Below are 122,434 nucleotides of genomic sequence, written 5' to 3'. Positions count from 1 at the left end.
TTTGGCCTGTGATGCTGGAACAAATTCCAGAGTGGGGTGGGAGGGGGGGGGGGTAAGGGGGGGGGAGCCATCAGTGTTACATCGCTGAACTCACAGGGACTGGGACACATTCAAACGTCACACAAAGAACATGAGTAGCAAATGTATTCAGTGGGAGAGTGGTAAGGGCGTGTTATGTAGCTGGTGATACATTTTAGAGTGCGCTGTTGCAAACAGATCACTGAAGCATGGTGTGACAGCGCAATGTCATTCACACGAGCCACCTTCTCCAGTCAAGTGCCCAGACATACAGTTTTAGTGATTCTACATAGTGCACAAACTATCATGCGTGTTTATCGGGTCTCAGTGAATATTTATCATTCCTGCATCACTAGTAAAAGTGTTGCTGTTGTTTCCATCACACGTTAGAATTACAAAGAATGCTCTTCGTTTGTTCTTTCCTACCTCCTGGTGCATTCTGACATATTTGTGTAGTTCCTTTACAGGTATTTAATTTTCGGTGTGTGTTGGAAAAAATAGCATTCTACAGTCCCTCTGCTCCCTGCACATCAGCCAGATTGTTACCTGGTCACTTTCACAAAATGCGCTCACGTGGCAGTCAGAAAAAGTGAACACCAATCTTCATGCTAAGAAATAAGCAGTAATGTGTCATAAGACACATTGACCTACGTCTTTGAAGCCACAGCAAATAGTAGAACACATTTTAAAGGCCTCTTTCTTGCTCTTTTGCCTTCTGAACTCCAGCATGGTGATTTTGGGGGATGGTGCAGCACCCCAGCATCCCTACTTCCAGTGCCTACGCCTTTGGCAGCCGAATGTGTGCAGGGATCTGTGGTCACAGTTTGTTTCCACTGAACAAACTGAAAGCAATGACTTGTACCAGGAAAGCCTCGGACTAGAAGCATGGTATTATGATGTGTAGCTTGACGGTGACCCTGGTCGGGTGGTGTGAATTCTATGTTGGTTGTTGTCTGGTGTTGTGTGTAATGGTCTCCAGTGTGTCATGCATCGTGTCTCTGTGCACAGTGTACCCAAAGAGACAGTTCATTGTGGATATCAGATCAAGCTAGGGGCTCTAGCCTTGACCCATGTTTGCGAAGGGGTTAATATCCTTTACATCGCAACTTTTACAACGCAAACCATTACAACGCATTGCGCTGGGGGGGGCGCTCTAGGATAGGGAATGGATGTAATTTACTATCCAACACCTTCCCTACTATCCATTGGGACTGGAGTTGGAATAGTAAATTAAACTATTCACTATCCAGCACCCCTTAACACTATGCGTTGTAAAGGCATGCGTTGTAAAACTTGCAATGTAAAAGCATGCGATGTAAAAGCATGCGTTGTGATGTCATACATCCTTGCCAAGGTACCAAGATGGGGTGTGATCCATGTCAGAGGATGTGTGGTCATGTATGATGGCCTCAAGCATGTCCGTGTGTACCCTGCCACTGTGGCTTGCAAGGTCTGCTGGCTCAGTGTACTAATGCATCCACTGCTGGAATCTGTGTTCGACCTCCACATCTTAGTGGGTGCACTCTGCCTTTCATCCTTCTGAGGTCGATAATGCCAGCATCTTTGAGTTGGATAACCATCTACATCTATTATGCACCCCAGCATGTGCTTTCCAAATATCCATGGTGTTCTTCACCAGTATTAAGGACAGTGTTCCTATGTACAGGGTTGCTTATATGGTCATGTTTACAGTGTAATGTTTACATATTGAGCAGTTTCAGACAGGGCTACACCTCACAGTTTGTTTACTTCACAGTGCTGTTGGTGAGCTGTGAGAGAACAAAAAGCCTGAATGTTTTCCTGATGGAGGGCGTTCAGCCTGGGAGGGAACATCTATCTACTATCCTTCAGTCACTGCCCTAAAACATGTGGACTTCAGACGTAGGTGATCCAGAGCAATTCACATTTCCACTTTTTCTGAAAAGTGTGGACTTTGACTCAGTCCTGTGCAGGGGTTCACTGTGCCCCACAGGCGGGGCCTGGGTCTAACGTTCTCTGTGTTTCAGTCTGATGAGGGTTCTTTAGATATTGACATTTGTCAATGCTGAACACAGGATCCTGGTGGGAGCAAAATGTGGTGCAAATTATTGCAGGGAAGCAAAACAGTGCAGAGGACTTTAATCCTCACCTTCACTGGGAGTCAGTGAAGCTTGATCAAAGGCGACTTTACAGGCCTGGGTCAGGCATCATCTAGCTGCCTGACCTTGAAGTCTTTGCATCTTGTCATTGAGTTTCCATGGCCAAATAGTGCAAATAATATTGCATCAGTGCAAGGGGGCAGCTCCAAAGCGCTTGAAGAAACGAGCAGCACAATTGGGATTATTCACCAAGGTTTTGCGTGTTATCCAAAGTGACAGAGAACATTGTATTGATTTTTTTTTTATTTCAGAAAGTTTTTATTATGATTTTGTACAAACAAGAAGAAACAGGAGAGAAAATACTGAGAAAAAAAAACATAGGAGGGATGGTACAGTCCTCCCCCCTGATAAAAGATGCGGTGAACAAAGACGAGCAAATCTATGGGACATTTTGGTTACAACAGGCCTCAAAATCCTCCTCCTGGAATGAAAAGACTCCTCCTTCCTCTCCTCCTTTACCTGGTGGGAATGGGTTCACTTTACCAGAGGTGCTACTAACTCACAAAACACACACCGTAAGACACCACCATTGAAAAATGGCAACATCTGGATCAAATTAGATAGCTTTATATCAAATATGTCCCTACAGCAGCACTAGAGCATTGCATTGATTTACTCACCGACATAAATATGAGGTCAGTAGGAGTGCACGCTAAGTCGCCAGTCAAGGTAGAAATCTGAGGGAAATGTGGGTGAGACACAGCCTTAGAAGAGAAGTGAAAGTTGTTCTGCGTAAGATGTGGACACCTCTGAAAGAGCAGAGTTATTGACCAGGAGGGTAAGGTCTCAGATGTGGAGGTGCAACAGCTGTGTATAAGGGTTTGAAAAACCCATTGAGGTCCCATCTTGCGGCCGCTACAACAGACAAGATATGGACAAAGGTGAACCTTGTCATTTTCAAATTGTTACACAGAAAAATGCTTTCCAAGGGGGGGTTAAAAAAAAAAGAGGAACTTGAGCTTGAAAAGAGGTCGCGAGTCCCTGCCACAACTGAAAACTGGATCATCGCAATTCCAATGTATGTCAGTGTATTGTGCAAGAGGGAGCCAGAACACAGTGGGGCATATTTACAATGAAATAGTGCAGCGCGGCGCCACAAGCAATTTTGCTGCGTAGAGCTGCGTCACTTAAAAAACATGCAGGGATGCGATGAATTTACAGGAATATAGCACATCCCTGTGCTCTCCCCTGTGCTAAAACAGGAGCCGTGCACCAAAGAAGGTAGCCTTGCACCATTGTGCAAGGGTGCCTGCGTTGCAGGGATGATTGTGTTAGTGCAGGAACAGAAACCTTCCTGCACAAATACCATCATTAATGGTGCTTTGCTCCTTCTATGTGTGCTGCAAAATGGCTTTGCATGACCTTGTAAATATGGGCCAGCACACAGTGCCACGAAGCGTCAAAAAGAGAGACTCTACAGTGGTGCTAGGGGCTTGTAAACTTGCCCCAGTGTGTCATACTGAAATACATTAATGTAACAAGACCGACACACAGCAGCTTTGGTAGCAGAGCTTGGTTCAGAAATGATGTGGAGTACAGAGCAAAGAAACGTGAAGATGAGAGAGTGACATATGGGGAACTTGTTAATGATCCAAGGTTGCATTTAATGGCACTGACTGAATACTAAGTGCTGATGCAGATAGCAAGAGGAAGATGGCAGGTGTTCCTTATTCTCTGGCAGGATCACTATTTGAACAGTGCATGGGAACTTAATCATCTTCAAAGGGGCCTCTCCTGTAACAAGCAGAGGTCAGCTGATGGCTGCACAGGCGCCTTCTTTGTACGCCCCAGTCAGCCAGGCTCCAATCACAGAGGTGAGGGAGCTGCCACCAGAACTGGTTTGAAGTGACCAGAGAGAAGGTGTTGCTCATTTCCCTGGCCACACCACTGGAGTGGGTGCTCAGGATCAGCACACGGAGAGAAATGTTTGACCATCTTGAATTTAGGCAGAGAGGGGGGCTGTGGGATTGCTTGCCTTAGGGCACATAGGAAATTCTTCAAAAGTGGTTAGAGTTACCACTGGGGACTTTTACCCAATTGATTTCGGTGGGGGCAGGAGTCTCCCCCAGCCACAGGCTATGCCAGGCAAATAAGTGGTGTTAACAGTAACTTCCTCAAACTAATACTGGACCTAAGGAAGAACAGAAGAGCAATGGACTTGCTATCTGTGACCTCAGAGGTGCCCTGAAACACTGGATCTGCAGCCTCTTGTCCCCAGGACAAAGAAGTAGACTCCAAGTGTCATAAACCCGACCTCTTGTTCAAGCTACGGGAATACAAGAAGTTACCACAGGCTCTTGCTGCAAATGCAGAGCTGACCAGTTGCAACTGGACTTGGACTGGTCCCTGCTGTCGGCCTCGGTCTGACACCCTATGACTCTATACGTGCTTTCTACAGGCTTTAGAAGTGTATTCCTGTGGTTGATTTGTTAGAAAGTGGCTCTGTGTATACTGCACCAAAGTAAGGTACAGTATGCACAGAGTGCACAGTCCCCAGAGGTTTGATAGACCTTAAAGCTAGATATAATCTTATTCTCTAAAGTGGTAGCTTGGTCGAGCAGTAAGGCAGTAATCAGAGGACAGTGTAAAGCATTAATTGTACACACTCAGTCAGCAAATGGTCTCACACACTCAAGAACTGAACTATAGGCCAATTGTTTTGAATATAAAAATGCATTGTTGTTTTTTTTTAGAACCACAAGTAGGTATAAAAATACTTTCTCAGAATGAGGTGCTACAGTTAAATACTTTCAAATAGCAATAGACTTTTAAATGCAATAGATACAGTTGTTGCAATATGCAACACAAGTTAAACACAATTATAACATTGAGATCAATGGGTATTTTACGTAAAATGCAATATCAGTTACTTAACGTAGTTTTTCCTACTCAGGGCTGCATCCTGGATTCAGCCCTGGTGCATCTCCTGTAAACAGTTGAAAGAAATCGTTTTTGTACACAGGCGATTTTTAAGGAATATATGTATGTTTCAAAAATCGACACTTAAAATAATTTCTGGCAAAAACCAGGCAATATTATCCTATGGAGGAAAATCCTTTTATCAGTAAATTACAGCTGTAATTACTTTTTACCGTCAGTGCTGGGCACAAAGATCCAGCACTGGGATCTCGCCTTGTAACAAGTCAGTAATTTTGTTTTCGTTGATCGGATGATTTTTAGTGAATTTTTAAAAACTCAACACTTAGAAGAATTTCCAAGTGAAAACCAGTCAATGTTACCCTACGGAGAAAATGTTGGTTTTCGGTTTTCAGATAAGTACTTGACTGGCAGAGTTAAGGTTCTGGGGTTAGACTCAGGGGTCTCCCAGGTTCAGGTAGGTACACCCTCAGGGGCACAGGGGCAGCTGGGTGCAGAGAGAGTAGGACCAATGTTAGCCCATGGCGCGTAGGGGGCCTTTGGTTGGTGGCTGCTAGCAGGCAGGCCACGCAGCTGTGGGAGCTGAGCTCCGGGTCACTTACACAGGGCAAGTGGGGAAGTAGAATAGAACAGTTGCTGCACTTCCAGTGGCACTCAGGCGCCTGGGTGCACAGTGCTTTTGGGCTGTCGGGCGCCCAATGGATTTCAATGGGAAAGCTGCAAGACGAACAACGGCTGCAAGCTCGGGGACAGAGATTCTTCAGGTGTAACTAGCACTTCGAGAGGCAAGTTGGGAAGCTGTATGTTAGGTAGACACCCAGGAGTTGGGCACAGGGGCAGTGTGGCGCCAAGGGATGGGGTGTCTTTTGGTGTCGAGAAATCTTACCCTCTGCTGGTAGCGGATGGAGGGGTCCCTGGTTGTGAGGCTGCAGGCGTCGTCAGGAGCTGGATTCTTGGTCACAGTCACCGGGGGACGTCCTCAGGGTCTTTGTCCACTCAGGCACAGGTCGGGCTCGGCGGGTGCAGAGTGTGCTGGATTCGCGGTTCCTGGCTGGCACCAGGAGTTGTTGCTGTTTGAGTAGAACCACTGCTCGTGGGGGTCCCAGTCTTTGGATGAGCAAGTCAGTCAGGTCCTCTGGGTTCATCGAGGTTGCTGACCACAGGAGATGCCGGGATTTAGCAGGAGCAGGCTCGAGGGTCGACGGGCTGGGGCCAAGTCAGTTGGTGTTGTCCTCTTGTTAGCAGCTGCACGGCAGGTCTTCTTTCTTCTTGTTCGTCTTTGTAGTTTTGGAATCAGGATCTGAGAAAGGAAGGTTCAGGGTGCCCCTAAATTCTAAATTTAGGGGTGTTACAGGTAGGGAAAGGTCAGGGACCAATGGGTCCCTTTCCTGGGGTGAGTACACTCCCTATCCTGCCACTCTAGAGTGGGAGGGGGGCAGGAGCCTAGTCCTGATTGGGTAGGGCTCCCCATCTCCAAGATGGTGAGAACCTGGAGTTGTGCTTCACCTCGCCTCCCCCACCTGAGGGGTGGGGTTGGCAGAGGCTGGCACACACCCTTTCCTCTCTTGGGTTTTCCCGCCTGTCTTCCCGCCAGAGTGGGGGCCAGAACCAGTGGGGACCAGTTGCTGATTACAGCAAGTGGTCTGGAGAGTGTCACAAAGGCTGCATGCCTTAGAAGCTTCCCCTGCCCATCCTGGGGGAGAAGGCCTAGCAGCCTAGGCAGCCTCTCAGTCAGGATGCTGATTGTGGGTTAGGTTCCGGGGGCAACTCTAAGTTGCCCTCTGTTGTGCATCTTACATTAAATCCCACACTGGCATCAGTGTGGATTTAATGTGCTGAGAAGTTTGATACCAAACTTCTCAGTCTTCAGTGTAGCCATCATGGTGCTGTGGAGTTCGAAATGTCGTTCTCCCAGCACCATATACTCTGAATGGCAGCACTGCATTTACAGTGCCCAGGAAGGGGCCTGGGTACTGTAGGGGTACAGGGCTCATGTACCTGTACCCACAACACTGGCATAGGGCACCCAGCTAGAGGGGTGACTGAGGTATGTCTGTGCAGTGTGTTGCGGGTGTGGCACACAGGGATGTGTGCCATGTCGACTCTCTGTTTTGTTCTGCACCAAGACACTCAACCTACAAAGGTGTCAGGGGGCAGGGCCTCTAAGGGTGGCACAATAAGTGCTGCAGCCCTTAAGGGCCTTTCTCTGGTCACAGGGCCCTGGGTACCTAAGGTACCATTTACCAGGGGCTGACATGTGGCCAGAGATGCCAATTGGATTTAGGCTTCAATGCAGTTTTAGGGAAGGAACACAGGCCCTGGGTACCTGATTGGCAGGAGCCCAGGGCCAACTCAGTCAAAGTACATCAGCAATTCAGCAAAAAGTGGGGGCATACCATGCAAGAAAGATGGCACTTTCTCACAGGATTGGGACTTAAAGTCAGAAGATAAAAAGTTTGACTAGGACAAACCTAGCTGGTGTATACGACCCATGCACCATCTCAGTCAGCCTCAAATTCTGCCTAGGCCCCGGCCTACCGCGACTGTTGACTATGCATTGGTGCTTTGTTCTTCTTGGTGCTATTTACCTTAAATTTCAAAAAATTCATATCTCAGCTTTCTCTTATTAGATTTTTGCAATTTTGTTTGTTAACTATTCCTCTAGTTTTCTAATTTAGTTTGGGATGTTTATTGATTTGCATTTTGACTTCATTACTTTTTTTGTACTGTATCAATACTTTACACGTTGCCCTATATTAAGCCTGTCTGCTCTCTACCTACCAGGGGTTTGAGCTCAGAACATTTTAGTGACTTTGACGGTTCATTTTGATTATTGCTTAAGGTGGTTAATTACTCCCTTCAACTAATACTCCAAATTCTAACAAGGAGTTTTTGCATATTCTATTTTGGTTCAAGGATGTACAGAGAGGCATCCATAGGCATTCTTTGCTGATAGTAAGCTTGATTTTTCCACAATTGAATATCATGCAGAAAAACACAAAAGGATGATACAGGATCATTCATAATTTATCATGACCAGGGGTGCTATCAATAAATATAATTATCAAAAAGGGGGTCTGCATGGTTTCATACCTCATTTTTGACGTGGCTGTTGAATTTGTGAAGAGGTGTGATGGTGCTGCAAAGTTGACAAAGCCCAATGCAAAGTCCAGGGTCAGGCTGTTAGTGGCTCATCCTTTTGATTTGTGTTTGTTAGGAATTCAACAGGATGGATAAGTTTAAATTGATAAAGCGATGCCGATGAGTTGTGCGGTTTTTGAGAAATTTAGCGTATTTCTGGATTGGGCACTCAGAAGGAGGTCTGGCATGAGTCTGGCGTTGAACTACCTGGATTGTATTAGTTGGTAGGTCTGAATCAGAGAAAGGGGTTGTGTCCCAGAATATTAAAAACATTCCTGGATATGACTGAGGAGTTAGGTAAATGTTTTATGAAGTTACATGTTTATATTTGCAACATTTTACAGTTAATAAATTCATATTTTTATATGATATATTCCTAAATATATTAATTTTATTTTTAATAAAACTTTTTTAACTTTTCATTTTAAATTATAATAATGATAATTACAATTAAATGTATGTACTTATCATTATAACGTTATCATTTTGCGCCACAATATTTTTTACCACAATATTATTGCAATGTACATTATAAGTATGTAAAGTCAATATTTTTGTGGTTTATATTTTTACCACAATATTTAGCAAACAGTGTTTTTGTCATCATACAACCAACCGCATGGCCCCTCCCTCACTCAGTTTTTTATTTTACAAAGGTCCTAGGTTGTAGTGATATTTAGAGAAATAATTTTCACAGGCTCGAGATGAAGGCTGTGTTTTTCCTTCTTCCGTGTCCAGCCGGACCCAGAAGCGTTTATTTTGGAAAACAATTTTTAAGTATAAACAGAATTGGGCGAGACAGGTCGCACCTGAGTAACAGGGCACAAGCCTGTACCTAGTCAGAGGAAGACAATACATGGGAAAAGGAGAAAGAAATAACAGGCAAACAAGGAGAACAGGGTGGCTTATAATACAATGCAAACAGTTTTTGAATAAGCACAAACCCACAGTAACTGCCGTGAAAATTGCAAATCATGAAACGAGCAGTACTGCAAAACAGTCGACGAACGTTTCGATCCCAGTTGGGTCGGTTCAATTAAGGCCGTTAAAGCCTAGCGTCTCTAGCGTGGGCTTGACGGGGACTTCGATTGAAGTTTAACCGTGAATTGCAGTTTGTTATCTCCGCAGGGCGCTCAATGGCGTGGGCCTTTTCCGGCTTTAACGGCCTTAATTGAACCGACCCAACTGGGTAGATACCGATTTCCTTCTAGACGCCACGCACCAAACTGCAAGGCGAAAACGGCATCGGCTACTTCGGAACCTGAATGCCTACTGAAGTGTTTTCAGCCACGTCCAGCCCACCGTGCCTCGTTCGTGGCTCACTCGACCAATCAGGCAAAGCTCACTTTAGTCCTGAAGATGATCCCACTATATTCTTGGAGATAGGGATCGAAACGTTCGTCGACTGTTTTGCAGTACTGCTCGTTTCATGATTTGCAATTTTCACGGCAGTTACTGTGGGTTTGTGCTTATTCAAAAACTGTTTGCATTGTATTATAAGCCACCCTGTTCTCCTTGTTTGCCTGTTATTTCTTTCTCCTTTTCCCATGTATTGTCTTCCTCTGACTAGGTACAGGCTTGTGCCCAGTTACTCAAGTGCGACTTGTTTCGCCCAATTCTGTTTATACTTAAAAATTGTTTTCCAAAATAAACGCTTCTAGGTCCGGCTGGACACTGAAGAAGGAAAAACACAGCCTTCATCTCGAGCCTGTGAAAATTATTTCTCTAAATATCACTACAACCTAGGACCTTTGTAAAATAAAACACTCAGTTCCACCCGTGGTCCTTGGCCATTTGTTACTGGTTCCCTTGTACACTAATACCTACCCTCCCTCACTCAGGCATATTCTCAGGTATTGCCCCGGCAGTGCTTTTAAACAGGGTGGCTTTCAAATCTATTTACATGTGTTAGTTCCACGTACATGCCTAAATAGTATTCTTTACAACTGTAAAGCCACATTTGGCATTCACTGAACATGGTTTAATACAAAAAATCTTACTCACACATACATTTATTTGGGAGTAATTCTACAAGGATCAGACGGTAAGTATAGCTGGGCTGGAATGTGATGAACTGAAAGTTTGTGCACATTCAACAAGCTACTTTTTTCTTGGTGTTCACACCCATTTTCTTTGCCAATTCCTGCTCCGAAAATGGTTGGAGAGTTACTCCTGCCAAAGGTAGGAGTAAGTACATTGCCAAGCATTAATAAGCAAGCAATACTACCTAGAATTAGTGGGGTGTAGGAGAAGCCTCCCTCTAATGAGACATTTTTGCAAGAGTAATTGAACACGTTGTCCAACTGCACATGTAGAATTGCTTTTTCATATGAGGAAATAGTTTGTGATAAAGATGTTCCAGGGGCACTTCTGGCAACTGGCAACTTTTATAGCCTTTCACTAGTACTGTTGGAAAACTCTGAGAATTTCAGAAATGTCTACATCTGCACCCATGTGAGGGTATACTATTGTAGGTACAAATAGAAGATCTTTTAAAAAAGATTCTAGCCCTGAGTTAGCACTTATTGGTTTGCCTATTGCAGTATTTACACATCTGACTTTATTAGGAGGGTTCAAATTTATTAGTTATCCCTTCCTACTGTGGCCCTGCTGTGTACCTCCTTGAAACTTGAAATTGTGTGCTGCGATGTAGCACAGGTCCTGCTGGAAGCAACGAAAATTGGCATCCAGTCCGCTGGCGGTCAGTGGGTCTGTAAGACCCTAATTCCCTGTTTCCATTACACCTGCTGCACTACTGATATCTACCTTACCAATTATGTGGGAACGTTTAAAACCCTTGTTGTGGCTTATATTTCCTACCTAGGATATTCCTTTAGCTTGCCTATGTGATCAACTTCCAAGCTCACAAACACCTTTGCACTCTTTGTCTGGTTGACTCCTCTAGGTCTTCTGAGTTTTTGGAATTAGAGTCTTCATGGTGTTCATACAAATCTGGGCTACTTTCATGAAAAGGTTGGTTATGGAAAACAATCTTTGAACATTCGTCTGGGCGTCCTCTCTGCCTAGACTGCACTGGTGTTTCCATGGTTGCATTTTCCTGGAGGGGTGCTTTATGGCTAGGGTGGAGTGGGGATTGCATGATTGAGCGCAGTGATTTGCATGGGAGGAGAGATGCCTCATTGATGCTATGCGTTGGAAGAAAGAGGTACTGTCAAGACTTAAGACTGGGTCTTTCCAAGATGGAGGTAAGTCCAGAGATTACATCCTAAAGTTCCCAATTCAAGATGGAATTAAGTCTTTCTCTATGAAAACAGTTATTGTTTGAACTGCAGACACTGAGGCTTTGATGAGTGATGAATGCATCGCAACTCATTTATTACTTTATCCTTCATTGCATGCCTTTCCCACTTATTACTATTTTTGTACGCGAGTTTTGATCATTTACAGCCATAATGCTACTTAATTTCTTCAGGAAGATCTTGCTTGTCTCTTCTCTCTGCTCTGTTGTTCTGGGAACGTTTGGTGGCTTGTGCTACTTCAGTATTATTCTTCATCTGTTATCTAGAGTTAAAAGACTACCAAGAAGGTTATGTCTAACCTTTGTTGCTTTTTCCTCCTGACTGAGACCATCCTAAGGAGAAACCCAACACATTCCATGTGTACAATTAAATAGAAGGTAACACTGTGGCTACTAATATGAGTTGCACTTTATTTGGGCAATCAACAAGGACACTTGACAGATCATCACAGCATGCAGTCATTGCCTCTTGCAAAATTAGTTCTCACCTCAGGATAAGTCAAATTAATTAAACCAATACATTTACCACAATTTAGCGTCTTTTTATATATAACTTGTAAGGGCAATTGGCTATTGCATTTTCTGTAATTGGAATAATCAATTGCAGAACATTGAGTTCTTTTTCAATCTCTTTTATATCTTCCTTTCTGCTGTGAGTCCAGACTTGTGATATATCTAACATGGTCTAGACTCTTCATCCATCGACCATGGCTTGTTTCTGGGAAGGGATTAATCGTTATGCATGGCTAGAAGAGTACCGTCATTAAATGACCAGGCTGTTGTGTTGGTTTTACCTGAGCTGAGTGAGATGATTTGAAATGAAATTAAATGAAATGAAAATTAAATTTATATAGCGCGTAGCTACTCTGAGGCCTTGCAGCGCTTTAGCTAGAACCATTCAGGTGGCAGGGCAGGGCGCTAAGCTCTTGCAAACAAATGCGTTTTTAATAGCTTTCTAAAAGCTGTCAGGTTGTTATTTTCTCTTAAAACCAACTGAAGAGCGTTCCACAATCTTGCAGCATTGTGCGAAATAGAGCGACCACCCCAGTGGGATTTTTTTACTTTTGTGGTGGTGACCAGATGTAGCACACTGGAGCGGAGAGCTCTAGAAGGGAAGTATGGAGTGACCAAAGGAAGCATGATGGATGGACCTGACTTACGAAGAGCCTTCTGAACCAGGCACATGGATTTAAATTGTATCCTGGACGCTACCGGGAGCCAATGCAACTTCTTCAGGGCAGGTTTGGCCGACTGCCAGCGAGGAATCTGAAAAAGTAGTCTGGCTGCACAATTTTGAGTGACCTGGAGTTTGGTAATTGTAGCAAGGAGGGCTCCAAGGTAAAGTGCATTGCCGTAATCCAGGCTTGAGAGAATCAGGGCCTGGACCATGACTCTCCTCACCTGGAGCGGCAATAGAGGGAGAACCTTCCGGAGCATTCTCATAAGTCCGAAGCACGTGGCAGAAATCTTAGTAGCCTGGACAGTGAAATCAAGTGAACTGTCTAGCCAAACTCCCAGGCTCTTTATCTGGGGTTTGGGGGGAGGAGGGGGACCTAGACAGGAAGGCCAGATGGGGGTCAGGATGGTAGGTGAGGAATTACCCAGCAGCATGACTTCCGTCTTTTCCCCGTTTAATCTGAGACAGGAAAGTTCCATCCATCTGGCGAAAGCCTCAAGACATGGGCTCAGAGTGCTAGACGACCCCTCAGCATTGTTCAAAGATACCACAAGCTGAGTGTCGTCTGCATAGGTGACAATACGGACGCCAAATGGATTGACGATCTGTGCAAGGGGCCTCACATAAACATTAAAAAGTGTGGGGCTCAGGGCAGAGCCCTGAGGCACCGCACAGCTGAGTGGCTGTTTGGCGGAGGTAGCTTCCCCTTCAAAAACTTGGTAGAAGCGTTCCTCTAGGAAGGAGGTGAACAATAACAGTGCCGAGCCCGACACTCCCATGCCACTAAGACGGTGTAATAAAGTGGCATGGTTAACCATGTCGAACGCGGCGCTGAGATCTAGTAGTATGATGGCCGCTTTTCCTCCCTGGTCCAAAACTGTTCTGGCCTCCTCAGTCACTGCTAATAGAGCTGTCTCTGTCCCACGTTGAGGACGGAATCCAGTTTGAGAGGCACATAACAAATCATTGGATTCAAGATGTTCCACTAGGATGTTATTAATGTGCTTCTCCAGCAGCTTACTCATCCATGGCAACAGAGAGATGGGACGAAAATTAGCTAAATTATTCTGATCTAAATGAGGTTTTTTTAGTAAGGCCCTAACCATTGAACATTTCCAGGACTTTGGGACGGTGCTTGAGGTGATAGAGGAATTTAAAACGTCCAAAATGGCTGGGCGAATTAACTCAATAGCCGTGGTAAGGACTTGTGGCGGTGCAGGGTCCTTGGGGGAGCCTGAGGTGACTTTAGAAATTATTTTGTCTAGCAAGACTGGGTCTATAAGGGGGAATTTTTCTAGAATACAGGAAGGGGGAGTATTGGGGCTTACTACTATCTCGGCCACAAGGACGGTCGGATCAGAAATAAAAGAGGAATAAATGGTCTGAATTTTTTGATAAAGGAAAGTTGCTAGGTTATTGCAGCGAGCAAGCGCCCCATCTAGTGGTATTTGCTCCAGGGGAGGGGTGATCAAAGACTTCGCTATCCGAAAGATTTCCTTGGGGGCATTGGCGGCTAAAATAATTTTTGATTCATAAAACTGGGCTTGAGTTGCCTTAATTTCCGTTTTATAGAGTCTGATGGCGGCTCTATAATCTGCCTTTTTTCCCTGTGTCCGATCTTGTCTCCAGATCCTTTCTAATTTGCGGCATGATAATTTCGTATCCCTTAGTCTGGGGGTGTACCAGGGAGCTACTTTTTGCCTTTTTATACAATGAAGGGCTTCCTTCGGAAGAGCTAAATCAAGGGAGTTGTCAATCCAATTATCAAAATTGGCACTAGCTATATCAGGGTAAGAGGACCTCGGAAACTCACATGCCGCAAGCATGGATTCTCACTTAATGGAGGGACGTTTTGACCACGTCCTACCCAGGTGTCTTTTAGGTTCTTGTACAGGGGGGGAGCTCCCAGTGACCCAGATAATGGGTAACAAGTGGTGATCCCTCCAGGGTAGAGGAATGGGGGTTCAGTTTTTAGGGCATCAAGATTACTGAACACGTGGTCCAAGAGGTGATCTTTAACGTGTGTCGAAAGGAACCCTTTTGAATCAAGTCAATTGCTCGAAGGCTCAGCCGAAGGCTGTTGGCTGCTGAGTCAAGTCGATCGTCTAAATGAAGGTTTATGTCACCCAAGACGGTGAAGTTAGCCGATGTAATTGCTAAGTTAGCAGCTAAGTCTGCTAAGTTTGAGGTAAATTGACCTGGCGATCCGGGTGGTCGGTAGATCAAGAGACTCGTGAGGGAATCTGTAGAAGATAGCTCTAATGAAAACAACAGGCTTTCGCAGGCTGGTATAGATGTAGGTGTCAGACAGCATTTAAATCTTTCTCTGTAAATGATGGCCAGACCACCTCCTCTACCCTTATTACGATCGAGTCTCTTGATTGTGTATCCTTGTGGGGTTGCCCATACAATGGCTGGATCAGCTTCTATATGGAGCCAAGTCTTCATCTTCAAATTCTTTTATTCGGTTAGACAATTTGTTAACCATAAAAAGTACATCATGATTTTTAAAAACATATTCACATAAAAAACATGTTAATGTTATTACAGTATTATAATACAATTTAAAAAACCTAAGACATTACAAAAAGAAAAACAGAAGGGAAAATACACTTTCAATCAGCTACATAGCACAAAATTTCATGGTTTTAGGTCTTCATTCCTTATTGCTTTACGAATTATTAAACTTGATTTCAAATACATGGCTAAATTCTTAGCTGCATATTGTGAATCTAGCTGTTGCAATGCAAGAAGCGCTGGTCGGCAAGTCCTCAACCCCATCTGACGCAACACGGGCAAAACCCAGCGTTTGCGAGGTATGGCGTAGAAATAACAGAAAAAGGCTACATGCATAGTGGTTTGGGACGAGACCTTGTCGCATGGGCATTTCTCTAGGTCGTGAGACCAGTTTAATGGGTTTGGGAAAGTTACCAATCGGAAAAACAAATAAAAAACGAAACCTGGTTAGTAGGTATTTTTCGTGGTTGGACAGATAATAAGTGAGATAAGGCTGTATACCTGGTGACACTTGGACCATCATGATGTGAGCATTTGATTGCTTGGGTACTTCACCGCTCAAACGAAGTTCCCTGAGATGGTTAAGACAATGGCACTTAAAGGTTTTTCTACTTAGCTCACTGATTAGTGACGGCTCTATTACATATTGGTTAAGATCCAAATCTTTCAAAAAGTTAACAACATATGCCAACCATGGGATCTTTTTCCAGGAGGTCAGCCCCAAGCAATCCGAAATCAAGGCACGAGTGAGGTGACATTCAGGCTTAGACCAGATACGATGCCATAGTAGCATTGGTTGACATTTGATGTAATCAGCTAAGTAGTCAATCGTCAATCCCAAGCTCAATATGGCATCCGTATGTGGGGGCGCTCTGAGGGAGGGCCAGCAGATATTTTACAAAGCCGTTTTGGGTTTTTTGGAGTTCAGCCGTGTTTACATAACCCCATACACCAGCCCCATATGTGGCAATGCTCTGGCATTTGGCTTGGTGGATTTTAAGTAGTACGGGGGGGGGTGGCTTACCCATTTTTCTAGAAAATGAGACAAGGGCAGAGGTAGCACGTTGGTAAAGCAGTTTTCTAGTTACCAATGCCCTTTTCCACGTTAGCTGATCATCTATTAGGATACCCAAATGAGGGTATTCCCTAACTCGTTCTAGTTTTGATTGCTCGATGGAGAGATGCTTCGAGCTTTTCACCTTGGGCCCTGTTTGCATGACAAAGGTCTTGGTCTTGTTCACCTTTAACCCAAGTGAGAGCATATAGTTGCAATATTTGTCCAATTGTTTCTGCAACTGTACCAGGGATCTAGCGAAGATAACTGAATCATCAGCATAGAGCAATGCTGGGATAGGGCGGTGGTTAATGGTAGGTAAATCCTGGCTCCCTTCAAGCATGGCTGCTTCCAAACCATTGGTGTATAAATTAAACAGGAAGGGAGCCAGGACGCAACCCTGCCTAACTCCACGTGTTATTTGAAAAGAAGATGTTAATTCGCCACCTGTTCCAAACCTTACGCAAGCCGAAGCTTCAGAGTAAAGCTCGCGCAAAAATTTGATTAGCGGCGGATCGACCCCCAACTTCTCCAGGATAGACCATAGCTTGGCGTGAATTACACAGTCAAACGCCGCACTAAGGTCAACGTAAACCATGAATAGGTTACCCCGTTTGACTCCCACATACTTTCCTATTAGAAGTGTCAAGTTTAAAGCCTGTTCTACGGTACCCAGTCCCTCCCGGAATCCATACTGGAGGTCGGTAAAGATGTTATTTTCTGCCGCCCAATCCTGCAGACAATCAAGAATTAGGCGGCCCGCGACTTTACCCAATGAATCCAGGAGGGAAATGGGCCTGTAGCAGGCAGGGTTATTTCTATCCCCTTTTTTAAAAATAGGAAGAAGTATGGAGGAGGACCAGGAATCCAGAAGGCCGGTGTTTAGCACAGCCGCCATTAGCTGGGTAATAATTGGAGACCATAGGTCGATATTAGAGACGAATATATCTAATGGGACGCCGTCCGGGCCAGGGGCCTTTCCAGTTTTTGAGGAGGATAATGCACATATAACCTCCCCCAAGGTAAAGGATAGGTCAATTGGATACACTCCTTTTCTTGGGGACCCAGGTATTTGGTTGCATTGTGCCGCGCTGTCCGGGGGGAGATCACTAAAGATCTTTGAGAAGTGAGTCACCCACTCGTCCGCGGTCACTGCTACATCTAGGTGTTGATGGGAGTTGGCCTCAAGCATGAAATTAGAATTTACTACCTGCCAGAACTGAGAGCTGTCCTTTGTATGGCAGCTCTCATGTAGCTGGGCCCACAGTTTTTTCTTGAGCTCTTTTTTGCATCTGATTTGGGCCTGCTTATATTCAGATCTTAACTTGGCTATTTTGTCCTTGTCTCTAAGTGGATTATGGAGTTCTTTCTTTAGGGCGGTTAATGCTTTTCGACATGCCGTGTCGAACCATTTTGGGCCTGGATGGGTGCCTGATTTATGGGTTCGAACTAGCTCACTCTGGATAGTTTTGAGGATTTCCCCAAAACTGGAAATAATTTGCTCGGGGGTAGAATCCTCATCAAGGCAGGAGTTTATCCAGGGGAGTGCTTTAGTTACAATTTTAGTTGTTGTTATTTGTGGGTCTACCCGAGACCATTTCACTGAGTAACCGTTGGTTCTATCCATAATTAATGCATTTTGGGTCAGTAAGCTCTTCCGTGTAGGGTGAGGAACATTCGTAGATAGCTTCAATACAATACTATTAGAGAAGTGATCACCAGATACTTCTGTTCCTGTGGTGAACTGAAGAAGCGTACCCTTTAAAGAATATGAACACAAAATAAAATCTATGGTGCTAAAACAGCCCCGGCCATGAAAAGTAGGTTTGAAATCCACGGGGGGGTCAACAAGATCGTTGGCGTACAACAATTCTAAAAACATTAAACTTTCATTAAGGGAGTCTCCTACCGCGGAGTGAGTAAAATGTGTCAGTGGGCAGTCGTTTTCATCTAAAAGGCCACAATCAGTTGTCCTATATTTTGGGCACAGTTGTACATTGAAATCGCCTCCCCATATTACATTACACAATGTAGATGAATGTTTAGCGCGTTGTTCGCTTATAAACATGGTAATTGCAGACACAGTTTTCGTACATTCTATCTGAGATAGATTATTATAAAAATTGATTATACTATATGACGTACCGTTTTTAAAAATAATCAAAAGAATTTGGTAATTTAGGGTAGTACATGTTATGGAGGTTTTTCTTACTTCGAGATTGTTTGAGATATATATAACAAGGCCCCCCATTGGTCTGCCATGTATTGATGGGCAGGCCGGTGAGTGAAACGTTAGGTAACCCTGTATGTGCAATGGGTCGATTGTCCAAGTCTCTTGCAAACAGATTATCTGATGTGTGGTAACAAAGTCCAGCCAGGATGTAGATAGGATCTTGGTTCGGAGACCTGCCACATTCCAAAACAATATTGATACTAACTGGAACGACGAAGTTTCATTAATGGGTACAGGGCTTCTTATCTGTGCAGAAGGTTCCAGGGATGCACAAGAGAGGATATTAAGGGGAGAAGACAAAGTTACACCATAATTAGAGTTAGTAGCGTTAGTAGCATTAGTGGAGGGCTGGGAGAGGACTGGTTGGTGAAGACCTTCCGCCTCAGTATTAGTTATATCTGTTGCGATTGTATCTGTTGTGGTTGGTAAGAATATCATTTTAGCCGGTGGACTTAAAGCTTGAGGGAGGCTTGCTAACATTGAAGATGGTAGATCAGGTAGGGGTGAGATCGCATTATCCAGTCCCTGGACTGCTGATGGTCAGTCCACCATCTCCAGGCAGTCAAACCCGTTGTAGGTGGAGACACCCCTCCAATCTGGGAATAGCGTAGTTTCCCTGCCTCCTTGTCCTTGCCATGTTGACCAGTTCATTTTATTGTTCCGATTGCCTATCTGAGTCCAGTTCCATTCGTGTCCTGGTGGTAGGGATTTAGCTGGGGGGTAGAAAAAAGCTAATCTTTTTGTTGAGATTCCTTCAGGGGAAGTTTGAGGCCCCCATGAGGAAATAGTTCCACAGTTTGGGGATCTTCAAAGTTTATTATTATACAGTCCCCTGGGATCAATTTTGGCTCCTTCCCTACCCAGGGAACTCTACGGACTGATACGACTCTGTTGTTTGCATAGGGGGGAAGTGGACGGTTCGTTGACAGCCAGTGTAGCACCTTGTTTTTTAGGGACCATCCGGGCTCATCGGAGTTAGTATGTAGCTCTGGGACCCCAGTCATAATAATAACATATGGTGTTGCTTCTGGTGGAAGGTAAGCTGGGCGCGCACCGTTGCGTCTTGTGTTATAGGCTGCGTTCTTTGAAGCAGGTGTCTTTTTGGGTACGGATGTCTTTTTAGGGGCTGGTGTCTTTGCTGAAATTGGAGTGGGTGGTCGGTTGGTGGGTTGGCCCTCTGATACAGATGGGACAGGGAGGGAAGAAGTAGCAGGAGTAGTAGGCTTATTTGCAGTAGTATTGACTAATGTTTGCTGCAAATTTGCATGAGTTGTGTTTACTAGTTTTTGTTGGGTCACTGTTTTTTGTTGGGCCACCATTGTAGTGTTTACCACTTTGGATGCTTTGTGTGTTTGTGTAAGATTTGTTCCCCCAGGGTTTTTTTGTTTTGAATTACAAGTTGGGGCTGCAGGAAGTGAGTGCATAGGGATTGAGTTTTTCTTAGATTTTAAGTCGGAAGTTAATGTGGCTAAGGATTTTTCAATTTTAGCTAATGATACCATGAAAGGTTGGAGATGCTGCTTTATTAGAGCCTCAATAGAGGCCAGCATGTTGGTATCATGTGTAACTAGGTCCTGCCTAGTACACGTATTGCCACTCGAAAACAAGTTATGAGTGTCAGATGAGAGGTTTATGATTTCTGACGTAGGAATGGCGGTCGGCTGTTGGAACTTAGCCGAATGATTTAAAGCTGCTAGAGAGGGAGAGTTTTCTTTTCAGCTAGTTGTGACGGAGGATCCTGTAGTGTGTTGCTAGTATTTTGAGGGGAGTTCTTATTTCCTTTTCTTTTTCCCTTATTCTTTTTCAGGATAGCACCTTCTCTCTGGCCCCTCATAGAGGGGGATGGAAGGTCCTCGTCTGGGGGGTTTATGAACAAGATCGGGGTTCGCTCAAGTGATGGGGGGAGATGGGATGCAGAGGATTGAGATATTTGTGTTGTGGAAAGATCGATAGACACCGACAAGTCTACAGTCCCAGGCACCATTGGGGTCTCTTGTTGTGTACCAAGGACGAGGGTGCGTTGAGGAGTTACGGCGGATGCCAGAAGTCCCAGTGAGGAACGCCTGGCTGCCGCTAAGTCCTGCAAGACCCACCTTTCTAAAAGGAGGACACCTTGATTGATGGCATCGTTCGCCTTGGCAATGAATTGGTCTATTGGCCCTATTACCTGGGCAGCGTGTGTAAGTTTGGTATTTCTAGTGATTCTGGGTGACATTGTAACAGATTCGAAGGGCACAGTAAATAAATGCAAAGGAACAACACCTGGTTGTTGGTATTGATATTGATAGAACCACTACGAAATGAAATGAAATGTCAGGGGGGTGGCCCAGTCCAGTCTTACCCGGGCTTGAACGGGATTAAACGGGCCCGCCCTTGGCCCGGGCTTCGCCCGGCGTCCCGCGAGACGGGGGTGACTGGTAATTTATGCGCCTCCTGGCGCGCTATTGACGCGGGTTGCGTCCCGAAGGCTCTTGGGAGTTGTAGTTTGTGTCCTCCCCGCACTCCGCTCGGCGGCCTCGCCCCGAGATGGAACAGGGGTCAGGCGGCGGGAGGCGGGAGGCCAAGAAGCACAGCAGGCTGCAGGGTCAGGAAAGTGCTCTGTAGTCAGCAAACAGGGTCCAGGCAGCAGCGGAATCGCCTCAAAGTAAGTCCCCCACTCGACCGGGGTGACTGGTAATTTATGCGCCTCCTGGCGCGCTATTGACGCGGGTTGCGTCCCGAAGGCTCTTGGGAGTTGTAGTTTGTGTCCTCCCCGCACTCCGCTCGGCGGCCTCGCCCCGAGATGGAACAGGGGTCAGGCGGCGGGAGGCGGGAGGCCAAGAAGCACAGCAGGCTGCAGGGTCAGGAAAGTGCTCTGTAGTCAGCAAACAGGGTCCAGGCAGCAGCGGAATCGCCTCAAAGTAAGTCCCCCACTCGACCGGGGTGACTGGTAATTTATGCGCCTCCTGGCGCGCTATTGACGCGGGTTGCGTCCCGAAGGCTCTTGGGAGTTGTAGTTTGTGTCCTCCCCGCACTCCGCTCGGCGGCCTCGCCCCGAGATGGAACAGGGGTCAGGCGGCGGGAGGCGGGAGGCCAAGAAGCACAGCAGGCTGCAGGGTCAGGAAAGTGCTCTGTAGTCAGCAAACAGGGTCCAGGCAGCAGCGGAATCGCCTCAAAGTAAGTCCCCCACTCGACCGGGGTGACTGGTAATTTATGCGCCTCCTGGCGCGCTATTGACGCGGGTTGCGTCCCGAAGGCTCTTGGGAGTTGTAGTTTGTGTCCTCCCCGCACTCCGCTCGGCGGCCTCGCCCCGAGATGGAACAGGGGTCAGGCGGCGGGAGGCGGGAGGCCAAGAAGCACAGCAGGCTGCAGGGTCAGGAAAGTGCTCTGTAGTCAGCAAACAGGGTCCAGGCAGCAGCGGAATCGCCTCAAAGTAAGTCCCCCACTCGACCGGGGTGACTGGTAATTTATGCACCTCCTGGCGCGCTATTGACGCGGGTTGCGTCCCGAAGGCTCTTGGGAGTTGTAGTTTGTGTCCTCCCCGCACTCCGCTCGGCGGCCTCGCCCCGAGATGGAACAGGGGTCAGGCGGCGGGAGGCGGGAGGCCAAGAAGCACAGCAGGCTGCAGGGTCAGGAAAGTGCTCTGTAGTCAGCAAACAGGGTCCAGGCAGCAGCGGAATCGCCTCAAAGTAAGTCTCCGTCAGGAAGAGTACATCAGGGTTGTACTCCTCTATTAGAAGGGCCAGCTCGGTGTGATGTTTGGGTAGTGATCTACAATTGAGAAGGAACATCTTCCAAGTCCTGTGGGTGGGAATTCTCTTTAAGGTTTTTCCTGGTAGTTTCCAATTACAATATGCGCACGTACATGAAGCATCTAAGGGGCGGGTGCAGTGCAGGCATTTGGGGTTAGGGACCTTTCTTAACTTATGCAGAGCAGCGGAGTTATACGTGATTAAAATCCTGGCCATTTTACCAGAAAACTTGGTTATAGGCACGATAGGCGCGGCTGGGCGTGGACTGGCGCAGACTGGCGATGAAGGCGCCCGCTTATGCGTCTGCTGCGCGGAGAAGATAGCCTCTAATTATATAGCTGAGCAGGGGAAGTGAGGAAGCCCGCCCCACTGGACCGCCGACCAGCGTGCCTGGCTCCTCCTATGATGGCTGCTGGTGGTGTATGCAGCCTACAAGCCTACACGTCCCACAATGCCCCTGCGGCACTTAGTCTGCCGTACAGGTATGGGAACAGGAAGTAGTGTAGCGCAATACAATGCCACCGGACAGAGGAATGCAAGAAGGATCAGCAGGAATCAATAGCAGGAATCGATAGATCCAGAAAACACCCGGCTTCCGCCTCAGGTGTAGGAAATGAAAGGAGAGAAAGGTGCACAGAGCACGTAAACACGGACAGGTAAGTGCAGCGAGTGGCGAAATACTAACGCGCTAGCAATCAGCGCAGAGTCAAGCTAAAACAAAAATAAAAGCAGCAATGATGGGGTAATATTACCGGCGCTAGCAATCAACGCAGCTTACACCAATTCAGCACAAGTTTAAAAAGCGCTTGTGATCAGCGCGCTTTGACGCATAGAACGGCTAAAAGTGATGCAATCGCTCAACTACCCCCAACCTCCGTCTCAGGTTCTAGCAGGGATGTCAAAAGTGGAGATGTCATTGGAAGATAAAACAATTCAGACCAAATTTCTATAAATTGAAAATGTACACAACACTTTACTGATAAATCTATGAATTCCATTACAGTCACTGCTTTACATCAGTGTCCTATTTTGCAACATAATGTGGTAAGAACCTGGCCTAGATAGCCCTGGAGACAGAACTTTGAATTATGAACAAGCTGTATGGTTTTCACAATTGATGGGTTCATAACCAAAGACATTTTTTAAACAGTATCCTGAAGGCTTTGGCTTCTGTTGACACTGAGAACTCATTTGAAAACGGCTACATTATGATCTATTAGTCCCCAGCCAGAAAGTCCCCCCCAAAGACGTCAGTTGCCATGGTTTTCTGAAAAGCAGGTATTTCACAGTTAAACTTTTCTTGCTTTCTGTTAACTCATATTATAGTGAGAAGGGAAGTTTTTAAACTTAGTGCATAGGTTGCTAAAAGTGATTTGTTTTGGTACTTTTACATGCCATTAAAAATAAAATATACTTAACTTCAAGGGGAGCTAATAGAATAAAGTTTGAAGGATCAGTGTTGTACGAGGTGAACTGCATAATATATAAAATAGCTTTAAATTCACAAGCTAGATTAGGATAGCACATTGAGACCCTCTGGGTGAGTAGTGCGCTATATAAATGCTTTGATTGATTGATTGATTGATTGATACGTAATCTGATAGACAGCTAAATTGAGGTAGGACTATGGGCTCCACTAAACACTGAATCAATTTTAGTAACATCATCAATAATTGATGGACGTCACTGCTATTGACCATAGTTGACCAATGTAAATTACTGCTACCATCAAGCATAGCATAGATAACGATTCATAAGGGAAAATTATATTACTGTAATAAATATAATAATTTTCGACTGGTGGTCGACTTTTCAATTCTGAATTCATTAGATCATAATAGCAGCTGACATCGACAGATTGAAGATATATGATGTCACTACTAGAAACTAATAGTGTCAACTGTAAATGCATTACATTGTTTCCTGAACTCAACATGCCTAATCCAATATCTATTCGAGTACTGCTCGTGACCCGTATCAATAATTAAAGCTCTGTTCAATCTTCTGTGGCAGCATCACAGATAATTCTAATAAAATCGATCCCTCCCAGAAACCACCAAACCAGCTTTATATACATCATTGATGACCAACAGAGTCAATTTAACATTTCTTAGTTGGCTGCTAATAAGTTGATAACAAGAGGAACTATTCTAAATTAGAAAACTTGTCAATAGTACTCAATATAGGAATTCCAAATCTATCAGATCACTTCTATCCATCAACAAGGACATTTCACAATCAATTAGTTCAATGCTACTGACAAAAATGAGTTATTATAAATCTATTACATCATTGCTAGTGACAAATGCAGACAATATTACATGTGTTATGTCACTGCTAGCAAATCCATAATTATTACATCACTACTAGTCGCCAACAAGGACAAATCTATATCCATCACAACACTGCAAAGTAAAAATGGACAATTTACAATTTTCAAATCTTAATCTTTTAGACTAAGCTCCAATCAGTATAGGCGTGTTTTGGCTTTATTAGACTGTTGCTAGAAAACAATAAAGGTCAGCCTGCTTCTATGTTAGTTATAAATCAATATGAATTATGTTAGTTCTATTAGATTGCTGGTAGCAACCAGCATGGTCGATTATGAGTCTTAGATTACAGCGAATATCCACATTCGATTAGGATTTGTTTGTTTAAATAATTGCTAAGTTACTTTAAACCATTGCAATACAAGTTATTCATTATATAAATACACAAATACATGATGTGCATAAAATTAGTAACTCTAAAGTTAGATCTTTACACTCAAATTTAAAATTATCGAGTGGTAAGAAAGAAGGTGGAAATCAGTGCTTTAGTAAACAGGATGTGCTATTTTAGCAGATTAGATGTTATCTCGTAGGTCAATGTTTAGTTTCAAGGTTATTTACGGCTCTTGGATCTTCTTCGAGGAAATTTGGTTCAAGAATAAACAGCTCAGCTCCAGTTTTGCCTTGGTGGAGGGTCATATTGTTCCTTAGGAGTGATGTAACCATTTAGAAAGCAGTCTATGTCGGTAGCACTGAACAAATTATGATTTTTGTAATCTTTGCTCCGCCTTTAGCAAAAATTTGACAAAGCAGCAGTTTAGCTGGGGGTCCACTGGAAAGAAACAGGCTAGAATTGCCTGCCTTCTTGTTCGAATTCCCCTTTGGTTAAATGCCCTATTTAATAGTTGTTTACTTTCTGTCTGAATTCGATTAGCATGCTACTAGAAACTAAAAGGCAATCTAATATTTTATTCTAATGTTTATTAGACTTTTACAAAAGTACATACTTGAAAACATGTCACAGATTTTTCAATAAAAATTTGGCTAGAAATCGCAAACTCCTGAAACACACAACTTCATGCATCTTTTTGTATATACACACTGTTTAAAGAACTCAGCTGGATTGAGATATACAATCGCACTTTATGAACCATTCATTCTATATGAAATCATCACTTCTTATCACAGAAAGCTACTGAAGAGAGACCCTATAAATGTATTTTTTCTAATGTGATATTAACTAGAGAATCAAGTAAGGGTTTAAAGCCCCATGGACGTGCACACCAGAAAATAATCACTTGTGGTCCTCTATTAGATCTCTGAAAGTGAGCAATATACTAATTCTAGAAAAAAGGAAATTATGTCTATTTGTGAAAGCATTCTAGCGTTTCAGATTTGGATAAAAATGGAATTGAAACTCATTTTATTAATTTTCAGTCTCCCTGAGACCTTGATGTCTGTCTGAGATATGACTTGGAAGAATTCAAATACAAACAGGTTCATCTTGCAGGTTGTGTGTAGGCCTGGGCAGCAAATTCCGTTCCGCTCGCGTAATTCGCGGAATTTGGGAAATTTCGCGTTCCGCGGAGAATGCAAAATGCCCAAAATTCTGCATTCCGCGACTTTGCAAAATTTTTTGCTTGTTCGCGTTCACAAAATGCGTGTTTGCAAAATATTTTCCCCCCAGCATGCAAACAGCAATTGCGAACAGTAAAAAAGCATCGCGAACAAGCAATTCTGCTTGTTCACGGAATTCCTGCGTGTTTGCAGAGATTTTTTATCGTTTCGCAGAGATTTGCGTAACCGGATTACGCGAATTCCTCCTACCCCTAGTTGTGTGGTACATGGGACAGAAGCGAGCACTTGGCAGAGGACACTGAAAGTTTATAGTCTGTTTTGTGTGGGTTTACAAACTGACACCACGTTTTAAGGATGACACCCATTATTTTAAGAGTACAGCTTTCCTTGGACACATCAAAATATAGCAGAATATATAAATAATTTAGAAAAATGAATTTCATTGCAAACTATAAGACTAACCAAAGGGTTAGAGGTTTTCATGATTGCTTGTACATTGAGTATACAATGCAATATAACCTTATTGGCAAATCTTTAAAGTACATCAAGTTCAAATGGCCACAAAGGTTACACTGACCAAGAGCAAACAAGCTTGTGAAGGAACACTTAAGGAAAAGTAGTAAACCTCTGCTGTAGCTTGTTTTTGGCTTTTAGCAGGGCGGACATGGGAGAAAATGCTGCATCGAGGTGACCGAGGCGCTATATCACCAATCATTAAGGGCGTGCAGAAGAAGCGAGCGCCTGAGGATATCTGTGGGATTTTCATGCAGAGCCTTTAGAAACTGAAAGCTTGCTTGAGAGTATGAATGTGGATTAAGTTCTCAAGTCCAAGGCAGGTCATCCAAAAGTGTTTACAACCACAACAAACCAACACAAGAAGAGGACTGTCTGCAGAGCTGAAGAAAGGTGTCTTGAGCTTGGCGCTAGAAGGGAAGAAAAGAAAATTGCATTACATTGAGAGAGCACAGTCCTTATCTGAGTTTTGAGTATATTAAATGCATGAAAAAGTACAAAATCAGATGTTCAGGATCTACACAATATAAGACCATCACAAGTCACCTGTTAATATTGCTTTTTGATCGTAAGCATGATTTTTGTCCTAAAACTTCAGTGGTATTGTCACTGTGGTTTCTGGGGCAAATCTTTCAGGTCAAACCAGAGAATTACCAGTTTACATGCAGACATTGATACTACTGATTCCCATCAATAATTCCCCATAACATGAAGGAATGCGGGGAAATCATTTGGAATCCCATGGTAATACCACATCCTGAAATTATTGATGTACCTGGTATTGGTAATTACCACCCACAAATACAGCAGCACTTGAAATGCAGTGATATGGCGGAAACAGATTTAGCTGTGCTTCTATGATCCTTGCTTTCATCTAGCTGAAATCACAGGAGTGCCAACATCTCATGACACAAGAAGCATTGATGGAGCAAGGTTGCGTATGTAAGCGACTTGCTCGTAATCAACCCTTTCTCTAATAACTCGCAATGTACTAATAAACATGTTTGTCTTATTAATATTGCATTACACAACATCTAAGAGACACTTGCATATGTGCTTTTACTAACGATAATCCGCGTGCACTAAAATGGCCGCTGCTACGCGGGATTTCTTACTGCGCATGCATCTGTCACCCTCATGTGACATGACATACTTTCTGCTTTGGAGGGAATCTTTTGCTTCTGCGCACTACAACGAAGATGGCTGCTCTATGTCCTCACATGCAAGAAGCTTGCACCGCTGCTTACGCTAAGCTGTTCGTCCTGCCTAACCTCTAATGCAATAGTTAAAAATAAAGTAATGGGAATAGAGTAGAGATAAGTGGTATATAGTGCATTAATTTATTCTTTGTTCTAAAACTGTTTATTTTCTGCTTTACTATCAGCTCGTGTTTGGGCCTGAAATGTATCTGTGACTCCATTTTGAAACCCACACGCGCATGTGCAAAGTTTGCAAGAAAAACTCAAGCTGTGGCATTGAACTCAATCCAGCTACTGTCCTACCTGATGATGTTCATGAGAGCGTGAACTCTCAACCCCACAAGAAGAACCTGGACTGTACAAGCATGAATACATTGTTTTATATTGTTACAATCACTGCTGGGTGGAATAAAAGTGCATGTGAAAATAAATTGATGGGCAGGAACGCAAACATTAATATTCATTCTAAAAGTTTCATTTTGGTATGGTGTGATGACCCCTCTCCTCATTCTTTTGTCCAATAACAATTGGGGATCCTTACACTTACAACATTGGGGGGTGGTACACTGACCTGGAAAATAGTATAACTAGAGTAGGCTTAGCTAGTTATTTTGCCCGATTTGCCCGAATAGCTGACCTGTCACTGACCCAACGCACTTAATAGGTGATCGTGAGCAGAGGTGCAGGCGGAGCACTCTGTCAGAAGATTCGATCACCCAATCGGGGTTCGGGAGTAAGGGTGCTGGCGGAGCACTCTGTCGGAGAATTCGATAACTCAATCGGGGTTTTGGCTGTTGGCTGCAGAGAGGGTTGTAGCAACTTTAACTGTGGGTGCCGGTCTTAGGCTGTGGTGGTCCTGTCCTGATCCAAATCTATTTGCACCTGTCCTGATTTCTGATCTGCACGTGTTATCTCGCTGGCTCTTGCACTTTGGGCTCTATCCTTTGACTGATCCGTGGTCAGGGTTGGTCTCCACACCATTCTAGTTAATTATACCGTGTGGGTAAATGTCATTTTATTGCTTCCTTTTCTTTACCCTCCCTGAAATCAAATGCTTAATGACTGTTTTATAAAATCTTTGCATATCTTTATCTTAATCGTTATCTCTCTAATAGAAAAATATTTGATGTTTAATATTTGGATTAAGACAATTAAGAAAATCTAGATAAAGATTTTAAACCTTTCCTGAGTTTGTGGTTATTTTATGAGTGCAAATGTTATTATTCTAACACCTTTGATCCCTTAGGACTTTAGGTACCGATGACAAGGATTGGTACGTCAATGGTATAGGTCCTAAATGAAATGTATAAATCACTGATTAAAGTAAGTGCACAGGTTACCTGATTAAATCTCATCATATGTTGTTTTATGGGCCCAGGTGAGTATGGTAAACCGAATCGGGTGACCAACGCGTTCTATGAAAGCAAATTACCATTGTGAATGTGGCTTCTCTACTACCAAGATGCACTTGATGAAAATGTTAAGCACTGCATTTTAAAGCACATTTCTCCCAAAATGATGGCTTCACTCAAGAATCTCAGTTCGGTTTTTGAAAATGAATTTCTAAAATTCAGTGCCTTTAACTACAGAAGTCATTCTACTTTTTAGGAAGGCTAAATACTTCTATGTCTGACATTTTGGGGCTAAATGACTTCTTCAACAGAAAAAAAACACTGGCAAAGCCAATAGATCGGCCTTGGCTAGCAACCTTTTGGCTTTGCTGCTGCCTATTTATGATTCACTTTTGTATGAAACCATGCAATATGGAAGTGGCCCAGATGCCAGATGTTGACGGAGCTGCCAGCCCTTCGTCTAAGTAAAATAAGCATTGACAAAATCCATTTCCTAAATGTAATTGCTCACACACAGGATCTTACTTTGCCGCGAGGGTTGCTACAGTCTTTTGCTGCTTGCCTGCCTGACCAGATCGCCCTCCACCTTTCGCGCCACCCGCTTCGCGGGTGCCGCTCAGCTGCTCCCTGAGGCTATTCCTTCCTGGTGTGAGCGGCTCCGCAGTCGGCGGAGAGCATACACACATGATCTTACTTTGCCGCGAGGGTTGCTACAGTCTTTTGCTGCTTGCCTGCCCGACCAGATCGCCCTCCACCTTTCGCGCCACCCGCTTCGCGGGTGCCGCTCATCTGCTCCCTGAGGCTATTCCTTCCTGGTGTGAGCGGCTCCGCAGTCGGCGGAGAGCACACGTGCTCCCAGGTGAGGACGGCCCAGGTTGAGCTTCCAGGCCAGAGACCAGTGCGTGGAGCCTACCGGGGGACTGCGAGGACCAGCATCCTCAGCTTTACACAGCTGGTGCCTCTTACCCCGGCGGCCACGCCCCCAACCTCCTCGTATTTTGCTAGCCTCTCCACTACCGCGACGCGGGACGCACGCGGGGCGAAGGCCGGGCAAAGAGCGGGCCGTTTGAGGCCGTTAGAGACTGTTTGAGACTGGACTGGGCCACAGCTCTTTGCTCTAAAATTTGACACCTGCTACACTGCTCAAAATCTTTCAAAAGACCACGCACAATGTCAACACGAGAATACAAGAGTAGGGCACCGAAGGGGAAGCCTAAAAACGGAACCTTGGATGATTTCATCTCCAAGACCAATATAGCCATAGACAAGGAAATTGACAAAATGCAGCGTAGGGTGTCCTGTGAACTAGACGCAGCGAGAAGGTTATCCCAAGAACTGGCCATGGCTAAAAAATCCTCCCTAGGGCACTTTGCTTTTGCCAAATCACCAGACCGCACAACTGAACCTACTCCCACTATGATTGTCACACAGGCCGAAATTCACCAGCCACTAGCACCTATGGCAAACATACCTAAGGCGGAGTCCCCACAAGCAATGTCTCCTACTCAAACTTCTTTAGCAAGCGGGGAGGCTGGGACTGACACATCCGGTGAGGGGGCCCCGCTGAAGACGGTCCCTACTACCAAAACCATGGAAAACATCGGGGGGATTCCGCATCCCAGTCAAAAGGGCCCTAACTTCAACCTTAAAAGAAAGCGCAACCAAACCTCTGCCTATTCAAGGAAAAAGGCCAAGGTAGCTAAAGCCCAACTACCCACCAAGGCACTGCCTCATACACCGCCCAAATCCCCTTCGAATCCAGAAATAGAACCCAGCGCCGCTGCAAAATCAAAGGATGAGAGTGACCTAAATAATTTGGTAATTGATAGTGAGGATGGCGGGGTCCCACTCTGCACAATAAAAGGGAAGGATGTGGAATTCCTGACAATTGTGTGGGGAACACTTAAAAAACTTTTAACGCCTGTCGAAGCCAGACTAATACAAATAGAAACCCAGCTGTTAGAGATAGAAAAAAGTATCTTAAATCTAGCCACTCTCAGTGTAACCAACAAAAACAAACCACCCTGCCCACTGACCATTTCCAATAACACACCACTACCATCATCTGTTGTCACACTATCATCTGCACCAAACCCTACAAAGGCCTTAAAAGCCAAACCCATTCCAAAACCTAGGCATAAGGGTGTCAATGATATTCCTGCCAATAACGTAGTGGCAGGCGCAAACCAGCAGGTGATCCCCCCTGCTCCTGCTACGACAATCAGGACAGCTACCATTAGCAAGCAGAATAACCCTCACTCAACAACATCAAGAGCAAAACCTAACACAAATCAATATAGGGGCTACGTAGATCTTCCGCCTGACGTTAGGCCATATGTAGTTGTGCTCACGGGGGTGCCAGAATTGTCATATCATCAGCAGGAAGATTTTGGGTCACTTAAAAACAAAGTCATACACTGGCTTAACACGTACAGGCCTATACCCAACCACCTGGGAAGCAAAATTCTCATGGTGCGCCGAGTACCCTGGATAGGTACCTCGCATAAGTCCTCTGATGGTGACTGTGTGATTGTTTCATTCGAAAATCCCAATACCGCACACCATATTTACACCTGGAATTATAACACCGCGAACTCACCTATAGCAACAAGACCCTTAACTTTCTTCTATCCTCCACTCCCTCATTATAACACAGGAGGAAACTGGAGTTGGATCTCAGAGAGGAAACGTATGCATGGTGGGACTTATAACCAATGGGCAAAAACACATAGTGGGTGGTCATGAGCCCCTGTATACAACAGATTTGGGTGCCTTGAGGAAGTGGATTGACTCTCTCATAAGTTCATAATTAAACCACCACAAGCAGATTTATTTAACTGCTCTGTCCACCCTTTGGCACGATCTGCCTCCATTCCATCAATCTCACGGTCTGGAGAATTCATTCAATCTGCAGGTGAGAATAGGCACGAAGAGGATCTTTCTGCTGACCATTTAGAAGGAACTATACACACCCAGATAACTACACTTAACAAGTCACTCAGTGTCAATTGTGGTTTAACTGCTAAGTATAATTCTCCTCTAGAGGAAATGTTTCAATTAACGCCAATGACAAAAGAATGCACGCCTCACAATTATGTGCACAGACATCTAAGGGCAAGTGGGGCTTCCCAGGGGAATAACGACACCGATCAGTCTGTGACCCCTGGCCGACTCTCTATTCTATCTTGGAACATCGCAGGGCTGTCCAACAAAATAGGCTCCTCTGAGTGGCTGGAACTAATAGAAGGCTACGATATATGTTTGTTCCAAGAAACATGGGCCAGGAAGAAGCATTCCCACACAGGATATGCTTCGTTTGAAACTTTGGCAAACTGGTGCGGGAAGGGTCGCCCATCGGGGGGGCTTCTGATCTGGGTGGCTTCTCATCTTGGTTGTAGGGCAATACTCCACGAAACCGACTCAGCTGATTTTCAGTGCGTTGTGCTGGAATGGGCACATGGCCCTAGCATAGCACTAATTAATGTATACGCTAGAGCGGTAGGGGTAGCAGGCACCTCGAGAACAATCGAGGATTTAGCATTATTCCTTGATTCTGCTAGACTAAGCTCCACAATTATCGTGGGGGGGGGACTTTAATACCCAATATGAGCCTCACCCAGACCATCTAGTGGGTGTTACGAGTGATGAGGATGATCTTTGGGGGATCCCCCCCCCCTGGCAGTTCCACCGGTAAAGGCTTGGACACCTATCGCCACCCAAATTACCTCCCTAACGCTTCGCCACTCACTGAGGGCATGTAATGGCCGAGTCGAAGGAGATATCCCACCTAAATTCACCTTTAACAGGCCAGGTTACGAGTCCAGAATAGACTATATCATGGTCTCGTTGAAGGATTGGGATAAAGTACAGGACTTTAGGATAGTCTCTAGGAATGATAGCGACCATAATGCTCTTTCATTAACATATATGGCTCAGGGTCTCCCTATGGGTTCGGCAGAAGAAAATTCAGCCTCTTCAGCCGCTTTGGTCCTGCAAAGCAGTAGGAGCAGAATTAAGTGGCCAAAATTCCTAATAAACCCAAATAATATTCAAAAACTGTATGTAGCGGTGGTCAATGCGATAGAACAAGTCGAGGCCCTTACTTCGCACTCAGTCACTGCCACTGATCCTCCTGCTTTAGAAGTACTTGAGTCATCTAATAACAATGTAATTAATACTGGTGATTTCCCTGTGCTTGGGGTTATTCACTCTGAGTTATGTATCAAAATGGCAGAAGTACTAAACCCTGCGTCTAGGCCTAAGAAACATAAGAAGAAAAGAGCCACATGGTTCAACGCTTCCTGTAGGAGAGCAAAAGCTGCACTGCTAGAGTTACTCAAAAATAGGGAGAGCCTAAGCCAAATCAGGGAGAAACGACTTGCCTATAAATCCACCCTACACACTGCAAAAATAGAGTGAGATGAGGGAAATTGGTCTGATATGACAGCCGCACTCAACACTAGTGACAGCCGGAAGTTCTGGCAAATTGTTAAGTATGGATCAGCAGAACCCCTACCCGCAGTCGAAGCAAATATAGCACCTGTAGTTTGGGAGGAACATTTTAAAAATCTGTATAGTTCACATAAACCTGAATGCCCAGAGACTCCTTTAGAACATATATTGGACCAGCACACCGAAAACGCGGTACCCATGGATGAATTCACCTTGAAAGAGGTTACTATGGCGATCTTGGGGCTGGCGCCCGAAAAGGCGCCAGGCCTCGATAGGCTTCCAGGTGATCTATATAAACACGAAGTAAAAATTTGGGCCCCGTACCTTAAGGTGCTGTTTAACGCTATCCTGAATGGTATGATGATCCCCCCCACTTGGCTGGGGGCAGAGATCGTACCTATTTTTAAAAAGGGTTCCCCTCTGCTCCCGGTCAATTACAGGCCAATAAGCCTGATAGACGTTTCGCAAAAGCTATTCGCCAGGCTATTGTTGGACCGTCTATCAGAGTGGATGACGGAACACGACATACTGAGTCCCCTTCAGGCACGTTTTAGAGAGAAAGTTTCAACGACGGACCAGGTCTTCCGTCTTGCCCTCATCCATTGGAAAACGGTACAGTTGGGGGGTGGCAGCCTCTATACTGTATTTGTGGATCTGAGGGCAGCGTTCGACCTGGTCCCCCGTAAAAAACTATGGGATGTGCTAGCCAGATTGGGTGTCCCCAAGGGCCTGTTGGAGATGATTGTTCATCTCCACACTGACAATTTTGCACAAGTAAGATGTGGCAAGGATGGCGCCTTGTCAAATAGGTTCCCCGTTGACAGAAGGGTAAGGCAAGGCTGCGTACTCGCACCAACCCTGTTCTGCCTCTACGTCAACGGGGTTATCTCTTACCTCAATGGGGTGGCCAATTCTGACGCTCCCAAGCTAGCAGGATCCAGAGTACCGGCGATTATGTACGCCGATGATACCTTGTTGCTCTCTAAGTCCATGATGGGTATCCAGAGAGTACTCAATGGTTTTGTGGGTTTCTGTGGGGAATACGGTCTAGAAATTAACACCTCGAAGACCAAATTTATGGTGTTTAATCCCCCCCCAAAATTCCGACCCTCCCCAACTGTTGAACATAAGAGACTGGAAAGGGTGAGGACCTTCGAGTACCTAGGAATTACCCTAAATGAAAGAATGACCTGGTGCACCCACCAAGAGAGGGCACTCCTTAAACTGACTCAGTATTCGGGCGGCATCACGAAGCTTCTGTGTAATAACAAGTCATCCATCCGGCCTGTGGGCCCACCACTGCAGATCTACAGGGCACAGGCAAGGGGGGCTGCTATGCATGGGTGCGAGCTCTGGGGCCATGTACCCTCCCAGGATCTGCTAAAAGAGGAGAACAAGTTCATCCGAAGGATTGTAGCCCTCCCCCCCAGCACTCCTCTTGTTCCTTTAAGGATGGATCTTGGGATGCAACCCCTTAACGAAGAACTGGCCTTCCGACCACTAGCATATTGGCTCAGGATATGGTCTGTCCCGGAACTAAAGAGCTATAGACAAGGACTTCAGGAGGTGCTTGCAATCCCTAATGCAGGAGAAATTAAATGGCTGAAATTTATAAAAACAGAGCTGGAGGGCCTGGGCCTTTTGAAATTGTGGACCGACCCTATAACCGCCTGCCCACTGCTTCCCAAAAAGTTATTGGCCAAACCATACTATGATTGCAAACTAACGGCATTGTACCGCCACCAAAACAATGGGACATTAACCGATTCATTTCTTTGGACTAAGGACAGTATTAGACAATCTTTATCCCTCCCTGCTCAGGAAGTTGTATTTACAATGGAGACATGGGTCTCTCCCAGTACGAGTATTTACAAACAAGTGGAATGAACATGCAAATAGTAAATGTCCTGCTTGTAAATTGGCCGATGAGACTGAGCTCCATATAATTTTCTATTGTCCTGTTTATCAGGCGTCACGTAGGAAATGGATTATTCCTCTGTGCAGAAACTTGAGATTTACTGAATGCTCAGCCGCTTTTAGAGTTCTTAAAACTGACTTGTCCAACCACATTGTATTCACAGTAGCCAAGTATCTTGGTGCTGTTTGGTCTCTTAGGAGTAAATGTATCAAGGTTGCTTAGCAAACAATTATATTGCAATGTGATGAAACTCTATGCAAAGGACTTGTCGTATCTGCTAAATTATTATATTTTTAAATGTTTTATAATGTATAAATGTCTTTTATGGTAAACATTTTTGCCGAAATAAAGAATAATAAAGAAAGAATTGCTCACATTGCACAAGTAGCTTTTGCTGTTGAAGAGGACTACTTATTCACTGCCAGGTAAAGCAATTGCTAAAGTTGGCTGACTCCGTGCACCATGCTGAAAATTGTGGTTAACATAAGCAAACTGTGATTGACACTAGATTGAAGATGACAGACAGGAAGCATTGTAAAGAAGTATGTCTGGAATGTATTTTAGCAAAAGCAAAAAGTCTTGGCTAATGTCAGACCCAACAAGCGAAAATCACTTTTTAAACATCAAAATTAAATATCTAAATATCATGATTGTACTGTCCCCCCCTAAAATCCCTATTATAAAATTCAAAGAGAATATATTGACTATTGTTTTTAAAATCACTATCTTAAACAAATTATTGTCACCATTTGAATTATGAAAACTGTATTTTTTTTAGAATGTACAGTTTATATTGTGTTTTCTATACTTGTATGATCTTAATAATTTTAAGTATTGAATAAAGTGATTTGACTGACTGACTGACTATTGTAATCATGGTTGATTGCGATTGATTAGAACTTCTGAATTTAAATTAACTTTGTATCCTGATTTGTAATATATTTATATTTTACAATGTGTTAAGCAAATGTGTGTAAAATAGTTCTATGCCGTAATATTGAGTAAAACTACAGTGTGGAGCTCACATCGCCACCACTACATCATTGCACAATACTTCATCTTGGGGGGACCCTGCTGACTGCCCTTCTTAATTCATGTATTTATTTTAATAATTGAAGTTACCAGTAAGCTATTTTTAACTAATTAACCCCTTACTTCTATTGATATTACTTACATTTAATGATTTAATGTTCCATGATGCAGTGCCCTAAAATGTGAGTGCTCAGAGTTGTCGAATGTCACTACATTAAGTTATACTGCATTGTGGGCCTCTGCATTGTGGGGTATTATATCATTTTAGGCAGAGACACCTTCGACTCCTAGCTTTAATATTAGGTCTTGCCTGAGACAGAGCATGCGCTGTCTCTTTTAGACATTTAGTGAGTGGCTTTTAAAAGTGCCACCAGAGGCTTTTGCTGGCCTCAAGCTTGCAGTTACGCACGCGAGCGCGCGTGCAGGCACCAGCTTTCAGTGCCTGATCGCGATCAGTTTCACTTTCGCGCGTACACAACTCCCGCTTCTCCCCCTCCCCACCACAGATCGCGTCTCGCGGCCGCTTGCACGTGTGGGCCAGTGTTTGTTTGGTTTTGGGCATACACTGTTATTTAAATACCATCAGTGTTTTCTGCAGGTACCCTGATAACTTTGTTTTACTTTCCCCATGTCTCGCTTTCCACACGCATTCTCACTTGCGCTTTAGTTGCTGGTCATAGACCATGTTCAGAAATGGATCCAGTGGCATCAATATGCAGGCTTCTTTGTCACCGAAGAGACACACTAACGCATCCAAAAGAAGTTTGTAAGTCAAGGAGGATTTTCTTTACTTTCCTTTCTCCCAGAGGAAGGTTTTAAAGAGGACAAGATGGCTCTTTGGGTTCATCAATCTGCGGTGGCTCACTGTGGGCAGCGTGTTTGAACCAATGCAGGGGAGTCTGAACCTTTCGTTATTACCCGTGAGTTTGGTAATAGTAAAACATGTTATAAGTAAACGCACGTTTGTGGTAATAAGCGTTCTGAAAGGAGGGAAAGTAATTCATTTTCCAGGTCTGGACACATCCATCGGTGCCAGACTGCCTCTGTGTGCCACTCATTCCTGCCCTGTGGGCTGGTTTGTGGAATCTCCATGATAGGTCATCATTCTTTTAATATCCCACCCTCCTTCCCATTGCATATCGATTAAGACAGTGATCCTTTCGGCTAAAAAGTTGACAGCAAGTCTCACTGCCATCCACTAATTCCCCAATAATTGTACCTCCTGCTCCCCTGCCCATGAGCTACCATCTTGCAGGGTGCAGCTAAAGGCGGTATCCTGAGTGCTACTGTCTCTCCAGCACATTGAGGAGCTGAACTCTGGGGCTGTTCTGTTCATTATCTTCTACATTAAGAGCTACATTTTGGTACCAGCCACCATATATTTGAGATTAAATCAGTGATCTACTCCATACTCACGAGTAATATCGATATTAATAGCCAAAATATCGAATCAAAAAAATAGACTAGACATAATATCGACTAGATAGAATATAGACAACAAAAATATCGAAAATAAGGTAAGTTTTTAATAATTGTGTAATATAAATCTGTAGCGGGTTGTGGGTTTATAGGGGAATAGGGTGGGAAGTAATTTAAATATAATTAATTAAATCTGTAATGTAATTGTAATTGTTAAATAATTATTAATTGTTAATTAATTACAATATAATTGGTAATTAATAATAATTGATTAATTGATCAATAATTAATTTTTAGTAAATTATTTTCTGTAGCGGGTTGTGGGTTTATAGGGGAATAGGGTGGGAAGTAATTTAACTATAATTAAATAATTATGTAAACTATTTATAATTGTTAATTAATTATTAATTGGTAATTAATTAAAATATAATTGGTAATCAATAATAATTAATTGATAAATAATTATTTTCAGTAAAATATTTTCTGTAGCGGGTTTGTAGGGGAATAGGGTGGGAAGTAATTTAATTATATTTAATTAATTATGTAAATTAATAATAATTGTAAATTAATTATTAATTGGTAATTAATTAAAATATAATTGGTAATTAATCATAAATATTTAATTGATAAATAATTAATATTTAGTAAATTATTTTCTGTAGTGGGTTGTGAGTTAATAGGGGGATAGGGTGGGAAGTAATTTAATAATAATTAATTAATTATGTACATTTATTAAAACTGTTAATCAATTAATAATTGTCCATTAAATAAAATGTTATTGGTAAATAAAAGTAATTGGTACTGGAAATTACATTTAATTGGGAATAATATTTCTATTAATTATATTTATTTATTACGTTTTTACTTTTTCTACTGTTGCACTCACTGGAGTGGGAATAGTAATTTTTCCCCCTATGCTATCCATCGTTTTTCCTACTGTTACACCCAATGGTGTGGGAATAGTAATTTTTACCCCTACGCTATCCAACGCTTTCCCTACTATTGCACTCTTTGGAGTGGGAATAGTAATTTTTACCCCTACGCTATCCAACGCTTTCCCTACTGTTGCACCCACTGGAGTGGGAATAGTAATTTTTACCCCTACGCTATCCAGCGCTTTCCCTACTGCTGCACCCACTGGAGTGGGAATAGTAATTTTAACCCCTACGCTATCCAACGCTTTCCCTACTGCTGCACCCACTGGAGTGGGAATAGTAATTTTTACCCCTACGCTATCCAACGCTTTCCCTACTGTTGCACCCACTGGAGTGGGAATAGTAATTAAAACCCCTACACTATCCAACGCTTTCTCTACTGTTGCACCCACTGGAGTGGGAATAGTAATTTTTACCCCTACGCTATCCAGCGCTTTCCCTACTGTTGCACCCACTGGAGTGGGAATAGTCATTGTTACCCCTATGCTATCCAACGCTTTCCCTACTGTTGCACCCACTTGTGTGGGAATAGTAATTTTTACCCCTACGCTATCCAGCGCTTTCCCTACTGCTGCACCCACTGGAGTGGGAATAGTCATTTTAACCCCTACGCTATCCAACGCTTTCCCTACTGTTGCACCCACTGGAGTGGGAATAGTAATTTTTACCCCTACGCTATCCAGCGCTTTCCCTACTGTTGCACCTACTGGAGTGGGAATAGTAATTTTTACCCCTACGCTATCCAACGCTTTCCCTACTGTTGCACCCACTGGAGTGGGAATAGTAATTGTTACCCCTACGCTATCCAACGCTTTCCCTACTGTTGCACTCTTAGGAGTTGGAATAGTAATTTTTACCCCTACGCTATCCAACGCTTTCCCTACTGTTGCACCCACTGGAGTGTGAATAGTAATTTTTACCCCTATGCTATCCAACGCTTTCCCTACTGTTGCACCCACTGGAGTGGGAATAGTAATTGTTACCCCTATGCTATCCAACGCTTTCCCTACTGTTGCACTCTTTGGAGTTGGAATAGTAATTTTTACCCCTACGTTATCCAACGCTTTCCCTACTGTTGCACCCACTGGAGTGGGAATAGTAAATGTTACCCCTACGCTATCCAACGCTTTCGCTACTGTTGAACTCACTAGAGTTGTTACAATAAATTTTAACCATTTTGCTATGCTACGGTAAAAATATTATATATGTTTATTTAATAATTTAATTGGTAAATAAAAGTAATTGGTACTGGAAATTACATTTAATTGGGAATAATATTTCTATTAATTATATTTATTTATTAAGTTTTTACTTTTTCTACTGTTGCACTCACTGGAGTGGGAATAGTAATTTTTACCCCTATGCTATCCATCGTTTTTCCTACTGTTACACCCACTGGTGTGGGAATAGTAATTTTTACCCCTACGCTATCCAACGCTTTCCCTACTATTGCACTCTTTGGAGTGGGAATAGTAATTTTTACCCCTACGCTATCTAACGCTTTCCCTACTGTTGCACCCACTGGAGTGGGAATAGTAATTTTTACCCCTACGCTATCCAGCGCTTTCCCTACTGCTGCACCCACTGGAGTGGGAATAGTAATTTTAACCCCTACGCTATCCAACGCTTTCCCTACTGCTGCACCCACTGGAGTGGGAATAGTAATTTTTACCCCTACACTATCCAACGCTTTCCCTACTGTTGCACCCACTGGAGTGGGAATAGTAATTGAAACCCCTACGCTATCCAACGCTTTCTCTACTGTTGCACCCACTGGAGTGGGAATAGTAATTTTTACCCCTACGCTATCCAGCGCTTTCCCTACTGTTGCACCCACTGGAGTGGGAATAGTCATTGTTACCCCTACGCTATCCAACGCTTTCCCTACTGTTGCACCCACTTGTGTGGGAATAGTCATTTTTACCCCTACGCTATCTAGCGCTTTCCCTACTGCTGCACCCACTGGAGTGGGAATAGTAATTTTAACCCCTACGCTATCCAACGCTTTCCCTACTGTTGCACCCACTGGAGTGGGAATAGTAATTTTTACCCCTACGCTATCCAGGGCTTTCCCTACTGTTGCACCTACTGGAGTGGGAATAGTAATTTTTACCCCTACGCTATCCACGCTTTCCCTACTGTTGCACCCACTGGAGTGGGAATAGTAATTGTTACCCCTACGCTATCCAACGCTTTCCCTACTGTTGCACTCTTAGGAGTTGGAATAGTAATTTTTACCCCTACGCTATCCAACGCTTTCCCTACTGTTGCACCCGCTGGAGTGTGAATAGTAATTTTTACCCCTATGCTATCCAACGCTTTCCCTACTGTTGCACCCACTGGAGTGGGAATAGTAATTGTTACCCCTACGCTATCCAACGCTTTCCCTACTGTTGCACTCTTTGGAGTTGTAATAGTAATTTTTACCCCTACGTTATCCAACGCTTTCCCTACTGTTGCACCCACTGGAGTGGGAATAGTAAATGTTACCCCTACGCTATCCAACGCTTTCGCTACTGTTGAACTCACTAGAGTTGTTACAATAAATGTTAACCATTTTGCTATGCTACGGTAAAAATATTATATATGTTTATTTAATAATATGTATCTATATATTTATATATATGTATTATTTTTGTTATATATTTTCTTTAATTTACATTATTATTTATTAATATCACATTTATTTAATGATTTTAATTATGTTTATATTAAATATATTTATTATTATATTAGTTTTAACTTCATTTAAAGATATTTAAAAAAAACGATATTTTGACAGTCTATATTTTTGTAACTCGATATTTTTGAGTCGATATTATAGTACTTACCTGTTTGAAGATAGACAGTCGATATTTTGTCCCTCGATATTTTATCCTCGATATTATTGTACCTCGATATTTTTGTGGTCGATATAATGTCATTGATCCGAATAAAAGACACACAACTTCAAATCGGTTCCTCTATGCAATATTTGGTGATTATAATTTTACAGAAGGTTGACAAAATTTCTCAATACAATCTTGATCGTGCCTTTAAAGTCTGTCAAAAGCAGATGAAATTGTGGACTCACCTCCCCTTATCCATCTTGGGGAGGATCAATTTAGTGAAAATGTCAATCTTGCCTAAGATCACTTTTCTTTTTAACACCATCCCGCTCTCTTTTGATAACCATCAGATAGAGAAATGCCAACGAGAGATAAACTCTTTTATTTGGCAGTATAGATCAACTAGGCTGGCTTGGAAGAAGCTTAGGAGGAGAAGGGATAAAGGGGGATTGGCATTACCCGATTTACAATATTTTGCTTGGGCATTTCAGCTCTCACATTCAAGGATGTTGTTGAAAATGCCCATCAGTACAGCTGTAGGTGAGATATTTAGGGCTCTGTTAAGGAAGGCAGGGCTACCGGAGGAAGGGTTTATGTTTAAATTTGGTGACCAAAAATGTTTAAAAAAAGTTAAATCAAAGGTTCTCCAATCGATAGTAAAAAATTGGACCACAATAAGAAGAAAAGTGGGGCTGTTATTTTTCCAGATTAGCACCACTGTGGGATTCCCCGGGCACACCTGCATGCTTTCAGGATAGTTTGATCAAACCAGCGAGAGACTCCAGTATCACAACATGGGGGGGGCTTGATGAATGGAGGTTCCTTACTCTCTTGGGAAGATCTACGATAGAGAGAGTGGGGTCTGGCCTCTCCAGATTTAAGTACATTCAGATTAAAAGCTGGACTCAGGACCAGATTAGCCATAATACAGTTTTAGGGCAGACCAGTAAATTGGAAGAACAACTAGTGGTGAGGTTGGTGGGCAAAAAGGAGGTCTCGGTGTGGTATTGGGCAATAGAGGAGGAAATCGATGGCGTCTTTAAACTACCAGAAGAGCTATGGGGGAGTTGATGGAGGTTCAGTGTGATTCGGTCTGGATGGATTCATTTAGTAACCTGCACAGAATAGTTAAACCTGCCTGGTTGAAGCGAAATAATTTGTTCACGGCCCATAGAACATATCTTTCCCGACTTAAGTTATCGAAATTTCAGATAGGGAAAGTTTGTAACAAATGCGGGTTGCCTGAAGCATCAGAGGTGCATATGTTTATGCATTGCCCCTCTATTGGCCCCTTCTGGGAAAATGTGAAGAAGTCTCTTGAGTCCATCCTGAAGATATCATTGGATATCAATCTGCCGCCAATCATCTTCGGCCTCAATGACCACATTACGAGCCCGCTAGAGCTCTATTGTTTTATGCAATTCTAATGGCTAGGAGACAAATATGCAAGCATTGGGTGGATTCAGTAGCACCATCCCACTCAGAATGGTTGACCTCGTTATATGATGTATCTAAGATGGACATGGCTAGATCCTGCAGGAAGAATAAGATCGCTTTCTGGGATTTATTGATACAGTGGAGACAGCGAGCCCGAGTTTTTTTCCCTGGTCTTATGATTAAGCCTTTCATGGTTACTCCTTGGACCTTTGTTATGGGTTTCCCAGGTCACCGCTATGGTCCGGGAGGTCTATAAAGACCAAGGTGGAGTAAAAAACCTTTCCTCACCCCTTGGCTGACTTTTTGACTTATCAAACTCTCCTGAACCTGTTCTGAACTCGTTCAGTAGGGTTATGAAAGGTGGTTGGCTTCTTTTCAAGAGGGTTAAAAGCGAAGTAGGACAAAAATGTATTTTTTTTGCCTCAATATAGTGGTGGTGATTTAGAGCCAGTGCTCTCTGCAGGAAGCGTTCCCTCATTTGCATGCCCCATGCAAATGAGGGAATCCCTTTGCCTTTGCGCCCGCGCCGTATTACAGACACAGCCACAGAGGCAAAGAAGCCCTCAGAAGGTGCACTGAAAGTGCGCCATGTAAAAGGTGGCACACTATCAGTGGGGGAAAAGGAGTCCTATGAACCTCCCAGACACCCCCTTGCAGGCAGGTGCAGTCACTGAATGTAGCACGTTACAACGCGTGCTTTTGCGACGAGGTAGGTAACAACGCGGTTGGTAATTCGACTGCGTTGTTACCACATGTGGCATTACATCGCAAGTCCTTTCAACGACTTGCACTAGGTTGGCACCCTCGACTTAGGAATATTATAAATTACTATTCCTACTCCAGTGCGCACAACAGCAGGGAAGGTGTTGAATTTAAAATCCAACACATTCCCTGGTGTTGCACGCCACCTAGCGCAAGTCGTTGAAACGACTTGCGATGTAATGCTACGCGTGGTAACAACGCGGTCGTAGTAACGACCGTGTTGTTACCTACCACGTGGTAAAAGCATGCGTTGTAACGTGCTATATTTGCAGCCAGTGACTGCACCTGCATTCAAAGGGGTGTCTGGGAGGTTCATATGACCCCTTTTCCCCCATCAGAGGGGGCACTGAACGCCTTGCGATGTAATTCCATGCGTGGTAACAACGCAGTAGTTGTAGCAACCAGGTTGTTACCTACATGTGTGGAATTGACAGCTTTGTAAACGCTGTTTCCCCTGACTGCACCCGCCTGCAAAGCAATCTCTAATCCCCATTAGAAGTGCAGGTGGCTTGCCGCATGCACTGTGAAAACATGGAGCGGCTGTAAAGTAGCTGCTCTGTCTTTCACAGGAATGCGCTGGCCCGAGGGCAGCACAAGGTTACGGCTGCCCTGGGGCCAGCACATTCATGGTAATAGGGCACATTTTCACTGTTTGCGCCTGGTGCACCTTTTTAAAGGATGCACACGGCGCAAACAATGAAAATGCGCAGCTACCCTAATACAGCCGTAGTCTGAATAGAAGCTTCTGTACACAAGCACTGGTGCTAATGACAATCAGCTCAAAAGGCACTTTAAACACTGTGAATACCTCAATCATTCTTGAGGGTGATCTAGCATCTGCTGAACATGGTAGACTTCTGAAAGAAAGCCTCAAGTGCACCTGATACACAACTCATTCACCACGGGAATTTTCTGGCTCCCACTTACATCACAGGTGGAGCCTCAGATCATGTGCTTTGCACGTAGGACCAGAAGAAGGGTCCATCTTCCTTCATCAATTTTAGTTCTTCATGTTGACCAGCAAGGAGTGTATGATTCACTTCAGGTTGTGCCCTGACCATGATATGGTCACAAAGAACCTGCAAGGCAGTTTGTACTTAGCAAATTGTGATTCTTTTAGAAATCAGATCAATTGATGACTACCTAACTTTATGGGTTATACTGCTACCACTCAGACAAGTCAATGAAGGTTTACCAAGCTACACCCAGATATTCTTTGTGTTTCAGGGTCTCCAGATCGTTTCAGTACTCTTAAGACACTCCCATGAGAAGTAATCCAATGGAGCTTGCAGAAAAAGCACCCTGAGATAAAAAGCACCCGATATACCACTCGATGCCACATTGCACCCTGTGTATATGTCAATATGAAAGCTGTTCTGGACTCTGTAACAGATTGTCAGAAAAGATGAAGTTGTTCAATCGAGATTGCAATCTGCCAGGGTACGAGGTAAGCAGAGTCGGGGTTAACCCGGGCAAGGTGTTTACAATCATCTGTACATTCCCCCAGTGTGGCCAGTGAATGTATTTTTAAAGGGGCGCTGCCTTTTCCAATGTCACCACTGCCGCTCACGAAATGGCATCATTTCAGATAGGTGATTGGAATACAATCCATCAGCAGCCACTTTGACCGGTGGCAAATTTGCAGCATTTCAATGCTTTTGTGAATCTAATTTACACAGCAGTTCTTTTTCCATGGTAAATATTTCACTCTAGAGAATCCCATGGTCTCAGGGGTGCTTTCGAATACATCAGTCTTAGCTCCTGCTGCATATAGAATGAGAGAGGCTAGGAGAAGGAGGGAGAGAGAGAGAGAGAGAGAGAGAGAGAGACAGAGAGAGACAGAGAGAGAGAGAGAGAAAGAGAGAAGAATATAGTGGATAGAGAGAGTCAGAAAGGAGAGACACAGAAAGACAGAAAAGGAGAGAGTGAGAGAGACAGAATGCAAGAGACACAAACAGTAGCTAGAAAGTACAAAAGACCAACATGAAAAAAGGGAGACTGAAAGCTAGTTAAAAGGGGAGATATAAAGAGAAATGATCAGAGAGGCAGAGGAATCAGGTGAATAGAAGGCCCTGAGAAAGAGGCAGAAACATGAGTGAAAGGTAGATGGAAATCTGATATCCCTGTGGGTGTTGGCAGTCAGAAATGCACACATACTGTTGGGTGGTGCTTTTTATATCTGTTCTAGTCATGTCTAAATACAATCATAAACATTTGAAGAAAATAAACTTACCAGAGTCAAGAAGGCATTTGAGCGATTTACATTGTTTTTCTGTAACAAAAATAAAAGTATGAATTAATTACTTAATTTGAAGGCCAGGGTAAATAAAAACGTCCTTAGAACAAGGTTTTCGAGTTTTTGAATTATGGTCCATTACTGTGGGCATGCTCCTTTTGAATAAAAACAATAAATGTATTCTGTACAGGAACTATGTCATTTCAGTTCTACCAGCTTCTAATAGTGTAGGCACTTGCTGGCAGTAACAAAGATTATTTTGTTACTCCACTCTCTGTTAATCTAAGCCCCTGTGGGCATCCAGCACACTCTTGAACATGCCCATATCTGTCAAGAAGATGGTATTGGAAGCCTTTCTTTTGATAATATGCCTCAACTTTGTGTCAAACACCTTATTCAAGCTCGAATCACTATCAACAATGTACCCTAGCTTTTTTTCAAGATCAAATTGCACTGGTCTATTTTTGCAATAGCTAACCCCATGCCTCATTCGCATTTTATACAATTAAAAACAATGAATTATCTGCCCAAGGCAGTAGAAGCTCACAAAACATGCTGAGGTAGTGCATATATCTTGAAGATCCTTAAACCTGTTTCACACTTTTCTGCCCAATTGTGTGTTTTTTTTATTTTCTGTCTTTCTTCATTTTTGTTGGTCTGCCATATATGGACACCTACCTGCATTGCTTGAAGAACTCAGTAACTTATTACACTAGTTCGGTAATTGGTTTGAAGACATGATAATATTCAGCTGCACACACTAATGCAAGAACAGTGCAGGACAAAGAAAGTCATGTGTTTCATCACTTCTGCCCCGTGAATAAGTTTCCATTGTAGTTCTTCTCTGCAATATGTGCCAATGAGATACCACCACCGCTGCCCCCAACTGTGCCACCCACACCAACACTACCAATCTTGATATCACAGATACCATCAATTGTGACACCACCATCACTAGCACCATACCACCCCAATTGGTACTACCACTCCCAATACATTTACTAGTGACACCGACCATCGGGCCCATTTTACTTTAAATGAGGAGGGGCCCCAGGATTTGCACATCCTTTGCATCAGAACTACTTAAAATGACACAAGTGAAAGGCTAAAACAGGAGGGTGTACAAGCATTGCTCACAATATAGGTCCTTAAATGAGAAGACAAAGAAGTCTAATAGAAATCCCAAGAATTTGTTTGACTCGAACACAGATGAGGTTAGTGGTGAAGGCTGCAAGGATTTCCAGCTTGGAGGAATCTACTGAGGTGGGGTGCCACCCTATGAGAACTCCCTGTCATTAAACCCTTCTCTTGAATCTTTCAGTTTGGTATCAATATAGTAACTATCTGAAATGTGGCATATCTATTGACTGCACGTCTCTGAGAGGATTGGACGGCTATCATACTCCTGGCTTTAGACAGGCCAATAGGGCTGCGGCTGCTGTCTCCAAGTTGGATGCTTATTATTTCACCGCAGCCGGGACATCCTAAGAAGTGATGAGGGTTCCACCCACTATACTTGAAAAGGGTCCACGTACTCCAACATCACAGTGGACCTGATCCATGGAGGCTGGAGAGAATCCATTTGCAGATGAGGCCATTAGATAGACTACAGTTATAAGAAAGTACTTAGCTTGATGGATGGTCCAGTGAATACTACTCCCTACTTCTTCCCCACCACATTTGGAACACCTGCTTTTGTGACCCTGCACCACTTCAGTAGAGGACCTACTAGATTGTTCTTCTTTGCCACAGGAAGTAACGTAGGGTGGAGGAGAAGCCTTTTTTCTCATTCATCTACAGACAAGGGTTGGCCATCCATGTTGGTGAGGTTCTTCAGAGACATTCAGATTCTGTGACTGAGACTTTGCAAGTTGTTCTCCAGTCCCTAAGACTGTCTCCATGGCACTCAGGTATTATTACAGGAGGGCCATATTTAGAACACACCTTTCTGTTTGGTATCTACACCCTCTATATCTCTATTGAACCTCAGACTGCCCACCGGAAGAGTCCCCTTGCTTCTTCCTCATTTCCCGGCCTCCCGGCCTCTCATTAGCTGTGGATTTTGTCAGCTTGGGTGTTTGTCGGGTCTATCCTGGCCTGCAATCTGCAATATGTCTGGACCCCCAGCTCACCCTGACTGCACCGTCTATGTTGAGTTGGGAACCAGGCTGATCCTCACCCCAGACATGATACAGTGATTAAGGCCACTGAATAATAGCTCTCTTTTACTAATACTTTGGACCCTGATTAATTCACCGTACTTCCCTTTGATTTGGAACAAACAATTAATTCTGTTTGCTTAGAAGACATTCTTTATTAGGCACTACATAAAAATTGGACAATTTTATTTACATTACTGTTGTAGTTGAAAGACAGGGTCTTCCTACAGGTGAGCGTAAAGCCACTTCGGAGGTGAGTAATGTATCCCAGTTACAGCCCTATGGCTAAAAGTAGAAAGCCATTTTCCTATTGCAAGCCCTACACGATCACAGGGTGTGCAACTACAAATTAGCTATTCCCTATGCACTAAACCCATTTTGTGATTCAGTATGCATTTAAATCTCATATTACTCAGCTAGGCAAACAACCAACAAATGTGTGCAAACAGGTCAAACATGTCATTGTGGCACAGAGTGAAAAGGTTATTTGGAATTACAGGATGCCCCCTGCATGGCAAACAGGCTGATACCTGCCATAAGTGACCCACATGCATATGATATCTGATACTCTGACTTTCGATGGCCTAGCTCACATGTTAATCCTGCATGCATGCCAAGGCCTAGGCCTCTCCTTTGACTCTGAGGTCCAGCTCCTGGTTCTGATACATGAAGCAAGCCCTCCAGCCCACATAGGACCACTGCCCGTGTCCTAGGTGGCAATGCACTCTTTTTCTAATTCCTGCACATACCTTTTTATTTCATTCAGTCGGAATGCATACTGGTGTAAAACCACCAGTGTAAGGATCCACATGTGTGTGCAAGTGTGCATGTGTGTGTGTGTGCGTGCGTGTGTGTTTATCAGTGTATTGCCTGTATTACTGAGCTAAAAGGTGGAACCTTAGACAATGAAGTGTGTGAGTGTGGAACTAGAGCAGCCTTTAGAAATTGGTGACCCTGGCAGGGGATTGCTGATTACACATTTTTAAGACTGGCCATTTGGTAAAGGCGAAGGAATGGGTGTGACTCAGCAGATTCTGTTCTTAGAGAGGAGGATGCTAAAAGGCAGGGTGTTTGTCTCTCCCGGAGTGCTACTTCGGGAAGGCTGATAACAGCCTGGTGTAGGAGTTTCACAAGCAATGAATTGTGCTCATGTTTTAGGTAGTCTTGTCTGGAGTTAACATCTAGCCACCATCTTTTATAACGACTGTATCTGATCTGACGAAAGAACATGAAATATGAAAAGGAACCACCCCAAATCAACTTCTTGGCATGACAGTGGAATCAACATCCCTGGTCTGAGAAGAATGTATTAAAGTGGGACTCACACTACCTCACTTGGGTTCACTTCCAAGTTCTTCAGGATTAAGGAAGGGCGTGATCTGAAGAGTACTTAAAGAACTGCTGAGATCAAGGTCTGGTGTCAGGTTGATGCCTAGTATCTCAGGTGAGGGGGCATCACCTGAGGTTTGCTTATCTTGTTGGAAGAGCGGTGGGTTCGCTTGTGGCCAGGGAGCCTACCTGCCCTGCTGAGAACGTGGAGGATATGCAGGAGCTGACTGCTCAAGGAAAGAGAAAGACAGCTGCTGAGGAAGTCAACTTAGTATTATGGTTAACCAGTAGGCTCCCCTTAAAACACAAAGTGTCAACATATTAGGCTGGAGATAGCCACAGATCCCATCCTAACACACCGTAAAGATGCTTCACTTGAAGGATTGCACTGCGGATGAGAAGCCTGGGATGCAGTCATTGATTATCTGTGAACCTTCTGCTCCCGTGTGGTATCTCCTACTTCCTCAGCTGAAATAAAGTTGTCCTCCTTGGAGCATGTACACTTTCCACAATAAGTTGCATGCTCTGGTTTCAAGAACTAATACTTTGCTGAAACCATTTGTTTACACATTGTTGTCACTTTCAGAGGTCAGCATCTTCAACTGCCACACTGGACTGGGGCTCAATTATATAAAAAATAACACAGGACTCAGGTGATGGGTCCAAATCCACATGTTTTACCCCCTTTCTTGGGAGAAATATTGGGCCTGAGTCTGCATATATTTAGCACCTTCTTCAAGCAGGTGGTAAATGTGTGTGTAGACTTTTAAGAGGCCAAGAGGAAGGGTGAGGGAGAACAGTTTAGAGATGGGAGAAGAGTTTTCTTCCCCAAAACCATATGTTTTAGAGACCACGCAGGACCGGGCACAGCAGCTGACCACAGCCGTTGAAGCTCTGCTCAAAAGTCTGAATCATGTAGTTTGATGACCTGGTAATTTTAGCCTGGGTACACAGGAAATTTAAGATGGTCCAGGGGAGATACACCTGTAATGAGGGACATAAAAATAGATTTGACTTCACAGGAAGTTCCCCTATCATGTGATTTGAAGAGTTCAAGTTACTGCACCATGATATGGATAAGATATTGTAGACAAGCTTTTCTCATGTCCTCAGTTTTATCATCTGACTCCTTGCATTTGGAACAGGACATAGGCGCAGCCATTATTAGCCAGGCTCATTTAGTTGCACTATGACACTAACGTCGGGTTTCCAATGCACCCCAATTACGGGTGTCTTCTACTAGTACATTAGTTGGCAGGGGCTTTCTGCTGTGTATTAGATCCCATGGCTTCCTTGCTGCACCACTGAACACACCCTAGTAGACGCTTGCATGCCCAGTGGCAGCCTGGACTACAGGCCAATCGGGCAGTGTCAGAAGGGCTGGTCAGACAGGTCAGTGTATAGTCTGTTTTCTGGATGTTTGTGGGCCTGCTCTATGGTCTGGTGGGCCAGTATTTATGTTCAGTTTCTCTGATATCACCAAAAACATTGCCTGGAGCAAGCACACATGCATGCAGTCTCCAAAACAGTGCAAAACACTTATAAAGCTTCTCTCCACAAATTAAAAACTGGAGTGATTTGAAAATGTGGGTTACTGTTTTTTAACTAATTATTTAAATTAAAGAGACTTTTTTAATTTGGTGACCAGGCCTATTTTCTGTCCCAGTCTGAATCAGTGCATGCCTGCATTCATGTTGCTACATTCAGGCTCTACCATTTATTTTTAAATACCACCGTTGCTATTTTAAGAAACTACCCTTGTGCTAGTTATGTGATGCTTCTGAGGAAATCCTGAGCTCTAGGGCCTTGCATCCCTTGACACTAACAAGTATTATGCTGCAGCTGACACATTTCACACTAGAAGCCAAGTGTTTATATCTTCAGAGCAGCAGTCTGGACTACAAGTAACACCTCTCCCTTCCTCAGTCAGTCAGGTTTACAGGTGGTGGGTGGAAGGGGGATATGTGGAGGGGCAGATGTGCCTAGCCAGCCCTTTAGTCACAAACAGAACTGTCCAGCATGAGTCCAGGAGAGACAGATCCAGGACAGATTATAAGGATAGAAAAGATAATTGCGCATAGACTAAGGGCCAGATAATTCCAACCCCTGTGCAATCCCCTGGTTTGTATGGGGATCAGAATTGTAAGTTGTGTGGGTTTCACTACACAGGATATTTACCGGCTACAATAAAGGCCATACTCCTGCAATGTTCCCCATGTATGGATTAGGAGGTTGAACCTGGTGAAATAAAGCAAGTGAATGCCCAGTAAATAAGGGACCTGCAGATTTTAGTGCAGAAAGTGGCTTAATCCACATTTTACGCCCCCATTGTGAATGGCTAAACTCATAGGCCCTCATGATGAGCGCCCCAGTTAAATGCAATATGTGCTGAAATTCCTGCTATTGCACACACTGTAATCATGGTTTTTGTGATAAATGTCGATGGGTCCAACCTGTTGATATTTACTGGAAAAAATGCCTGGTATTTTCTGTACCATGCAGATTTTGTGGCGGTAACACACAATATTTTATTTGAATCCCCAAAAAGCCTTAATTGGCCTGTATTATCATTACCTTTATTGGGGAATTCATAATGAAAGTCTTAATAGGCAATAACTATCGTACTGAATAGTTTGCGTGTGATAAAAATATCTACTGATCCAGGGAACTCTTTACCAGGATCTAACTTAAAATGGAACTGTCATGGTTTATCCTGAGAATCCGGCGAAGATCCAGTACTGGGACCTACATTGTACACCCCTGATGAAGAACAGCGACCCTGTCTCGGATGTATTGTATCAGCCATTCTTTTCTTTAAACACAGACAGGTTCATATTAGTAAGGGGGATAGATACATAACATTTCTTACAGCAATTAAACCTGGTCCCTGTACCCGACATGCGCAATCGTGGTTGGCCTGAACTTGTGACTTTGAGCCGGTCCAGCGCAACCAGATAACTGCAAGTGGCGCTTTGTGCTTTTTGGCTCTATTTTCACCTGAAACGTAAAAAAATTCAGAGCTCCAGTTCTACCAATTGGATTTTTGTTATTTTGATGTAATTTTATTTATTAAAAAATACTCTATTTTTCTAAACTGGTTTGGGATTTTGCTTGTTTTGTGTTTTCACTTTACCACTTTTTAAGTGCTGCATCAATACTTTACACATTGCCTTTAAGTCAAACTTGTTCCTGTACATTTATACAGGGGGTTTTAACATTTGGGTTATTTCCAAAAGTTCCATCATATCATTCTCATGACATAAAACTGAGGAAAAGAATAAAAACTCAGCGCTGTAATAAAATAGAGAAAACTGTCCTGAAGAAGGTGAACATCAACTAATTCACCGAAATGCCGCGTCGACTGTGTTTTCTAATGATACCGTAATGAAATGTTTTTATGCACTTATGTTTTTAACCTTGTGATTTTAATAAATATAAAACAATGTATATCATTTTTTTGATTCTGTGGATTTATCATACTGTGTGGTTTGCTGACACGCCTTACAAATGTTTGCTGTTTTATTACAATTTTCGAATGACAATAGGCCTTGCTATAAAATAAGATAAGGTATTTTGGTGATTTCTGTGCCTCTTTAATGGGACACTGTTTGTACTTTTAAGTCAAACCTGACAGCTTTTGTGCCAAAGCTACTTGGGCATTAAGCACATGAATACATAGTGACTTTTGTGGTTTACCCTGACAAAGATTGTGTTTATAATTTTGGTAGGGCCCCATTCCACTCAACTAAAAACCCAAATTTGTGAGATTGGTTGGGGGGGGGAGGGGCGGATCATTGGGAGGGTCGAATTGTAGGAATATTCTGTATCTACACACGCCAAACCTCACACTATGTACATTATAATGTTTCTGAAGCATTTGTGTGTTTTTCAGGTTAATAAAAAAGATACAAAAATAAAAAATATATAAATGTTCTGTCCGTATGATTGCATTCTGCTTCATTTAAAATCAATTTAAAAGTAATTTCTCTGGTTGATGCTTAGCTCTGTGTGTGACTGTTGCGTGCTTATCTAGGATCCTGATCGATACTGTGACCTTATGCCCCTATTCGGCTATAAATCCATTTATTCCCTATATTGGCATAACCGTTCAAGTGCGATATTCAGAAAATCATCTCTGGCCTCACACGAACAGAGCCACATTCCAGAATAGTTCTCTGCCACTTCCTTTGCAACCAATTTGTGGCAGACCCTAGTTAGAGTTGGGATAAGAGGAGGGTATTTGAAAGCAATTCAGACTCTATATAAGGACCCAGGTGCAGCATTAAGGATAAACGGGGGTATAACAGGTCAATTTAAAATTAAAAGAGGAACTCGCCAGGGCTGTCCTTTTTCTCCCCTGCTATTTGCCATCTATATGGATCCCTTAATACGTAAAATAGAATCAGCACCAGAGATTACTCCAGCCAGCACAGCTCTTGGGCCTTGTAAGATATTAGCATATGCTGATGACGTTGCGGTGATAACGCCCTGCCCTACGGAAGCAACCACGTTTGTAGAGGCTGAGGCCTTAAGATTTGGTCAAGTCTCAGGGTACTCATTGAATGCGTCCAAAACTCAGATTATTAAAAACTCTTTTACACCTTGTAATGATAGAAGAGTTGTGCCGGTAGGGAAATATCTTGGAATTAATATTATGTCTAATTTAGATAGCTTGGTGGATAATAATATTGCCCCAGTAATTGAAAAAGCAAGGAAAGATCTGGATCGCTACGAGAACTTACATTTATCATTAGTTGGGCGAGTCAATATTATTAAAATGCTGATTTTACCCAAACTGCTGTATCTTTTTAGGGCAATACCTCTTCTAATTGAAAATAAGTGGTTTAAAACTTGCGAAAGTATGGTAAATCGGTTTATCTGGGCGAGAGGGAAAACCCGGAGGGCATTGAGGTATATGTCCCTTCCCAGAGAGAGAGGGGGGTGGTCACTGCCGGATCTAAAGGTATACTATTGGGCTGCAGCAATACAAGGAATGGTTGGATTAATCGGGGGGGCTGAGATGGATGGATGGGATAAGACAGGTTCGCTGGCTATATATGGCTTAGCTTTGGGTACAAATGCCGAAAATATCTTTTTAAGATTTACTGACGGAAGTTACTTTAAAAGAACACGTTTCAAGGTAATTATGGCGGCCTATAATATATGGAAAGGATTCTCCAAAAAAGTTGGAATAGGGAAATACAGTGTATATACTAGATTCAAAAATAATCCCTCATTACCTAGGGCTGTGTTTTCAGGAATGGTATATGAAGAATGGGAGAGCCGAGGTATAAGCATGATTGGTGATGTGTGGGACGATAATGGTATGATACAATTCATAGATTTGAAAAATAAGTATATGTTGAACACAAATCATTTCTTTAAATACCTTCAAATAAGGAGCTGTTTATTAAATAAAAAAGGGGGAGTTCTAGGCTTTGGGAGGAGTATAATGATGGATCTCATACAAAAAGGTAATGATTGTACTATAAAAAGATTTTATTTAGAAATGACAAAGTTAAAAAAGGACGATCTTGATAAATGGATAGCTAAATGGTCATTAGATTTAGATATAGCTAGAGAAAGAGATATTTTCTCTGAATCACTTGAGATGGGATGTAAACTATTATGTAAATGTAAATGTATTGGCATTTATATAGCGCACTACTTACCCGTAGGGTCCCAAGGCGCTTCGACCGCTGCGAAACCCTTCCTGGCTTCCCTGAGAGATGGTCCCTTAATGGGTATCTCCAGGGTGAGACCAGGCATCCCCGGCGGTCTGGTGGGGCCGTTAGTGAAGATGAGGCAAGCTAATGCCCAGAGTTGCCGAGTGTGATCGCTGATCAGAGTGGGCACCGAGGCGAGAGAATTATCGAGTCCGCTGACCCTGGTCCAGAAACCTGCCGCGCCGGGAATCGAACCCTGGTCCCGGGCCGTCCTCTGCTCTCGGGTCTGCCGCCTCTAACCAGTGAGATAATGGTATCAGCATCTCTTCAGGCCCAACACTACAAGAGTATGTATCAATGTATTATACGCCATGGAAAATTGCTCAATGGGGGGCTGTGTCGGGCATCACGTGTTTTAGATGTGGTAGTATGGAGGCCAACTTGTTACATATTTTCTCTACTTGTCCACATTTAGACAAGATAAAACAAGATATTGGGAATTTTTTCCGGAATGCCTTAGACACTACAATAGAGTTGGACTCAGCAACTATTTTGTTGGGAATTTCCCCCAATGGACAAACTAATTGTAAATACCTTTTGTTCGTAGCAATGGCGATTTTTAGACTGCTTGTGGCCTCAACTTGGTTAGATCCAAATCCTCCCACGTATCATCAATGGCTTGGAAAAACTTTATCAATACAAAAATTGGAAACAGCTATTTACTCTAGGAAAGGGAGAAAGGGTAAAAAGCTGGGTATACAAATTTGGGGTCCTTTGATCCAATGGAAGGCTGGAATTGAATAAGGTATTTTGAGGAATATATGTATTATTGAAAGTTAACATATATGATTTTGTATCTGTATATATTATGATCGGATTTGTGTGTATTATGTATATTGTAATATTTTCTTTCCTCAAATATGTGGTTGAGTATGTGGCTGCCTTATGAATCTTATTGTGCCTTGTCCATGTAATGGGGGAGGGGGGTGAAAAAAATGAGGGGAAAAATTTATCAATAAAAATATTTAAAAAAAAAAAAAGCAACCAATTAGTGCAATGACAGAGCAGAAGTCACTATCTGATATTCCTAGATTAACACTCCGAGTTCTTCAACAAGATAAAAACTCAGCAAACCTGGAAATCCCCGCTTGCTGTGTTTTGATTAGTAATGGAACTCTAATGAGCAACTGATAGCTATCACTTCCTTGTGACATCTTTAATTGACGTCTTATGTCCAGCAAACGTACGTCAAACTAGGCACCTGTCAGGTATAAATATTACCAACGTTGCCTTAAGCAATGAGCGTTCCTGTTGCTGCAGCCTGCTGCCCGTCGCCTGAAGCCGCTGATACCATTATCGCTGCTAAAGCGCGAACGATGGTGTGGTGTAACTAGGAGCTGAACAGCCGTCCCTCTGCGAAGACATCCAGCAGAAGCCAGCTGCCCGCGGACGCTGTCCCTCCTCCTCCTCCTCGACGCGCTGAAGAGAGACGCTGCCTTTCTCGTGCAGAGAAATCCAGCTCCAGCGTTTCTAGTCTGCCCTCGCGGGTGACTGGGATACCGAGTTCCCCCTGAAGGAGATACCAGACCTCCATCATTCTATTCAGAGGTATGGTGTTGACTAAACCCTTATTGAGAATTCTTGAAGCAAACCTTGGCAAAACCAACTTAAACTGAAGCTACTTACTTACTCCCCTCCCAAGTATTAGGCTTAGGTCAGGTACCCTGGGGTAGGCGTAGTTAGAAGCACCAGTTGAGTATTTTAGCCTAATGTATATATGAATGTATATATGTTTTATTACTTTTAATCCATTGTATGGCTAAGAAACCATATCAATGCTTTTACAGTATTATCTCGCAATACTTATCTTACTGTACGTACTTTTTATAATAACAAGTCTTGCAATTGTGGCAATACATTTCTCTTGTACGAGAAGAAAGACTGTTCAATAAATGTTAACCCTTTATTGACAAACGCCCCTCTCTCTATTCTCTACATCTCGTGAAAGTAAACTGCACTAACCTGACTGAGTGAAATACATGTCTATTGTTTCACACGACCCTAGAGATTGACTCTTGATCTGAGGAGCAAAGTTGTCATGTTGCACGGTTGTTGGAAAGCTGAATCCCTTCTTGTCTGTGCCAGGAAAGCTGATCACTTCCTATTTCAGTCAAGAAAGTTTCCAGTGACCTCTGAGCTAGTTGGTAACACACCCAATTAAGTTTAGCATAGTCAGTAGAGGCCTGGAAGATCCGCACTTCTACGTCGATACTACTGTTTATGTGTTTCCAATGCGCAGGGCCTAGTGGGAAACTAGGAACTACACTACATGGCGCCCAACGTTTGGTAAGGCGATAAACTAACGCAAGACGTTAGAGTAACTCAGTCGTGCATATTTCACACAGACCCCTTTCTCCCGTAAATACTCCAATAGACGTCTGGAGTGGGTGAAAGGTTAAAATCCGCCCGAACTCAGTAGGAAGAGATTCCTATGTAAAGCTCTGGTTTATTCAACGTTGAAGGATACAGTGTTCCAAAATATTGTGCACCTAATCTTTGTCTCATTGGAGACCTACTCTGCAAACCTTGCATTTATACAATGCCAGGAGAAAACGGAACCACTGGGGCCGCAGCAGATGCGACTCAGCAAGGTCCCGAACACACAGACCCGGATGCTATTATCATCCCGGTCCACTTAAGAAAATCTATAACTTTAAAACTTATAGAAAACGGACTGACACCACAAGGTGGTACAGTCATTTTTGTGATAGAGACTCACCAATATCGGCACACAGAGGTATTCTATTCATGGATAAACTTTCCAGCGGCAAACGCTACAACAAAAGAGTTTCACTATTACAAAATAGAGGAACCTCCGGAAGAGTATGCTCCTTTCGAGGAGACTGAAATCCCACTAAAATTCCAAGAGCACCTGCTCTGGTTTAATGGCGCCCTAAAACATAATGATCACATTACCAGGCTCGGTCCACTAGGTAGACCAGGAGCAACGTGGCCGGTTCTAGCCGGCTACACACCACATCCTGACATTGCAAAAATGTCAAAAGAGGAACTCTTAGTTAACATAAGAGACTTAACAAAAGCATATAGAGAGTTAGTAAAATTATTTATTAAAAATAATTCAAACACTCCTAAAAAGAGTTGGGATGGAAATAAACAATCCACTCCCAAGGAAAAAGTTTTCCAGTCCAGAGGAAGGTCTCCTCGACGGAGGGAAAGAACTCCGACTCAAGAACACCAGCCTCCCCAGAGGGAGCCCTCTGAGAAAAGATATAACCTTAGAAATAGGGATAATCTGAAAAAACCTGATAGATATCAAAGTATTGATACACGTCCCTCTCGATCTTTTCCACAGAAATCGGAAAGAAGAGGACGGTCAGACCCAGGAGAGCACACCAAGTCCAAAGACAAGGAACCTGCTCAGAGTAAAAAATCGCAATTTTCAAAAAAGAAGGTAGCCAGTATTAGAGTAATCAACCATGCCGAGAATACTGAGGACACAGTTGAAAAACGGGGAGTGGGCATTGACAATGTTGGACAGAGCAGCAGAAATCAGTATAGCGCGCAAGATCTTGATGAGTCATCTGGAGACAGTGGACACGAATGAATACATTCAGGTTGAAACTGCCGACACCAGACTTTGCGAGCCCCATAAAATATACGAACTAACATTGCGTATAGAGGGTGGTAAGACTAGGAAAATAAGAGGTCTATTTTGGGATGAGCTCTCAAAAGGCTATGATATTCTGTTAGCTGAAAAAGATTGGCCCCCAGGGTTTGTCAGGGAGTGCCCTCGTGGCGAAGAAGTGATTATGCCTGCCTTCTTGAATCACATTCCGATTCACAAAAAATATACATATGCAAGGAAATAGGCAGTAGCCCAGGCACCGGCATTGTATAAAAATCATGTAGGATGGGATGAGGACTCTCCTCCTCACAAAATCCAATTAAAAAGTGAACCAACTGCCCAGCGGCAGTATCCCATTAAGCAAGAAGCTAAAAAACAAGTCAGGGAGATCTTAGATCAACTTTAATACCAGGGGGTGATTGAAACATGCACCTCTCAAATGAACAACCCTTTGTTTCCTGTCTCCAAGCCAGACAATTCATATCGTCTAGTTTTGGACTACAGACACCTTAATACATGTTGTAAAACATTTGCAGTACAAAACTCGCATAGTGCAGCCCTAATGAATAACATAGTTAGGAAAAAATATAAAACGACATTAGACATATCTAATGGTTTCTTTTGTCAAAACATTGCACCAGAAAGCAGATATTTGACCGCTTTCTCAGCATTTGGGTCGCAGAAAAAATTCTGTCGACTCCCACAGGGGTTCAAGAACAGCCCAGGACTATTCTCAGCTAGAGTAACAGAGTTACTACAAATATATGATGATGAGGCATTATCTTACGTAGATGATATCTATCTCACAGACGACAACTTGGATACTCACTTGAAAAGAGTGAACACCATTATACTTGGGTTCGCAGCAGAGGGTTACAAATTCAACTTTAAAAAGTCTTGAATTGCCCATCTTACAGTACTATTTTTAGGGTACGAGTTATCAAGTGAAGGGAAAAGCCTAGCGGACAACTTCTTAGAGAAGTGCGCTGTACTCCAAGCTCCAAAAACGCTGAAGAATTTACAACCCATTCTAGGTTTTCTGAATTTCGGAAGAACTTACATCCTAAATTACGCAGAGAGGGTTAAACCTCTCTACGAACTAATTAAACCTGATTTTAAACAAATCAATTGGACTCAAAAACACACAGAAATTTTGAGATCTCTGCAAACAGACATGTTAGCAAAAACAAAATTAGATACACGTGACAACACACACGATCTTGTAATCCGAGTCATCCCAGGAAGATGGGAATTCACGTACCTGACCTCTAATGAGGGAGAAAAGGTACCAATTTCAATAAAATCTCACTTGTACACACAAGTAGAAAAAACATTCAGTCACACAGAAAGAACTGTGAAAGCAGTGCAAATTGCATTAGCAAATGAACGAGAACTAGCACACGGCAAAAGGATTAATATCCTCACAGCGGAATCCGCCTTCGAGGCACTATTCAGCCCAGTAAACCTGCCTACAGTGTCACTGGATCCGAAATGGATACAGCGTGTAGATTCTCGAGGAGCGGAAGATGTGAAATACTATTTCGCCCCGCAATTTGAAGAACTGAATGATTTAGAATATGAAGAAGAATATCCTCTGCCAATCGAACTTCTGCCTCTCCCACAATACGCCTGTATAATCTATACAGATGGATTTGTACAGCATTTCAACGTAGAGAGAAAATCCTACGATGCAGCATGTGCGATTATTAAAGGTCGTTGGCTGTGCGGTAAATTCAGACCGAAAGTAACAAAAACTGAATCTGTAAGAAACTGTTCGGTTCAGAGAACTGAAATCAGATGTTTAAAGATGGCGCTCGAAATTGCAGAACGTGAATTCCCGACACTTATCGTGTGCGATTCTCATTTTTGCGTCAACTCTTACAACAATAAACTGCAGAGGTGGATTGAAAACGACTACAAAGATGACACAGGTGCCACAATAAAGCATAAAATGCTCTGGAAACAGGTAGCTCTTTTACACAAAGAACTACAAAAGACTCACGTGACACACGCACAGAGTCTTCAACGTGATGGCGTTCACGTTGCAGGGAATTCATTGGCTAATACAGCCACAGCGGAAGCAACTAACCCGGCTTCCGTAGCCTCAAAAAAGCGTACAGAAAAATATATAGACAGGGAAACCATGCTGGCAGTAAAAACGACCGTAAAAGGCGACTGTGCAGCACTACCCGTGAACTATCCACTCAATTATGCATATGTAATCGATGCAAACTCCGTTCCTTTTGCTCGAATCCCTGGAGTGGGAGACAGAGTAATTCCAAACAGGAGCAGGAGGGGCTTCCTCTTACTGGAAGCACACATGGGGTTGGGTCTGAGACATCAAACAATTAAGGATTCTCTGAAAGTATTACAATCAGAGTACTGGTGGCCAGGAATGAGCATAGATATTCAATGTTTTGCTCAAAATTGTGAACACTGCAACAGAGATCGCAGTAATGAACAGGCCAGTGTAGTTTCAGGATCCCTGCTAGACAGCATAAGGCGGTCTATCTGCGCAATCAAAGAAGAGAAGCGCGTCCCATTGTACACAGTTAAGGCTAAACACACTTAAAAAATGAGGCCTCCAGCGCTCGGCTGACGCTAGAACGGTTATAAAAGATTTGCGAGTCTTTATCGGCACATACGGAATTACCACGTTCCATTCTGACCAGGGTCCTGCTTTCAGCTCTCGAGCTTATAAGGAGGCCATGGCCAGCATGGGAATTGGGTTGCGGTATTTTTGTCCGTCGCACCCCGAAGGGAATAGTGTGGTAGAAAGAAAAAACTGTGACATAAAGCAATCTATAACAGCGAAGGTATTAGGTTCAGGCGCTGGGTGGGTCAAACATTTAATAAGTGTCCAGACTAGTCTTAATAACTTGCCAAGAAATTCTCTAAAAGGTTTCAGCCCATACGAACTATTGTTCGGAATTAGAATGAACATTCAGGACCTCGATAGTCAAATGTCAGTGGTACAAGAAAAAACAAAAGACTTTGACATCAAAGATCGTTTGCCTGTTTTACAGGAACTGAATGAAACAAGAAAATCCTTAAGCAACATAAAGTTAAAGCAACAGCCAGGTACCACTGACGAGGCACCACAAGCAACAGCCCCAGCAAGGCCTGTCTGGATTCCAAAGATTGGGGATCTAGTCAGAGAAAAGATCGCGGTGAAGAAGGAATTTGGGCCTTCTTACAGAAAAGCAGTACCTGTCTTGGCAGTCACCGGAACAAGATCAGTTGTACTACCGCCCCTTGCTGGTAAAAAGGAGAACAGAGTCGTGTCCATCGACCTGGTAAAACCACAAGCATGTGGCCTATAATCAGCAGTAGGCCCAGTGGACTCCCAAGAAACAACAGAATACCCAAACTTGCAACAATCCAAGAGGTTCAAACTGAAAGACTAATCACATTCGATCAGCCTGCAGTGCACAGTGAAGGACTATGCAATAATGCCATGGAACTCGTGCCTCTTGGGACACAGATTGAAACAGTTTGTCAAGAAACAACACCAGTCTACAATAATGTGGCATCAGAAAGTGCTACCGAGAGACAGATTGAAAGAACAATCCCAACAATTGACAGAACTGCCTCTGGTTATTTCATCAACTTCGACAACTTCTCTGAAGATCAAAACGACCCCGAAGTGATGCCAGAAATAAAAAAGTTTTCTAAAGAAAATACAACAGTACTCCTTCAACAAATCAAAGAATTCTATCTGGATTCACCGTTGATTGAGCATTGGATTATTTCAGGGTATTCATACTCCTACTATGCCTAATTTTAGTTTTAATTTTAGGAAAGTTTATTACAATTGAATGGACACAGCAAGTCAGAACATCAACCTAGTCCTGAAACCACACAGATCATCCCACGTGAAGAAAAGAGAACTGTCAACAGTAAATGTCACAGCAATTCCAATACCTGGTGGGGTAGTATGGGAGAAAACAGACTATGAGATCTATGGTCCGGTCGAAATCCTGAAGTATCCTCATCAACTGAAGGTTTCCTTAAGTGACTTTGTAAAACCTAGTACATTCTCTGATGATTGGGACTTTAACAGTATTAATGACATGATGTCTGATTTAGTAATGTCAGCTAGATTCACAGATCATGATTATTTACAAGGTTCATCTAGTTATGAGCAATTATTCTGCTACACACATTATGGTGATCATTACTTGCATAAATCTGCACAGCCTAGAAATGTTTTTATGTATAATCAATGGGAACATTGTGCTACACCACCTAAAAGCAGTTCTAAAGCATTTTTTGAGAAATTCAAATACTTCTCAGGGTTTAACACCAGTGATGCAGAAACGTTTTATTACAAACTGTTAGATAAAACAGGAATGAAAACAATGCTGACAAATTCTAAATTGATATATTCAGAAGCATTTTATGAAAAAATGTTGACATTTGGTTTTCATTATTGGAAAAATAACATTGAAACGAAAACAATTTGGTGTACAAAAGATTGGCAGGTACAAGGCATTGAAGCACTATTCAGAACCTGCATGATACCAGAACAAATGTTGTTTTTAAATGACACAATACACCAAACATCCTGTCTTGACCTAGCTAAGATCAAAGACCTTAAAACACCGTCTATTCGAAAACCAATACCTGAAAATGCAACTACAGATATTGAGTTAGACGTGTCACAAATTTTACATTTTAACAGAACACATCCTGATTGGAAGAAGTGGTTAATCTGGCCTACTGACACAAACAACTGTCAAGATAGATTCCTGAACAAAACACAGGGGTTAAAAATGACCAGACTAGACCCTAGATACTCCCAGAGACAACATCCAGGGATAATAACAACATACAGTGTAGGGAAACTCTGCCTTGAATGGCTAACATCATCCACACTGGCTGAAATTAAGCAACACTTGTCTTTACTAAAAGATGGTGCTGATTTGCGCGATTTCATTCTTGGACCACGCAAACAGCGTCTAAAGCGTTTCATAGCGACCAGTATCTATGCTGCTTACAACGAGGCTTGGAAAGTCACACAAATTGAAACAGCTGAAAAAATACGAGAAATTGATCGTATTAATTTGGAAAAATCACTTTCTGTAGTGGACAATGGGTTAATAACTCTGTCTTCCAGAATATATTCGTTGGACAATATTGTATCCTCTGCCTTTGATGTGATAGATAGAGACTTGCTAATGTTACAACATGGCCAATCTCAATTGCGTTCTATTATACAATTAGGCTGGACGCCGCAAAATCTTCATTCAGGCTATGTGCCTTGGCGTTTAATCAACACAACGTCATTATTTTCCATTTTTAACCTTACTGATAAACAGATCAGTTTGGCACAGAAAGGAGCAGACTATACAATCCTGAGCATCGAAAAACTTGAGAGATTACCATTGACAATGTCAGAGAGTCCTGTCATTGAATGGATAATACACGGAATTATCACTATTCCGATAACAACTTTCCAATTTAAAAAGTGCCTTGAATACATACCTACTGGCCAGTATGAACAATTGGGTAAAGGATATGTAAAATCCGAATGGAAATTACCATACACACATTCTTGCTATAGTGACAGCGACAAAAATGTATTTCTCAGTGGTGAAAATTGTAAACATTCACTAAGCGGTATACTTTTGTGTCAGGGTATTAATTTACACGGAGCATGTGATGGAAATTCTAACAACCTTTCATGCCACCAGCTTGTCACACCTGCAACTCAGATGGAGCCCTTCTTTATGCAACTTGCTAACGGGAGTTACATTCTTAGAACGGATCACAGATGTTGTGGCCTTGTGCCAGGGAAAAGTTATCTAGTAAGAGTAACATCCATGGTCAAATGCTGTGTGCAGGCATTGTTTCCGAGTGGGCCTGCAGACACAGAGACTCCCATCTGGCCTCGTCTGAATCTCTATTCTATACGAATTGATACTTTAAGCAAAATGAAGTCTGTGCTTTTACAGACAACAGTGCCCATAACGTCATCAAAAGAGACGTATGATCTTCTAGTTGCAAGGACAGCTACTGAAGTTCATGAACTTTTATCAACAAATTGCCCCGTGCATTTCGTAGAAATGCTTAGCCAACTCCTTAACATGTCTAGTGCCACAGGCATCCCAGGCATATTTAAGACGATTTTTACGGGACTACTAACACCCTTTCAAGCAATTTTGGGAATCGTTCCTAATTTTGTACACTCTGTTTTTGGCGGCATACCCTTATTTTTGGGACTTGTAGCAGGGATTTTATTTTTGACCGTCCTGCTTCGTTATGGAAAGCCAAAGCTCAGACATAGCTCCCATGGGAATGGAAGAGACAATCCTAGCAATGCGCTACCGGGACAGGATAACTAGCGTCCTTGGATTGGCCAGGCTGAGAGATCTAAACATGACCTGGTTCCTTTCATTCAGACCTATATGGCAGAACTGTATCTTACCGGTACTTCGATGTATGCTATGCGGAGATGAGTGCGTGTTGGACATCTGTCTTTCACTTCCATCAGCAGTACCAATGGACGTCGATACTTTGCTCAGTCCGATAACGGCTCACGCATTGTGTTGTCCCCAGCGGCTACCAATCCTGATGACGGCATTCGTTGAGACTGTGGTAAATTTTAATTACCTATGCTTAATTTATGCGGTAAAGTTCAATAAGAATAACTCAGAAATAATAAGAGGCAGGATCCGAGGTATCTGAGGTTTTAGAAGGGGTTTTATTCCTTATAAAGGAATTGGTTCGAACCAAGGCAATCGCCTTCCATCACCACGAAGGTTCAGGAAGGGATAGACAATAATTTATTGACAGCATATCATATATATAGTCAATGCATTACAGTGGTGATGGATGCAGAAGGCGTAACAGCTGAGAGGAGAGATAAGAACACATGTACGTAACAGAAGGCGTGCACAAGGGCGTACACGGAGGTGCGTGCTAGAAACGTCACATAAAGGTGTCATAAGTGGGTGGATCCAAAAGAGAATCCTGCAGTGTCAGCAGAAACATGTGGCATAGATGCGCGCGCAGCAGCATGACGTGTGATTGACGTGGAACTGGAGGGTGAGGGGGACTTGACATTTAGCCTCACATGAGGAGACAGAAGTCTGGGGTGTCAGAACAACCTAATCCCAAATCATATCTAATATCTGGTGTTTGAGGAACTGTATTATCTGGAAGGAAAAGGTCTCTCGGGCAGAGGATATTCTATACTGACTGTTAGTGCGTGTATAAGCGTCTACGTGTCTACATGAGATGCGAGGGGGGCATGGGCCTATCCTGGTAACGGGAGCAATGAATTTCTTGCATGGAGACGGAAAGGCCGGGCCCTTTGCTCTGCAGCTGGGAAGGATGTTTACCTAAACTACTAGACAGGAATGTATTTTCGAGGAGCGGAGCAGATAACTTGAAGGCTGAATACAGTCTTGGCAGGCAGGCAGGCCGATCCAGGCACCGCTAGCCGCGCAGGGAGTAAGACAAAGGTCAGGGATATGGAGGCAGGTCCAGGCTGTAACATCCAGAGGCAGAAGGCAGAAAAGACTCGATGGCAGAAATCAGGGCCTAACTCGCCTGAGCCAGGGGAAACGTGAAAGTGCACCATGTAAAGACGGTGGCACGGCATACTTAGGAACAGAATTATCGATCCATTCATGGTGGATCTGAAAGAGGACATGTTGACGTTGGACGCAAATGTATTTGCGTCTTCATAGCTGGTCTAGGAGGGAACATACATGTACTTGAAGCACATACATGGAGACGGTGGGGTTCACGTTAGGGGACACAATTGACCATAAAAATTCATATTACCTCATTCCCTCCTTGTCCCCTATGGACCCTTCATGATATTTCAATCCTCATTAATCTATCAATTTGTTCACGCAACACCAGTTGCTCTTCCTTTTTCTGACGGGAATTTGAACTTGAACTTGAATGGGGAATACATGATGTGGCGCACAAGCCGCAAATCGCTGGCCCACATTGTAGACATAGGCAACAACTGAATACTATGAGAAGGGCTATTCCGAGGAAGGATAGGACTTTCCAACCCCAGGCTGACAACACGCTCCAGAACCAACCGGACCATGTCCATGTGCCGGGTTCCTGATGTAACTGACTTGCAATCTTATGGAGACGTGTTATAGCCCTATATACTGATGGTGCGTTTTGTGGAATGAAAACACAGCAACTCGATCCGATGACTCTACAGGCTCCGCCCCTATCGGCCAGGATGACGTCAAGGACAAGACGATTTTGAAGAACAACAATCCGCATAGCAGACTGCTCCTCTGGTAAGTTACCTAGGGCGGAAGTAGTTTCATTCACTACTGCTTCGAGGGTTCTGGTCAAGTGACGTATTGATTTGCTATTAAAGACAGCACCTAAGTAAGGAAAGAAACCTTTATTGAAGTCTGTGTATCGCTCCCATGCCGTTTCAGTGTAATCGACAATCGGGAGATCTCTCTTGGGTCTATTAGGTACTAGATGGGAGTTCCTATGATAATCAGGAGGGGCTAGAAAGACAGGTGGCAGAAGGAATGCAATGTAACAGGTGCCATCCCAATCTAGAGGTAAGCGTATATATGCTGTATGTCCACAAACGAAGTAGGAATGACGTGAAGCTTTAAATGTAGACTTGCCTTTATCACTGAATTCGATCACAGTAGTACATTTACTATGACCTAGGCGTACTGAACCATTTTTTCTGACACATAATTCACCTTTGACTGGTAATACGGACATAGCGGGTAAGACTGGTGCCATTTCAGATTCAACATTCAGAATCATGAGGTTAAGTGTAAAGTTACCTAATCCATATACTTCGTTTTCTAGATCAGTCCCTGTCCTTTTTGGAAGACCCTCCTTGTCAGGAAAACATACTTTATGCAGAACCGTGTTCAGGTTTCCCCATACCCAGTTGCCCTGGTAAACTACGGAATCTGAATCTAGTGAATTTATCAAACTAAACCATGCGCCACAGGAACCATTGTGTGTGAACGGGTACGGGAAGAGGGGCAGAACTCCCTTGTATTTCTGATAAGGAGGGAGCCGGCCACATATCCAACAATTAGTAGCGTTGCTGGTTTGAAGAGAATGATGTAACATACTGATGAATGTATTGTTGCGCAGCGCAAGTCGGTATGACAATTCATGCGGGGGTAATTCACTGAAAGTGTGCTCGATAGTGTTATTAGCAGAAGAATGTGCACGCTTGAATATAGGATAGTACAAGTGTAGCAGTATACTTGCAGCAATAATCATAAGACTCAGAAAGAACATAATCAATAATGTCACTATACAGTGACTGCGAAGTGATTTACAATATTCACGTTTCTTGAGCTGTTTCTGTCTATCTCTCTCTCTATTGGGGTCTAGGGGATACATGTCAGAGACTAATTTAACCGATTCACCTAGGGGAGGACTTAAACAATTAAACTGTCTGACTTGCTAGACCTCAGCTTTAATTTATATTCTTGCGAAGAAGTTTTCTCTGCCAGGGGAAGTTTAGAGTCACTAGAATCTGGGCAGTCCTTAGAAAGGGAGGGAGAGTCAGTCTGTGGAGGAGGGTAGGGCTGAGAGTTCAAATCTGGCGGCAATCCATGAAACTTCTTGACGTGGCTCGAGTGAAGCCAGCCCTTGCGGCCCTCAACTTTAATCGCTGTCCTTGTTGTTAAAAGTACTAATTTTGGCGCTTGCCAACGGGGCTCCAGCGGACTCCTCCTATCGAAATTTCTTATGAAGACGAGGTCGCCTGGAACAACTTCATGGGGCTTCACCTCGGTGTTGTCGGGAAAGGCTGCAGCTACCTGTAAACGACAAGATTGTAGTGCAGACATCAAGGAGGCAAGGTAATCTGTCAGCATAGTACAATCAACATCGGTAATTTTACGAGGCAGAGGCGTCCCCCACATATTCGGTGGCCTACCGAAGACCACCTCGTACGGGGATAGCCCTGTTCGAGAATGCGCTACCATCCTCATATAGAAGAGCGCAACTGGCAAAGCTACTATCCAGTCGACGCCTTTCTCCCTACAGATTTTGGCAAGACGTATTTTCAGGGTCTGATTATGGCGCTCCACGAGACCTGCTGCCTCGGGATGTCGGACACAGTGGAATTTCCATTGATAGCCGAGCAGGAGTGATACCTGTTTCATTAACTCGGACGAGAATGGCTGACCATTATCTGAGTACACGACACGGGGCAAACCATACCGTGGGAAGAATTCACGAACCAGCTGCTTGGCAGTGGTCGGGGCAGTGTAATCTGGGACTGGATATGCTTCTGTCCAACGGGAAAGTGCACATACAACTACGAGGACATATTTGAATCCTCGACAACGTTCCATCTGGATATAATCCATCTGGAGGACTTCAAAAGGGTGATCGGGAGGATGAAATCCACCTTGCTCTACAGGAATGCTTTTACCTGGGTTGAACTGACAACAAATCATGCAAGTACGCACTTTCTGTTTGGCTGCTGCTCGTAAATGTTTATTGAACCAGAGGTTTTGAATACTGTCTAACATGGCTTTTTCTCCTAGATGTGCTGGACTATGTACTGTATTAATGATAACTTGAACCATAGAGTCGGGGAGAAACCATGTAGATTTTCCCTTCGTCATCCATCCCTGATCTGTCTGGATCCCTCCTAGTTCAGTCCATTTCTTTATTTCATCTGGTGTAGCATGTGTCTGTATGTCTATTACATCTAGGGCGGGATCCTTAACTGTCATGCAATGTGTCGGTGTCGAGACTATTGTCTTTGTCACATCAGTTGCGTGAGTACGAGTCTGAGCTGTATTCTTGGCTGTGCGATCTGCCAGGTCGTTACCCTGTGTAATGGTATCTGTGACTTTCGTATGTGCCTTGCACTTCATGATGGATATGGCCGTAGGCAGATGTATTGCATCTAACAGTGCTTGAATGAGAGGACCGTGTTGAATTTTGGCACCGTGAGAAGTCAAGAAACCTCTCTCTCGCCAGAGTACACCGAAGTCGTGTACTACTCCGAATGCATAACGGGAATCTGTGTATATGTTAACTTTCTTGTTCTTGGCTTGAATACAGGCTTGTGTCAGAGCGATGAGCTCTGCTGCTTGGGCTGACAGGGTGTCAATACAATTCGTTTCTATGACTTCAGTTTCTGTCGTGACTGCGTAGGCGGCCACTAACTCTCCTGTACTTGTTCTCATACATGAACCATCCACATAAAGTGTCAGGTCTGGTAGTGGAGTGTCTGTCAAGTCTTGTCTGGGTTTCGTCGTAATAGTAATGATTTCAATACAATCATGTGCCAATGGGTCCGTTTCACTTAATGGCAGAAGTGTAGCAGGATTCAATGTGTTACAGCGTCTGATTTCTATGTGTGGCTGAAACAATGTCAATTCATATCCTGTCAGTCGTGCTATAGTCAAGTGCTGAGTCTGTGTTCGGTTTAAAAGAACTTCTACGGAATGTGGAACTTGCACTGTCAATTGGTGTCCTAACACTATGGAATCGCTTTGTCTGATTGCTAAAGCTGTCGCTGCTACTGATTTCAAGCACGCAGGCAGAGCCTGGGCTACTGGATCTAATGTACTAGAAAAGTAAGCACACGGTTTGTGTGAACCTGCTTGTTCTTGAGTGAGGACTGACAATGCAGTACCTTCACGTTCTGTAACAAAAAGTGTAAAAGGTTTGCTGTAACATGGTGTTGCTAAAACAGGTGCTTGACATAAGGCTTTCTTCAAGTCGTCAAAAGCTTGTGTATGTTCCTGAGTCCAAGGGAGGACAGTCGATGTCGCTGCCTCCTGAGTTGTCAACTGTATGAGTGGCTTTGCTAGAAATGCATACTGGGGAATCCATTGTCTGCAGTAAGAAGTGAGGCCTATAAAGGCCCGTACCTCCTTTTGTGTCTTGGGTTGTGACATGTTTACGATTAACTGGATACGGTCAGGTGTGAGCTGTCTCCCCCCTTTGGACAGCAAGTGCCCAAGGTACACAACTTGCTGAACACAGAATTGCAGCTTCGAAGGGGACACCTTGTTCCCCTTGCCGGCCAGAAAATGTAAAACCGTCAGTGATGCTTGTTCACATTCAGGTTCGCTCCGGGCGGTGATCAGTAGATCATCGACATACTGAAGCAGGGCAGTGTTTTCAGGCATGTGAATACTGTCAAGTTGTCTTTTCAGTGCTTGGCTATAGATGCTGGGGCTTTCTGTGAATCCTTGAGGTGCGCGTACAAATTTGAAGCTTCGTCCATTTAAACAGAATCCGAACAGATATTGGCTTTCTGTATCGATTGGGACACTAAAGAAGGCGTTCTTGAGGTCAATTACAGTAAAGAACGTTGCTTCTGAATCAATAGCAGTCAATAATGAAGAGATATCTGGGACCACAGGATACTGTGGTACAATGCATTTATTCAGTTCTCGTAAATCGATAACTAATCGATAAACTGGGGGTGCATTTGGATCGGTGCGTTTAAGAATCGGAATGATAGGTGAATTACAAAGATTGGAGTCGGTTTCCACAACCACTCCTTGTGCAATAAGCTCGTCAATGATTTTCAGCAAAGCCACTACAGCATCTGGGGGTAACTTATATTGTCGAATGCGTGGTAATACTACTCCTGGCTTGAGTGTGACTCGATATGGTGTAATGTGCATACAACCTACATCAGTGGGGCCTTGTGCCCATAAATGTGCAGGTATATTCTGTAGTCTGGGATCAATATCTCTCAACACGTAGTGACCCTTAAAGTCGCGCAAGAATAATCTTACTCCTTCCGGAGAACAGCAAATAACAGCTCCTAGAGCTTTCAGTGTCTTTATACCTAACAAGTTTTCTGGACATGATTTCGTAAGTAACAAATCTGTAGTACGTGTCAATGGACCAACTGCAAGGGGAAGTGGTTGCGATACTTCATTAATAACAGGCTTTCCTGAAAATCCAAGGGAAACATTCTGTGAGCCTGAGAGGGGTGCCCCTGGAACCTCGTCGTGACTTATAGTTGTGCGACTTGCCCCTGTGTCGATTAAAAACTTTCTGTCTTTCCCTAATACTTGACTATGTACATAAGGACCTTCTTGATCTACAGGAACCTCAATAAGAGGCAAGCCAACCTCCCTCTCTAGGCTGTTTCATGTGTATCGTTGATAATCTGGATAATCATTCTGTGCATACTGGTACATCTGTTGCGTCGTGTTTTGTGTTGCGGCAATGGGCTGTGGCTGTGGTACTGCTACGGTCTGTACTGTCTGTTGTGAAGTATGCATAGGTTGTACTATTTATTTATTTATTTATTATAAAGTTTTGTATAGCGCGAACAAGACCCGTGGGTATCAGAGCGCTTAACATGAAATAAGAAAAGGAAACAAGGTTAACATATGTATAAGCAGTTAGCAAGCAATCGCAGTGAGGTAGATGACATATATATTCGTAGCACATGTGACGTTAGCATAAGTAAATATGCTATGATTAAATAATAACAAAACATGTATATATAACAAATATGAGGTAGCACGGTATAGGTTCATGTATGAGGTAGCACGGTATAAGTTCATGAAAGATGCTGTTCTCCTGTTCAATCAAATCTCCATTCCTATTGGCCTTTGGGTTGTTCCCATATCATAGGATACGTATTCCATTATAGTATTGTCTGTGCCTCCCATTTTGATGGCGTACATGATCTGTACTAAGGCAGTATTATAGCAGATCCATGATCAGTGATCTTCGCTAAGTAATGTATCTATTCATCAGCAGGCTCTTCACTTCCCTGTGGTACTAGTTGTTGGGTCTGATCTTGTCTAGGTGGACGCGGTCTCTCTTTAGTTTTACCTGTAGCGATATTGTGTTTTAAAACTGCACACTCATTTATATAGTGACCTGGCTGTTTACAGTAGTTACATGTCCCTTTAACAGGAGCTGCCGAATTACTGGACTGGGTCATACCCTTTTTCTGACCGTCAGCTGGAACTGACTGGGCAACTAGCATTTTCATTTTCGTGTTTTTCATATGTCTTTGTTCGTGCTCATGTTCTTCTCTAATTCTATTCTGGTGATACTGTAACATTTGTAACATTTGTGAAGGGGTATTTGCTTGCCAGGTGCTCTCGACCTTCAGTACTCTGTTCTTAACCTGGGGCAAGGAATTCTCGACTAACTTAGTAACAAAAAGGTGTGGATATGACTCACTGCTTGCTTTCAGGCCACTATTAATACCAAAACATTTCTCAAATCGGGAATAAAAATCACTAGTGTCTTCATCGGGTTTCTGTTTGCAGGCTGAGATTGCACCCCAGTCCTCCTTTTTCGTTGCTAATAAACGTGGCAATACTTGTACTAACAATCCTGGTAAGGCTTTCGTTTTGTCCCCAAGCCCTAGTGTTTTCTTCGTTTTCTAATGCAGCCCAATCAATCTTTTGCTCTCCCACCTCCCATTCTTTTTCTTTGAGTTTCTCGTAAATACCGGCAGGCAGTAATACTTTCAATATTTTCATGATATCGGGATAGGTATAATCACCCATGAGTAACATGTCTTTTATTTCACGGTGAAAACCTGCTGGATCCTTGTTATGGCTAGGCACTAACTTCTTCATTTCCAATAGTTCTATTTTAGTTATGGGCGTGTACACAAACATGCGTCTAAAGGTATTATCTTCATTCCTAACTGGGTGCACCTCTCGTAAGGGATTCTGTCTGTCTATGTAATACATTTTTCTTTCAACGGGTGGAGCTGGAACAGACTGCGGACACAGGAAGGCACTATATCTGTGCCGATGTTCTAGAATTACTTTAATTAAATCAGTACCTAGGCCTCTCCATTTATTCATGAGTAGTTCTATTAATATATCAGACAGGGGACCAGGATCAGAGTGTTGGCTTTTATACAATAAAAGGAGGTGTTGTATCATGTACATACCAGCTAGTCGTTGTTCGTCTGGGGAAAGGCTCAAAAACGTTTGCGCTAACGCATCATCACTATATTTATCGGAATTGTCAGCCCATTGTACTGCTGACCTGGCTAATTCTTGTTCGTCCATGGAATCGAGTACATGGTACCCCATTCGTTCTTGGAGCATTCTATCGGTAGCCTGAAACAGATGTTCAGGGGTCCTTGAGCTTGACATAGCTGCTTGAAAAAGTCTCTTACTTTCTGGACGTACCGGACGTATTGAATTATTAAAGGATCTTCCTTTACCTACGTATGCTATCATTTCTCTAGAGGGTAATTGTAATGTTCCTGCTGTGGTTTCTGGTTGTTCGTCCTCCTCCGAGGATTCATTCTTGTCTGAATCTATTTCTCTTTCAGGCTGTCTTCTTTCGTGTATTTGTATTACTGCTTTTCGGATCCTTCGGTACATGTTTTCTATACAACTCTGTTTATCATGTTTTCCGTCTGTTATATTCTGACCCCATTTGTTAAGTCCTTTCATTTCTTCCTGGTCTGCTTTCTTTTTCTGGTCTGCACCAGGCCTATCTTGGTTTCTTATCAAGCAGTTTATGAAGAAACGTAATATCATTCTTTGAGTGTCAACTTTCTGATGTGCCATGGCCTCGCCAATACTTTCCGGGCCTTGCCCCGTTTGGACAAAAAGATATATTCTGTCTAGATGATCAATCATTCCTGGTAGTATCATTAAATAGTTGGCAACTCGTCGTAGACGTACTGATGCGAGCATCATTCTGTCGTCTTTACCTGGATCATATCTACAGTCTGTAAGAGGCTCTTTGAGTATATCGTAATTCGCTGATTGAGGTGTACGTTGTTGTGCTAAATCCCTATAAGTCAATCGGTGTGTTTGTGGCGGTGTTTGAAAACCTCCTGTCGCACCTCCTGAGGTGCCAGGTAAGAAAGGATTTAGTGGATTCATGCCAGGAAGAATAGGTGCAGGAAGCATTGGGGCTGGAGGAACGGGCGCAGGATGTGGACCGGGAGGAGGAGTCCGTTGTTGCGGAAGTGGGTGCTGATTATCTCGGGGTGGGGTGCCGTCAACAGGTGGTGTGTGTGGCGGCGGAATATTAACATATTCGGGAGCTACATCGTCTAAATAGGAAGAAAGGAATATGTCCTTTGCGGTTTTGTGATGTAATTTAGTCGGGAGTAATGGAGGTGGCAGATCTTTTGGTACTTCCTGGGTGGCCTTAGGTAAACCCTCGGTCAGAAGAGGATACATACCATTCATAAGAGTATTTCGTTGTCTGTCTACTTGTTCTGCTTTAACTCGTATACCTTCCTCTACTAATACGTTTTCTTTGGCTTTGTCTGAATCCTCTCTACTTTTCTCTGCTTTTCTGAGTGCTTTCTCTGTGCGTTTTTGTGACTGTCTGGCTTTCTTTTTCCATAACGCTTCTTCTACTCTCATGATGCACTAGGCATCCCATGTCCCCGTAACGGGCCATCTCTGATTCTCTGCTAAATCTTTGGTGTAATCCACCCACAAGTCAAGGAATAATACGGCATCTGGGCCGTGCTTATGATACATAAAATATCCGGGAGTGTCCCTGGGTGGGATGGGAACAGCTTCCTCAAGTATCCCTTTCCTAGTTCTTATTTGTCTTAACTTACTGAACAGCGGCATTTTTGAACCTTGATACTTGATACTTACTCGAACTTGAACACAGCTAATACAATAAACACAGTAATGAAGATCGAACAATCACTCATACCACGACATTTAAGACACATTTAAACATTTCAAGGAAAAAAACGAACAATAATAACTAGAATGAAACTAGATAACTGCATACTGGATATACTGCTAAACAGTACAGATACACCGCTAAAACAGTGCATACCGGGTCTGTGTACCCAAACCCGTCTTGACCGGCACAAATTAATGCGCTCGTCTAGATGCGTCCCCAGCAACGGTACTCACCGGGAAGCACGGAACGGAAGGCCTCGGAAACTGGACACTGGACTGGACCGGACTGGACTCGACTCGTGATGTAGGTACTTCGGGACTTCGGAACCTGGTGGGCCTCTGAATACCTCGGACCTTGCTCTCTCAGCTAGGCTCTGGTCGGGATCCTCCGCACTCCTCACCGCCTCGTCTGGGTGTCGATCGCAGCCTCAGTCACCTCCGTTGGCCTGAGGGAGGTACAGGAAATCCTGCGGGTACGCGTAGTTGTCCGTCACGGCTGTGGCAGGGGACCGGGCCTGCAACGCACCGCCGGCGCGTAAGGTGGGGGAGGGGTCCCTGTTCGGGCGCCAATTATGTGGTAAATTTTAATTACCTATGCTTAATTTATGCGGTAAAGTTCAATAAGAATAACTCAGAAATAATAAGAGGCAGGATCTGTGGTATCTGAGGTTTTAGAAGGGGTTTTATTCCTTATAAAGGAATTGGTTCGAACCAAGGCAATCGCCTTCCATCACCACGAAGGTTCAGGAAGGGATAGACAATAATTTATTGACAGCATATCATATATATAGTCAATGCATTACAGTGGTGATGGATGCAGAAGGCGTAACAGCTGAGAGGAGAGATAAGAACACGTGTACGTAACAGAAGGCGTGCACAAGGGCGTACACGGAGGTGCGTGCTAGAAACGTCACATAAAGGTGTCATAAGTGGGTGGATCCAAAAGAGAATCCTGCAGTGTCAGCAGAAACATGTGGCATAGATGCGCGCGCAGCAGCATGACGTGTGATTGACGTGGAACCGGAGGGTGAGGGGGACTTGACATTTAGCCTCACATGAGGAGACAGAAGTCTGGGGTGTCAGAACAACCTAATCCCAAATCATATCTAATATCTGGTGTTTGAGGAACTGTATTATCTGGAAGGAAAAGGTCTCTCGGGCAGAGGCTATTCTATACTGACTGTTAGTGCGTGTATAAGCGTCTACGTGTCTACATGAGATGCGAGGGGGGCATGGGCCTATCCTGGTAACGGGAGCAATGAATTTCTTGCATGGAGACGGAAAGGCCGGGCCCTTTGCTCTGCAGCTGGGAAGGATGTTTACCTAAACTACTAGACAGGAATGTATTTTCGAGGAGCGGAGCAGATAACTTGAAGGCTGAATACAGTCTTGGCAGGCAGGCAGGCCGATCCAGGCACCGCTAGCCGCGCAGGGAGTAAGACAAAGGTCAGGGATATGGAGGCAGGTCCAGGCTGTAACATCCAGAGGCAGAAGGCAGAAAAGACTCGATGGCAGAAATCAGGGCCTAACTCGCCTGAGCCAGGGGAAACGTGAAAGTGCACCATGTAAAGACGGTGGCACGGCATACTTAGGAACAGAATTATCGATCCATTCATGGTGGATCTGAAAGAGGACATGTTGACGTTGGACGCAAATGTATTTGCGTCTTCATAGCTGGTCTAGGAGGGAACATACATGTACTTGAAGCACATACATGGAGACGGTGGGGTTCACGTTAGGGGACACAATTGACCATAAAAATTCATATTACCTCAAGACTCCTGTGCTACGACTAGGTGGTAACAGTGGAGCGAGTGACAAAAGCAACATCACCCAGGTACGACCTTCTGTGAGCATTGCTGATCCCGACTATGATGACAGCAATCATTCTCACACCTGCCAAGTTACAGCACTATCGAATTTGGTTGAACTGTCACCTGATTTTGTAGACCAATTTTTTGAGAGCCTGTCTGATATGATGTTCTCACCCGAACAGAAACAATAACTTTGGAGAAGCTTTCCGACACACAGCGTTCCCATGAACTCTGAATTCGGCCTTCAGTTTTGAACAACAAAAACTGCTAAAAGCGTTGGAACTCGATTTCCCCGTTCAAGCATTAATTCTTTTGAATTGAACACTTTTTAATATTGACCCTTTTTTAGCACGAACAATTCTTTGCTTAAGGTAAAAACTATTCTTAGAGAACAGAAGCTTCAACTTCTATTTCTAAACACATCTAGAGACATAATGAGTTACACCAGCCTCTAGCACATTTATTGTAATGCATTTATATGTGATGATTTATCTCGCCCTTCTTCTGTTTCAGAGATATTTCATGTGTAATTCTTTTTGCATAATCGTTCATTGATTCCATATGCAATAATTTTTGAATGATTTCTATGCTTCGAAAACGTACAGTACCTAAATTTCACGTATTACATTATACGCCTATTTCGAATGCATTTATGTATTTTGGGGTGGGCAATGTTACACATGCATCCTATTGCTCTAGTTTTAGTAATTTGATGGACATGAACCTGTGGAGTGGGTGTTGCGTGCTTATCTAGGATCCTGATCGATACTGTGACCTTATGCCCCTATTCGGCTATAAATCCATTTATTCCCTATATTGGCATAACCGTTCAAGTGCGATATTCAGAAAATCATCTCTGGCCTCACACGAACAGAGCCACATTCCAGAATAGTTCTCTGCCACTTCCTTTGCAACCAATTAGTGCAATGACAGAGCAGAAGTCACTATCTGATACTCCTAGATTAACACTCCGAGTTCTTCAACAAGATAAAAACTCAGCAAACCTGGAAATCCCCGCTTGCTGTGTTTTGATTAGTAATGGAACTCTAATGAGCAACTGATAGCTATCACTTCCTAGTGACATCTTTAATTGACGTCTTATGTCCAGCAAACTTACGTCAAACCAGGCACCTGTCAGGTATAAATATTACCAACGTTGCCTTAAGCAATGAGCGTTCCTGTTGCTGCAGCCTGCTGCCCGTCTCCTGAAGCCGCTGATACCATTATCGCTGCTAAAGCGTGAACGATGGTGTGGTGTAACTAGGAGCTGAACAGCCGTCCCTCTGCGAAGACATCCAGCAGAAGCCAGCTGCCCGCGGACGCTGTCCCTCCTCCTCCTCCTCGACGCGCTGAAGAGAGACGCTGCCTTTCTCGTGCAGAGAAATCCAGCTCCAGCGTTTCTAGTCAGCCCTTGCGGGTGCCTGGGATACCGAGTTCCCCCTGAAGGAGATACCAGACCTCCATCATTCTATTCAGAGGTATGGTGTTGACTAAACCCTTATTGAGAATTCTTGAAGCAAACCTTGGCAAAACCAACTTAAACTGAAGCTACTTACTTACTCCCCTCCCAAGTATATAGGCTTAGGTCAGGTACCCTGGGGTAGGTGTAGTTAGAAGCACCAGTTGAGTATTTTAGCCTAATGTATATATGAATGTATATATGTTTTATTACTTTTAATCCATTGTATGGCTAAGAAACCATATCAATGCTTTTACAGTATTATCTTGCAATACTTATCTTACTGTACGTACTTTTTATAATAACAAGTCTTGCAATTGTGGCAATACATTTCTCTTGTACGAGAAGAAAGACTGTTCAATAAATGTTAACCCTTTATTGACAAACGCCCGTCTCTCTATTCTCTACATCTTGTGAAAGTAAACTGCACTAACCTGACTGAGTGAAATACATGTCTATTGTTTCACACGACCCTAGAGATTGACTTTTGATCTGAGGAGCAAAGTTGTCATGTTGCACGGTTGTTGGAAAGCTGAATCCCTTCTTATCTGTGCCAGGGAAGCTGATCACTTCCTATTTCAGTCAAGAAAGTTTCCAGTGACCTCTGAGCTAGTTGGTAACACACCCAATTTTAGCATAGTCAGTAGAGGCCTGGAAGATCCGCACTTCTAAGTCGATACTACTGTTTATGTTATTCCAATGCACAGGGCCTAGTGGGAAACTAGGAACTACACTACATGACCTGCCTGTCACATGTTCAAATCATAAAAGCTTGAGTTGGTTGAATGAAACATAGCAAACTTTGCTAGCGATATGTAGAAAACAGCATTTAGTGAAAAGATGGTGAGTTCGTCTTTGCAAAGATCAAGTAATGAATGTTACCACATAAGACAGAGCTCGACACCAACTTTATAGAATTATTTCTGCAGTTCGATGTAGAAAATACCAGAACATAGGGTGATAGAGCAGTTTATGCACACAAGGTAAATAGGTGAGATTCAAAAATACAGCAAAGTACCCTTTCGGTCTGGCTTGACAACACACTGTTGACTGCAAGAGCTATTGTTACTAACTCTTTACAATACAAAGAGTGCGATTTGGCTCCGCCCAGAGGACTAGTGCTCTTTCAGTTCATGGTCCTGGGTGTGTGGTGTATCATTCCACATCAAAGTAAGAAGCTTGCAATGACATGCATGAAGGACTGTTTTGCAATACAAGAGTATAATCAATCATCAAACATTAGAACATTTAGCTCATAGAAGTATAGGTTACAGAATGCAATCGTTATTTTTCCAGTGTAGCAGCCTTTTTCAATGATTTAATCAGCTCAAAATGCAAGCCAATTCTATTGGCTTTGCCAATGCTTGTTTCCCTTAGAGAGCAAGTCTTTAGGACAACAATATCTATGTAAAGAAGAAGGAAATGAGAGTAGAATAGTCAAATTCAGGCACATTTTTAAGATTTCCATAATTATTATATAGAGGCGAATCTATAATGATTTTCAGAGGAGTGTTTTAAATTTTGTTCATCATTCTATTTTGGGTTATATGTGTTTACTCATTACGCACTCTCATTTAAACAAAATGATTGACTTACCTTTGACAAACTCACAGTTGTAGTTGCTGGACTTTTCCATCGATTGTAGGCGGATGATATTCTTGTCGGTGTCTTTGGTGAAATTGGTCACTTTGAACTTTTCGAATGGTGGGATGAGTACCTCCTCTTCCTCAGGAAAGAAGGAGAAATTCCTGACGCTGACCCCATAACAGGTCTCGATGGTGAAGATGGTATCCTTCCCAAACTGCAGGGCATTTTCACTATTTAAGGACGAAGATGTAAACTGGCCAAAGCGTATGGGTCTCTGTCCCACAGATTTAAACCGAACACCTTTAATCCCCCTGTAGACTATATGGCACTTTGGGGTGTCGTACTCGTCGAGCACGCGGAGGGCGTTTGTCAGGAAATAGTGCAGGGCTTTAAATTTAAAGTTCCTTAGATAGTATTCTCTGGACCGGCCAGCTTCCCTCACGGCGGCATTGAAGACTTTATGGAGAGGCCCGTTGATGGTGTAGGCCAGGATAGCAATGGCGTATTCATCTTTGAAACCTGGGGGCTTCACAGTATATCGCTTCCTGTCCTCCCATTCTTCTTTTGCTGTGTCCCAAGCAGAGGCAAAGTCTTTGTTTGTCTTGTACTCAAGCTGGAACAACTGAGGGATCTCTGCTTCCATGGCCTTCCCACAACCCTTGTACTGGTCATCGTAGGCGATGAGAGCCATGTCGAGGGTAGACTCCAGAGAGGAGAAGACATCTCTTCTGATGACGTGAACACTTTGGACCTAAGTGGAAAAGTAGATATATTTATGAGGTGCCTATGAGGTGAACCAACAAAACACAATATCAAATACCTTTCTATGAGTATTCCTACTGATCATATTCCTGGTCACGCTAGTATCCAGTAACCAGGTATTAACTACCGTGTGATCACTTCTGTGAACTGTCGTAGTAGCACCACTGCTATCCAGGCTTGGGGTTGTCAATCAGTCTTTTTGTGTGAGGTTTTCTGCTCCCCATTATAACTGGGGATCATATTTAGGGCACTTATTAGTGTCTCCAATGATCCTGATAGAGCAGTAATAGGAGATCATTACCACATTGAGTTAAAGGTTTCCATGCTTCAACTGGTGGCAAGAAGGGGATATTATTTTTGCCAAAAAGTGATTCCCAAACTCCATTTCTATCTTGGTAAGAATGGCTCCAGGCTGATTGGCCCCTGAGCATGGGCGGATTTCAGATTGACCGAAAATGAGCTGAAGCTGATTTTCCTAACGACCACAAGGGTTTAATGAGCATCACTTATTTCAAATGTTCAGCATTCAGCCAGAGAAGCCTGGAAGGTTCTACTGGAGAAGAGCCTGGTCCCTTGAGTTGTCAATCTTTGCCCCTGTATCAGTAATTTCTATCAGCTCCTTCATTGTAAAAAAACCCTAACTGAGTCTAATCTGAGACTTACAGCTTAATTTTCTTATACTTGGCAATTACTTTTCCTGGCAACTGTGATATAATCTGCAGGGGAGTCCAAATGCCTCTGAGTAGAATCATCTCCATTTGTGTACTAAAAGCCCCTTCCTAAGAACCCCCTGTAATCTTGATGGAGTCGGTGATAGGAGTTAAGATGTTCAAACCAGGGACTACAACTACTGGAAGAAGTCAAAACCTATGGATGAAACGCTAGAGGAAAACATTCGAGAATGATTGAGAAAACACCAATTCCTGTTCCCTAAAATATGTCATCAGGAATACTTTTGCCCGGTACTAAGTTACCAATGTAGCTGGTATTGGTATCTCCAGGAGGAGGGATATCAGGCTGAAACCTACCCAGCTTGTATCTCCACCCATAGTAGAAACACACTAATCCTAATAAATGGAAGAATACATACAAGTATGAATAGACTTGCATAGACTAAAAGTATGTAAAGAAAATAACCTGAAGGTATCTGGGGAAATTAAGAAGAACTTATCTTTGAGTTTTCTTTCTGAAGGCTAGGTGGCTGGTCTTGGTACATGGGTTGTCATGGAGAATGTTTTGCATTTGAGGTCAAACTACTATGAAGCATCCGTACTTTCTCAGCCATAGACTGTTTTGGACAACCAGAGTAGATGTGCGTGATCTATATTGATGTCAAGGTGAGTCCCATAGCTCCATGGATGCATCTGCTGCTGGGGTAGAACCCTTTGAATGTGGCCCACATACAGATAAGTAGAAAGTGGTGCAATATACAAATGGAGAAGAATAATGCAAATATTTTGCACCAATCTTGGCCAATTCCCTGTTCTGAAGAAGGCTTGTGCAATTATAGATTGGGCGGTAACAAGCCAACCAAAAATAAATATACTAGAAAAATAAAGGTCTAGAAATTAGCCTCCCTTAATAAGAAATCATTTAAAGACCCATTACAAGTATTCATCTCAGAATAAAATACTATTGAGCCTAAACATTGGAACATGCTGACTATTTCTTTTATTGTATACCTGTTTTCATTAGACTGAGAAAACAAACATTACAACATCACTCTGGTGAATAGTTTCAATGTTTGTATTGCAGTCTACGTTCACATACTGGTAAACTCACTTTAACTCATTTAAATTAATGACAGATTACTCCACAGCTATGTTGAAAAGTCGGCATTAAAACTACATTTAAACATGTATGAATATATCTTCAATTGCCTAATTTATCAGTGCAAAAAGTACAATTGTTGGACAGAATGCTGAACAGTGCCATACATTCATCACATTGCAGCGATCTGGGCCTAAATCCATTGTTTCGTTGCTCCCCATGCCATTCCAGTTTAAAACTAGCCATATGCAAATCAGTATTGAACCTGCTACCCATGGGAACAGACCAGCCCGAACTGCCATGCCAGGTCCTCCCTGGAATGGAAACAAGAATCTGGGGACCGGTTTCGGGGGTTCACTACTCATCAGTCAGGTTAGCTTGACTCCAGTGGCTTGGAGAGCATGGGACCCGTATCAGGGCATACCCGTACCACTTAGGGTGACAAGTGCAAAAAAAACAATTGATAGACAGAACGTTGAACAATGTCAAACATGCAACCACAGTACAGCGATCGGTGTCAACCAGGGTGAAATCGGTCCTGGTTTGCTTGTACTCTGGTTCATGGAGGATCTGGCCGAGCTGTTTGGGCCGGACTGTTCATAATGGAGCAGGGTTAAGACTGATTTGCAAATGGCTGGATCCAATCTGAGGTGGCATGGTGTGCAAAAGAATGATTAACTGGAGTGCTACCCTTTGTGATTGCCAGTGGTTAGACAAATTGCAAGCTTCCTCCCGTCAGCTTTTGTGTTTGATATGACCCCACATTATGCACCATTAACTCTTGATACATTATTACCAAAAAATAAGACAGCAGGTGCAGGCTTTATTCAAAAACAAATGTCCCAAATATGAACTCTACAGGCCATCTTTAATAAGCTGCCCTCATTGCAAATCAACACTGCTAGTCCTGGCTGCGTGTGGTGTTACAGCGCAAACCCCCTCATGCATCAGATTGAGGCGCGCTGCTATCTGCAGGCTCAGCCATACTTCCCAAACTGCATAACCATTTGCCTTATGATACTATCTAATTGTAATAAACTGGATTGGCTCTTGAAAGCCAGGCGTATTGCCATTGCCAATGCTTGTTTACGTAGTTACTAGTGAATAGATTTTTGTGAAAATGTAAACTGCTAAATATTTCAAAAAGCCTTCAAAACAGTCCCTCCAGCAAGTCCTGAATATCAATAGCCTCAAGAAGAGAGGTCAAAAACGACCAATGCACCACAATACCAGGGATAGTGGGAGTGATATTGTGTGGCCTTTGAACCCTTATGACATCACACGGTTGAACCCTTTCCTCATTCTCTGGGGCACAGTGATGCTACAAGAACAGAACACAATAATCACAGCCTTGTTTGTTTTCTGTTCCTGCCGCTGCCTCCAGGATCACCATCACCAAATGCAGTGATAAGTGCAAAGCAAAGGTTAAACTAGGTGTAGCATGGGCTGTCCTTAGCTCCACTTCATTTACAACCGTGCGCACTTTCCTACCTGAGAGGGATCCATGCAGACCACTGCACAAACCAAAGGAAGGATCACAGTCCAAGACCCCATGTTTGGCATTATTTCCTGCAACAGAGACAACATTAGAGTGAAGACAGACATAACATATACAATAATTAGCATCAAGTCAAGTGTATGAAAAGAGATCTTCGAATAAATTTTGCATTTGCAAAAACAAGTTAGAAAATAATATTTTGCAAAAGCAACATCCCAATATGCGATTTACAAAATAGGCAATGGACGTTGCAACTGACAACACAAATATCTATACATTCATTACAAACCCATGCAAGTCACAAAGAAAAGTGAGCTGCAAGAACAACCCCCCTCCCGCCCCCTTAGCTGCTTGCAAGGAAATTATGGGAATGTTTGCGACAGCTCATATGGTCACAAAGCAGTGACTTCCACTTTGAAGAGAGTAGGCGTTCTTAAAGTGTCAGTTATTGACAGCAGATAGGTTACACTGCTTTCATTAAGTGAAGTTGAGAATTGACGCCAGGTATTAGCAGACATGCGTCTACCTAGGAAAAGTATTGAAGTACTGAGCACTACTGGTCTATGGTCAGGAGTTTTGCAAAAGGGCAATTTTCTACTCCCATGCAATTGGGCTGGTGTACTGCAGCTGAAGTGGAGATGTTCCACTGATTGATTCCACCTTACCTTTGTTACCTTCTCACATACATTTTAGAGGGTGGCACGATTCAGTGAAGCATGAATTATGTTGGCTGGCTGGCATGGGGTAAAGTTCTTTGATGGATAACTGGGTAGAATGGCGTACTGAGCAGAAAGAATGGAACACTTTCATCAGTAAGAAATGTTGGGGTGTTATAAACGTATCCAGGACCCTATTTAAATATTCCCGATTTATGCCCTTATGTGGTTATAACAAGTTGTATCCTTATAAAGGCATAAGAATCATATCCATATTTAGTAATAGCCAATGCAATCCAAATACGGCGAGGCTACTTCCTTAGACTTCTAGAAAGCACAACGAGTTTTTTAAACAAACCAAACCTCCAGCAACCTGGGAATTCCCCATGCTTTTGTTTTGATTTGTCCTAGAACTCCTGCGAGCACTGAAAGAACGGCCAGTTCTTAGTGACATCTTTTATTGACGTCTTATGTCCAACCTTACGTCAAACACGGCACCTTCCAGGTATAAATATACCAGCGTTTGCTTTAAGCAACACACGGTGGTTTGGAGCAAAGCGGCTATCTACTTATCTGAAGCCCAGCTGATGTGAGTGCCGAAGGAAGCCGTCCCTCCCATTTGACGCACTGAGAAAGACGCTGTCTTTTTCTCCTGCCGAGAAAATCCAGCTGCAGTGTTTCCAGTCACCCTTGCGGGTTACTGGGAGATCGAGTCCTGAGAGCGAGATACAAGACCTCCTTCATTCTAAAACCAAGGTACGGAGCTGATTAGATCCTTAGAGAATTCTTGATTCAGATTCTTGGCAAATCTAACTTAACTTAAACTGTAACTCCCTTACTCCTTTCCACGTACCAGGCTTAGGTTAGGTACACTGGGGTAGGCGTATTTATAAACATCAGTTGAGTACGTTTAGTCAACTTTTAGCATTGTATATAATTGTATATATTTTATACATTTTAAGTATCATATGGCTCAGAAACCTTATCAATGCTTTTACAGTATTATTTCATAATACTCCTTTTACTGTACGCACTTTACTTTATAACAAGTATTGCAATTGTGGCAATTCATTTCTCTTGCATGAGAAAGAAGACTGCTCAATAAATAACACCTTTTATTGAAAACGCCTGTCTCTCTATTTCTCTGCTCTCTGGTGAAACAATCAGCCTGATTCATCAAAGAACCGTTTTGCGAGTCTCTAATAGAGAGTCATAAGGAATCGCTATTAGAGACTTGCAAAACAGTATTCATGTAGGAATCTCAAAATAAAATGTGATTCCTACACATTCCTTATTTGCGATTAGCAAATTGCTAATCGCAAATAAGGAAAAGCTCCCCATTCATTCCTATGGGCCAAAAGGCCCATAGGAATAAATGGGGAGTATTCCTTATTTGCGATTAGCAATTTGCTAATCGCAAATAAGATAGCGATTTGAAGGGTGCCAGGGGTGTCCAAAGGACACCCTGTAGCACCCCTTAAATGCACATTTGAACAGGTGTTGTGCACACACATGTCCAAAGGACATGTGTGTGTGTAACATGCAAAATAAATAAATGCACTAAAGTGCTTTTTACTCTTTTTTCGCAATTTACCACCAAGTCAGACTTTGTGGTAAATTGCGACCAAATATTGCGATTTCGCAATTTCTAATTGGTTGATGAATTGTATTTAAGGAATCTCTATTAGAGATTCCTTAAATCCAATTCCTCGCAAATATGCGATTTCGGTAATAGCGATTTTTGCATTTGGGATGATGAATCCCAAATGCAAAAATCGCAAAGGGCCAGATTCTCAGAATCTGGCCCTTTGCGAGCGCAATTCAGCTTGATGAATCAGGCTGTAAGTATCCACGATTGACTGAGTGAAATAGATATCTATGGTTTTCACACGACTCTGGAGATATACTCCTTATTCTGGGGGAGCAAAGTTGTCATGTTTATGCGGTTGTCAGAAGCTAATCCCTTCTTGTCTAATCAGGGAAGTTAACTCCTCCCTGTTCATTCGAGAAAGTTTCTAGTGACCTCTGAGCTAGCTGGCAAACCTAATTAAGTCTAACATATTCAATAGAGACCTAGTCGACCTCAGTCCTACGTCTAAACTATTGTTTATGTTATTCCAATGCGCAGAGCCTATTGGGAAAATAGGAACTACACTACATGGCGCCCAACGTTTGGTAAGGCGATAATCTAACGCAAGGTACTAGAGTAACTCAGTCGTGCTTTTTCACACAGACCCCTTTTTCCCGTAAAATCTCCAATAGACGCCTGGAGTGGGTGAAAGGTTAATATTAAGGGTGGGCGTAGTTCGCGAAGTAGCGCTATGCGAAGCTACGCGAAGTGCACTTCGCACTACGCGAACTTCACGTAGCACTACGCGAGCTGCGTAGTAGCATGTTTGCACTGTGCAAGATGTGTTTTCAATGATTGCACAGTGCGGACAAGCATCCGGCACTGTGCAATCATTAAAAAACGGCATCTTGCACAGTGCGAGCTGTAGTTTTCCACTGCTCGAGTAGATTATTACTCGAGCTACAGCTTTCTCAACGCGAACTGGTAGTTTCTCATTGAGAGCGGTCGCGAGCATGCGCAACCACTCACAATGAGAAACCTTACCTCCCCGCGTTGAGAATCTCGCCGGGATGTCATTTTGCTTGCTCGCGGTCACGAACATGACGTTCAGGATCGCGAACAAGCAAAAAATGAGCGCTGCACTACGCTACGCTTGTTCGCACTGTGCTACGTGCAGCTCGCGTAGTGCGAAGTTGCGCAAACTTCGCAAACTCCGCGAGCTTAGCGTAGTGCTTCTCCCAGGCCTAGTTAATATCCGCCAGAACTTAGTAGGATGAGAATCCTATGTATTAGTTTTTGGTTTAGTTAACGTTGAAGGATACAGTGTTCCAAAATATTGTGCACCTAATCTTTGTTTCCTCAAAACGTGCTCTGCAAGAAACTTTCATTAAACAATGTCAAATCACGTCAACAACAACGAAACCGGTGAAGCCGCAGTCGATGCGAATCAACCAGGTGCAGACCTTACAGGTTCTAATGAAGACGACCAGGATGCAATAATCATCCTGGTCAATATAAGAAAAACCATAACTATAAAACTTATAGAAAATGGAGTAACATCAAGAGGTGGTACAGTGGCATTTGTGGTAGAGGCACATGAATTTCGGCAGACAGAGGTATTCTATTCCTGGATAAATTTTCCAGCAGCACATTCTGTAACGCATGAGTTCCACTACTACAAAATAGCGGAAGCTCCAGCGGAATACTCTCCTTTTGAGGAAGTTGAAATTCCACTAACATACCAAGAGCACCTGCTCTGGTTTAATGGCGCCCTAAAACATCAAAATCACATTACCAGGCTCGGTCCACTATGTAGACCAGGAGCCACATGGCCGTTTCTAGCCAGCTACACACCAAATCCCGACATAGAAAAAATGTCAAGCGAAGAACTCTTAGTTAAAATAAAAGAATTAACAAGAGCATATAGGGATTTAGTTCAATTAACAATTGACGGTACAACCTACTGACTAAATACACTAATTGAGAATCCTGAAAAAACTTTTATTAAAAATAATCTAAATTCTCAAAAGGAGAAGTGGGAGGGTAATAAACAAACCACTCCCAGAGAAAAACCGTTTCAGACCAGAGGAAGGTCTCCCCAACAAAGAGATAAATCTCCAGAACGGGGGGGGGGGGGGCAAGTCTCCCCAAAGGGAGCCCTCTGAAAATAGATACAACCTTAGAAATAGGGACAATTTGAGAAAACCTGAACGATATCAAGATATTGATGCACGTCCCTCTCGATCTTTTCAGACTTCATCAAAGAAATCGGAAAGAAGAGGACAGTCAGAACATAAAGAAGAGCACGTCAAGTCCAAAGACAGGGAACCTGCTCATCAAAGTGAAAAAATTACAATTTCCCAGAAAGAAGGTAGCAAGTATTAAAATAAAACATGCTGAGAATTCTGAGGACACAACTGAAAAACGGAGAGTGGGCCCGGACAATGCTAGATAGCGCAGCAGAAGTGAGCATAGCTCGCAAGATCCTGATGAATCTTCTGGAGACAGTGGACACGGATGAATACATTCAAGTGGAAACTGCAGACACCCGAGTGAGCGTGCCCCATAAACTATATGAAATAACATTACGTATAGAGGGAGATAAAACTAGGAAAATAAAAGGTCTCTTTTGGGAGAATCCATCTAAAGGTTATGTTATCCTTCTAGCAGAAAAGGACTGGCCACCAGAGTTTGTCAGGGAGTGCCCACATGGCGAAGAAATGATTATGCCTGCCTTCTCGAATCACATTCCAATGCATAAGAAATACACACTTGCTAGAAAATGGACAGTGTCCCAAGCCCCTGCATTATATAAAAATCATGTAGGATGGGATGAGGATTCTCCTCACCATAAAATCCAGTTAAAAAATCAACCTACTGCACAGAGGCAGTATCCTGTTAAGCAAGAAGCTAAAAAACAAGTAAAAGAAATTTTAGATCAACTTGAATATCAGGGGGTGATTGAAACATGCACCTCACAAATGAATAATCCTTTGTTTCCTGTCTCCAAGCCAGACGATTCATATCATCTAGTTTTGGACTACAGACATCTAAACTCCTGCTGTAAAACTTTTGCAGTACAAAACTCACACAGTGCAGCACTAATGAATAACATCGTGCGCAAGAAATATAAAACGACATTAGATATTTCAAATGGTTTCTTCTGTCAAAACATAGCACCTGAAAGCAGATATTTGACCGCTTTCTCCAGCATGGGGACCCAAAAACAATGTTGTTGTCTCCCACAGGGATTCAAGAATAGCCCAGGATTATTTTCTGCCAGGGTAACAGAGTTTTTACAAATGTATGATGATGAGGCATTATCCTATGTCGATGACATCTATCTTACAGACGATGACCTGGAGACTCACTTGAAAAGAGTGAACACTATTATACTTGGGTTCGCAGCTGAAGGGTACAAATTTAACTTTAAAAAATCACGAATTGCCCATCTAACTGTCCTATTTTTAGGATATGAATTATCAAGTGAAGGCAAAAGCCTAGCAGGCAACTTCTTAGAGAAGTGTGCAGTACTGCAAGCTCCAAAAACGCTGAAAAACTTACAATCAATTCTAGGTTTCCTGAATTTCGGAAGAACATACATTCTAAATTATGCAGAGAGGGTTAAACCTCTCTACGAACTAATAAAACCTGATTTTAAACCAATTAATTGGACTCAAAAACACACAGAAATTTTAAGATTATTACAGACAGATGTGTTAACTAAAACAAAACTGCAAACACATGCAAACGAACGCAACCTTGTAATCCGAGTCATCCCAGGAAGATGCGGATTCACATACCTGACCTCTAATGAGGGAGAAACGGTACCAATAGCTTACAAATCACACTTGTACACACAAGCTGAAATGAAATTCAGTTCTACTGAAAAAATTCTAACTGCAGTTCAAACTGCTTAAGCGAAAGAAAGAGCCCTAGCCCAAGGGAAGAGGATATCTGTTTTGACAGCAGTATATGCCCTTGAGGCAGTAACAATACCAGGCAATCTTAATGCTAAAGCTCTAGATCCAAAATGGATAAAATGGGAAACTTCTCATGCAACAGAAGATGTGACACACGCATTTGATCCGAAAATGAAAAAACTAGAATATCTGAAATATGAAAATAAATGTCCTCTGCCGATCGAAATTCTGCCTCTCGAACAGTACACCTGTGTAATCTACATGGACAGATTTGCACAACACTACGTTGTGGGAAAACAGATTTACAATGCAGCGTGCGCAATTGTTAAAGGTCGCTGGTGCCTAGGTAAATTCAGACCGATGGTCACTAAAACTGAATCTCTCAGAAACCGCACAGTTCAGTGAGCTATAATAAGATCTTTAAAGATGGCACTTGAAAATGCCGATCGCGAATTTCTGACACTAATAGTGTGCGATTCCCATTACTGCGTCCGATCTTACAATAATTCCATGCAGACCTGGATAAAAAATGGTTACAAAGATGAGACAGGTGCCACAATAAAGCATAAAAAACTATGGGAACAAGTAGTTCTTTTGCAGGAAGAACTACAAAAGACTCACGTGATACATACGCAGAGTCTTCAACGTGATGGCGTTCACGTTGCAGGGAATTCATTGGCTGACAAAGCTACAGCGGCAGCTGATCACTCGGCTTCCGTAGCCACAAAAAAGCGTACGAAAAAACAAATAGATGACGAAACGCTGCTTCCAGTAAAAGCCTCAATGGAAGGCAATTATGCGGCGTTACCTCTAAACTATCCACTCGGCAATACATACATAATTGATGCGAACTCCGTTCGGTTTGCTCAAATCCCTGGAGTGGGGGATAGAGTAATTCCAAACACGAACAGGAGAGTCTTCTTGATACAGGAAGCACACATGGGATTGGGTCTGAGGCACCAAGAGATCCTGAAATCTCTAATAGAATTACAATCATAATACTGGTGGCCGGGGATGAGCGTAGAAATGTATAACTTTGCAATGAATTGTCTGGACTGCAACAGAGATCGCAGTTGTGAGCCTGACCAGACACCAGCCCAGACACCACTATTAGACAGCATCAGGCTATCTATGCGCAGACATCCAGACGGAAAAATGCGGTCCCATAAATGTTAAGACGAGATTCATTTGGATGTGGCCCTAGCGCTCGGCTGACGCCAGAACTGTTCTAAAAGATTTGTGAGTCTTTATCGGTACATACGCAATTGGTATGCTACATTCTGACCAGGGTCCTACGTTTAGCTCTCGGGAATACAAGGAGGCCATGGCCAGTATGGGCATTGCATTGCGGTATTCTAGTCCATTCCATCCCGACAAAAATGCGGTAGTGGAGAAAAAAAACCGGGACATAAAGCAATCTATAACAGCGAGGGTATTAGGTTCGGGTGACGGGTGGGTCAAACATCTAATAAGTGTCCAACATAGTCTTAATAATATGCCAAGAAATTCTCTAGGAGGTATCAGTCCGTACGAACTTTTATTTGGTACTAGAATGATCATTCAGGACTTGGATTGTCAGACTTCAGTGGTGCAACAAAAAGCCTTTGATATCAAAGATCGTTTTGCTGTTTTACAGGACTTAAATGAAACAAGAAAACGTCTGAGTAACGAAAAGCTAAAGCCAACTACCACTGAAGAAAAACCACCTGTCCCAGCAAGACCTGTCTGGATTCCAAAGATTGGGGATCATGTCAGAGAAATGATCGCGGTGAAGAAGGAATTTGGGCCTTCTTACAGAAAAGCAGTACCTGTCTTAGCTGTCAGCGGAACAAGATCAGTTGTACTACCGCCCCTTGCTGGTAAAAAGGAGAACCGAGTTGTATCAATCGACCTGGTGAAACCACAACCATGTGGCCAATAATAAGTAGTAGGCCCAGTGGACTCCCAAGAAATAGCAGAAGACCAAATCTTGCTACAATCCCAGAGGTTCAAACTGAGAGACTAATCACATTTGATAAACCTTCAGTGAATAAAAAAGGACTATGCCAAAAAGCCATGGGACTTGTGCCTCTTGAAACCCAAAACAGTTCATCAAGAAACTCCAGTCTACAACGATGTAGCCTCGGACTATACAAATGTAACAAAAGAAAATGCAAAGATCAATGGAAATCCGGAAGCAATCCCACCAATTGACAGAACTGCATCTGGCTACGTTATCAACTTTGATGACTTTTCCGATGATCCAAGTGAACATGGAGACAAGCCAGCAACAACAACTTTCAAAAAGAAAATCACAGAGCTCTCTCATCAACTCAGAGAAACATATCTAACTTCACCATGGATACAATTATGGATTGTGTTAGGTGTACTTTTCCTCCTTCTGTGGCTCATCTTGGTTTTAAGTTTGGGTAGATTTATTGATGGAAAATATAGTACAATGGACACAGCAAGTCAGAACATCAACTTGGTCCTGAAACCACACAGATCCTCACACATCGAAAAAAGAGAACTGTCATCAGTCAACATCACAGCAAAGCCTATACCTGGTGGTATAGAATGGGACAAAACTGATTATGAAATCTATGGCCCGGTTGAGCTCTTGAAATATCCACACCAATTTAAGATTTCCTTAAGTGACTTTGTATCACCTAGTACCTTCTCTGATAATTGGGACTTTTAAAATATAAATAATATGATGTCAGATTTAGAAATGTCAGCAAAATTTACAGAACATGAATATTTACAGGTTTCGTCGAATTATGAGGAAATGTATTGTTACAATCACTTTGGGCATCATTATCTGCATAAATCTGCAAATCCTAGAACAGTTTTCAGTTATAATCAATGGGAAGATTGTCCAACTCCGCCAAAAGGCAGTTCAAAAACATTTTATGAGAAATTCCCATACTTCTCAGGGTTTAATGTTACTGATCCTGAAACATTCTATTTCAAAGTGTTAAATAAGACAGGAATGAAAAACATGTTGACAAATACTAAACTGATTTATTCTGAAAAAATTTATGAAAAAATGTCAACATTTGGTTTTGAATTTTGGAAAAACAACATTGAGACAAAAACCATTTGGGCTACTAAAGAATGGCAGGTACAAGGTTTAGAAGCATTGTTTAGAGCCTGCATGATCCTAGAACAAATAATGTTCCCGAATGACACAATTCAGCAAACAACCTGTCTTGGTTTAGCCAAGACAAAAGATGTAAACAACCCGTCTATACCAAAGCCTATGCCTGATAGAAACACCACTACAGATGAGGGGTTAGACGTGGCCTACTCTTTAAAACAAAACAGAACAATTCCTGATTGGAACAAATGGTTGATCTGGCCCACAGACAGTAATACCTGTCAAGATAGATTCCTGAACCAAGTACAGGGTTTCAAACAGAATAGGCCAGACCCAAGATATTCCCAAAGACAACATCCAGGGATAGTTACAACATACAGTGTAGGAAAACTTTTCCTACACTGGCTACAGAAATCCACACTTCCTGAAATTAAGCAACACTTAACTTTACTTAAAGAAGGTACTGACTTGCAAGATTTCATGATGGGACCTCGCAAACAGCGTCAAAAACGTTTTATATACGCCGGTATATACGCAGCTTACAATGAAGCTTGGAAATTAAATAAAATTGAAACTGCAGAAAAAATACGAGAAATTGATCGTATTAATTTGGAAAAAACACTTTCTGTAATGGACAATGGGTTAACGACTCTGTCCTCCAGATCTCTATTCACTGGACAGCATTGTATCATCTGCTACTGATATAATAGAACAGGATATGATAATGTTACAACATGGTCAGTCCCAATTGCGTTCTATTGTACAGCTAGGCTGGACATTACAAAACCTGCGTTCAGGTCAAGTGCCATGGCGTCTAATCAACATAACGTCATTATTTTCTATCTTTAACCTTACTGATAGACAAATCTCCTTGGCACAAAAAGGAGCAGACTATACGGTGCTGAGCATTGAAAAACTTGAGAGATTACCACTGACAATGTCAGAAAGACCTGTCATTGAATGGATAATACATGGCACCATTACAATCATGATAGCAACTTTTCAGTTTCAATACTGCCAAAAGTATACACCAGCAGGCCTGTATGAAAGGTTGGGTAAAGGATACATCAAATCAACCTGGAATTTACCTTATACACATAGATGTTGGGGTGGGGGCAAGAAAAAGGTATTTCTTAGTGGTAATAATTGTAAAACATCACTGAGCGGTACACTTCTATGTCAAGGTATAAACTTGCATTAAGCCTGCGAAGGTTCATCAAACAACCTTTCATGTCATCTGCACGGCACTCCAGCTACACAGAAAGAGCCCTTTTTCAGACAACTTTCCAACTGTAGCTACGTTATATTAAGTGACCACAGCTGTTGTGGCATGATGCCAGGAAAACCCTATCTCTTGAGCGTTACTTCCAGGGTCATTTGTTGTATGTAAGTATTGTATCCAAACAGCAATCCAGACATGGAGGCAGCATTATGGCCTTCTTTGAATATCTCTTCTATTCGAATTGATACTTTAAGCAGAATGAAGTCTATTCTTTTACAGACAACTGTGCCTTTAACCTCGTCCAAAGAGACGTATGACCTGTAAGCTGCAAGGACAGCGGCAGAGATACATACCCTATTATCGACAAATTGCCCTGTGCATTTCGTAGAAATGTTAAGCCAAATTTTAAACATGTCAGATACCAGTGGCATCACACATGTATTTGAGACAATTTTTTCGAGACTATTAGCACCCTTTGAAACAGTTCTGGGCATCTTCCCCGAACTTTGTGCATTCCCTATTCGGCGGCCTGCCTCTTATTTTGGGACTTGTAGCAGGAATTTTATTTTTGTTCCTTCTGCTCCGATATGGCAAGCCCAGTCACAGACAAAACTCAGGCTACGATGGAAGAAACGATCCTAGCAATACGATACAGAGACCGTATCATTAAGGTCCTCGGATTGGCCCGGCTAAGAGATCTGAATACTACCTGGTTTCTTTCATTCAGACCGATCTGGCAAAGTTGCATCTTACCTGTGCTTCGATGTCTGCTATGCGGAGAAGAATGCGTGTTGGACGTCTGTCTTACACTACCATCAGCAGTACCAATGGATATCGACGCTTTGCTTTGTCCAGTAATGACTCATGCAACGTGTTGTCCCCAGCGACTTCCGATTCTGATGACAGCATTCGTTGAGACTTCACCATTACGATTAGGTTGCGGTGAAGTACGAGATGAAAGCGGCACCACAGAGGTACAACCTTCTGTGAACATTGCTGAACTGAACACCGATGATGGCAATGCATCGCAAATATGCACTATTTCAGATTTTTCAGCTTTGGCCCAACTTTCACCTACTGTTGTAGACAAATATTTTGCCGGTCTAGCTGAGGTAATGTTCTCTCCTAACAATGAGAATAACTATTAAAATAAGCGAGCACACAGCGTTCCCTGAACTTTGAATTCGGCCTTCAGTTTTTATTAACAACACTACTGAAAACATTTGGAACTATTTTTCCCATGAAAGCGAAATTATTTTTCTCCAGTTTCCAAAATATTAAATTCTTTTGGCATATGGTACTCTGCATAAAGTAGAACTATTCTTAAAGAACAGAACTTCTATTTTTAGAGACTCTAGAGACAATATTGTGAATCAAACTCTAGCACATGTACAATCTTGTATAAATATGTGATGAAATGGTCTCGACCTTCTCTTCTGTATTAAGAGCCATTTCATAAATGTAATTTTCGCAATTCATTCAGCTGATATTTATATTTGCATTATCTGAATTATACCACTGCTTAAAGCGTACAGTATAATACTCATTTTCGTGTATCTATAACATTTCAAATGCATTTGATGTATTTTGGGGTGGGCTGGAAAAAACATGCATACTTATATGTTTATATATTGCTTAGTATTTAGTAATGTTGGACATTATACGTGGAGTGGGTGTTGTAAACGTATCTAGGACCCTATTTAAAAATTCCCGATTTATGCTCCTATGTGGTTATAACAAGTTGTATCGTTATAAAGGCATAAGAATCATATCCATATTTCGTAATAGCCAATGCAATCCAAAACGGCAAGGCTACTTCCTTAGACTCCTAGAAAGCAAAACGAGTTCTTTAAACAAAACAAACCTCCAGCAACCTGGGAATTCCCCATGCTTTTGTTTTGATTTGTCCTAGAACTCCTGCGAGCAGTGAAAGAACGGCCAGTTCTTAGTGACATCTTTTATTGACGTCTTATGTCCAACCTTACGTCAAACACGGCACCTTCCAGGTATAAATATACCAGCGTTTGCTTTAAGCAACACACGGTGGTTTGGAGCAAAGCGGCAATCTACTTATCTGAAGCCCAGCTGATGTGAGTGCCGAAGGAAGCCGTCGCTCCCATTTGACGCACTGAGAAAGACGCTGTCTTTTTCTCCTGCCGAGAAAATCCAGCTCCAGTGTTTCCAGTCACCCTTGCGGGTCACTGGTAGATCGAGTCCTGAGAGCAAGATACAAGACCTCCTTCATTCTAAAACCAAGGTACGGAGCTGATTAGATCCTTAGAGAATTCTTGATTCAGATTCTTGGCAAAACTAACTTAACTTAAACTGCAACTCCCTTACTCCTTCCCACGAACCAGGCTTAGGTTAGGTACACTGGGGTAGGCGTATTTAGAAACATCAGTTGAGTACGTTTAGTCAACTTTTATCATTGTATGTAATTGTATATATTTTATACATTTTAAGTATCATATGGCTCAGAAACCATATTAATGCTTTTACAGTATTATTTCCTAATACTCCTTTTACTGTACGCACTTTACTTTATAACAAGTATTGCAATTGTGGCAATTCATTTCTCTTGCATGAGAAAGAAGACTGCTCAATAAATAACACCTTTTATTGAGAACGCCCCTCTCTCTATTTCTCTGCACTCTGGTGAAACTAAGTATGCACGATTGACTGGGTGAAATAGATATCTATTGTTTTCACACGACTCTGGAGACATACTCCTTATTCTGGGGGAGCAAAGTTGTCATGTTTATGCGGTTGTCAGAAGCTAATCCCTTCTTGTCTAATCAGGGAAGTTAACTCCTCCCTGTTCATTCGAGAAAGTTTCTAGTGACCTCTGAGCTAGCTGGCAAACCTAATTAAGTCTAATATATTCAATAGAGACCTGTTCGCCTCAGTCGTACGTCTAAACTATCGTTTATGTTATTCCAATGCGCAGAGCCTATTGGGAAAATAGGAACTACACTACAGGGGAAGAGTAAGAAGGCTTGCAGTTTCACGAGCAGGTAATCTATCCATAAAGTTTAAAAAAGGATTCCCTTTGCTCAAGATCTATGTCGCACCATTCATGCCTCAAAGATACTCATATCCACCAACAAGCATCGCTTCTCACTCCAAATGTATCAAAGCACTTATATAACGAAAAAATATATGAAAAACATATATATATTTTAATCAGTAAAAAACATGTCTATATGTACAATTTATATCCAGACAGTATATTAAAAACACCTTTAAAATGAATAAATCCTAGATACAATTCTCGCTAAATGCAATATCCCAAAAGGAGAATGAACAGAGACAATCTACTCTGTCATGTAAGCGTTAATTTGGATCCATTATATTACAGCAGAGGGCATGGGTCTTGATTCCCTGTCTCCATTTGACTGCTGAATTGTCCAAATTCAACAAAAGGGCTGGGAGTCGACGCGTTTTAGGGGTACATTCTTAATAGGACCACCTTCATGAGGACAAGACTTTACTCCCTTGAAATCTGCAGTCGGAATTTTTTTAAGCTTGAGGCTATCTCAGTATGACTCCCCCTGTTGCTTTTCTAAGAAGTTTCAGATTTTAAAGAGAAGCAACGGGGGAGTCAGACTGAGATAGATTCAGGCTTTTTAAAAATTCCAACTGCAGATTTCAAGGGAGTAAAGTCAACCACCTCTGAAGCAAAGAGAAGGTTGTTTCTATAACGTGGATAGTCTTTTTTAAATAAAAAAAACCTTGTAGCCGGATCACTCACTCCACAATAAATTGGGAGTACTTCTCACTGAAGTGCAGATGCACCCTTGAGATTAAAGACCATTGTCTTAATTAAGGAGAAAAAATCTTTTCTTGTCCTGATGAAGGTGGTCCTATTGAGAATGTACCATCTTGTCTTTAGTTTGGTCACCAACAACTTTTTTTGCCTGAACTATCATGACACTTTTCATAATGTCAAGGGAGGGCCTTCGACAGTTGGTAAAGTGGTGGTAAGCCAATTTATGTTTGCCTAGTCGACTAGGATGTCTGAAGGTTCTGAGGTTGGTAGATGTACTGTGTGGAGTGATTCATGACATTGTCTTTGTTATATGTCGGTGGGGCAAATGCTTCAGTGTAGAATGTATTATAGTAATAGGACAAGCCTTGCCACTCAAAAGAGCAGAGAATAGGAACACAGAGGTCCTTACTGTGGCCGCCAGGAGTATTAGGTTGGCATTTTAATGTTGCAGGTTACTTTGACAAGTATGGTGCAAGCTGAGGGTACTTCTTGATAAAACCACCAGAGAATACAATAAAGTAGTTGGGAGAAAAGTTTCTGTGTGGAGTGCTCATTTGAAGGTACTGAAGCAGTGATTTGTTGTCAAACATGAGGAGTTGGAGTGGTACAGGCTGTGCCTCCAAGTACATGTAAAAAGCTTAATATGAAGAATTGAAGATGTGATTATGATGACGACGATGATGATGAGAATGTGGGATACTAGGGGGATGTCATGGCATTGTAGGAGATGTCCACCTAACACTGGGGCTCCAAGTCCACTTCACGACGTGAGTTTTGCAGTCTCATATGAAACATTTTCCCCTTTGAAGGATGAGGCTGAGGAAGCTGCTGTAGGTGGGGGAACAGAGCTGAGCACATTTCTGCTGAGAAACCGGGTACTTTCATCCTGAATTGGGATTCTGGGCTCTGCCCTGAGGTGCCGCCCGGTCATGGTGGCAATTTACAGTTTTTGAGTTACCCATGCTCTTCGACAGAAAATAATTTTTATTATGCCACCACTGCTCCTGTGATCTAGGGGTTGAATCATTCCCCTTTAACTAACCAATCTCTGTCTGTTTTGATCTTGTGAGCTGCCTTTTTGATGCTGCTGCTATTTTGATCTTGTCGTGCACTGCATCTCACTTATTACCGGCCTGATTTTTTTCAATGGTTGTTCTGCTCTGAAGAATGATTTCCTTTCAACTTGGAAGGAGAATCTCAGAACAATCGTTTTTCTTATAATATTAAAGGTGACTTTCCTCATCCTTGAGTGAGAATACCATTTGTAACAGAAGCTCTATTTTATTTGATATCTCGTTTGTCCTTGTTGCTACTTATATACTTGTGATCCATTTCGTTCTGTCAATTCTTTTATTTCATTGTCTTTACCATTGCCTTTCTGGCATTCTAACTGCTCCTGTAGGGGAAAAATAAAAAAAACTTAAATAAATCTTCCTTATCCTCTCATGGGCTTATTGATCCGGTGGCTTTTTCAGGTGATTCTGCACCGATTGAACATAATCTTCACTTAAGCATGACAATTTGCCTTCTGCAAATCCCTAACTAGAGAAATCTTTGAATCCTAGTTCTGCAAACAAAAGACAGAAACAAAATCTTCCATCTCCAGGTAAATCTACCTCTTCAATGGAATCGACGTAGGTACTCTTGGAGGAAATTAGGGCTGTTTATCCACAAGTAGAATAAACCAATAAAAGACTCCGGACCTTTGATGAGAAATGGTTGTTCATTGATAGAAGGGTATCACAAGTATAATAAAGAGTAAGTGGTACACAAGATAACACTAAATAAATTCATTCTTTGCAGGTGGAAATAAACTTTCTTGAAAGGCAAACAGAAGATTTGGAAAATAGAAACAGATGTAACACTTAAGGATCTAGGGCTTGCCGGAGGGGGTTACTTCCTTTCTTTCTAAAGTATTAGACATTCCAGAGTCTACAATCTTAGATATTCAAAGAGCTTAGGTCAGAACAGCAGATCAGCCTGATCTTCCTCCAAACCCAGAGGGGTAATTACCCTATTTCCTGAATATACTGACCTAGTGAATGTGATCTATGCAGCAAAAGCAAATATGCAAGCCAATAGGTCTGACCTTTTTTGTAACTGATAGCAGACACATGTCTGTGTCACATATGCCAACATCACCTTTCTACTACACACACACATGCTCACATAGCACTGCCAAACACAAATAAAAAAACACAAGAAAGTTGTAGAGGTGATACTGCTGGTAATGCCAATGTTATTTGTGATCATGGTAGTAGTGATAAAGGAAGTAGGAGTGGCAATATGGTGCCTTTGCTAGCAATGGTGACAATAGTAGTACTCAGTTGGTGTGACAGAGTTAGTAGTAGTAGAGGTGATGATGGTAGTAATGGTGATAATGGTGAAGATGATAACTGTGGTGATGATGGTGAGACTAGTGGTAGTGCTGATGGTGGCCATAATTGTTATGATAGTGGTATTGATATGAAGGTGATAGTGGGAGAGTTGTCTTATTAGTGGTGATGGTGAAAGTGATGTTGGCAAAGGTCGTCGTAATGATATTGTTGTGTATGGTGGTAGTGATGATAGTGCTGGAGTTGGTGACAATGGTAGTAATGATGGCTAGGTATTGATAATAATGGTGGTAATGGTTTCAGTAGTGGTAAGGGTGGTGAGGTTGATGGTAGTAATATTGGATTGTATAGTTTGGAATGGTGGTGGTAATGGCAGTGCTCATTTTTGCAGTGGTGGTGAAAGTAATGGTAGTGTTGGTTATGGTGATAATGCTAATGATGATGGTAGTGATTCTGGTAATGGTGGCTATAGTTGCAATGGTGGGGATAATGGCAGTGGTGGTTGTGGTAATGCTACCATGAGTACCAATGAGTTGGGAAACAATAATCTCTTAAATAGCAATGAGATGGCACATTTGCTATTCAAATGCGCATGTTATGTTATGTTTTGTTATAGTGGTGGTGATGTTTGTTTTGTTGGTGAATATGGTACTGATGGTAACTAGTCACAATATCAAAATAAATATCGACTGGACAGAATAGCAAGTTTTTTTATATAGAATGGACAGAATATCGAATTGCAAAAATATAGTGGTGCAGAATATCGAAATCAGTAATAGCGACAAGTCATAATATAATTGTTAAAAATATCAATTTTTTTAATAGTGTTTTAAGTGTTAGTATATGTGTTAAAAGTATGTAATATGTTTGTAATGTGGGTTTGAATTTTTTTTAAAGTAATGAATGCTATGTTATTTAATTTTTGCGTAATTTAATACTGCAGCGGGTTATGGGTTTATAGGGGAAAAGGGTGGGAAGTAATTTAATTATAGTAAATTAAATATTAATTTTTAGGAATTATTAATTATTTTTAATTTAATTTAGCATTTTAGTTCTGTAGCGGGTTGTGGGTTCATAGGGGAATAGGGTGGGAAGTAATTATTATTTTTAAATTTTTTTGGGAAAACCTTTATTTACGACACAGTAGTACACAGCTATTCAGCCATACATCCTGGAGGCTAGGCAGCAAGTTGTTACATAGCATAAGTGGTGCACACAGAATACGGTACACAATCATATGAGGTTTATTTTATTTTATGAAAAAGAAAAAAAACTGTGCAATAACGGAAAGGCACCTATAACGGTGCAAGAAGGCAAGGCAAGGCAAAGGAACATGAATGCGGCATTGCCCCACTTCAGGGGAAGGATGGGCCCATATGCGGAATAAGATACGTGAACAGGTCACATGCATGGATATCGGGGGGGGGGAAAGAAAGACAGGACATTGCATACCAGTAATTCACCGGAGTCAAGGGCTATGGGGACAGTCGCTCCTCCGAGGGCGCTATGTCCGGCGGGAGGCAGATATCACCTCTATACTCATTCCAGGGCCCCCAAATCTTATTCCATTTTTTGGGCCTACCTCTGGCAACATACACCGTCTTCTCCCGGAACATGCACCAGTCCATGTTAGCCTTCCACATCTCTACTGTGGGGGACAGAGCCGCTCCCCATTTCTGTGCAATGTCCCTTTTTGCCACCATGTTGCCTAGAGTGACCCATTGAGTCTGAGAATTGGTATAATCCGTGGGGCCCCACACATTTAACAGACAGCGCCGGGCTTCTGCCAGCAAGTCAACTCCAGTCACTTCACCCATCACTATGTGTATACGCCTCCAATATGCAGCCACCGCCCTACATTCCCATATAATGTGCATAAAGGCGGCTAGGGAACCACACCCTCTTCGACAGAGACCATCCTCCGAGTGGCCCATGTGAATCAGTCGGGGGCCAGTGACATAAACCCTATGTAAGATTTTCAATTGTACCAGCCTCAATCTGGCCGGAATTGCCACCTCCTTCGGAGACGAGACCGCACACTGCCAATCCTCGTCGTCCAATTCAATTCCATCATGGGTCCACTGATCTCGCACCCCCAGAAGAAGGTCCATACGGGCGTTAATCAGTTTCTTATAGGTCAGTGAGATAGCGCTGTCGGGCATGTGGACGTCCAGCAACCTGTCCTCTTACGGGGAAGATTCAGGGATCTTTTCACCCTCTGGCATAGCTGCCAGAAGGGCGTGTTTTAACTGGGCGTATCTGAAGAACTCCCTTTCCCCCAACTGAAACTCTCTCTGCAGCACCTCAAAGGGTTTGATCTGTCCCTTAGTAATCATGTCTTCCACCCTAGAGATGCCTATCAAGTCCCAGCGGTCAAACCCCTTGGTATGCCACAAGTTGCCCAACAGATCGGAGTCATAGAGTGGAGTCACCATCGTGAGTTTGCCTTTCCATCCCTGTGCCTTCGTCACCGCTCTCCAGATGTGGACCGATGTCTTAGTGGGACCTGTCATTCTTCCATCCAGAGACCTCGAGTACAGAGCCCTGTAGTATTTCCCATCACCCAGGAGCCACCGGTCCATGGCAAAGCCCGGATTTATGGCTGGGCCATAGAAGCCGTGATTAAGGGCCGCCAGCTGAGACGCCCCATAATACCTACGGATGTCGGGCAGCGCAATCCCTCCGTCATACCATGGGAGGGTCAGTTTAGTGATGGCGATGCGCGGCCTACCATCCCAGAGCAGGGTCCGCTGTAGGCCCTCAACCTCTCTAAAATATCCAGACGGGACCAAATCCTGGGTGTTCTGAAGCACGTAGAGAAACCGGGGCAGGGACATCATCTTGAACAAGGCCGCCCGTCCAAGCAGGGAAAGCGGCAACTTCCGGGTGGGAAGTAATTTAATTGTAATTAAGTAATTGTTTATTTTTATTTATTGATATTGATAATTTATTTTATTGTTAATTAATTATAAATTGGTAAATAATTTTTATTAATTGGTAATTAATCTTTATTAATTGGTAATTCATTTTTATCAATTGATTAATTGATAATCATATTAATTGTATTAAGTTATTCTTCGGAGCGGGTTGTGGTTTTATAGGGGAATAGGGTGGGAAGTATTTTAATTGTAATTAAGTAATTATTGAAATTATTGTTTTGTATTTATAATTAATTTACTGTTAATTAATTGGTATTTTTTCTTATTACTTATTAATTTTTGGTATTGAACATTCATTTGTTGTCAATTAATTATTAATATGTAATTACTTTTTAATGCATACTATTTATTGGTATGTATAATGAATTAATTATTAAATATTTTGTGATTGTTATTGGTATTGATAATTAATTTATTTGTATTTAAATATTAAAGCATTACTTTCCCTACTGTTGCACTGTGGGAATAGTAATTTTTACCCCCCGCTATCCAACGCTTTCCCTACTGTTGCACTCACTAGAATAGGAATAGGAATTTTTACCCTTCGCTATCCAACGCTTTCCCTACTGTTGCACTCACTGGTGTTGGAATAGTAATATTTACCCTCCCGCTATCCAATGCTTCCCCTTCTGTTGCACTCACTGGAGTGGGAATAGTACTTTTTATCCCTACGCTATCCAACACTTTCCCTACTGTTGCACTCACTAGAATGGGAATATTAATTTTTGCCCTCCTGCTATCAAACGCTTAAAAAATATTTAATATTTTTTATTAGTATTAAGTTAATATATATATATATATATATATATATGTATTAAAAAATAAAAATGCATGTTTATTTTATTTAAAAATACGTTAATATTTTTTTAAGTATGTTTTACTTAATTATATTTATTATTTCATTAATTTTACATTACTTTTAAGACATTTAAATTTTTTAACTAACTAAATTATTTCCAACGATATTTTGGATTTGATATTTTTGTACTTACCTGTTTGTAGATCGGAATTCGATATTTTGGTGTTCTATAATTTGTCAGCGATATTCTGGCAGGTCGATATTTTGATTTTCGATATTCTGTCTGATTCGGTACTGATGATAGTGATCATGCTGATACTGGTGAGGCTGGTGATGCAGCGCTTTGGTAGTAGTAATGGTGAGGTTGGAAATGGCAGTGGTGGTACTGATTGTGGTAATAGTGGTGTTAATGTGGTGGTGATGGTGATAGTTGGGGTGGTAGGGTAACTTTATTGGTAATCACGACTAGATCCATACGGCTCAAGTTATAAAAAGAGTAATAGATTTAATTGCATTTTTCTTCACCAGTGGCAGGAAAAGTAAAAAAAATCCAGTGCATTTTACTGCAAGCTCCTTGAGGAAAGGGCAGTGTGGTGTACGTCCCAACCTCATTTATTCCAGCTCTGTCTTACATATTTATAGAAGAGCCCTTATTAGTCATCTAAATCTTTCTCCTCAATAGCTATTCGCATTGAGTGGTTTAACCCCTGCTCAGGTGTATTAATTTTACTTCATAATTTCTATTGCATACCTTAGGGAAAACTGAGAGATAAGTATGGGTCCTTGGTATTTGCTCTGTAAATTAAGAGTTCACAGTAGTGACAAAGGCAGAAAAGTTTTGATGGTTAAGATGACTTAAATAAATTGAATCTTTTTTTTTGGTTCCTTTTTAAGGGACAATTTCTAATGGCTTCAAATGGTATTGCAACAAATTCCATGCCTTTGCAAGATTTGACACGTATGACTGGTAGGCAGCCTAAGCGTTCACTTTTCCTTTTGCTACATGTGACTGTGAAAATCCTTTCAGTTTTGAAAGTCTGAATTTAATTAAGCATATCGAGGCAGTGCTGAGCATCTAGATAATATCAAGAAAAACTACATGGTCTAATGTTTGAGACACTTTCTGTCATCCACCTTTGTATGATGAAGCTCACTTTGTAGTGCATTTTATTTTGCAAAACATTTATGAATGTGTCACAGAAGGGAAACCCTAAGTTTCCAAATCAATAAACAGATTGCCGATTTGTGTTAAACAAATAGGGCCTCATTTATGAGAAGTGTTGCATCGCTGCATGAAAGCAGCGATGCAACTATTCTCAGTGAGCTCTCCTTGCAGCACGAACGATGCGTCATATTTACTGTGTGACGCATCATGTCGCAAGGAATGACAGGTACGTCAGTATTACTGACGTATCTGCTGGCGCAATATTGGTGCATTGCTGGAGTTGTGTCGGAAGCGTGACGCAACTCCAGAAATGTTCCTTTCACATGGGGCAAGCCCCATGTTAAAGGGCCTGCATCACCCTTATGCCTGCCATGATGAAGGCGTAAGCTTTTGACGCATTGGTGACCTAGAAGTGGTACAGTGAAATATCATAGATTTCACTGCCCCACTCCCACGACCCTTTCTTACAGAGGAACGTCCACCCTCCATACATTATACCTGATGCTGGTATAATGTAGCGCAGGTGTTTATGAAGTTAAGCATCTGCCTAGATGTGTCACTTCGTAAATATGGTGGGACATGGCGCATTATTTATGCCGCCGCTGCATCACTAAATGTGATGCAACGGCAACGCAAAAGTGACGCAGGCCTACATAAATATGGCTGATCATCTGTACAAGCGTTAAGAGAATTTTTTTTGATACAAAGAAGCAAACAAATTTGAGGGTCATCAGTGCTTTTCTTTGGCTGCACACATCAGAGAATGGGTAAATACCAGCAGGGATGTCAGGGACAACACATTTAGAATTTGAGATAAGTTCTCCTCAAGTTGTAAAGTGACTATTAAAGTATTGTGAAACCCCCCTTCTCCCACCCAACCCGTTGAGTGGGGGGTGGGGGGAGGGGGTCAGGCTGCTACCATGCCTTTAAGGTATTGAGGAATCCACTGGGAGGACCTTGCCAGTGTGACAGACAGCCCCAGCCCTCTTGTTGTGCTGTCTCGTCTTTATGCGGTTTGTAGTACATTGGACTCTTAGGTGCGGTCTGCCAGGTTCGAACAACACGCCCAGTGGACCCCAAAAGGTTACTTCATCTCCTGCAAGAGTCAGTGACATGGAGTTCCGTGCAGTCAGACCCATTCCCAACACCCATCACCGGTATAACACCTGCATCCTCTTCCGACAAAAGCGGCTTCTAACAGGAGAGCGAGCATACAGCTGCCGTTCTCTCCGAACCGCCCTTTCATGAGACATTTTCTTTGCCCAAACTATTGTTAACTAAAACCAGTTTATTTTTGTTATGGCAACTGTCCAGGAGCAAGAAAGGAAGCAACAGAGAGAGAAAGACACAGAGGGAGGAAACAAATGAAACAATTAAAAGGGAATGAGAGACATTAGAAGAAGTGAGTGGGAGAGAAACGATTCATGGGTAGGAGACTCAGAAGGGCAAAAGTGAGGGGGAGATAAATGGAATAGAGTGAGAGATGAGACATGTCATGATAGAAACAAAGGGCCTGATTCACAGAACTAACTTAAGACAAAATCCTAAACTTACTACCATTTTGGTATTCACAGAATGCACTTACTCATTTTGGTATTCACAGAAGGCACTTACTCATTGATGAGTAAATGCCTTCTGTGAATACCAAAATGAGTAACTTACTCATTTTGAGTAAATTACTCATTTTGGTTTTCACATAAGGCACTTACTCATTGATGAGTAAGTGCCTTCTGTGAATACCAAAATGAGTAAATTGCTCATTTTAAGTAACTTACAAATTTTTGTATTCACAGAAGGCACTTACTCATTAATGAGTAAGTGCCTTCTGTGAATTCCAAAATGAGCAAGTGCCTTCTGTGAATACCAAAATGAGTAAGTGCCTTCTGTGAATACCAAAATGGTAGTAAGTTTAGGATTTTGTCTTAAGTTAGTTCTGTGAATCGGGCCCAAAGAGAATGTGTATAACTGGAGGAGAAAGAAAAGACAAGGATCTGTGAGAAGAGAGAGGGTAAGTAGGAAAATAGACAAATGAAGGAAGAAGACAAGAGAGGTGAGGACAGAAGAAGAGAATGGCACGAATAGGGGGATACTGAAGGAGAGACATACCAAAGGAAAAGCGAGACACAGGACAGAGGAAAGGGGAGAAAAAGGTTCAGAATATAGCAAGTGAGAGGTAAAGGATGGAAGATGGAAGAGATTAGAGGAAAGCTAGAGATAGGAGAAAAGGATAGATCTCCTAGAGAAACAAAGGCTTGCTCGTTCAGACCCACTCCGGATATAGGTCCAAGTCGAGGGTATTTATTTTTTCTGGCTACTCCTCTGAAAGTTGCAACATCTGATCAAATTAAAACAGAGTTTAATGCAAATCGAAACAAGTCCATTTTGCACTGAAATTTCATTTTCCTACCATGGTGACAACTGCAAAAGCTGAAAGTAATTAAGAGTGAAAGCTTACTTCCCTCCCGCTGTTCAATTGCCAAAATTCCTGCAGCAGCTCTCAGTTTACTCACAGTGCCCCATTGTAAAATTTAAAATCTGCTTTTCAGGAAAGCTGGTGGACCAGAGAAGGGCATTGAAACTGGTAGACAAAGCAGTGTGAGGGAGGGGAGCAGAGGGAGTGCCTGGATGGTGACAGGCTCTCGCATCCATGAAAAAAGTAGAAAAAATACATAAAAGCAGAAAATATTCTTAACAAAAGGAAGGGACATGTTGGCTTACTAGCCCTGGCTCTAAAGGGAGTTATCTTTAAGTTAAGTTGTTATTTTTTGAGTATCTGCAAAGAAAATACAGTCACTCAGAGTCAAGAGGGCCAATGCCTGTAGTGGGCTGAGCCACTGCCCCATGCTGTATGCTGTGGTGGGAGGAAACAAAATGTGAATGACAATTTAACAGGCCGATGGATGAACACCACTGAAAAAAGCCCTTCTATGCATGTATATCATGTATGATTTTTTTTTGAAAACACAATATTCTAGTAAGACAGCTAAAGCTGTCTCATAGGCCACCCCTGAAAAGTGTCTGTCATGTTTGGAAAATAAACTGTTCTTCACTTGTTCCTAAAGTCACAGCGAATAAAATGATGGGATTTTTAGAACTCCGACTGACACTTAGGGCTTTGAATGCACAATTTGGATTAATTCATCCTTGTTAATTGAAAGTGACTCTCAAAGATAAAATCATTACATATGATGATCCTGCAAAACATAAAAAAATATATATATGACAATAGAGGAGAGGTCATGTAAACCTATTGATCTGCCTCTTCCTACACTCTACATGTGTTATTTGCTTAATTTTATTTGTAGTTTGAAACATTAATGTTTTTTTCTGTTTCAGGTTCTATCATTTTATCTTGTCTTCTGTGTAACTATATAAAGATGTTTTTCATCATTTCACCATCCAATCCATTTGCCCCTTGGATGTGTCATATTCATCATATACGTTCTCTCACTTCCAATCCTTACGTTCCCATAAAGGTAAATTCTGCAGTGGCCATTGGCATGTACAGTCTGCTTTTCTTTTTTAATCTTCTCTTTCTGTAGTTCTCTTTATCTGCCCTCTTCTTCTACCTTATTTCCAACTGTTCCTCTTTCCTTTCCTTTCTTTTTCATTATAATTGATTCCATTGCCTCCTACCATATATTTCTATTTGGTAATTGTAGACCTGCTTTATACATTTTTAAATGAGTATAGTTAGGAATTGTCTCTTGGAAAGTTAAGGATTTGAGTAATCCAGTTAAAAGACAAAGGGGCATATTCACAAGGAGCTATCGCCAAATTAACGGCACTTTAAAGCAGCCAAAGTCATGATAAATTTACCTCCCATTCACAAGCTGATGCTAACAGCACACAGCACCAGTTTTTCCGCGATAGCAGACGCAAAAATCATTGCCACAGAGGATCCCCCGCAACTATCGCTAATGAGATGCAGAGTAGGCGTTCCTGTGCCAAAAGCAGCAAAAACACCACACCTCAACAATCACAACGACCAGACAGAACCATGAAAAAATCACAAAACACGCGATAAGCCACGTTAGAAGCAGGAAATTTACACCTGCTCTGACCTGGTGTAAAGTCAGACCACAGTCTGCACCACAAAAGGGAGCCCAGACCACAGCCACACCTGAAGACAAACAGATGCCATGGAGCAACTGAACATGCAGCACGGACTGCCAAGAGGGCCACAACACCCACCAACACGACACCCGCAACACCCACCCCTCCGGGCCCACCCCCAAACCCAGACCAAGAAACTGCACACCAACACCACGAATCACAAAACAGATATGTTGCCTGAGGTCGCACAAGCAGGAAAATCAACATACATGCGTGCCTAGAAAATGGAGAACCAGTCCTACAACAATGCAAACACCAACACAAAACAGCATACAAACAAAAGACAAAAGCACCATTCGGATGAGTCTTAGCGGGTCCACACTGGACAATCCGTAGGACACAGCCTGGAAGACGAAACCCAACAGAAGAAGGCGTGCCATGCGCCCAACAAAGGGAAGAGAGTAAGAGAGCGAGGGAGAGGGACTGAGTGAGATTACACAAGCAGCGCAAGGCCTTGCAGGGCACCTGGCACCACATGCCATCATGTGTGCATGTATCGCCATCCGTACACCATGAGCCCAAGGCCGTGTCCCAATCTCAGCCACAAAGCCACATCACATTCCGAAACCACAAGTAGTAGTCAGACAAACATCAGGGACGAAAGCAACATTGTTCCAGTGCAGAAGGCGGGAGGACACCTGCACCTCTGACCTTGAGAGAGATACCATGGCAGATGCGGGCGACTTCCACACCACGCATTGCACAAAATAACTATTCGACTGATCCACACCCCACACACAGAAGTCCCCGCCTGAGGTACCCCCACATGAGATGGACTTGAAAAGCAAACCATTCAGCCCAACATTGCACACACATTCGAATCAGTGCTCAGAGCTGTGGCATATCTCCAAACAACTGCCCCAGTCCAGAGAGTGCTGGTTCCACGAGACGCACCAAGGCTCTAGCAGGCCATACCGGGCACATGCACAACCCCATCACGTGGAATAGTACAGTGCACGCATGCTGCATTTACTGGGCGCAGTGCCACTGGCAGTGCTGCAGATCACTTACCGGCTCAGCTTCCGCATTGCCTACGTCACCTGCCTCCAGCTCTGGTTCCACTGCCGAACAGGCACATTCGAGTGTCCCATGGATGTCTGCCTATCCAACACAACCGTAGATAAATTGGACTGTGACTTCTGTCTGCCCACCCCTGTTGGATCACTAACAGGAGTGTAACCGAGACAGCCGTGCATGGGATGCCTTGACAACTGTATATGTACTGGCAGTTGTGCATGGGAGATTGCACGATTCCTCGTGTGCAGTGACCACATAGAGGCGCTACCTTATTGGGCTGTCTTGTGGATTGGTGAAACGGCATGGCCTGAGCATACCTGCTCAGACCAGTTAATGAATTGGCTCACCCTGATATGCCTTGAATACGACAATGACGTACTACTGGAACACATTGCATATGAAGCTGCATGGGCATTCATGGACGAGTAACTACGTTCCTGCAGCCACATCTGATTGTTACCCACAATACAGGTCCCAACAACATGTTTCATCTGGGAATTGCTCACATATCCCACCACAACAGAGGACACATCTGCCAACGTCTGAACTCTGGATGCATGTGCGTGGAACAACGTGTGTGTGTGCACACACTTGTGCAAGGTGAGGCAGGTCCATGGAGGGAGCAACACAGCTTCGTTTGGCAACATTGCCAATTCGGACACACTGCTGGGGGACAGCACACACGGCACTGTGGCACGACATGTGAACCTGTTGGACGCTTTCACCTGAGCACTGTCAGCAGAGCAGACAATCAGCGCACTCCGGGGCAGAGCACTATGCAGTTCCCATGGGCAGTGAGTTGTGCCCTCTCACACGGGGCAATGGGCAGACACCAAACAATACCTGACTAGTGGGCTGGGAGCATTGCCATCCGTGATGATTTGTGTCCATTTTTGCTACAACAATGTCTGAGCCTCGAAATGTACCCATGCTGTGTGCAAGTGTCTTAACCATGCCCCTGCCTGTTGTGCGCATTGCCTTGTCCGTACTGACACGCACATGCCAATAAAGTTTATGTCACCCCACTTGTGTCTAACTGTGGGGTGTGTTGATTTGATTGGCCACTCGTGTGCCACAATGAGCATCATCCCTACACAGGGAGGGACTGACTGACGCATGTGCAATGGTGGTGTGTCCCTTTTGCGAGTTCAACCTCTGTGAGCCAGACATTGTTTTGGGATAGGTGCTAGCTGACATGTGCACTTACGTGACTTTAGCAATGTGAGTATTGTGTGCAACCTCTGACCTTGTGGAGCAATTGCATACATCATAACAGAATGTGTCCACACAGATGTGTCTAAGTGGTTATGCGACGTGTTGTCACATGTGATGTAGGCCACCACTCCTGGCCTGCTACCGATTTGGTCAGTCCTAGCCACAGCCCTATTCAACACATGGACCTGTGCTTAGTTTGGGGGGGGTCGTGAGATTATTGTTGATGTGCAATGGGGACACAGCTAGTACTCACCTTCACAGTCATCCAATTTGCAATGTGTCTCAGGGATACACATGTGCATAGATGTCAGTTACAATGGTGTCCCTTCATGTGCAATCATTGTCCCTACATCCAGTCATACTTCCATAGGTGATTGAATATAGTAATGACACATCTGTCTGATTTAGAATGTTTTATTCACATTCAGGTGAGTGATGGAGCTGGTGCTGTAAATGGCCATCCAAGCCAACATCACATGGAAGGCCAGTGGTGGGCCAAACACAGTCTTTTGGGGACTGTGAAGTGATTAGGAAGTGGGAGAGTGAAGTCCGCAGCAGGATTGCTGTGTAATTGGACAGCAGTGATGAAATGGCAGTCCGTGTTGGGGTCCGTGTGTATGTCGCAGAGTGTTCCGGGGGTCAGTTTGAGGTGATTCCTAGGGCATGATGCATAGGCCATAACCAGGCAGGGACCAGGCATATGGCGGTGATGGATGCTACTGCCTCCTTCCTCACAAAGTAATTCCCATCCCCTTCTTACTCCCCTCATATGGGTTCTGTGTCCGATGTGTACGGTGTGTGTGGCGGGCTGATGACTGCATCACTTTGTGCCACTGACACAACAGACTGCAATGGTTATGGTGCAGCATCACTGTGTGCCACGGACACATCAGGGTCGGAGCTGTGTGTGTCGAGGTTCCTGCTGCAGTCATCTAAGACCGGCTCAGTGGTAGCAATAGCAAGATGAAGTACTGCAGGGCATTGAGGTTCCCGGTTACTACTTGATGGTGTCCAGCCGTGGCAGACAGACTTCCAGCCTGCATCTGCTGCATGGTCTCCATTGACCTCTGCATCTGTGCCAACTCTGTGCTCTGATCGCTGGTGCCTGTCTGACCACACAGTTCTTGTATTAGATTAATTGCCCCAGTGAGGTCAGCCAAGGTCTGTGGTGGAGCATGGTGCGTACAGGGGGTGTCCGATAGGGACTGTACGTGGTACCTTGTGGGACTCAGACACCTACCTATGGCATTGAGTTTGGCCACCACGAGTTTGAAGCCCACCCGCAGCTGGTCGGTCAACTCCACCTGGCAAACCCACATACGTTGTTTGAACTCCATAAATTGGTCGGTGTGTTTCCTGCTGTGTGGTCTGTGCAGGTGGTGGGCTCACCTAGGGGCAGCTGGCCTGCCCTGCTTCTGGGGATGGGGTGCTGAGGCTATCTACGATCCGTTGCAGGGTGTCGGTGCAGGTGACCAGGGGGTCATCATCATCACTGAAGATATGTCTGGTCTACTCTGCAGGAGGTGTTGTTTTTCACTCTACAATGAGAATAACAGAGTTGTACATGTATGTTGCAGATTTGCAGATGTACACGTTCAGACTGCATGCCAATGTACATTGTGACTGTTTTGGTGTAGCTGGCTATTTGATGGCAGTCAGTGTGTTTTTCGACTACATGACGGATGTGAGGAAGTACCTGTGCATTATCATCACACAGTGTCAGGCACTGGCAGATATGAGTGAACAGTTACTACGCATGTACGGGACCTGTTATGAGTCGTGTCCTGTGGGGCTTGTGTTGTACTTTGTACCTCATTGCCGTCATTGCTGATGTTCTGTGATTGCTATGTGTGTGCTGCATTGTGATATTGGTGATCTGGAGGGGGCCCCTTTGTGCATATTGTGGACGGGGGCCTACTTGGCGTTTCTATGTGTGCTGCAGTGTGCCAAGGCTTTCAGTGACATGTTCCACAATCATTGTGGGTGTGCAGTGTGCTACACATAATTATGCATGTGTGCCATTGTTTCCATCTCCTCCGTCCCCCCGTCCCTGGTCGTTACTCACCCTGTTGCTGTTGGGTCAGGTCGTATCGTGCTGTGTCCAGGCCCCCAATTCCTGCCCCTGGCTCCACACTGCTGACTGTGGCCACCATTTCCTCCAGCTCATCAATCATCTCCTGTGTCGCAGGACTCCCCCCTCCACTCGCCCTTGCTGCCTTCCTGTTTGCGGAGCACTTCTCCTTGGTTTGGCTGTGCACTTCATGCCAGTGCCTCTTGACCTCCTCCCGTGACCTCCTCGCCATTCCGACTGCATTGACGTTGTTGACGATGGCCTGACATATTTCCGTTTGGGTTTCCAGTGCCACAGTGGAGGTGATGGACAGTTGTTGGTAGAGTCCTATGACCTCCGTGATGATGATCCGGTCTTCCTGTGGACTGAACCTAGTCTTCCTCTTCCTCTTGTCCTTGCCCTTCCCCAAACACGAGGTTCCATGCTGGTCCTCCGTGGGGGTTGTGGGTTTCGGCTTGTCCTCTGCAATCGGTCCAGGTGCATCCATGGTGCTACGCAGTTTGAATTGGTTTCTTTTCTTTCTTTTACAGTGCATTTTCCTGCCAGACACGTGGGATTTGCAGGCCTGTGGCTGGTTTTCTCTGATTCTTTTACAGCGAATGGCCTAATCGCATTTTTTTTGCGGTAACGTTTCGCATTTTTGCGGCGTGGTGTTGATTTTCTCGCGGATTTTTGATGAATTATCTGATGACTATCGCATGCTTCCGCATTGTTGTGAATTCCACGTTGACAATTGGTTATTTTCCCGCGATGGGCTGCGATGTTGAAAGTTGCATTATGCTACTCTTGCGGTAGTTATCACATGTTCTTGTGAGTATACCCCAAAGAGTACTTTCTTGCCATGTGAAAGTTAAACCTCATTATGCTTTGTTACAAGAAACTCATTCATCAGAGAAAGAAGCACTTAAACTTCAAAGATGTTGGGTAGGTAAAGTCTTTGTTTTCCCTACTTCAAATAAGAAACATTTTGCAGTCATGTTATGCAATACGACTGTAGATACTAAAGTTAAGTCACACAAAGCATAAATTGAGGTTATACAGATTATCACTCAATTAATTATTAATAAAATATAGATTAGTGTCTATATTGTGTATAATCTTGCACAAATTGATTATAACTTTTGGTATGTTGCTGCTAAGAAATCACTAGAATTTGATTATCAATATTTTCCTTTTGAAGATGACTACAATCAACTATGGATCCTTACACCTACAGGAACTTAAATAATAAGGGGCCGATTCTGATTCGGTAACCCAATCGTACGACTGAATCGAATCCGTAGCCCTTTCCGTACGATTACTACAATTCCGTCAGAATCGCATAGTACGATTCGTTTGAAAAATATACGACCAAATCGTTGCAAACTGTATGAAAAGCAAGGGAAAATCTGTACAACACTGACCCTCACAGTGAACTGTACGAATCGTAAACATGCTGTATGACCCAGCAAGTAGGATTGGGACTGGGGAATGAGAACGCAAATCGTACGGAAAACGTCGTGTATGAGCGATTCGTACAGAGAGCTACACAATTACATACGCACCATACCCCTGCAATCGTGGGGTGTGTACGCACCTTACCCCTCCGAACCGTACCCCTACGCACCGTACCCCTGCCCACCGTACCCCTGCACTCATGGGGTGTGTATGCACCGTACCCCTACGCACCGTACACCTGCAATCATGGGGTGTGTACGCACCGTACCCCTACGCACCTCAGTCATGCGATGTACGCCGCGTACCCGGGGGTCCGTTTAGTACGCGGTTCGAGTTCAAAACGAGACAAATCTTACTTGAGATTACTGGAGGCAAATGTTAAGCCCTCCAAGTAAATTATTCCTTTGGCATTTTATAGTATACAACTGCCATCTTAACTATTTTATAATTGTGTAAGGTATTTATTCTACATTTTATTCAAGATCATATTTCTCAATATGTTATATTCCTATGTTGTAAAGAAGTCAATATTTTACCTTTTCCTCCTTCTACCTTTTCTTTTCTTCCCATCCCATTCTTTTATTACTGAAGATGTATTGTTCTACATAATACTTCAGTGTATGATCAATACTTACATAATAGATATTTTAGATTTTTTTACAGTTGTATGTAGTTTAATATATTTTACTCTTCTGTGATTATAACTAACATATCTTTCATTAGCTTGTTTATTAAGTGTTTCAATGATTTCAAATCATTCAATAAGGGTTTGATTTTTTTTGTAAATGTGGGATTCTGTAGCATGGAGGAATAGACACTCAGCACAAAAGCCTACCCTTGTGATGGGCATATTGGGGACAGGGACTAGGCTGACAGTAGCTGTGCTAAGGCTGACATGAGTGGCTAAGGTTTGGTTTAGACACAATAGAGCCACCTGATTGGTGTTGCTGATGTTGCTGTGTACGTGTTGGCAACGGTAATGGCTATACCCATTCTGTCTAGCTTATGCTGACGCCAACTTTTTTATTTTGATTTATGAGGTTTTATTAAGCAAGGAGCTTAACTCAGGGTCATCAGATGATGTCTGTACAGTGAATCAAAACATAGCAAAGGTCACTCACTTTAATACAGTTACTGCAGCAGCCATGGTACATCAACAGATTCAAGAAGGTATATTTTCAGAGTTTTAAAGATTAGGGGTATCATGTCCGAGATAGTGCAAGGAAGAGCTATAAAATGAGGCATTGCTTCCTCAAGGCTCATCTTGGTACTCCATCCTATTCAATATCTGTATCACCCTGTGATCAAAATGATTCACTCTTCTGGAGTAAAAAGTATTTCTTATACTGATGACACACAGTTGCTTATTTGATTTGACCACCCTCTAAAGGACATTCAGCATACTCTGAACCAATCTTTGACCCGGATTCATTTTGAATGGGTAAAAAGATGCTGAAATTTAATTCAGAGACAATTGAGATTCCAAAATGTGACATTACTCCTCATGGAATAGTAACATGTGGCCAGTATGCCAAGGCCCCAGCCTGACCCGTCTGAGGTGGTTAGAAACATGAGTTTTAGGTTTAACAGGGGACTTGCCCTGGAAGCCCAGTTCAACTCAGTAGTGTCTTCCTGCTCATTTCAACTAAAATTACTCAGATTTTTTTATTTAATAATCCATTTAAAGCATCATCAAAAGTTGGAAGCAGTGGCTGTCCTATCACGGACTGACGGCACCAAAGCCTGGTACGTGTAATGGTCAGCTCCTTTGCTGTCACATTTGCAAATGATTCAGAATCTGGCCATAAGGGTTGCCATTGGCAAATGTAAATTTGACCATATTAATGAAACCAAATATAAGCTTCTCTGGCTTCAAGTAAACCAACGAATAGTCTTCAAAACGCTCTGTCCGACCAACAAAACCATTTAGGTCGGGAGTAAATCTATTCTAAACTACTTGATGGGAAGATACTAACCTAACCATATCTTAAGCTCCACCTCCAGAATTTTTTCTTCAAATGCTGATGTTAAAAAATTGCGACTCAGACAAAGATCCTTTACAGTCCTGGGGGTAAACGACTGGAGCAATCTAAAATAATTCTTGCAACGGACTGCTGACGTTAGTATCTCCTAATAAAAATGTAAAACTCGCCTGTATGTTTAGGCCCTCTGTCTTTTTATTTACTTTCTTATTGCTTTTCTGGCTTACATTTTTTTAAGCCAAAGGGCTGATTCACAGAACTAACTTAAGACAAAATCCTAAACTTACTACCATTTTGGAATTCACAAAAGGCACTTACTAATTTTGGTATTCACAGAAGGCACTTACTCATTTCGGTATTCACAGAAGTTAGTACTCCTAACTTTAGGACTCCTAAATACCTCCTGTGAATACCGAAAGTCTCAAAGTTAGGATTTTTCTCAATTTAGGAGTAGGAAAGTTAGGACGTCACAAAAGGTGCGCTCCGATCCCGTCCCAGAGAGGCCAAAGAGTGAAGTCCAGCTGTTTGGCATGGGGGACGGTGTCCACCCGGTAAAATAAGTGGGGGGATGCCGTCCACCCGCGTGGTACCCCGACTCGATCCCTGCGCTTTAGAAAGAGCCAGATGTAAACATGAGGCAAACACCACAGCAGCATTGTTGATTGAGTCAGATAGAGCCACTACTGGAAGGTCACCACAAGAACATGCATTGCTCAAAATATTGCCTTGGAGTTCAACTTCACTTTGAGCGGAGTCTTCCGGGTGGAAGAAAGAGAGCATGGTCTCTACAACAATTCTGAGGAAACAGTTGTGCAAAAGTGCATTTTCAAGTCCTATTCCAGTCAATGCACTTGTTGCTCAAGTGCAGGAAGCACACACTCACAATAGGTTGTAACCAGAATGCACAGCGACGGTGCACAAGTTCCCTTGAAGGTTGATTCAGCCCCTCAAAAAGGTTCTGTTTTTGCAAGCCTGTTAGTCCCCATTGCTTTCTATTGCAATGCTCTACAGGACAGTCAGTCACAATGTGGCTGCACCGATGACGCGTCATTCCAAGTACTTCCCTGTCAATCAAGAGCTCCAAGGAACACTTCATACTTATCACATTTTAACAAGCTCTAGGACACAACAGTGCATGGTTGCTTTCTGATGACATCTCATCACACTGATTTTCACGCTTTCTGCCTAAAATGCACCATTTAATGACCACTGAGTGTCTCACTGAACCTATTTAAAGCCCCAATTCACCGAGAGACATGAAACTAGCCTTGCTTCGTGCTCCATTACTGTACCATCGGTGTTACATTTAGAAACAAAAAGAAAAGTTTTTTAATAATAACCATGTTGTCTATGCTGTCACTTGGAACTTCGTCAGTGAAGAAGATCTCTTTTGTTGACAAGGATCTAAAAATGCAATGCAGTGAGCAGCAGCCGTGCAGGGGTCAAGTTTGTAAGGATTATACTTAATTGTGTGAGAGATTAACAATTTAAATGTATCTACATTTCGTTATGAATTATTATAAGGCACCTACTTTTTGTATTTTTTTTATATTGCAATGTCGAGATGCCCAACATGATTAGTTCTTTCTTTTTTTTCTTTGTGAGTCCCTAAGTAAGACATTCTCTCTTTTATCAGTTGCAATTTGAGTACATGATGTAACTACATAGCAGAGAACGTTTTACAGTGGTGTGTCTGTATGGAATAACAACCAGTCCTCAGAAGAGAATTAGTACAATTTGCAGAAAAAACATAAAACAATAGATAAAAGCGAAATGAAAGGAAATAACTGGGGAAAACTCTTTGACATTTCATATTTTTTTTAGAACATTTTTTGTCTGTCAACCGGGAAAGTGTAAGTGAAGACAACAAAAATAATAATATTCCGGAAGACAGGGGGGGGGGGGGGCGCGTTGTAATTAATCTCTCCCCTCCTGCTAAAAAGGCGCGAATGTCCGTCTCTCAGGTGACCCCTCGATGTCGTTTCGTTTCGGAGTGCGCAGCACCTGTTGTAAACAGTAAACACTGCAGTAGACTGACGTAAAACTTTACCTTTCTGCTCCCGTTGACGCCTCGCTTCAGGTCAGTCCTCCGAGGCTCCTTCCTTGTCCTGCGCCCCGGCCCCAGCACGGCAGCTGAACTTTAATGAGCCAGCGCCTTTAAATAGCTCCTCCGGAGGCTCCGACGTCCAGCCAGCGCTGGCATGTGTCCACTCTCCCCCGGCTATGTATGAGAGCGCCCTGCACGCTTTCCGTAGGAGCACCGTTCACGTTATGAACTTAATTTGTGTTTTTAGAGTTTTTTGCCTTTTGGGTAAATAGGGGCAAAGGGAAAGTACCGTTTAGTAACAGAGTCCGCGTGAGGGCATCTACGTCGCCATCGGATGTACATTCACTAGAACTCTGGAACAGCAATGTTGTGTTTGATGGTGTTTGGTGCTGTAAAAATTTGATAATGTGATGTTTGTGTTGGTGAAGACAGTTTTCGTGATGTGATTTTTGCGAAGCAGCTTGATGTTTCGTGATGTGACGTTTAGGGATCTTTGATCATGTTTGCGGAGGTGATGGTTAGAGGTGTGATGTTTGGTGACGTCATTTTGGCAATGTTATGTGATTATAAAGGTCTGATGTGTCATGGAATGACAGGGTATGGTAAGGTACCGTATGTCGTCGTATGGTATGTCATGGCGTGATACATTGGGACATGTTATGTTTTGTTACTGTAGTCCAGAGGTCTTCAAACTTTTTTAGGTTGAGCCCCCCCCAGCTGAATTTATTTAGATGTCGGGGCCCCCCCCACCACTTGACAAAAAATTCTGGAACCTGGTATTCTACATAATCGACCGTCATCCGCATTTCCCAGTCCATATCTGGCTAATAATGTTAAACACAGTAAGAGTGTTTAGAAAACTGCAGGTTTGCGAGTTGGTGCGGTGAAATGACAGAGGCCTACTACACAGTCCAAAACTAAATTTTTCAAGATAAAATGTGTGCAAACTGTAACGGGTTCTCCACTTAATTCTTTCAAAGCCTCCTCAAAGAAACTTCTGTGGTCAATAAAGTGAGTGCCATTCAAAGACTATGCTCTCCACTGAGAAGCACTGTAGAGTTACATTTATTTCACCACATTTATTCAGGCCGTACTTGCATGTTTTCAAAGCCTCGTGCTTGCGTTTGGCATCGTAGGAACCTCAGGAACAAAGCCTTGTGCTTGTGTTTAGTTTTTCATGCCTTACTTGCATGTTTTCAAAGCGTTGTGCTTGTGTTTGGCATTGCAGCATCCATGCATCCATCCATGCATCCATCCATCCACCCACCCACCCACCCACCCATCCATCCATCCATCCATCATGCACCCACCCCGGGCTGGTCACCTGTCTGGTGGCCACCATCTTTCGGTCCCCCGCCGAGTCCAGCTAGCAAAGTGAGAAATCTAGGCGTCATCTTCGATGCTGGCCTCAATTTTATGGCACATGCGAATAAAACTGCGGCTTCAGCTCATATGAAATTGAGAATGATTAGGAAAATACTACCTTTCCTACCGAACACGGCCGGGAAAACACTGGTCAGCTCACTAGTCCTGTCCTCCTTGGACTATTGTAACGCTCTATTCTTAAATGCCCAAGTCCGAGTGACAAATAAGATGCAGTCAATCCAAAATGCAGCCGCACGAATGCTGGCTGGGATCCCCAAGTTCACACCAGTTACAAACATCATTAGGGATCTCCATTGGCTCCCGATACGCAGCCGTATCAAATTCAAATCGCTGTGTATTGTTTACAAGTCACTCAATAATCAAGGTCCCCACTTTCTCAAACAGAATCTTCTCCATCATGTCCCAACCCGATCTCTTCGTTCCTCTATTCAGAACTTCTTGGCTGTGCCTTGCACTAGAACAGTCACCTGGGGCGACAGGCGTTTCCTGGTTGCCGCCCCTAGACTCTGGAACACCCTTCCTGCACATATCCGAGCAAGTCCCTCCCTGTTCACATTCCGCAAACAGCTAAAGACGTGGTTATTTGACCAATAGCCTTGTATATCTTCTTTACCCCAGTTGCTGATCCATCCCTTAACTAGCGCCGAGACGCCCACGGGTATTCGCCGCGCTCTACAAATGTCAATAAATAAAAAATAAATAAATGCATCCATCCATCATTCATTCCTCCATCCATCCATCCATCCATCCATCCATCCATCCATCCATTCCCCCATACATCCACCACCCACACATGCATCCATACACCCATCCTTCCACCCATCCTTCCACCCATCCATCATCCATGCATCCATCATGCATGCATCCATCCATCTATCCAGCATCCATCCATCATGCATCCATCCATCATTCATCCATCCATCCACCCATCAAGGATCCAAGCATCCATCCATCCATCATTCACCCATCATGCATCCATCCATCATTCACCCATCAGGCACCCATCCATCCATCCATCCATCCATCCATCCCCCCATCCATCCACCAGCCACACATCATGCATCCATGCACCCATACATCCACCCATCCATCCATGCGCCCATCCATCATGCACCCACCAATCCATCCATCCACCCATCATGCATTCATCCATCATGCATCCATCCATCCATCATGCATGCATCCATCCATATATTCCATCATTCATTCATCCATCCATCCATCCATCCATCCATCCATCCATCCATCCATCCATCCATCCATTCCCCCATACACCATTCACCCATCCATTATCCATCCATGCATCCATCATGCATGCATGCATGCATG

At 43.0% G+C, this 122,434-nt stretch overlaps 1 protein-coding gene across 1 annotated transcript; it reads right to left on the bottom strand.

The window, feature by feature from the left end:
- Positions 1-25,364: 25,364 nt before the first annotated feature.
- On the bottom strand, positions 25,365-119,838 carry LOC147693541 (GPI-linked NAD(P)(+)--arginine ADP-ribosyltransferase 1-like). Its single transcript, XM_086933755.1, has 5 exons — positions 119,723-119,838; positions 84,370-84,447; positions 80,356-81,097; positions 46,074-46,112; positions 25,365-26,916 (listed from the first exon to the last, which is right to left on the bottom strand). The coding sequence occupies exons 2-5, from the start codon at positions 84,439-84,441 to the stop codon at positions 26,831-26,833; spliced, it is 939 nt and encodes a 312-aa protein (XP_086789881.1). The 5' UTR covers positions 84,442-84,447; positions 119,723-119,838; the 3' UTR covers positions 25,365-26,830.
- Positions 119,839-122,434: the final 2,596 nt, after the last annotated feature.

The sequence above is a fragment of the Lissotriton vulgaris genome, chromosome 8 (genome assembly GCF_964263255.1).
Source record: "Lissotriton vulgaris chromosome 8, aLisVul1.2, whole genome shotgun sequence".
In the NCBI taxonomy this organism is placed as follows: domain Eukaryota; kingdom Metazoa; phylum Chordata; class Amphibia; order Caudata; family Salamandridae; genus Lissotriton; species Lissotriton vulgaris.
This window is presented reverse-complemented; position numbering and strand designations above follow the sequence as displayed.

Bases quoted from the DNA above. Each gene is read 5' to 3' on its own strand.
- LOC147693541 (XM_086933755.1), bottom strand. From the start codon at position 84,441: ATGCCAAACATGGGGTCTTGGACTGTGATCCTTCCTTTGGTTTGTGCA. The intron at 81,098-84,369 runs GTAGGAAAGTGC...TTTTCCACTTAG, and splicing joins TCTGCATGGATCCCTCTCAG to GTCCAAAGTGTTCACGTCAT. The intron at 26,917-46,073 runs GTAAGTTTATTT...CTTCCCTTCTAG, and splicing joins CAAATGCCTTCTTGACTCTG to CGCCAAGCTCAAGACACCTT.